At 37.7% G+C, this 144,179-nt stretch overlaps 11 protein-coding genes, 1 non-coding gene and 1 pseudogene across 13 annotated transcripts; 9 read left to right on the forward strand and 4 right to left on the reverse strand.

The window, feature by feature from the left end:
* Positions 1–14,305: 14,305 nt before the first annotated feature.
* LOC137715071 (ABC transporter G family member 15-like) lies at positions 14,306–18,679 on the reverse strand. Its single transcript, XM_068454292.1, has 9 exons — positions 18,348–18,679; positions 17,281–17,360; positions 16,562–17,023; positions 16,321–16,443; positions 16,057–16,188; positions 15,648–15,932; positions 15,266–15,538; positions 15,055–15,162; positions 14,306–14,953 (listed from the first exon to the last, which is right to left on the reverse strand). Exons 1-9 carry the CDS (start codon positions 18,586–18,588, stop codon positions 14,597–14,599), a joined length of 2,061 nt encoding a protein of 686 aa, XP_068310393.1. The 5' UTR covers positions 18,589–18,679; the 3' UTR covers positions 14,306–14,596.
* TRNAT-AGU (transfer RNA threonine (anticodon AGU)) lies at positions 17,137–17,210 on the forward strand. The gene has a single exon. It is a non-coding gene; the product is annotated as a tRNA-Thr (tRNA).
* Positions 18,680–20,294: 1,615 nt separating the features above from the next.
* Positions 20,295–21,080, forward strand: LOC137714411 (uncharacterized). The gene has a single exon (XM_068453637.1). The coding sequence runs from the start codon at positions 20,295–20,297 to the stop codon at positions 21,078–21,080; it is 786 nt and encodes a 261-aa protein (XP_068309738.1).
* A 13,573-nt stretch (positions 21,081–34,653) lies between these two features.
* Positions 34,654–43,347, forward strand: LOC137716063 (ABC transporter G family member 15-like). Its single transcript, XM_068455456.1, has 9 exons — positions 34,654–35,115; positions 39,306–39,385; positions 40,060–40,521; positions 41,144–41,260; positions 41,380–41,511; positions 41,582–41,866; positions 41,984–42,256; positions 42,352–42,459; positions 42,746–43,347. Exons 1-9 carry the CDS (start codon positions 34,818–34,820, stop codon positions 43,100–43,102), a joined length of 2,112 nt encoding a protein of 703 aa, XP_068311557.1. The 5' UTR covers positions 34,654–34,817; the 3' UTR covers positions 43,103–43,347.
* A 3,349-nt stretch (positions 43,348–46,696) lies between these two features.
* On the reverse strand, positions 46,697–49,876 carry LOC137715718 (protein TRAUCO-like). Its single transcript, XM_068455058.1, has 2 exons — positions 48,735–49,876; positions 46,697–47,184 (listed from the first exon to the last, which is right to left on the reverse strand). The coding sequence occupies exons 1-2, from the start codon at positions 49,732–49,734 to the stop codon at positions 46,919–46,921; spliced, it is 1,266 nt and encodes a 421-aa protein (XP_068311159.1). The 5' UTR covers positions 49,735–49,876; the 3' UTR covers positions 46,697–46,918.
* A 5,463-nt stretch (positions 49,877–55,339) lies between these two features.
* On the forward strand, positions 55,340–66,816 carry LOC137715285 (NAD(H) kinase 1-like). Of its 2 annotated transcripts, XM_068454556.1 has the most exons (12): positions 55,340–55,670; positions 56,480–56,633; positions 56,728–56,847; positions 59,223–59,360; positions 60,288–60,463; positions 61,130–61,243; positions 61,363–61,457; positions 62,160–62,266; positions 63,121–63,194; positions 64,886–64,964; positions 65,120–65,427; positions 66,183–66,816. In XM_068454556.1, the coding sequence occupies exons 1-12, from the start codon at positions 55,647–55,649 to the stop codon at positions 66,489–66,491; spliced, it is 1,698 nt and encodes a 565-aa protein (XP_068310657.1). In that variant the 5' UTR covers positions 55,340–55,646; the 3' UTR covers positions 66,492–66,816. The 2 variants fall into 2 exon arrangements, with proteins under 2 accessions (XP_068310657.1, XP_068310658.1); XM_068454557.1 differs by lacking the exon at positions 59,223–59,360 and having other exon boundaries at positions 55,344–55,670.
* Positions 66,817–69,174: 2,358 nt separating this feature from the next.
* Positions 69,175–71,134, forward strand: LOC137714413 (uncharacterized). The gene is made up of 3 exons (XM_068453638.1): positions 69,175–69,996; positions 70,366–70,917; positions 71,036–71,134. Exons 1-3 carry the CDS (start codon positions 69,175–69,177, stop codon positions 71,132–71,134), a joined length of 1,473 nt encoding a protein of 490 aa, XP_068309739.1.
* Positions 71,135–71,830: 696 nt separating this feature from the next.
* LOC137716058 (protein RETICULATA-RELATED 4, chloroplastic) lies at positions 71,831–75,853 on the reverse strand. Its single transcript, XM_068455452.1, has 8 exons — positions 75,301–75,853; positions 75,138–75,206; positions 74,405–74,536; positions 74,246–74,299; positions 74,119–74,163; positions 72,521–72,660; positions 72,254–72,379; positions 71,831–72,165 (listed from the first exon to the last, which is right to left on the reverse strand). Exons 1-8 carry the CDS (start codon positions 75,844–75,846, stop codon positions 72,120–72,122), a joined length of 1,158 nt encoding a protein of 385 aa, XP_068311553.1. The 5' UTR covers positions 75,847–75,853; the 3' UTR covers positions 71,831–72,119.
* Positions 75,854–82,764: 6,911 nt separating this feature from the next.
* On the forward strand, positions 82,765–88,672 carry LOC137716011 (phenylacetaldehyde reductase). The gene is made up of 6 exons (XM_068455400.1): positions 82,765–82,901; positions 84,257–84,426; positions 85,801–85,992; positions 87,035–87,197; positions 87,620–87,806; positions 88,471–88,672. The coding sequence occupies exons 1-6, from the start codon at positions 82,781–82,783 to the stop codon at positions 88,613–88,615; spliced, it is 978 nt and encodes a 325-aa protein (XP_068311501.1). The 5' UTR covers positions 82,765–82,780; the 3' UTR covers positions 88,616–88,672.
* A 2,388-nt stretch (positions 88,673–91,060) lies between these two features.
* On the forward strand, positions 91,061–93,272 carry LOC137716586 (NAC domain-containing protein 1-like). Its single transcript, XM_068456034.1, has 3 exons — positions 91,061–91,539; positions 91,932–92,215; positions 92,506–93,272. The coding sequence occupies exons 1-3, from the start codon at positions 91,104–91,106 to the stop codon at positions 93,037–93,039; spliced, it is 1,254 nt and encodes a 417-aa protein (XP_068312135.1). The 5' UTR covers positions 91,061–91,103; the 3' UTR covers positions 93,040–93,272.
* A 2,535-nt stretch (positions 93,273–95,807) lies between these two features.
* Positions 95,808–96,842, reverse strand: LOC137714950 (probable carboxylesterase 18). Its single transcript, XM_068454115.1, has one exon. It carries the CDS (start codon positions 96,840–96,842, stop codon positions 95,808–95,810), a length of 1,035 nt encoding a protein of 344 aa, XP_068310216.1.
* Positions 96,843–100,864: 4,022 nt separating this feature from the next.
* Positions 100,865–112,080, forward strand: LOC137714414 (isoeugenol synthase 1-like; annotated as a pseudogene).
* Positions 112,081–119,895: 7,815 nt separating this feature from the next.
* LOC137714415 (uncharacterized) lies at positions 119,896–120,482 on the forward strand. The gene is made up of 2 exons (XM_068453639.1): positions 119,896–120,307; positions 120,424–120,482. Exons 1-2 carry the CDS (start codon positions 119,896–119,898, stop codon positions 120,480–120,482), a joined length of 471 nt encoding a protein of 156 aa, XP_068309740.1.
* Positions 120,483–144,179: the final 23,697 nt, after the last annotated feature.

Genomic DNA, 144,179 nt, shown 5'->3' on the forward strand with positions numbered 1-144,179 from the left:
TGAAGAATCCTGCAATCTATTCAGATTCTCAGCTAATTACCAACCAAGCCTCAGAAGGGCAAATGATGAAACATCTAACAATGGTACAATACTTGAAAAAAATCTAGGAGTAACTCATCGCGCTTCCCACATACACCCTTACGCAGGTTCCACAAGCAGTTTGAAGTCTCAAGCAGATCGTCAAACGAGACCTCACAGGCTGAGGATTTTTTCAGTTTTTCAGTTTTTCTCAGCTGCACTCACGACAACGACTTACATGCTCTCCAATGCAAGAAGGTAAACTAATTCCCCGACACCCATATGGGTATGCTCTTTAGTGCGAGAGGGTAAACTAATTGTTCCTCAGTGCGAGAGGGTAAACCAATTCCCCGATACCCATTTAGGTAAGTCAAGCTTGTAAGCCACCTGTCCAATTCGTTGTAAGAATTAAAATGGACCATAATATCTAGAAGATAATTTATGATAGTGGTGATTAGCAACCATTGTTTGACGACAGGGCTAAAGACGAAAGTAAACCCAATCGCCAATAACGAATTCTTGCTCGGTTCGTCTCTGATTAGCATAGTTTCTCATACGAGTCTGAGCAAACTAGATATTAGCCTTCAATTGAGAAAGAAGGGTATCTCTGTCCTTAAGGGTAGAATCCACTAACTGAACAAAAGAAATGCCAGCAACATATGTAAAAACAGAGGGGGTTGTCTCCCACATACTAATTGAAATGGCATCATATGTATAGTGGCTTGAAAAGTAATGTTATAATACCATTTGGCCCAAGGCAGCCATGACACCCAAGTTGAAGGCTTATCTGCAACATAGCAACGTAGATAATGTTCTGCTATGTGATTGAGCACTCTGGTCTGTTAATCAGTTTGCGGATGGTAAGCTGAGCTATGGAAAAGTGTAGTACCTTGGATTTTTGAACAACAAAGGCCAGAAATTATTCATAAAGATAGGGTCACGATCACTCACAATTGACTTAGGCATGCCGTGTAGGTGGAAAATTTCCTTAACAAGGACATCAACCACCTTTGACGTTGTAAAAAGATGAGTTAGAGGAATGAAGTAACCATACTTGGATAGGTAATCAACCACTATCAACAGCGAGTTCTTGCCCTATGAAGTGGAAAGTCCTTCCACAAAATCCATGAAGATATCTTGCTATGTATCAGAAGGAATAAGCAAAGGTTGGATGAGTCCAGGTGGATCAATTGCCTCATAGTTCTGTTTCTGACATAACTCACATTTGGCAACGAACTTCTTTACTGCCCTTTTTATTCTAGGCCAATTGAAACTTCGCTTCACCCTGAGATAAGTACGTAGAACCCCCGTATGTCCAGCTTAAGAGGCTGAATGAAACTCATGTAAAATACGTTGGCGCCACTCAGAATATGCTGGTACAAAAAGTCAATCTCATTAATACAAATATTTATCCTTGAGGGCGTTTGCCTAATTGGTTGGCTTAAAGATCCTGCTTAATTTGAGCTAACTCTTTGTCGGAAGCACAAGCCCTTTGAATCTCGGCTACTCCATCAAAGATTGGTTGTGAAAGCCCCATTAATATTAATAAGTCATGGCGTCTGGACAATGCATTAGATGTTGTATTATGCACTCAGGACCAATACACCAACTTATAGTTATACCCCAATAGCTTAAGGAGCCAATGTTGCTGCATTGGTGTGGTAAGGCATTGTTCTATGAAATATTGGATTGTTCAATGATCTGTAATGATGGTGAATTGACTACCAATGAGGTAATGTCACCATTGTTGCATCACATAAACTATCGCCATCATTTCTTTGTCGTACACAGGAATAGCCATGTGTTTCGGAGCTATAATGCAATTGAGATAAGCAATTGGATGTGACTCTTAAGACAACACAACCCCAATTCCCCCATCAGAAGCATTACTTTCCAACACAAATGGTTTAGAAAAATTGGTTAGGGGGGTGGGTTAAGATCAGAGTGGAGGTTAAGGCCAACTTTAATTGAGTAAATACTTGTTCTGCTGCCAATGTCCACTTATAACCATTTTCTTCAACAAATCTATTAAAGGGCAAGCAATATCACCAAAATTCTTTACAAAACAACGGTAGTAACCCGTGAGGCCAAGGAAACCTCGCAAACCTTTGAACGTAGTTGGCTTGGGCTACTCATGAACGCATTGAACCTTAGTTTAATCAACCGTTACTCTTGCTTGGTAATTACATGGCCTAAATATTGAACTGATTACTGTCCAAAAGCACATTTAGAAGCCTTCACGAATAACTGATTAGCACGAACTAGTACAAAAATTGTACTCAGGTGTTTCAAACGGTCAGATTCAGTGCGACTGTAGACGAGGATATCATCAAAGAACATGAAGACAAATTTTCGTAAATACGGCTTAAAGATGGAATTCATAAGGGCCTAAAAAGTGGACGACGTATTGGTAAGCCCAAAAGGCATAACCAAGTACTCATAGTGTTTCTCGTGCGTACGAAAGGCTGTCTTCTCAATGTCTTCATTCGCCATTCGAATTTGGTGATAACCTGAACATAAGTCTAGTTTGGAAAAAATTACAGCACCATATAAATCATCAAAAAGCTCATCTGCTATTGGAATTGTAACTTGTCCAGAATTGTCAATGAGTTCAATCTGCGATAATCTTTACAAAATCGCCATGTACTTTCGACTTCCCAACCAACAATGCAGGGGCAAAAATGAGCTGGAGCTATGATGAATAATGCCCAGTGAAGCATCTCTGCAACTTGACATTCAATTTCATCCTTTTGCCAATGGGCGTAACGGTACGGTCTCACATTCGCTAGAGTCATGCTAGGCAGCAGAGGGATTCTATGATCAACTTCCCGATGTTGTAGGAAGTTGGTTAGTTCAAAAAATATATCAACAAAGAAATAGAACAAAAACATCTAGAGAAACGGTTGGCACCGATAAACTCATATTAGGCTTTTGTAACAATTGAGTGATATAACCCTCAAACTTGGTTGTAGTGGAAAGCTGGGTTGATGGTGAAAACTTATCCCCAATTAATCTATAATTTTGTCCTGCCATTGAAAATTCCATGATCTCTTGCTCGAAGTGCCAACGAATCCAACCCAACAACTTCAACCATTCGACAGCAAAAACCATGTCACAACCAACCACACTAAGTAATTTATAAGTAGAAGAAAATCGAAAAACTCACCTCGACGTTCTGCATTGTCTTTTTTGTGAAATAAGTGCCACCATTGGCTACTATGATCGAATCTATGGCAACAGTATTAATGAGTTGTCCTAGTGTCGAAGCAAGCTGAGGATTAAGGAAATTGCTGTCAGCACCAGAATCCACCAAAACATGAACAGGAGTAGAGTTAATCATTCCACAAAGGCGCATTGCACGCCTTCTTGTTCCCCGATAACCACTAATTGAGTGAAATTAAATTGGAGTATCCAATTTCGGCATAGGGTCAAGCTCCTCTGATTGTATCATGTTATCTGCTGGCTTTTCTGTCATCTCCAATGAAATGGATTCAATGAGTAAGTAAGGGCTAGAGTTATCGTACAACAATGGCCTGGTTGATACTTTTATAGGTAATAGATACACAAGCTTTTCTCATTCCTACTCTGAAATTTCGCTTGTGATATATGACAGTACATGGATGAATGGGTAGGTTTAGATGACGGCCCTGGCAGCGTTGTAGGAGTATGAGGTACATATTGTGGCCTGAAAACTAAGGAGAATTGCACATGTCACAACGGAGAATAACGAGAATGCAACCCTTTTCTGCGTTGAACCCAGTTCTCATATAATTGAGCCAGCTCTATAGCTCGGGTAAGTGAGTCGGGACTAATGGCTAACATCTCATCTTGTAACTCGTCGTGAAGTCCCCCAATAAACGCATCCATCAATTGTGCATCTGACCATCTATGGGCGCGACAAGATCGCTAAATGAATTCATTGCTGTAATCATGAACATTACTTATTGCCATATATGGAAGAGTAACACGTTGAAGTTGAAGGCCTCTTTGGGACTAAATTGCTGGACCAATTTCTGAGAAAAGGTTTCCCATTACTCCCCAAGATGATTTTCTTTGTACCATTTCATCCAGAGAGCCGCATCGGCCGCAAAATGCATTGCTATCACAAAGACTCGATGGTGAGCCTCCATTACGTAATATGCAAGAAAATGCTCTGTCATAGCCAACCAACTATAATGATCCTCACCATAGAAATTGGAAGTTTGAATTTCGTCGATGGCAACCCTGGTGTTGACTAAAATTGATAGTGAAAGGAGGACCTTGGGGGTATCACAAAATGTGGAGTGGGCAACATCAGAGGTTGGGATAGATGGGGATTTGGTAACAGGGGTGGGAGATATTTGTAGGTTGATAGGGACAAAACAGAGGCCGAGAGTTCGGATCCTTTTAGGAAATTCGTGCACATTGGCGTGAAAATCTGGGTGGATGAATGCCCTGGAGGTACTGACAACGATGATGGTAAAGATCGGAGTAAGGTCTCATTAGATGCGTTCTGAAACATATCGATTTTCAGCGGGCACGATATGTGATGATTGCAACGCCATGGTGAAGGATGTGGAACTCATCACTAAGCGTAACAAACGAAACTTCTCTAAAACGGACCACTGAAAATCCTGAAAATCGGATTGCCGGATCTGAGTGTTTGCAACAGAGGTCATTGTTGCTTGCAAATTAGCCATCCTTTGCTCAAACTTTACTTGTCGAGTAGAAAACGTTGTCACAGTATCATGGAGGTCATGAAATTGGGTCTCAAGTTGTTCACGCTGGTACACCAGCTCAACACTAGTGGATGTTGGCACCTCAACGGAAACGCTCGGACCTTTCCGGCCGCCCATCGTCAGTTGGCGACTAATACCAAATGATAGGACCCTATTCAGACTTTAGAAGAGATGGAGATGAAAATGGATAAAGAGAGAGACAAGGAAAGAGAGATAGAAAATATATTATTTCATTCATGCCAAACTCATGACCTGTTGAAGGGTAATAATACAGCTCATCCTAAGAAATACGGAATACATAAATACAACATATACTATACGCATACTCCTACATAGCCCTAAGTATATGGGCTAAATATAAGGGCCGATATATATATATGGTTCTCAACAGGGGTCCAATTTCTTCGATATCTTGACTAGAATTGTGGGTTTTTAGAGAAATGGGGGAAGAGAAAGGTGTAGTGGTTTTGGGTTGTGAGGAATTTGGAGTGGCGATAATGAGTGTGGTGGCTTTATTGGGAAGAGTTGGTACATGTGTAAAGCTATCTCCATCGTCAGAGCTCCACAAAGAGTTATCAGACTCTTTTTTTTTCTTTTTTTTTTTTAATTTTCACATTTTTGAATTTTTGAAATTATTATGATTATTTTAATTTTTAATATTCGCGTGGGCCTATATCGACATGTGATGCCTGGTCATTGTCTACATGGGCACCACATCATCAGTTAACAGAAGTTCTAACGAAAAACTTAACAGATGTATGAAAGTGTGCTAGAATTATGACTTTAGGTACCAAACTGGGATGAAAGAAACTTGATGTAGTAAATGTTGAAAATCAAGAAACTTCAAGATAGTAAACTGAGATTAATCCTGTTTTTTAAATGTTTTATAGTATAATGCACCAATCATAAATAATGAAAAGTAGTTTTTATTTATGGGAATTGTTATTTGCACTCCAAAAATCTCATTTTGCACTTCAAATTTTCTATAGTTAGAAAGAAAAATACACTTGTGATGTGAGGAGTGTAGAATGAGATTTTTGGAATGCTAATATCAGTTCTCTTATTGATTTGTTTTGAATAGTGGATCCTACAAATATTAATTGAATAAGGAAAAGCATATTGAATTCAGCAAACATTGCCACATAAGCTTTCAAATTTATATTTGATAATTTTTTTTTTTTTTAATTTCACGTTTCCATTGGAGAAGCTCTTACTGGTGTGGGTAGTAGGATGGTTTAACAAGATAAAAATAAAATAAAAAATCCAACAAACCAATCGGATTCATAAAAACTAGGTTCCCATTTAACAATCATTTCTTAGCACACATCATGCCTTAGTTTTGACGGATCTATGAATAAGATGAATCAGTATGGCTGGTACAAATTAATGGCTGAGTGCTTGTTCAGCTTTTGTGGTCTCCTTAATATAAGGTCGTTCGTGAGTCCTAAAAGTCTTGCGTCTTTAAGTCCCTCACCGTCCACTCCACTAGTTAATGGGTTGTACATGTAGGCGTGGTATGAAGGCTACTTCTCAACTGCCCGCCTAACACATGGAGAAGAAGTGACATCTGCGCACGCTTGTTTCCCAGATCGACATGCCACGAGCGCAGTGCTCGTGAAAAGGTTGTTGGGAAGGACTTCCGCCGAGCTATTAGTCTGACATCAATCATATACTTTCATAGACTTTCCTAGGCCAACTCGTGGCCTGGTGTTGACATTTAGATAGACCCATTCTTGTAGCTCGGTGGCAAAAGTTGTCAGGCATGTCAACTGGCTTGAGCGATCGGAAAGAACTTCAGTTCAATGCTCCTACCTTTTTTGTCGGTAGACGATCCGGGTCCATGATCAGTCGTTGGTGGTGGCCATCTCTTGTACTCAAGGCAGTGCCCTGTCTACTCGATCCTAAGAGCTTGCTTGTGGGCCTAGTACCTTAATCTTTTATTACTTTGTGGGCTCTGTCAGGGCCCATCCATTAGGTCTAACAACCATACATTATTATTGTATGGGTCTAAAATGACTATGCGTTAATAAGTTTTAGTTTTCTGTCCTAAGTTTAGTAAATTAATGAATGTAATTGACAAGTTAACCAATTCTCATGAATACAACCATGTACTTGTTTTTAAAATATGTAAGTAGTTATTTTTTAAAATATGTTAATAATTATGTGGGTTGCGTACATTATAAGGTAAGTGCTAGGAAGAAAATAATGGGCGGGAGCACTAACACCGGGGGTGCATGTTATGAGCTCTCTATGCATTTCAAATCACTACTAAACATGAACATAAACCATAACTTACCTAGCACTTACCTGTGCGTCTGCAGCACCAAACATATATATATGTGCAACTAACAATGCATAATTAAACGGCAAACATAATGCATGGCATATAAACGTATAAACGTTTCATTTCACTTTCTGGGAATAACATAAGTATATAGGTATATACGGAAAACCAAAAGCCCACTCACTGGTATGTAGAAGGGTCGTAACCCCCTTGCCTCGAGTGACCGCGCTCGTCCTCGGGATAGGTCTCACCTATATGCGAAACAACTATAAAAACGTTAATTTTAAAGCACATAACCAACATTACAAAATAACTTCTCATACAAGGCTCAAATGGGGTGTATGAATACACCAACGTGATTTGCTCAACCTCACGAACATCCCCATATTTTTAAAATAATTTTTCGACGCCGCACGCACCCCCACGCGCAGGCACGTGCCTGGCACACTGATGGCGTCAGTTAACGCCGTCAGGAATATTCCGTTAAATCTAACTGATGCTGTTAGGAATATTCCGTCCAAACTAACGGAATATTCCGTCATCTTCTCCGGCCAAACTCCGGCGCCGTCACCGACGCCGAAAAACCGGAAAATTTTCTAAACTTGATATCTCACTCGTTTTTCAACCAAATTTCACAAAATTGGTACCAAAATGAAGCTTACAACAAGAGGAACAAATCCATACCACTTTCAAGCACTAAAACCCACAAAATCTCGTCGGGAAAACACCACCAACTCTGGCCAAACCTACAACTCACGATCCCGACGTCCAAAACCTTCAAATGAACCACCCTGAGCCTCCTAAGAACCTCACCAAGCTTCCTACAAGCTTGAAATTCCCAAAAACACAAGAATTAACGTGTGCATGAACAGTGACCAAAATCGGGGATCTCAAGTTCGACGTGAAAACAAAGGTATCCTTACCTGAAATGGGTATGGTTGAACTTCAAAGGACCTGACGAGCATAATTGTGTACGATCCGTGAAGTTTCCAAGGGTTATGGTGTTGTTCGTACAAGAAGATAGGAATGGGAGAGAGAAATGGGGTCTCAGGACAAATAGGGTCAATAGGAGAGGGGGATGAGGATGATGATGGATGTGTGGCTGGGATGCAACCAACCAAGAACCCAAAACAACCACACAAACAACAATTATCCATTAGGGGCAAAACCGTCATTTCACCCCTACGGTACGAAAAGTCCGGGACGGGCTGTCACAATAAATGCATGAGTTAAAATCTCTTAAATAATATTAAGGACCTTGATCAAAATATTTAAACAAACAAGGTTTCAGTCCAACAATTAGGTTGATTAGAAACTGGAATCAAAATGACCTAAAATTTTAATTCCAAATAACTTTTAAATTATTTATTGTTGGAGTAATATTTAAAAAATATGAAAATAACATAAGAAACCCAATGGTAATAATCATAAAAAAAATCGAGACATAAATTGTATATAAGATTAATATAAATAACTAGAGAGAGTAAGAAATATTGACAAATTTGGAGATTAAGACTTGCATAAATGCAATATCCTAAAGATAGAATTTCACCCCTTCTATTATGTTTGTAGTTCAGTAGGTATCTGTCTCCCAGTATTCAAAAATCTATATTCCAAAGCGAAGCACTGCAATCTTCGAACTTTGACAAACCTTATATATTATGTGCTCTTAAACCACGACTCGAAATTGAACAACAAAGAATGAGAGAAATCGAGTGGGAAAACTCATCCTGTTTATGCGTGTCTCACAACCCGATTGTACTAACTTGGGCTTATATAAAATTTAAGGGCCAAAGGTATGTTGTCCCTAAATTGGTGTCTCTTATGTGTTTCCTTTCTTATTTTTTTGACACGTGTTCAAATTATTTTCATTAGTTCTCCTTTAAACGTAACCTTAACTGTGTTAACTTTTAATAAAATTAAAAAACTAAAATTAAAACTAAAAATTGAGAAACTTGCAGCAACCACTTCCCCACGCACCCACCCGGAGCCCGAAAGTCTCCCGCGCCAGCAACCCAGATAGGCACCCACGCCGGCCAACCCCATTTTAGGAGAGGCTACCCCAACTCCTGTCACCAAGGACTCCCCCATCTACACTTACGAATAAAAAATAAAAATAAAAACAAAGAACTAGTAGATGCTGTCCACACAACCAGATAAACCTCATAGCTGCTATCGGTGTTAACGCAACTCGGGACACTCCTACGCGTTGTCGCCAAAGCCTCCCCTCGAATCCTCCCCTATATCTCCTTCTCCCTTGACCCAAGATTGAAAAAGTCATCTTCCCCATTCATATCCATAGTCAAATAAAACTTCCGTCAGATTAATTTCTAGGTAGAATCTATTTATAATTTTCATAGGAATAATGTCACAGATCAGGGATAGAATCTGGCTTTGTTGAAAATCCCAATAGAACATATCTTCTGTAAAAATTCTAACAAATCCTGAAAATAATGAAAGAAATTTAGGGAGGATTAGCTGGTTATATATGAAAGGGAAAGTGAACCCATGAAGATCGGGATGGAAACCCAAGAATAAAATTAATAATCAGTGGGTGGGTTCATCGGAAAGAGAGGGCAAGAATTAAAGAGGCTTCGCCGGCGGCGTGGAGAAGTGTCCTTGACGACGATGGGGTGGTGTGGTTTTGTGATTGACCATCGAGGCTGCTGGTGGTTTTTGTTTTTCTTTAACCATCAATTTTACTTTTTTTTCTTAATTCATAACGCAGTTAAGTTTGGGGTTAAGGTTAAGGACAGATATCAAAATATTAGAAAAAAGATACAAAAGAGACACTAATTTAGGGGTAGCAGACCTCTGGCCAAATCTAAGACACTGATTGACAAAGAGATGCCAACATACATCTTTAGGACGACATCTATTACATATCAAGACAATGGAAAAGGTGAATAGTGATTTTCTGTCGCCATGATTCAACAAAAATATTTGGACAAAAATGTTCCTAAAATGAAAAACTACAAAAGGCATTACAAGAAAATACATCAAATAAGATAGAGGTATTTTCGTCATTTTAACAGTATTTCTTTAATAATTTACCTTTTGGTGTTTTTTTTAATTAGTACATCACAATAAGTTAGTAATAATGTGATTCAATTTCTTTATTGTTAAACACATTCAAAACATCTTAAGAGGCGTGTAATACCGGTTATAAAAAGGTTTTTCGCACACGGATAACAATGTGATTAAATAATTTATCAAATGATTGTTTTTTTTTTTTTTTAACAAACAACATTATCTACATTAAGGAGAAGGGGGTGGGCTTGGTCTTACAATTGACTAGCAATAATGTGATTCGATCAGTTATTTATTAAATATTAGTTTCTCTATTTTTAAGCACATTTAAAACATCTTAATAGGCGTGTAATGCTAGTTATAAAAAACCTCTTTCGCACAAGGATAATAATGTGATTAAATTAATTGTCAAATGATTTTTTTTTTAAATAAACGATATTATCTACACTAAGGGGGAGAGGGTGGACTTAGCCTCACAGGAGGCTAGCAACAATATGATTGAACTAATTGTTTATTAAATATTATTTTCTCTATTCTTAATGTAAATTCTATAAAGACCAATTTTATTATGTAAATTCAGCTGCTTTAATTGGTTTATGAGGGATTTCTTCTAGCATGATCTAAAATTATTCATTTACTTCAAATATTTGACTTTCCTTTTGTCAATTTACGCATATATTTTTTTTAATAATTAATTTTTTGGTACAATTTTTTATTTATTTATTTTGTTTATTTTAAGTAGTGCCTCACAATAGGCCAGTAATAATGTGATTCAATTTCTTTATTTTTAAACACGTTCAAAACATCTTAAGAGACGTGTAATGCTGGTTATAAAAAAAGTCATTCGCAAGCGGATAATAACGTGATTGAATAAGTTGTCAAATGATTGTGTTTTTTTTTAACAAATGATATTATCTATGCGTGATTAAATTAGTTGTCAAATGATTTTTTTTTTTTTTTGGGGAAACTAATGAAAATAGCTTGAAAACTTTGAGTTTTAACTATAAGGACAAAATAAATGACAAAATGAATGGTACCAGGATTGACTTTTTAGTGTCAAAATATGGTTTTTCGTTAAAGTGAATAGAACTGAGAGCTTTTCGTTAAAGTTCCCTCAAAACATCTTAAGAGGCGTGTAATGCTGGTTATAAAAAATGTCATTCGCACACGGATAATAATGTGATTAAATTAGTTGTCAAATGATTTTTTTTTTTTTTTTTTTTTTTTTTTTTTGGGAAACTAATGAAAAGAACTTGAAAACTTTGAGTTTTAACGATAAAGACAAAATAAAAGGTAAAATGAATAGTACCAGAATTGACTTTTTAGTGTAAAATATGGTTTTTTGTTAAAGTGAATAGTAATGGGAGCTTTTCGTTAAAGTTCCCTTTTAAAAAAGGTCATTCACACGCGGATAATAATGTGATTGAATTAGTTGTCAAATGATTGTTTTTTTTTTTTTTTTACACGTTCAAAACATCTTAAGAGGCGTGTAATGCTGGTTATAAAAATGGTCACTTGCACGCGGATAATAATGTAATTAAATTAGTTGTCAAATGATTGTTTTATAAAAAAAAGTCATTCGCACGCGGATAATAATGTGATTAAATTAGTTGTCAAATGATTGTTTTTTTTTTTTTTTTACACGTTCAAAACATCTTAAGAGGCGTGTAATGCTGGTTATAAAAATGGTCACTTGCACGCGGATAATAATGTAATTAAATTAGTTGTCAAATGATTGTTTTATAAAAAAAAGTCATTCGCACGCGGATAATAATGTGATTAAATTAGTTGTCAAATGATTGTTTTTTTTACACATTCCAAACATCTTAAGAGACGTGTAATGCTGGTTATAAAAATGGTCACTCGCACGCGGATAATAATGTAATTAAATTAGTTGTCAAATGATTGTTTTATAAAAAAGGTCATTCAGACGCAGATAATAATGTGATTAAATTAGTTGTCAAATGATTGTTTTTTTTTATTTTTTGGGAAACTAATGAAAATGGCTTGAAAACTTTGAGTTTTAACGATAATGACAAAATAAAGGGTAAAGTGAATAGTACCAGGATTGACTTTTTAGTGTCAAAATGTGGTTTTTCGTTAAAGTGAATAGTACTGGAAGCCTTTCATTAAAGTTCCCTTATAAAAAAGGTCATTCGCATGCGGATAATAATGTGATTAAATTAGTTGTCACAATGAGTTAGCAATAATGTGATTCAATCAGTTGTTTATTAAATATTATTTTCTCTATTTTAAACACATTCAGAACATCTTAAGAGGCATGTAATGCCGGTTATAAAAAAAAAGTCTTTCGCACATGTTTGTACCATACTTGACCAATCCCGAAACTACTAAGCACCGGTCAACAGTATACCGTCAAGGAGCCACAAGATTTTTCCTCCAACCAGGAGGCCAATCACAACGCGACACGTGTCGGTATGAGAGGCCAATCACATCGCAACACGTGTCGATATCAGAGGCCAATCACAACACGACACATGTCAATGTCAAAACAAAGCTAGAAATTCTCTTCTATAAAAGGGGATCATTCTCCCACATAATCCCTAATGTCATTTGTACTAAACTATTCACTATAACTCACTAAAAGAGAGCTTGAACCTATGTATTTGTGTAAACCCTTCACAACTAATGAGAACTCATCTACTCCGTGAACGTAGCCAATCTGGGTGAACAACGTACATCTTGTGTTGTTTGCTTCCCTGTCTCTATTCATTTACATACTTATCCACACTAATGATCAGAGCAATCTAGCGTAGGTCACAAACTTGACATTTTCTGTTGTACCAAAGTCCTCGCCGATTTTGTGCATCAACAACACAAGAATAATAACGTGATTAAATTAGTTGTCAAATGATTTTTTTTTTTTTTTTTTTAACAAATGATCCATACACAATGTATTGTCCCTTGATAATTTCTATCTGTTGATCTTCTTCAATTCATCCGATCCAACGATCGTAAAATAAAAAGGTGTGTGAAAAGTAAAATAGGGTGTGTGGATATCACACCCCTAATAAATACCATTTGATACAAATGATTAAGCATATTTTCATTCAAACATTTATGTGAATGAAAATTATATTTGATGAGTCGTGACTATTCATGAATAAGATTGTGATTGTTCAAATAAAGAGAGGGCACAATATTTGCCTTTGATTGAATCGATGCAGCTATTGACTCTTCAAAAAATGATGCAACTATATTGAAGAGTCAAACGCAACTATTCTGAAGAGTCACTTCTACATCTATATAAAGACCTCATCATACCTTTGCCTTTTGATTGAAGAGATGCAACCACTGACTCTTTAAGAAAAGGCACAACTATTTTGAATAGTCACTTCTACATCTATATAAAGGCATCATCATATTTTGTCATAAGTGAATTAACTTAGGGGAGTTATGCAAGTTCATTTGTCGCATCATACATACCATACTTAGAGATTAAGTGAGTCTTTAAGAGAGTTCAACATAACAGTGGTTTGTTGGAGCCTTACGATATGGTGTGCTACTTTCGTAAGGATGAGGTCGTTGTATTCTAAATAAGTGCCGATCAATCAGAAACACTGTAATGGGGATGTAAATGTGTTAAGAAGAGAGAACTAAGTTCTTAATTCGACCACATTTTCAAGTTCTTCATGTGCATTTAGCATTGTGTTTGTTTTTGAGTACGAGGTCTTGGAGAAAGGATATTGAGAGTAGACTTGATATGAAAGAGGATCACAAAAACAATAAAGGGTCTCATATATGATCATAGCTTAGACCAAATCGCCACAAGGAGATAATATTCACCATAAGATGAAACTAAATGAGAAGAAAAGGTAAAAGGCGGAAGGAAGCAGAGGCGCTCCACATCCTCCCCTCCATTAGTAGGTGTAGTTTACTCACCACCCTCCGTATTATTATTGGATGACCTTAAACTTTGATATTTATGTCAATCTACTACATAAATCTCGATAGTTGAGTCGTTAACAAGTTTAATTTACACAACATAAAAAACTATTATGATGACAAACAAAACAACTTAACAATGCTACTTATTTCTCTCAGATCAGATTGGTATTTTATATATAATAGGGAATTGTTATTGACACTTCAAAAATCTCATTTTGTACTTCAAACTTTTTATAATAAAAAAGAAAAATACACTTATGAGGAGTGTAGAATGAGATTTTTTAGATGCTAATAACAGTATATAATATAAATTAGATTTGTTTACCACCAAATATGTGATGTGATCTTAAAATGTAATAATGCTCATCGTCTGATTAGGGTGACGAACAAGTTCGAACTCTAATAAGTGTTCTGAAAGTCGACCTAGGCGGCGCCTAGGCACTGAACGGTGGAGGGCCGCCCCGATTTAGACCAAAACGCTGATGAAAATCGCGAGGGTCATTCCTTTAATGATATCCATCAGAGAAAGAACATCAAACAGTTTCTGTATATAAAACTCCAACAGAATCTCCCTACTTTTTTATCTGATTTTTTTCTTAGTAAAAGTGACTAGTTACTCAGTCCTGCAATGCCTCTTCTACTGCAGTGGAGAGTTGAGGCCCTCTTGAGAAGACAGTGAGTGGAGAGGTTGGTGCCTGTTGGAAGAAATAGAGGGTTGTTTCCTGAACGACGGCCTCTTACCAAGGTGGTGCAGCGTTCTCTTTGCGTAGAGTGACTGAAACACCGGCGATGCATTCTCCTTGAACTTGAGAATTAGGAAGAAGAGAACGCGGTACATTACAAGAATGGCTACAATAGCAACCAAGTCCCACCACTTGGAGTGGTCTATTGGTATCCCAAACATATGTTGGACGATATACTCGCCTGTAAGGTTTGGCTCACCGGGTATCATGGGCTCAAACTCAAGGCCAATGAAATCGTTCTTGTAGGAACCCTGCATGTCAAATTACAATACAAATGAATACCATCTGATTTTACACTTCATTATCATTGTGACAAGTAGTGATAAGAGGTAGATGGTTCACAAAGATTTACCTGTATTGCCCATGAGCCATAGCTGAGATATGAAATTGGGTAGCGCCAGAATGGCTTAGGAAGATCCGGCAGCAAGCGGAAGAAACCCGAGGTCATCATCAGGATGCCCTGCATGCACAACCATTTAATTGAGGATAGACCAGGAAGGATAGATATGATGACGGGACAGAGAAAAGGAAAGCTTATCAAACATTTGAGTGTATCTTCTTACCATGATTCCAGCTCCTGTTATTATACCCATTAGGAAATTGGGAACCATAGAAGCGACAACCATCATGAGGCTCTCTATCACCGAAATGCAGAGATATATATTGAGACAGAAGTACACATAATGCGAAAACTCCGGTCGAAATTTCACCAGATGATAAGTAATAGTCCCAGTACTAAGAGTAACTGCAGCCAAGAATGGGAATGAAGAGAGGAAGTTGGAAATGATGAAAACCGAAACTCCATAATACCCATTGAGCCTTTCTCTATAAAACACCTGTTTGCAAGAAGAAAACAAGGCATGAAAAGGCGAAAACTACCACAGAAATGTCTTGCTATTTCACCATTGCTATATGAGTACTCATATCTGTGTTGCATTAGCTTACCTTCATTTCCTCTATGAAAGATGGGAATCCTCCAATGGACATAAACGTCATAAAGCCGGTTATAAACGCACCACATGCTGCCCGGGCAAAGATTGCAGTATAGCCGTGGCCAACTTCAAAATAGATCGTACCAACACATATTGATACAAATATGTAGATGATTATCCTTAACCAGTAATACCCCACATCTCTAGACATGTTCAGAGACGACCTTCGCAGCAAGGTTGAAAGTTGCTTCCACCAACTTGCTTGACTTCCACTTTTCAAATCAATAACATGTCCCTCCTGCAACACATAGACTACTTCATATATGTTTCCAGTGATACCAAGTCAACGCATATAATGCCATATCAATGTCATAACACTGCAGAAGGAAATGTGAATAAAGAGCTCAAGTTGGAAAAGTTACAATTTCTGATATTTCTTGCATCCTGGCTCTCGCTTTATTTGCATATTTTGAACGTTTGTATTTCTCGACTAGCCTAGCTTTGATCTCTGATGTTGCCAAATTCATGAGAGGGTCTGCTGATGTTGGTACATCCTACCAATTCAGACACAAAGATACAACTAGTATGAGAAAAGAATACCCAAAATATTTCATTTGAAACATAAAATCGAATAACCGTGTTGCATAAATCCTGCGTAAAAGAACTGAGTTAGAATTAATACGCACCCGAATTCTTTGAGATCCTTTCAGTGTGGCAGTCACAACGTCAAAGTCCGAATTTATGCAACGTAGAAAGTGGTCAGAAGGATTTCTTCTACTAGGACATGGGACACCTGCTTCAGCGAAAAACTACAAAAATCAAAGCGGAATTAGCATTAGTCACAAGAAAAGAAAAATGGGGTTCAAAAACTCATTCATTGACGATATAAAAATACTGGTAACAGGGTGCCAAGATTCCCTCTCTTACATCAATAGCAGTCTTTGCTTCTCCAAAATAAACAGTTTCACCACCAGATAGTAAGAAGAGGTCGTCAAAGAGTGCAAATACTTCACTACTTGGCTGGTGAACAGATGAAACAACCGTTCTTCCATCGCGAGCAATGCTTCGAAGTGTTTGAATAACGAAGAAAGCGGAGGCACTATCAAGGCCACTAGTAGGTTCATCAAGAAATAATATGCAGGGCCTTGTTAGAATTTCAAGTGCAATGCTTACTCTCTTCTTTTCCCCTCCACTAATACCTCTCAAGTGCCAGTTTCCAATTGATCGGTCGGCACACTCCAGGAGCCCCATTTCCATAATTGTTCCCTCCACAATGCTCGTAACCTCTTCTCTGGTAAAATTACTCGGAAGCCGCAAATGAGCCGAGTACGTTATGGTTTCTCTAACTGTGAGTGTGCCCAACAATACATCCTCTTGTGTGACATAAGCCTGGAATTGCACGTAGTTTATAGTGAATTAGGAGGATGTATATGCTTAAACAATGGCAACAAAATTCTGTTCGATAGTAGTAACAATGCTTCTAAAAAAGTGAAGGCCAATCTGCTCTCGTAGCTCAGTTGGTTAGAGCACCCGTTTAGTAAGCGGGAGGTCTTGAGTTCGACTCTCAACGAGAGCAAACACGTAATGTAATTCTCATTTTTTTAATTTTGCATATAAGCAACTGGAAACAGAAAGCTATTACTTACAACAGCGCCATATGCCAGTCTTTTCTTCTTCCCATTAAACAAAATATTTCCGGTCATAACAACATTTCTTGAGAGTCTACCTGCGTCGCATAAACAAATACAATTTTAGTAAAAATAACTTCATACGTATTATTTTATTCTCCAAAACACGTCATAGCAGACGTTAGGGAATCGAACACAAAATCTCTAGTACGGAGGCCATGTTTTTAACCTTTTCAACTACAGGTCCGTTATTCCGACGAGTTGAAAGAAACACGAAATTAGTTTTGGGTTTTAAAGTTTTTCCTTCCCCTGAAGGACTGTAAATGGAATGTAGACCTTGTTTGAATAAATACACACTAAAAAGAAAAAAGAAAAAAGAAAAATAATAAAAGCCTTTAAAACTAGTCACTCAGCATTCAATTTTTTTCTTTTTGCCTATCTGCCCCCTTTCTAACCAGTGATGATATGAAAAGAAAAGAAATAAAAGACTAGCGGCCAGAGTCTGGTTTGCATTCAAGTGCAATTGGTGGCTCTTTAATGGGTAACAAGTGGGACAAGACTTCACCTTGGATTGGACAAATTAAGTCCAGCTTAGGTTAATATGGAAACATTTTTGTTGACAACGGTTAAACAATAATAATGCTCAGCATCTTATTCATTGCTGTTAGATAAATTTAAATTTTAAAATCTATGAAATAAATTTATTAAATTAAATTCATCTTATGATAATTAATAGATGGCAAGGGGGGCCAGCAAATGCACAAAGAACCTTTTTTTAATGGAACAAATGGAGTTAACACTAAAGACGTTAATTTTGGCCAAATTACATCACTTTTGGGTGGTGTAAAGATTATTAACAAGTGTAAATTACATAGCAAACCCCAGAATATTTCCTAAATAATGGGTTTTTATATAAATTGGCCAAAGGAGTAATATTTAACAAATAAACAACAAAAGTGAAAAGTTTTGATTTTATCTACAAAGGATGATGCAGATTTTGTGCTACCTCTACCTGTGCTGCTGTGCATTCATCTATGGAAGATCACAAAAGAGGGGAGAGAGAGAGAGAGAGAGAGAGAGAGAACCTGCTAAAGTATCAAGAAGAGTTGATTTTCCAGAGCCAGAAGGACCCATGATAGCCATGATCCTACCAGGCTCAGCAAACCCACTCAACCCATTGAGCAACCTCTTTGTGGGTGCTTCCCTTCTGAAGTTTGGAAGCACCGCACTTAGATCCTCCCACACCAAATATGCACCTCTTCCACTTCCACTTCCACCGCCACCAACACCACCACTACGACCACCGCCTGCCGCCTCCGTCTCCATCTTTCCTTTTTGTTTCTATAAAATCCTACCTTATAAGCCAAGGCCTCAAAACCCCAGAAGATAAAAGAAAACGTAGATCACATATAAAGAGAGAAAAACTTTGCATGTGTCCATGTAGTGTGGTTGGAGCGGATAACAATCAACTACCTATTAATGCTAGATAGCTGCCTGCCCGCCCTGCCCTGCCCTGTTATGAGATATGGGAGGAGGAGCATGAAGAATTAATGAGGGGAGAGAGAGAGAGAGAGAGAGAGAGAGAGAGAGAGAGAAATTGATTCATTCAAAGAAGGTTGGTTCCTTCTGGTGGGTGGAAAGCGAAGGGAAATAAATGTTACACACAGAAATAATGACAGTGTGTATGGACTGGAGCAACAGCAAAACTTGGTCATGGTGAATTTGTGATATTGCAGATTGCTCCTTCTCCTCTATCTTCCAACCAATATTAAGACTTATTTCACATTTGTGTCTACATTGCATGTGTTCAGAAAAAAGTTGTTTTGAAGACTTTTTTGGGAGAGATTGGGGTCACTTGACCCATCTTTAATTACATTGTGTGATGATAAGTTGGACGTTGCATGTTGCTGACTATTTGGTTACATTTAGTACGTGAAAAGGAATTTAAGAAACGTGAATACCAAAGGCGCTGGAGGGCTTCACTTCCCCTCTATTTTCCCATGTGTCAAAAAACCATTTTCAAAGCGAACTTACCAAACATGAGAAAAACAACAATTTCTCATTCCCAAGCTCCATTTCTCATATTATGTTTCAGATTAAGTACTATACTTTTGCCATAACAACAGTTACCCGTGTCACTTTTCGCTAAGCGTTATTTATGTCACTTCAACTTATGTAAAGATTAGAATATAGATTTTTTTTTTTAAGGGAAGTATGATTGACACTCCAAAAATCTCATTATATACTCTTCACAAATGTATTTTTCTTTCCTAATATAGAAAATTTGGAGTGTAGAATGAGATTTTTTGAATGCTAATAACAATTCCCTTTTTAAATTCTAATTTTCTAAATCGTAGTTCATAGAGGACGTTAATGAAGCAAAATTTAAAGAAGGTTTCCTACTAACCATTTAGATTCTCTCCTATGTGAGAGCTCTTCCCTCCCTCTGTGGGGGGTTTTCACTCCTTTTGTGAGAGAATTTTAACAGCTTGAATTTCTCACCCTCCCTTCCGTTACTCCTTCCCTTTCTTCAATATCTCCATCCAATTGACGTTTTGAGAGTCAGTGGCTAAGAATGTTTCTTTTTAATATCTACATTCTTTTCATACCTTAGGCCATCTCCAACCGAAAGCTGGCCAGATGGCTAAATGAGCCCTTTGGCCTTCCATGATATTAATATTTTAATGAACAGTACATGGTCATATTTCTTACCATCTCCAACCGAGGGCCAAAGGGCCACAGGGCTCGTTTTAGCCATGTCACAAAAAATCGTCTCCAACCGAGGGCCAAACATAATTTATTATTTAAAAACTACAACTTAAATTCAAATCCAACGGCTAAGTGACGTCAACAAGCTGTTGGATTTGAATTTTTTTTTTTTTTTTTTTTGTGGATATTGGACTATAATTCACACAACTTTGAATTCAATCTATTTCAATTCAAGTTTGCAATGAATTCCAACTTTAGATCCTATTCGGATTCCAACTGTGGGCCCTCATCCAATTCCAAATTGGAAGAAAAATGGGCACAAAATGAGACGAGAAGATGACGAGTCTGATGAAGAAGATGAAGCATGGCGCAACGCACAAAACAGAGCAGCAACCATGGTGTGTCAGCCAACTGCGCAACAAACTCATTGGGGTGGCTTTGTTGCTGGTCCTTCTTACAAACCACGAAACAGAATGATGACGCATGCCAATCTGATGAACAACTACTTCAACCTCAACTTGGTGTACACAGAAAAGGATTTCAGACGTCGCTTCCGGATAAGGCGTCATGTCTTCAAGCGTTTACTTCATGATGTCCAGCAGGTCAATCCATACTTTCAACAGAAGCAGGAAAGAGCAGGCCACGCTGGTTTTTCACCTCATCAGAAGGTTACTATTGCACTTCGAATGATAGCATATGGCTCCTCAGCTGATCCGATGGATGAAACTCATGGTATATCTGAGTCTTCATGCCTTGATACTCTTGAACAATTCTATGTCACAATTGTTCAGGTTTACAAAGACAAATACCTCCGCGAGCCAAATCAAGAAGATCTGGATCGGCTCATTCACAAAGCTGAAGATCGTGGATTTCCGAATATGATAGGGTCATTAGACTACATGCATTGGGATTGGAATAATTGTCCCACCAGATGGCAAAGAGGCTTTTACGAAAGGTTGAGAATGCCAACTGTTGTGTTAGAGGCAATTGCCTCGTACGACACATGGATCTGGCATGCTTTATTTAGAGTCCCTAGATCCCAAAATGACATTACAGTTCTTGGCCGTTCACCCCTCTTCAATAGCCTGACAGAAGGTAAAGCACCTTAACTTGACTACTACATCAACGATCGTCTGTACAATATGGGGTATTACTTGGCAAATGGCATCTACCCAAAGTGGGCAACACTTGTTCAAGCAATTCCAAACCCTAGGAATGACATCAAAAAGTTGTTTACCTTACACCAAGAGGCATACCAGAAAGATGTTGAGAGAGCTTTCGGTATTCTACAAGCACGGTAGAAGATCACCAGCGAACCGGCAAGAGGGTGGAATCGAGAAAATTTGGACTCCATCATGATGTCTTACATCATATTACACAATATGATTGTGGAGGATGAGCGAGATGGGTATATTGATGGATAGTTTGATGACGACCAAGACGATACAAATAGGTCAAGAATGGCTCGTGCAAAAATATATGATGGGCCTAATTTGCCTTTCAATCCAAGAACTGGTAGTATCTCAATAAATGAGTACATAAGACGCTATAGAATGATACGTTCCCATGCCACAAACAAGTACCTACAACAGGATCTTGTTGCACATCTTTGGGCCAAAAATAGCATGGAGTAGGCGATGGGCCAAAAATAGCATGGAGTAAGCGTTTAAGTTTTATGTTATTAAATGTTTTTAAAAATATTGTTTAAGTTTTATGTTGTTAAATGTTTTTAAAAATGTTGTTTAAGTTTCATGTTGTTAAATGTTTTTTTTTATAATGTTATGTTGTTTAAGTTGTTTAAGTTTTTTAAAAAATATTTGTTCATGTTGTTTAAGTTGTATTTGTTTCATGTTAATTAATGTTATGTAATGTTTAAGGGAATTGTTATTAGCACTCCAAAAATCTCATCCTACACTCTAAACTTTTTATATTAGGAAAGAAAAATACACTTTGTAAGGAGGATAGAATAAGATTTTTTGAGTGCCAATAACATTTCCCATGTTTAATGGTTTAGAAGGTATAAGGGGAGAAAAAATTTGTATTATAAAAAATAAAAAAAATAAAAAAAAATTGTTAAAAAAATAAAAAATAAATAAAAAAAAATTAAATAATAGCTAGCTGACGTCAGCAGCTAACCGTTGCTTTTTTTAATTTCAGCCCGTCTCAAGGCCGATTGGCTGGCTGGTTTGGGCCTGCCGGTTGGCCCTATAGCCATTTTTTGTCCAGTTAGGCCCACGAGCCCTCGGGACTGGCTCTCGGTTGGAGACCGTTTTCGGGCTAGTTTCGGTCTTCTGGTCCTCTGGATCCTTCGGTTGGAGATGGCTTTAGTCCCCATCTTGCAGCCCCTTTCCCTTAACCCCACCCCTTCCATATTTCCATCACCAACCTACACATCAGTCCATTTCAACCATTTTCTTCTCCACCATCTTCCCTTTCTCATACCCAAAAATTAGATCTTAAAGTTTTGGACCCAATATGGAATTTCGATTGTTGTATTTTAAAATTTTCTTTTACTGTGGGTATAGCTTATTTACCATGACAATTTTACTACAGGCTTTATTTGCTCGTTAGAAAAAGTACAAACTTGCCACAAGCATAATAAGCACGTAGTGAATAACCATTTTTTACCACAGACAAATATAGTTCGCTGGAAAATAATAGTGAATGACCACACACAAAGTTTTCACGTTATAAATATAATAAGCCACCATGGGGAATGCTCGTGGTCAATATTGTTGTATCCACAATGCCTTTTTGTTATTTACAACGGACATAATGTATGAAAGAATCATGCGTAATTAAAAAATTTGGAGAATGAGAGACACCAAAAGTTTTCAAAATTTCAAACATCTATAAAATTTGAAATTTTCACAACACTCCCACTGTCCCACACACTTCTTAAAATCTATACTAATATTAACAAACACTACTTATCAATTAAAACCACATGAAATTACGGTTTTGACTCTCTACAAATAATAAAATTAAAAATTATTAAAACCCGGATAAATATGTCAAACACAAAAAAGTGAAAAACACAAATTAAAAAAAAAAAATAAATAAAAAAGCCATTAAAAAAAGAAAGAAAGATAAGATAGACACAAACCCACGTGTATCCTCTTAATCTTCTCTTTGCAGTAGACATGGGATTCAAATTCATACCTTAAAAAAAAAAAAAGGAGTTTTAACGAAAAGCCCGCGGTACTGTTCACTTTAACGAAAAACTACATTTTTACACTAAAAAGTCAATCCTTGTACTATTCACTTTACCCTTTATTTTGTCATTATCGTTAAAACTCAAAGTTTTCAAGCCCTTTTCATTAGTTTTCCTAAACAAAAAACTACACGTCTTACAGTATTTTCCCTTCACGCGCAGTAACTTCCCACTTAATAAATCCCGATCAGCAAGTGGCATTTTAGGTATTAAGCTCTTATATGACGGCGTGGGTTCAAACTTTATCGGTAGCTAATCTAACAAAATCTATCATTTCATAAAAAATAAAAAATAAAAACCGATCAGTTGTGATTATTTGCACCAGAAAAAGAAAATTAAAAATTTCCAAGCTCCAACCATTCAAAAAGTAAAATTTTCTGCATGAACCTTTCTCAGCGCTTTGTTGTTTTTTGTATCACTAACCTTTAGCTTTTCTCCTACAAAATGTATAATTTATTCTTTGTATATGCAATGCTAGTTTGGTGCTACATGCTCTAGGTTGGAGTTTGTTCTGTATACTGTATTACTGTTCAAATTTTTACTGATTAATTTTTGGCTTCATTGTTTGTCAAAGCTTTATGAATGTGTGTGGACTTATCGATATACAAATGATCATCTAATCTAACAAATTTATCGTTTGATGAAAAAAGGATATACAACTGATCTACCCGTAAGAATATGAACTCTATGCAAGTTGTAGGAAACAATAAAACTATAAAGGAATGATCTGTGTATATTTGAGTCATTTGATATAGCCATATGAGTGTATCCACTTGGTTTGTATCACAACGATTATGTTTTCTTTCCGTATTTACTTCTCTTACTTGAGATCAAATTAGTATATTTCCACCCAAGGAGTATAAGATTTTTTTTTTTTTTCTCTGTGCTTATGTCTGTGCAGATAAAGAAAGCAATTAGCGATGTTTGAGCATTAAGGGCCAAATGTCTCCCAAAGGACATTGTTTGGCGTGTTCAAGGAAAAGTAAACTTCTAAAAGCATCTCCAACTAATGCTTCAAATTGCCAAGGAGACGTATAACAGTAAAAAATGATATCTAATTTTATTCCAACCCATCAACCAAAAGCTGATGTGGATTGAAGGCTTGGTGGGAGGCGTCAAAAGTGCCACCTCAAAATTCATATGCCAAATATTATTTTAGTGTTTTTTTTTTTTTTTTTTTTTTGACTTTTGGACTAGCCTTGCATTAAATGCTTGGTATAAGTGTAGCTATTTATATTTCTTTTAGTATTTATTATGATTTGAAAAATTAATATATTAAAATATAAAATTATATTTTAGACACATAGGTTGGAGATGTAATTTTAACATGATGTCAAATTGTCACGTAGATCATCAAATTGAAATTTGGTGTTCAATATTTGATGTCTCTTTTGGAGATGTTATAAGCTGTAAATGGAGGTGTATTCATACTTGATAGATAGTTTCATATTTCTTAGGACAAATCATTGGTTTTATACCTAAATTTGTTTTAGTTTAGTGTGCTGATTGTAATTCCTTTTGAATATGTGAGTATTTAAGAAATTATTGTATTATAGTAAATTTTCAATTTTGTTGGTTTTTATATATTATTTTTAAGAATTAATTAATTTTATTTAAATTTTTCGAAAACTTTTATAACGAGCATTGGCCGTGGTCAATTAGTGATCCACAATAGTCATAGTGCGTGATGCTAGATTCCAATACCATGGGTTAGGTCTGTGATTTTTATTTAATTGATAACGCAGTTTGCCAGTGGTAGAAATTCAAACTTTTTATCACATCCAAAATCTTAATGGGCTTGTCCGTGGTGGATTGCAATTTACCACGGGCATTCACCATGGTAGATGTGGGTTTTTCTTCTATGCTTGTCATTTTTGGGTTGATTTTGTTGTGTCTTGGTATTTGCTGATCCGCTATGGATTTGGTTTCTCCATGGCAGCTATTCCAGTGATTGCTAGCCAAAGACATGTGGTGTCAAGTTGTTTCTATTTAATGGGGATTAAGATTTTTTCAGCTATTTTTGCTTTTGGGCTTACTGCTTTTGATGTATTCTTGTTTTCGTTGATGCTGGTGTCTCTCTTAGTCTTTCTCACATTTGTGGATTTCACGTCTGTGGTGTTGGGTCAGATCGTTCGAGAGTCATGTTTGCCTCATCCCTTGATCACTTGAAGATGACATGTTTGACTCATCCTTTGATCGCTAGAAGATGACACCTATTGCTAGTTCCAGTAGGATGCTACGGCACCATCTTCTATAGATCTCCTATCGAGACTTCGGTCTCCTCTTTGGCTCACCAATTTCCAACAGCGGGAGTTGCAGGAAGATTGAAGAACTTGCTAGGATTTCTTTGTCCTTTGCTTTTTCCTGTTATGGGTTCCAACTTCCAAATTATGTGCTGGGCCCAAACTTTTGTTTGTATGGAGGGTTTTTTTTCTTTTGTTTTGTAATTACTTTTGTTTTTGGACCTTCTTCTTTGTAATCTTTCATTGTTGGTAGTGAAATTACTCTTCACCGAAAGAAAAAAAATGAGGCAAAATTTTAATTGGAGTGAACATTTTATATCTGATCTATGGGGAAAAATGTTGAACCGGCTAGTATTGGAAATGGAAGGTTATGTAGGACTTACCTATGAAACTAATTAGGGCCCAATAACTATTGGATCATATATTATTGGGATCCTTGAACCTTGGTCCAGTCCACCATCAAATCTTTGAAGAGGAATCCTCCAATTGATTTGTAGCTAGCCTCTTAGGCGACCGTTCACTCCTCTCTCCACCAACCCCATAAGAAAGGATGGCAAATACCCATTGGTTATGGGTAACCGCGGTTACCCGTCCATTTAAATTTTACGATTACAGTTATGGGTAATTGTTTAGATAAATAAACGGTTATGGGTATAACTATTTACCCGTGAAATTTAAATGGGTGGTTATGGGTATTAACCATGGTTATAAACGGGTAACCGTTTACCTGTTTATTTTATATATGTAAAATTAACACAAACCATGTTCCATATTGACAAAACTTAGATCAATGCTATTGACTATAGTGCATGGTTTCTGTAGCTAATATAATATAGTTTTCCTTAACCACTTTAAATTTCATGGTCCATTATATATATATATATATATATATATATATATTAATTATGTTAGTACTTTACATTCTGAGTTAAATAACCCAAGAATACTGTTTTTAACAGTTTTTGTAACTCAAGAATACTTAGCAAATTTTATATTACCTTCATTGATAATTGTTAAAAATCTAGTCAGTAAACTATTATTTCAATTATTGGAATGGTATAGGGACTTGAGAAATTAAAATGCGGAAATGTATGATGAATATACCTATAACGGTGTTTAATTGTCAGAAAAAGAAAATTATGACAAATTTTTCTTTTTTAATTTTCAAGTTGTTAAAAAAATACGTAGACTGGTGAAAAAGGAGTAAATGGTAAAAAAATAAAGGATAAAAGGGTTAAAAAAAGATAAATGGGTAAACGGGTACTAAACGGTTATGGTTAAATGGGTACGCGGTTATAGGTATGGTTAACCGTTTATAAACGGTTATGGGTATGGGTATAACCAAATAGGCAATTATCCAACGGGTAAACGGTTATGCGGGTATGAGAATTAACAGTCATGGATAAATAATCATAGTTACCCGCCCGCCATAACCGTTGTCCATCCTACCCATAAGTACCTGCTCTCTAGAAGGTTAGAAACTTTTCATAGTATGCTACTCTGAACAGCTTCGCAATGTAGCATTGCTGGCGAAGTCATGAATTGTTGGAGAAGGGGTGAATTTAAAATAGTGTAAGGTTAAATAAAATGTAGACAGCTAAATTCTTTTTAGATAATATAGAACATTAATGTTGTTCATAATTTACCAATACTAATAAGTTACAATTGTTGCCAATGAAGTTTTATATCATGAAAACGTCACATAATAGGCTCATTACCAATAAAAGCAAATACATCTCTCTCAATGTAAACAATCATGCTATCACTCAATCATTGATCTCTCATTTTGTTACGCAATAGTGTTTTCACAATATTATAGTAGAAAAAATTCTCCCCACCAAAGCGGTTGCAAATGATAACACCAAAGTCAATGTAAGAAACGTATACACTAACTGGCATACTAGATTTCAAAGTATATACAAATAAGTTTGACAGTTGGACCATGAAAGCTAGTTTCATAGAATGCCAAAATCATCGAAGCAATTTAATATGACAACCCTGCCGCTCACTTTGCCTAACAGATAAACCACTTATGCAACGAAACAAAACCCTAAAATCTAATCCCTAAAGCCTTAAACCTAATTAAGCCTTTGCTCGATAGAGCCTTTGATGGTTCACCGGTAAGATTTCACACACGACGCGCCTTTTTTTTTTTTCCTTGGTGCAAAATGCTTGCGTAGCGAAACCTTTGCTTCGAGCAACTCTCTCCGTCGCGCAAAGCATCTCACAAAACCTTAAGGTTGACTAGTTTTGCCCGACCAATTAAAATTTTTGTCGGATAAAATCGTTTTACCCAACAAATTTTGGTTCGTTGCACAAAATTTAGTAGAGCAAATAGTTATTTCTAGTAGTGTGTGCCTCCAAGTCATTTTTGGTTTAATATACTGATTTATTCATTTATTTAAATGTTAAAGTAACTTTTACAAAAACGATAATAGAATAGAAGGAATCAAATCTAAATATGCACAAGTAAACGCCCTTAATCACCTATACCACTAAAAAAACAAACAAAAACTGAATGCTTAGATATATGACATAAATACTTGTCTTGTAATTCGATTGGAGTAAATACCATTTACATATAACATATGTGGTTAATTTCACAGAACATCATCATCAACATGACATTTAAATTATGGATGCACACTCTTCTTCACTTTTCCGTCGACTCGTACAACTCCAAAATTGATCGAAATCTTTTCTTCCTCGGCCTGAAACTCACTTCATCTTCCTCTTCCTCATCATTTTCAGCAATTAAAATTTTATATTTCCACCACGACACCCCCTTTTCACGCTTATCATCATCAATGTCGCGACAAGCTGCTGCTCTGCTGACACCGTTGCATTCATCTCCGCCGTTGTTTGTATCGCAATCGAAGTACTCAGCTGATGCTGATGATCCATTCAGTTGTAACAGAAGCTTTACCTCGTTTATTTCCAGCTCTGAGAAACCATTTGGGATCAATGGCTTCTTTCCGCCCTTGTTGCTACCTGTTGTTGTAGAAGTTGTTGATTTTTCCGTAAGTTAATAACTTAAATTACCTAATGTTAGTTTTGTAGTGTATAATTTATGAGTTAGTAGTAAATTAGTAATAACATAATTAGTTGAGAAACAACGGATATGAAATGAGAGGCTTCATGTGTCGTTGGGTTTATATAGACATTGCAAATTTGAATTAAATTATTATTTTTTAAATGTTGTTATTCAGCATTTCCTGCTTGCATTAGGATTCCTAAGGAGGGAGAGAGTTTTGATATCTTGTTCTTTACTTTTTCTACTAAGACAAGGAAAGTAGAACCAGGTGTTTTTCAATCAAAAGACCATTTTGACCCTGAGCTATTTTAGCCCAATATAAGTTGTTAAACCATTACCTTTGTTCAAAGGTGGGATGGTTTGAGGCCGACTCCATAGGGATAAAGAGTGGAAAGTACTTCTAGGCTCATGTTGGGTCAATTTAAACTTTGCCACTTAAAAGAAAAAGAGGGAGCTTGGTAATGTATATGGGTTCTAGCCACCATTTGGTTGAAATCCAATCCTGTGGAGCCAAAAATAATCAAGAAAAATATGGAGGCGACACGTGGATTCTAGGGTGGAAAAGACAAAATTACCCTCGAGGAATACCAGAACTCCTACGTGCGAGCAGTGGATAATCATGACTCAATCAAGGTCAAAAGTGCTCAAAATAGGTAATTATTGAAAACCTATTTCATCCATCCTCATCAAATCTTCTCCATAAGGTAACCCCCAAATTATTCCTTTCAAATTATATTAATTAGCTAATTAATTGATTTATTACCCAATTAATTTATTAATTAGCTAACTGATTGAAATTAACACCAAAAATACCATATATGGCCGGTCTCCATTCTCCTAATAGGGCCGGTCATAGCCCTATAAATACTACCCCATTTTCTCCAAAAACCTAAGTTCAACACTCTTGCAAAATTCTCCAAATTCTCTAAACATTTTTCCCTCAAATTCAAACTTTGGCATCAGAGGTTCTTCAGCCAAAGCACCCCTGGCCCATTCATCGTGGGCATGTGAGGCTCTTAGCCTTGACCACAGGTATTGATTGTTTTGTAGGTGCAATTTTGTCTAAGAAGAAGAAGGTGGAAATATGCATCCACAAATTGGTGCTTTCATTGAGAGTTTGATTCACACGCTCAAAGAAGACTCTCGCATTCAAAGTTTCTCATTTCTTGTTCATTTGTAGATTTTTCGTATGTTCATATTCTTATATTTTTTTTTTTTTTTTTTTTTTATAAAATTCTTTGAATAAACGTAAAAGAAAAGTGCAATGACTAGAAATTTGGAAAGCGTGACGAACAAAACTTCATACGTTCAAAGATCCAGATCAAATGATGGAGGACGAGACGTAGCCCCACCACAACGATCCACAAGGCTCAATACGATGGCAAGATGAACAACTTTACCATCAAAGAGCACCACCACCATGGCAGCCACGGGGACTACTGTGGCAGTAGGGAGTGGGCTAGCTTCATAGTAGCAAGTGCATGGTGAGCAGGGGGCAGCGAGGAAACCACCAGCCCAAGCCCATGCCACTTTCCAGCAACGTAGACGGCCTTGTCTACTTGGCTCAGGGCCCATGCTACAAGGCAGCCGAGCCTGGCCCAGTGCGAGCTGGCCCAAGCTACTACCCTAGCAGCGTAGGCCCAAGCCTCATCCAATTGGCGCACGGCACAATTTGCAGCCCATGCTATAAGGCAGCCAAGCCAGGCCCAGCCCGAGCCACTACCTCAACAACACAAGCCCAATCAGTTGTGGCAGGAGAAGCAACCTAACGCTCGCGGGCCCAAGGCCAACACGCTTTCGAACAGAGCTCAAGTTCAGCGCCCATGCGCACTGTGAGGGGGCAATACACGCCAACTGCCCGACCTGCTCTTATGGTCCAATCTGAGGCCTAACCCACTCTCATGGCTTACCAAGAAATCACAACCAGTCCAAGATTAGTTCAACCGTCCCAGCTTCAGATTTCTGGACCGACGATTGAACCGAGGGTATTTTCACTCCATTTCTCCGCAAATTTGACATCCCTATTCAAATCTCGCGCTCGGAGTTCATTACACTTCCACTACTTAAGGAGATGTATATTTTCCAAGCTTTTCCAACCCAAAATGGTGAATAACACTTGTCTCGACAAGTCATAGAGTTGACAAGTGCCCTCGTGTAGCAGATTACCTTGGTGAATCAACTCTTGTAGCGTGCCCTAAACAAGGTGTCCCGAAGTAGGACAAAGACAGGCGACGAACCTCTCCGGCAGTGTCCCGGCAGACATCCACTCGACCAATCACGAATCGAACTTTTTGGTAGTGTACATTCCCAACTAGGCCCCCGAGATAGTGTATACTCTCATCTTAGTGCGTGGAGGAGCGTACACTCTCAGTTAGGCCCACGAGCAAACATACACTCACAGTTGGGACCACACTCTGATAATCAACATGAGCAACTTTCCAGGTGAAGTGTTTATTCATTGCAAGGCCCGTAAAGAGCATCATTCACCTCACATCGGAGTAGGCAGCACAGCAGACGGAGAGAGAAGCAATCACTCAATCCAGCCCAAGTTCAACCAGCAGCCTACAAGTTACCCACTCGCCTGCTAGAAACATACCATATGCACCGCACCCGCGGCATAGACAAGCCAAACACATAGAAGAGCAGCCTAGACCAGCAGGTTACCATTGGGGGCAGTCAAAAGCTCCGCTAGCCAACAAAGGCAAATTCAGGAAAAAGTTGAGAGGCTCTTGACCGAACAATTGAGCAATTTCCAACATAACGAAGCTACTGACGAGGTGCTCCGAGAAGACATGACCAACATAAGAGGGTCACTTTCATTGACAAGATCGATCAGATGATACTATCCCACATAGATTGTCAAATACAAAGATTCCTTATATTCCGACAAATGCAGCAGCTCAGCCTAATGGCGCGCCGGGGGCAGACGAGTACCAGAATGACACACCAGCCTAACTACCAAGAACCGGGGGAAGCTTCGTTCTCAACACTCCCGACGATTCAATACTGAAGCAGCACATCGCCGTTAGCGGAGCATCACGGGCCTAGTGGTTCAATTCATCCTGCTACACACAACCTAGCTCAAGCCAGCCCCAACTCTGCTCTCACAGCCGTGCCTACCTGCTCCACGGCTTCCAGTAACCAGTGATCTATCACCATGGCTTATAACTATGCCAATCTTGCAATCTTACCCTGTGGCTCACGCTAACCAAGCCTCAAAAGGGCACATGATGAAACACCTAATGATGGCGCAATAATTCTGGGAACAACTCACTGCGCTTACACCCTTATGTGTGTTCCACAAGTAGTTTGAAGTCTCAAGCAGATCGCCAAACAAGACCTCGTAGGCTGAGGATTATTTCAGTTGTCCAGTAGTCCAACTTTCCTCAACTGCACTTACAACAACGACTTCTATGCTCTTCAGTGCGAAAGGGTAAACTAATTCTCCGACATCCATCTGGGTCTGCTCTCCAATGTGAGAGGGTAAACAAACTCGCCCACACCCATATGAGTCTGCTTTCCAGTGAAAGAGAGTAAACAAACTCCCCACACCCATATGGGTCTGCCCTCCAGTGCGAAAGGTTAAATTAATTACTCTCTAGTGTGAGAGGGTTAACCAATTCCAAGGGTCTGCTCTCCAGTGCGAAAGGGTAAACTAATTGCTCTCATGTGCAAGAAGGTAAACCAATTCCCTGACACCCATATTGGTAAGCTTTCCAGTGTGAGAAGGTAAATTAATTACTCTCGAGTGCAAGAGGGTAAACCTATTCCCCGATACACAAAAGGGTCTGCTCTCCAGTGTTATAGGATAAACTAATTGTTCTCCAGTGCGAGAGGGTAAACCAATTCCCCAACACCCATATGGGTAAGTTCTCTAGTTCGAGAGGGTAAACTAATTCCCTGACACCCATCTAGGTAAGCTCTCCAGTGCAAGAAGGCTACATAGCTCAAAAGATCGAATGCTTGAAGACCAATTAAGCAACAAATGGTCAGGGGGTAGCAGCCACTTTGCACCCAACAGTTCGCTCATCCAACATTTCACCTTCAGCAGCTCCGATCTTGGCAGCTCCATTCTTGACTGTTTCATTTACGGTAGCTGAGAAATCAAACTCAAGCAGTTTCCTCATTTTTAGCAAACAACCCAAACGTGGCAGCCTAAACCGTGGCCTATGCCACGCCATTTCCTCGGCCCATGTCAAGCCAATCCTTGGCTTCAGTCAAGCTGAGCAGCACAAGCAATGGCCCCTGCCACACCACCTCCTTGGCCCATGCCAAGCCGACTCCTGGCCCCCGCCAACCGACGTGCCGCACCACCCCGACGGTTACCCCGCAGCAGCACCACCCGAGAAGAAGACAAGGAGAATTAAGGTTTTCTTACATCGGTGTGGCGCGAAGAAGACAAAGAAATCAACGGAAGATGGTTCTTTGCACGGGCAAGCAAAGAAGAGTGCTAGGGAAGCGGGAACAAATGTCTTCTAGTTTTCTCTCTTTCTTGTAGGGACAAATAATTGTCCTCCGAAATTGATTTAATTCCCTACTTAAGGTAGACTTAAATAGGCTTTGGAGGCAATTTATTTCCCTTTCCTAAAAGAATCTAATTCCAAGTCCAAGTGAGAATCTACATCAAAGTTGGATATCTCTACACTTGCTGCCCTTTCCTGCGAGCAGCTCAGCAAGTGTGGGGATTTGTGGAGTAAAAAATAATCAAGAAAAATATGGAGTGGACACGTGGATTCTAGGGTAAAAAAGACAAAATTACCCTTGAGGAATATCTGAACTCCTATGCGCGAGTAGTGGACAATCATGACTCAATCAAAATATGGAATGGACACGTGGATTCTAGGGTGAAAAAGACCAAATTACCCTCGAGGAATATCTGAACTCCTACGCGCGAGCAGTGGACAATCATGACTCAATCAAGGTCAAAAGTGCTCAAAATAGGTAATTATTCAAAACCTATTTCATCCATCCTTATCAAATCTTCTCCACAAGGTAACCCCCAAATTATTCGTTTCAAATTATATTAATTAGCTAATTGATTGAAATTAACACAAAGAATACCATATATGGCCCGTCCCCATTCTCCTAATAGGGCCGGCCAAAGCCCTATAAATACCACCCTATTTTCTCCAAAAACCTAAGTTCAACACTCTTGCAAAATTCTCCAAATTCTCTAGACACTTGTCCCTCAAATTCTTACTTTGGCATCAATGGTTCTTCGGCCAAAGCTGCCCCCCCCCCCCCCCCCAAAAAAAAAAAAAAAAAAAAAATTCATCATGGGCACATGAGGCTATTGGCCTTGACCAAATGTGTTAATTGTTTTGTAGGTGCAATTTTTGTTCAAAAAGAAGAAAACGGAAATTTGCATCCACAAATCATATCAACAATATTAACAAAACATTGATATCATATCAACAATATTAACAAAACATTGATATCATATCAGCAATGTTTACCATATATCGATTCTCTTAACAAGAACATTTGTTTATCAGCAATGTTTACCATATATCAGCAATGTTTTTCCCATGCGTTTGTCAGTTAGCTCTGTTTTTATATCCATAGTTGGCGTCAAAGCCCCGACAAGAAACCCTTAATTGCAAGGAAACTCCGTATTGTTGAAAACTTGAGGAAAATATATTATGTACCTACATAAGCGGTCGAAATAATATTCTTCTTTTAAGTATATTTTATGGCTGTTGTTATTGGCACTAAAAGAAATTCATTGTGCACTCCAAAACCTTATATATTTAAAAATAAAAATACACTTATAAGAAGTGAACAATAAATTTTTTGAAGAGCCAGTAGTGTAACCCTATATTTGCGAAATTGATTTTTCGTACGGGGATATACATGCATTTTATTCCCACGATATTAGTTGGCTAGCCTAGAGACTGGAGTTCCAAAAAGTCCATATGCCAACAACAACCTTATTCAAAAACGCCCCATTGCAATATTCTGTCACTCTTATCGACCTCTATTCTGATCCATGAAAGTATTAATGGTTGTTTGGTGAGCACACTTACTGCATGCTAACTTCCCGTAGTAACTCACTCACCAAAACCAAAAAGCAGCTGTCGATCCACCAAATTAAACTTCAAAACCCTAGCCAGGACCACCTTTTTCCCTTCCTTTGTATTTCCTCTCTGCACTCCGTTTTCTGCTGTAAATTTGAATTGGACAAATATATACACACATATTTACTCCCATATGGAATAGCTAGGGACAACTTTCTCTGATATCCAGCAACCGCTTATTAATTATTTGTTTATATAACTGTGTGTATTTGCCACCCTTTCTCTGCTGTTCCTATCAACACAATACTTGTAAGTTGTAGCTGGATATTTTGCTGGCTATGGAGGAGATAGAGGAGCAAAAGGGTGGTACCACTTCTGGTGGTGTAGATTCAGAGAGGAGTTTGCCAACTTCTGGTGGAAGAGAAGGAGAAGATGTTCGTCGGCGGTGGCAGCCTCAGGCGGTTGTTGGGATGCATTTAGTGTGGGAAGATCTGAGTGTTGTGCTTCCGAAGTTTGGGAATGGCCATACAAGAAGACTGCTTGATGGGCTGAGTGGGTTTGCTGAGCCAGGTCGGATCATGGCTATCATGGGTCCTTCTGGCTCTGGCAAATCAACCCTTCTCGATTCTTTAGCAGGTTTGTCTCTCTCAAATACACACACACACACACACACACACACACACACACACACACACATATATATATACGCATGTTGTATGTATGTATTTATAATTATATGTTTCAAATTTCAATCACATGCATAAGTTTTAGGGTGCTTTAGATTTAGTCCCTTACAACTGTTGAACTCTAGACATAAACCCACCTATATTAAAACATCTAAATAAAACCCAAATTTTGAATTTGATGTTATGTAAGATAAAAGATGTCCATACATTTAAATTTATTTACAACACCATGCCACCAACATTAATATGGCTATTACGGTTTTTTTGTAGACTTTTAATTTATTGTCTTTTGTTTGTCAACAACATTCAATTAATTCAAGTTTTTTTTGCTTTTAATTTAAAAAAACAAAAAAAAAAAAGAAGTTCTTTTCTTCTTTTATGTGAAATCGCCTAATCCAAATCTAATTAGTTCAATATACATTCTATTGAAAAAGTAGATACATTAACTTGTGAAAAAAAAAAAAAAAAAAGGTAAAAATAAACTTGTAGATACATTGTTAATTTCTTGTAAAAACTAAACAATAGTTACATTATTTTCATAAAAAAATAATAAACAATGTGTAATTTTTTTTTTTAAATTACACAGTAGGTACACAATTTTTGTAAAAATTAAATAATAGGTACTTTACTTTTGGAAAAAAAAAAAAAAAAAAAAAAAAAAACTAGTAGAAACATTGTTTCTTTTAAAAATAAAACAATGAATTTATAAGGTAAATTAGTTTTTATGTAGTTTGCATGTATGGGTTTGTTATTATGTAGGTAAATTATTTTTCATGTATTTTACATATACTAGGTATATTATTTTTCTTTTTTTAAGCAATCGAATATTTTAAAATTTTAATAGTAGATGCACTATTTGAATCAAATGTTTTTTATTTTTTTTTGCAGGTAAATTATTTTGCATGAATTTTGCATATATCAAGCATTTATATATATATATATATATATATGTGTGTGTGTGTGTGTGTGAAATAATTTACCTACATTAATCTGTAAAATATAATTTTATTGAATTAATTAAGCAATAAAGCTTGTATAATAACATATATTAGACATGTTTTATGTTATTATATATTAGGCAATGAATGTGACATCCCACATCGCCCAGGGAAGTGATCCTTAAATGTATATTCCCATCCTTACCTAGCACGAGGCCTTTTGGGAGCTCACTGGCTTCGGGTTCCGTAGGAACTCCGAAGTTAAGCGAGAAGGGGGCTAGAGCAATCCCATGATGGGTGACCCACTGGGAAGTTGCTCGTGAGTTCCCAAAAACAAAACCGTGAGGGAATGGTAAGCCCAAAGCGGACAATATCGTGCTACGGTGGTGGAGCGGGCCCGGGAAGCGATCCGCCCCGGGCCGGAATGTGACAATTGGTATCAGAGCCAATCCCTGGCCGGAAATGTGCCGACGAGGACGTCGGGCCCCTAAGGGGGGTGGATTGTGACATCCCACATCGCCCAGGGGAGTGATCCTTAAATGTATATTCACATCTCTACCTAGCACGAGGCCTTTTGGGAGCTCACTGGCTTCGGGTTCCGTAGGAACTCCGAAGTTAAGCGAGAAGGGGGCTAGAGCAATCCCATGATGGGTGACCCACTGGGAAGTTGCTCGTGAGTTCCCAAAAACAAAACCGTGAGGGAATGGTAAGCCCAAAGCGGACAATATCGTGCTACGGTGGTGGAGCGGGCTCGGGAAGTGGTGCCGCCCGGGCCGGGATGTGACAATTTGGTATCAGAGCCTAACCCTGGTAGCGTGTGTGCCGACGAGGACGTCGGGCCCCTAAGGGGGGTGGATTGTGACATCCCACATCGCCCAGGGAAGTGATCCTTAAATGTATATTCTCATCCTTACCTAGCACGAGGCCTTTTGGGAGCTCACTGGCTTCGGGTTCCGTAGGAACTCCGAAGTTAAGCGAGAAGGGGGCTAGAGCAATCCCATGATGGGTGACCCACTGTGAAGTTACTCGTGAGTTCCCAAAAACAAAACCGTGAGGGAATGGTAAGCCCAAAGCGGACAATATCGTGCTACGGTGGTGGAGCGGGCCCGGGAAGCGATCCGCCCTGGGCCGGAATGTGACAATTGGTATCAGAGCCAATCCCTGGCCGGAAATGTGCCGACGAGGACGTCGGGCCCCTAAGGGGGGTGGATTGTGACATTCCACATCGCCCAGGGGAGTGATCCTTAAATGTATATTCACATCTCTACCTAGCACGAGGCCTTTTGGGAGCTCACTGGCTTCGGGTTCCGTAGGAACTCCGAAGTTAAGCGAGAAGGGGGCTAGAGCAATCCCATGATGGGTGACCCACTGGGAAGTTGCTCGTGAGTTCCCAAAAACAAAACCGTGAGGGAATGGTAAGCCCAAAGCGGACAATATCGTGCTACGGTGGTGGAGCGAGCCCGGGAAGCGATCCGCCCCGGGCCGGAATGTGACAATGAATTTGTAACATATATATATATTTTTTTTTTTTGTAAAATCATTAATTCTCTCTTACCATCTATCCGCATGGCATTAATTATGTACATCAAACATTCAAATAGGGTTTATAAAAAAATTTTAAAAAAAAAATTCAAATAGGGGTATTTTAGGCATCCGAATTTTTTTAATGTGTGAAGTCAAACATAATTAATGAATTTGCTGATGTGGAATCTAGTTAATGGGTTTTATTCAAGAAAAAAACATATGTCGGGTTTTAAGTAAAGAAAATTAAGTTTTAGGGGCTAAAGTTATATTTTCAGTAAGTTGTTTTAATCCAACAAAAAAAAAAAAAAAAAAGTTTCCACACTTTGGAATGTGAATTGATTAAAGCAAAAGTGCACTTTTTTATTTTTATTTTTTATAGGTGAAACGATAGTAATTTTATTTTATTCGATCAAAGATTATTACAATCTTTAAGCAGAGCATCACATCACAGATTAAATTTGAGATCACTCGAACCAATGAGAATTCAAATCATGAAAAAAGCCATTTCTAGTTAGTCTATGATCAAAATAATAAGTACATGCAGATATGTTTTGTGTATGTGTGTAAGGTTTAAATTCACAATTAATTATTATAATTAAGATTTACAAAAAAATTAATCCTAAGATGAACACACATGCATATGCACACATGCTTGCTTTGTCTTCTTTCTGTGTCTTGTATTTTTTTATTTTTTTTTCTCTTCACTATAGTGTGAACGACATATGCACCAATTTTTTAATCTAAAAAAAAAATTTGACTATTATTTGATTTTAAATTTTAAATGAATGTTGATGCTAGTTATAAATCTTGAAAAATATTAGGGAGATCACATTGATGTATCATCTGATGTGGCAAGTGATATGTACATATCACGTCAGTTAATGAGTCTATCTAATTAGATGTTAATTTTATGTATAACTTGTCACATGATCATGATACACCCATGTGATAGAAACATGTGATCTTTTGCATGTACATTCGTAAGATAAGCTATACATTCCTGAAATAGATAGAGAGAGTTACAGAATGGCTAAATTTTGAGGAGGTTGGTCGGTTGGATAATTACTGATCTGCATTTAACATGGGATTGGCATTTCAAAACTAAGCACACTACGTACCATTAATTCTCTTCTTGACTTAATTAACTGAATACTTTGCCTGTCTCTTGCATTAACTGATGAAAGAAGTTGAAGTTTTACCCGTAAACTAATTAGTAACAAGATGAACAATCAAACTTTTTATACATTCTTAAATATTACGAGCAATCTAGGCCGACACATATATGACTGTTGGATTTGTCCAAAAATGATTAAAACTGTTAAATCAAATCGTCTTAAGAAAATTTGCTTCACATCTCCACATTAATACTCTTTGAAGAATGAAGAGAGAAAGAGAGAGGTGATTAGTTTGACTCAAATGATATGTTGAATTATGTTAGCATATTGCTCATGCCTTAATTGTGAGCCGTTAATGTATTGTGAGATTTATAAGAATTAACGGTTCAAGTTCACTAACACACATGGAGGACTGACGCTAACAATCAACTTTCATGTTTGAGATATGTATAGTAGGAACATGCAATGTTCGAAATTGATGCTAGCAATCCTTTTCATTGTCAAATAATTATTGAAATCCCAAAAATGCCTCAACTACTCTCCTTAATTTTGCTGTTTTGCAGGTAGACTTTCACAAAATCTTGTCATGACTGGAAATGTTCTTGTAAATGGGAATAAGATGAGACTAGACTATGGTGCTGCTGTAAGTACACATAATTTCATATTCTTCCTGACAAAACTACCCCCATTCCCCATGTGCCTGTGGACTGGTACATGTTTCTTTTATTAAAAGTTAGGCTTAATTGGATTTAATAAAATAGTCAGAAGACCTTGTAGTAAAAAAAAGAAAAAAAAAAAATTTAAACTCATGTGATAAAATCTGTTAGGATTTAGACCTAAAATTAAAAGTTTTATAAACTCTATGTTAGTTGTGAGCACATGAGGCTCAACCTCACATGCAAATCTCACATGCTAACAATTAACAAATAGTTTCATTCTAGCCTCATATATGCTAACAATTAATAGAGAGTTGACAGAACTTTTAATTTTGGCCTTAAATCCTAACGGACTTCACCATATGGGTTTAAATCGTAATTTTTTCACCACATGAATTTAAATCGTAATTTTATTCACCACATAGGTTATCTTCTGAGTAGCCTATTACTTGGGAATTAATAATCCAATTAGGCCTACAAATTGTAGAGTACAAATCCTGTGATTCCATAGCAGCCACAAATTTTATGTAATAATGACTTTGGTCAATGGCGTGTACCAACTTATTGGGTTTAACGGGTTTGGATCGTGTTGATCACGAACTGTTGTTGCAACGGGTCATCCGAAATCAACCCTCCAATGTAATTAACATCAAAATTTCAGGCATATGTGACCCAAGAGAATACACTGTTGGGAACCCTGACAGTAAAAGAAACCATAACATACTCAGCACACTTGAGGCTTCCAACTACATTGACCACAGAAGAAGTCAACGGCATTGTAGAAGGTACAATTACAGAAATGGGTCTGCAAGATTGTGCTGACAGGCTTATTGGAAACTGGCACTTGAGGGGCATAAGTGGGGGAGAAAAAAAGAGGCTGAGCGTTGCACTTGAAATTCTCACAAAGCCAAAACTGCTGTTTCTGGACGAACCTACAAGTGGCCTCGACAGTGCCTCGGCTTTCTTTGTCGTTCATACTCTGAGATATATTGCCCTTGAGGGCAGAACCGTCATTTCATCCATTCATCAGCCCAGCAGTGAAGTCTTTGCTCTCTTTGATGATCTTGTTCTGCTGTCTAGCGGTCAAACTGTTTATTCTGGACAGGCAAATATGGCTCTGGAGGTACTACTACAGGAAGAAAATAAATGGTTTTTTTTTCTTCTTGTTAAGTTCTAAGGAAGAAAGGCACTTTCAATTAACTAAGAGCTCATTTCGAAGTGTGTGTAAGGGACTTTAAAGAAAGTGTTTCCGGGTTCCAAAAGCACTTAACGTGCTTCCTACAATAAGCACTCGTTATGTGCTTCTTGTAGGAAGCACTTCATGTGTTTTGCTAGGATTCACTTGCATTTTAACTAAAGATTGGTTTCAAAAACATTTACACAAAAAACGCTTTCAGTAATTTTAAAAACAGTTTCAAATGATCCTAAAACCGTTACTGACCACTTTCGGCAGAAAAAATTAATGGTCAAGGTTTAAAAATCCTTCCAAGTTTTTTACCCGGAAGGGCTTAAATTTTATTAAAATTTCAACATACCTCTAATAAAAGCACTTTCAATGAACACGCTTATGATCATAAGTGCTTTCTACAGAAGCCTTTCAAAACGGCCTTTCATGGTTTGTAGCATGGAACCATGTATTCCGAAGTTTAGAGAAAGTTCCAAGATAGTTTTTCCATGAGCATGAATTTTACAGTGTGCATGATCTCAGATTCCTAATGTTACTTCATTTCTTTTGAATTTGACAGTTCTTTTCCAGAGCTGGAGTTCCATGTCCAAGTCGAAGAAACCCTTCCGATCACTTTCTTCGTTGCATTAATTCGGACTTCGACAGAGTCACCATGAACGAATCTCACCGAATACGTGTATGTACATTGCATACGTATATGTAAACTTTCCTATCAAACTAATTCTGCTCATTTCGGCTTTGAATTATGAAGGGAAAAAATACTTTACTGTCTAACATTTTTCAAATGCAAAGCAGGACGTCCCAAAATCATCAGATCCTTTACTGAACTTAGCAACAGCAGAGATAAAAGCTATGCTTGTCGAGAAGTACAAGAGTTCCGAGTATGCGTCGAGGACAAGAGCTAGGATTCGACAAATTTCATCGATGGTAAGGATGCAAGGAAATCTATGTTACTAATTTTACATGACAGTTTGTTAATAAGAAACTTGTTTTACAGGAAGGACTGACGGTAGAAAAATGGAGTGGGAGCCAAGCAACCTGGTGGAAGCAACTAACAATATTAACACGGAGATCTTTCCTGAACATGTTAAGGGACTTGGGGTATTACTGGGTAAGAATCATCATTTACGTGCTGTTATCTCTGTGTGTCGGTACCATATTCTTCAATCTTGGGACAAATCTGAATTCAATATTGGCAAGAGGAGCTTGTGCTGGATTTATTTCTGGCTTCATGACTTTCCTGTCCATCGGAGGCTTCCCATCCTTCCTTGAAGAAATGAAGGTAAAAAGTAAATTAGTTTCTGTGAGCAGGAAAGTATTCAATTGTGTAATCAGAATGTAGATCAATTCAATACTCAGGATTTAAACCTTCGATCTTCTGTTTCTGTTCGATAAACAGGTTTTTCATAAAGAAAGGCTCAACGGGCATTATGGTGTTGCTGTGTTTATTCTGTCGAATTTCCTCTCTTCTTTCCCGTTCTTGGCTGTCATGTCGATTTCAACTGCGAGTATAACATACTACATGGTGGAATTCCATTCTCAGTTTCATCGTTTTGTATTCATGTGCCTCGATCTTATCAGCGCCATCGCAGCAGTAGAGAGCTCCATGATGATTATAGCATCTCTTGTTCCTAACTACTTGATGGGAGTGATAATTGGAGCAGGATACTTGGTAAGTACAACTGCATATCATTCTTGCAAAGCTTAATTGTATTTATGTAAGTGCACATAAAGTTCTATTTATCACTAGTTACCGTGTTTGTCTAGGGAATCATGATGATGACTGCCGGATTCTTCCGCTTGCCGCCTGACATTCCCAGACCGGTTTGGCGATATCCTGTTTCATACCTAAATTATGGTGCATGGGCATTACAGGTACCAAACAAGAACATATTGTAGTTTTGAACTAGCGAAAGTTTACCATTCTTTCCAAAGCTTTGGGTAAACAGATCCTTACTAAACCGAAGGACTTTTCTTCCTTACAACCGGTTATACCTAAGAATTACTCCAAAGATACCGAAGGCCCTGCTCATCCTAAATTTTGCCATTGTTGGGAAGTTTTTCATACAACTCTGCATTTATCAGCCGAAAAAAGGACCTATGAGGAACAGATTATAAATTTTACAATTTGAACTTACCACTGTTATACCGGTATATGCAGGGAGAATATAAGAACGCACTGGTTGGCCGTGAATTTGATCCTATTGTACCAAATGGCCCGAAGCTGAAAGGCGAGTATATCCTCACAAACATTGCCGGCTTTAAACTGGATCACTCAAAGTGGTGGGACTTGGCTGCTGTTGTAGCCCTTCTTGTGTCTTTTAGAATCATCTTCTTCATCATCCTTAAGTTCAAAGAGAGAGCTTCGCCTTACTTCCAAACATATTATGCCAAGCATACTCTAAAGCATCTCAAGAAGCGGCCTTCATTCAGGAAGGAGATACCATTCCCTTCCAAGAGGCACCAACCTCTCCATCCCCTGGCTTTTCAAGAGGGTCTCAACTCTCCACTGCACTAGAAGCAGCAACAGAAACGCCATCCGCGGTTTTTCATTTAGTAGCACTTGCAGATAGCAACACCTTGCCTCAACCTTGTAGTTCCTTTTATATTCTGCAGTCTGCAGAATTATTACCTGATTAGAAGTGTGCATGAGAGAGAGAGAGAGAGAGAGAGCAAAATAAGAGCAGTAGCAATTTTCTGAGCAGAATCTCAATAGAAGATATGTGTGGCACGAGCAAGCATAATAATTTTTTTAGTTTTAATAAAATTTACTCACTTGACTTAGGATTTACAAAATACAAAGTTCCATGGGACAGGTTCACCGTGACAGGGGCATTCCAGTCACTAATACGAGATCATGTGTAAGGTTGGGATGCCACGGTGCCAGTGAGCCCGTTTCAACTCTTTATTCTTTTGCATGGTGCAAAAATGATAAACAGAGTTGGAGGGAGTGTAGTGTAAGATTGTAACAGTAGAGCGTGATGGGCGTGGTAATAAAAAACATGGGGCTCGCGGTTAGGCGCATCTTCCACAATTGTCTCAGCACATAGAACATGTGTGTGCAAGAGGCTAAAGGCAAACTCCACACTCAGGCCAACAGAAAGCAGCTTGTTTCCTGTAACTCCAAAAAATCAGGTTGGGGCCTAAGAAAACACAGAAACCAGAGGCAGAACCTCGATGTGTCTCGGCATGTAACCAAGTCAGCGTCAAAGAATGCATAGTAAGCAGATCCTCTCTAAAGCAGAAAGCTGAATCCTTGCACTCAAAGGAGTAGTACTTACTACTACATATTTTCATCACTCTGCCACAGAACTTTGACGAAGATCAACGGTTTACCGAGTCTGGAATAGATGAAGACTAGGCTCAACGAAGACAACTCAAAGGCAGGACCGGAAATTTGAAAGGGTACAAGGAGTAGAGATTAATAAAGTAGAAAGCTGAGCGATATGCACTCAGAATAATATCGCCTGCAAACAGCAACAATACTGCTGTTTGATGGAAAACTATAGAAGTGATGAAACCACGCTCGGGGAGCCTTTGCGAGTTGGACATTATACACGTCGTTGTTGACTCATCGGAGGTAATAGAAGTCAGGATGTAGAATCAATTAAACTAATTACAACCAAGCTAGTTTCCTGTTGATCAATCAATCGTACGCAAAAGCAGCACAAACGGGAAACAGAAACATCTACTTACCTTGTTCTGTTTTCCTTCCTCCAAGTTTTTCTTTCGAAAACCAAGTCAAAAATTTGCGGATCAACCGTGTTCTTTTCCTAATCTATAATTACAAGCAATCAGTTCTAACTCTTGATTAAAGAATTCGCTGATTAGTGGACTCGGCCTCAAACTGCAGCGTGAGTAATCACCTGCTTTCTGAAAATAGAGTTGAAAACATCTTCATGAGCTTCAAGAAAATTTTGACAGTAATATGATGAGACAAGATGAAGACAAGATCAGATAAGATCTGGTACAAGACCGAGGCAAGACAATAATCAATACATGATATGAGCAAGACATGAACAGACGACAATGTTTCAGGATTATCAAAGACAATAACCGGCAAATCGTCCCTTTTCCCTTTGTGTGATCAAAGTAGAGCAACAGTAGCAAAGGGTTTAGGTCTCACAAGCTTATTAGACCGAACTAGACCTCCCTGAATATAAACCTTGAGTTAAGCCAACTGGCTGTGGATCAAGATCAACTTACCAAGCTCTAAACAGCCTCAACATGGGTAAATACTTCTCGACTAGCCTTGGACCGTCTATCGCAAAACTTAGGATGTGCTTCTCATAAACTGTTGTTAAAAAAAGGACAACCTTCAGCCCAAATCTTAGATTGAGAGAAGAAAAGCGTGAATCTTTCAATCTGTCATGTGCCCCAGGAGTAGCTAAGCAGAATAAATATGACCCTAATGTTGCAATTCTCATACCAGATTATCCTCCATAAACAAGTATCCCCCTGTTCTATAGCAAATGTGCAATTTCTTCGACATCCAGATTAAAAAACAATCATAGAACTACACCCACGATCGGTTTTGGTGAGCGGTTACCGAAAATTTGTTGCTCCAACATGACACTTGACTAAGATTGCTCAGGAAAAACTGCTTCGAGACTATGGATAGTTCCCAAAAGTGAAATCAAACTCGACAACTCTTCAAGGTCCTAATGATGGTACCCAAGGTCAATGTTGTCTGACAGTACAAAATCTCCTACCAAGCCCAAATCTAGCCCACAGTCAGGAAACTAAAACATGACCCCATCTCTAACTCTAACCTAGACTACCTGAAGAATACGATGAAGCTAGGAAAATCTCAACGTATTGAATCTACCTCTAATTTCAAAGCTCTTGAGTCTTCAAAGGAATCAGTACTATACAAAGATGCCTTCGTTATTGCACCTTCTCAAATCTCCGAAGTCTTGATGTCTTCATTTAAGCATAAACACAATGTCATGAAAGCTGCAAACCTAATATTCAAAAACAAAATGTTAGGTGCGATTGCTATTTTACCCCAAATCTCCAAATTCCTTCCACAAACATATTTAACATCTTAAATGTTTCACAATAAAGACATAAAAAGGGTCACCCCAAGCCAACAAGGTTCCCTGCCTTGCGAGGGTCTAGGGGAACATCTATAGTACGCAGCCTTACACTTGCTTTTGCAAAGAGGCTGTTTCCATGGTTACGCAAAAAAAAAAAAAAAAAAAAAAAAAAATCATATATTTAAACCCCCTACAGTTTAAAAGAAAGATTAATATAGTACAGACGATAATAATAATAGTGGAATATGAAGAAGTGCCTAAACACTGCATAGATTGGTTAAGTTTGTTTTGCAAGAGCCTATATTGAGTGGTCAAAATATTAGCAATAGATGCAGAAAACAAGCAAGAACCCTCAAGTTATTCCCAAATCACTAATCCTCTAGACATAACCCTTAATGTACCGTTGGCACTGCCACTGGTTATGCCAAGAGAAAGCACTGCAATCCTCATGTTACAAAGTGAAAGCTGTTAATCAACAACCTGAGAATCCACAACATCATGAGCGACTAGAAAATACAGCAAGACTTTCATTCTAAAAGAAATATGACTAAGCAGAGGTATAACAAAGAATGTAATCCATTATTTTAGTTGCCTCTATAATACAGTTGATGTAAGCGCTCAGTGCTCAACGAACGAACCTCCTGTCATAAGAGGAAACATCCAATTAGATCTAAAATAGCAAAAAGATAACAGAATATAAGCATGACAAATATTCCATCTCATGCCAACCGTAAAGATCAATGTCTCGTACTAATCAGTTACCAATTTCAGAACCGAAGTAGAGAATCAGAGATGGAGCTTTTGCTAGGAACTATGTTAGGTACTGCAAAAGCACAGTTAAAGTTGAAAGAGAATGAACTTTCTAAAGATATACCAAATGAATAAATAAAACCATAGACAAAGGTATAATTACTGAAACAGCTACGTTTGAGCCTGTGATAATTTGGAAAGAAGTGTACTACTAAACCAATGCAAAAGGATCTAGAATCTGAAACATGACAACAGTACAGAGATATTATCAAATACACAAGCACGAAGAACAGAGATATTTATCAAACACGGCAAACGGGAAATTGTCCGGATATGCAATATCATTATGTTTTCCATTAGAACTTGTCAGACAAAGGTCAAGAATACAATGCTTATCATTCAGTTCAAGTTGTAATTTTAGCAGCAACTAAAATTACAAAGGAAAGTTGAACTCATATGCCATCCATGAAGGTTTTCCATTCCTGCGTTTTGGCTTCGGAAGCCTCCAGAACACACAAACAGGGTTGAATGGTGCTGGGTTCTGGTTATTGTTTCTTCTCATCAGACACTCCATTTTCAACTCGGTTTTCAAACCCATGATAAGGAACTTCAACCATGGGCAGGGGCACTGGACGTCCATCAAAGTCTTCTGGAAAGAATTCAAAATCAGGGCCGAAATTGAACTTGACAACACAATTTGGTTGATGTGGAAGAGTATACATTGAAGCAGCAGGATAGTAACGTCCACCATATAGATCCTTAAAAGCAACTCCTTGGCATACCCCATTTTTGAAAAACGATATCTCACTTCCTGCAAAGCAAATCAATAATCACTCCAATGGTTACCCTTCCAAGAAAACAAACGCAGGTTATAACTTAGCAGAATAGAAACATTTCTGTAGTTGAACAGAAGTTTGAAAAAAAAAAATGCTCATAAATCCCAGAAAAAATTATTAAAGGGGCAAGTTGGTGGAAGAGGCAGCATTTTGAACCTATTCCAAACCCAGTGAGTTAAAGACACCCCCAAAATAATATGTACAATTGCATGCTTGGATGCTAACTTTCTATTGCACACAATATACGGATGGCAATGGGTTGAATACCAAACATGCGAACTGGTATTGGAATTGGATGAGAACACCAAAACAATGTTTCCTTTTAATCTCAGGAAAAAAGAACAATTAGGTAACAAGTTGGCGAGAAGAAAGCATTTTCACCCATGGAAAAGCCATAAATCAAATGTGCAATTAAATTATTTACGAGATACAAATTTTTTACTTTAGGTCATTTGGTAAAGAAAATACAGATATCATCAGGTTTAAATAGCTGAAGGTTTCCATTGCCATGTCACACAAATACTCAATTTCCTGTTTCATTGAAGTAGAAATAGAATAAATCTTTCACTATGCTAATTAGATTGTAACTGGACATCACATCCCAAGAGTCAATGCCTGCATGGCTTGTAAGTATCTTATGAATTTCAAATAATTCTCATGCCGTGCAATCTACCAACGCCTATATACCGTCTGAGTCAAAATCGGCCTCTATGGGGGGTAGACTCATGCATTACAGTTCAACCAGTCACTGCAGAGGCAGTTCTTCAAATTAATCATTCTGATTACTCATTCCCAAAATATTCCGATTACCTAATTTTATACCAAGCTTTTGTGCTATGACTTGTTGAACAAAGTGAAATATTTATATAGAAGCGATAATTCCATCCCCTTGAAACCATTTCAACCACTTCATAACTAGTTTGGCTAAAATGCACTAAGATCACTTCTCCCATCTCTCTCCTTCTTCTGCACAAGCACATGGTACAATCATATGTCTCTTGGCTAATATAGTAAAAGAACTCAGAATTATAGTACGTTCTCTTGGCTAATGTTGTTCCCTGAAGTTAGTTAGCGGAGACAATAGGTCACAAGTGCAGTATAATGCTACAAACAACATTGTGCAATAGAGATAAATAAAGACTATAAGTCACAAGTTCAGTTGTCTTGATCATCTTTTAGTCTGAATAGGTGTTATTCGGTCAGTCTTCAAGCAAGGGGTGTTTTGTCTTATGCTGAGTTAAGGTTTATCTTCAATACACTACTAAAGACGCACATTTTATATCCTATCATACCAACATCTGTTTGGTTCAACTCATTCATGATTTCAGTTACAATCACAGGGAAAGAGTGCCATAGCAGTTGAGCTGTGCAAGCATATTCGAATTCACATTCATAATACGAAACAAGAATGCCTATGCAAGAAACACAATGCTCTGCAATAAATTTCACACAAAAGGCAACCACGACAACAAAATCACATAAAAAAACAATTGAAAACATCAACACTGCAAAAAACGTCACCCACCAGGCACTACTTTTGGAGGATCCTCCTTCGCGTCAGGGGCACAAGCATACCGCTGACCCTTATACCAAACCAAATGGGGCGGCTTCGGGGCGTACGACCCCCCATCTGGCAAGTTTATATAAAACCCAATAACATCACCTTCCTTATACCCTTCCTCCCCATACTTCTCCCTCAAAGCCTTATGCACCTTACTCCCATCAATGTCCCTGTACCCGAAACTATTTCCATCATACCCGACGGGCGCCTGCAAGTCCCCTTTCTCAGTGGACCAGCCAAGCCTTGTGTGGCCACTCTCTCCCAAATTCACCACCTTTATTTCAAAATACCAAGCCCCCTCCGCCGCTCCTCTGGTGGCCCTAACCATTCTGTACCCTTTCGCGCTACCCGCATTCATTCGGTCCTCACTCACCTCCACTTTCTCCGCCTTGTACACCTTCGAGAGGCAGATTGTCATGTCCGGCGTGTCGTCGGTTTTGTCCGGGAACCGCGTCACCGGAGTGATGAAGACGGTGTCGTCCCTGGGGGCATTGTGGTTGTTGTTATTGGCCTTGCTCTTCTTTTTCCCCTTGCGGGTCGATTTAGTGACCCACACATTGTTGTTCTTCTTCTTCGATTTCTTCGAATTGGGGGCGGTTGGAGCGGCGGCGGCGCTTCCGTTGGAGATGGGCAGAGGCGGTGGGGTCTGATCTTGGTCCGGAGAGGGCGCGGCGGTTAGGGAAGAGAGCTGCTTTTGCTTCTTGGGAGGCGGGTCGTCATCGTCGTTGTCGATCTCTTGGGATTTGATAGACTCGGAAAGAGATTCGGAGGCTTCGGTTTCTGTTTTACTGCCGTTTTGCGGGTCGGTGGAAGGTGGGTTTAGGGTATCGGTGTCGGGGTCGTCGGTGGTGGGTTCAGGTGGTTCGATGGGCTCAGCAGTTGAGATTGCGGCGGCGGCGGTTGTGGGTTTCGATTGTTCGTCTTCTTCGTCGTCTTCGTCTCTGTAGGTGCGAAGGTTGTCCATGTCTTGGGAAAAAAACAGAGAGAGAGAGAAAGAACTCGAAAATTTGAAATGGGGAGAGAGAGAAAGAGAAGTGGGTTCTGTTGCTAACACTCAGGTTTCTGTCTGCATAAACCTGGGATATAAGGTGGGACTGAAATCTTAAGGAGTGTCTGAAAATTTTGAAGAATATGTCGAACTACTGGATTGGATTGGGCTATGTTCTCTTTTATTTTTGGAGGCAATCGAAGTTTGAAGGCCCGGTTCCAGTCGACCCACAAAAGGGGACCTATCAACCAACTCAAAGCCACACCGTTACAAGCCGTTTAATAACTATTTCGTTTTGAAAAATTTTATTTAGACTCAAAATTCTCTCAATACACCTTTGGCTTATATTCTATTTTTTTTAATTTCAATTTTGGCCCCAGATAGAAAATAGGTTAAGAAAGAAAAAGAAAAAACAAACAGCCTATTAATAGAAAATTGTAACGACCAGTCCCCAAATATTTCGGTTTTTCTAATTTTATAGGTGAATTTATGAAAATGCCCTTCGAGGTAAAAACGTTGACTTTTTTTTACCGCCTTGCAATGTCACGTTTCCTTGGTGTTTCCTTATAGTACTCGTCGCTACGAACGCGTGGGCACAAACAAAATGTAATTTGGAATTATAACGAAGAAGTTGTAGGTGAGCGAAGTTGAGGGCAAATCTAGAAGGCTCCAAATTTGCTGGAGCAGGGAGATGGAGCCACGTGTGTGGAAGTGATGGAAAGATTAGGAGAGAAAGGACGGCGTGCTGCCCAATTGGGAAATAGGAGAAGAGTGTGAACCAATGGGAAAGGAGAGAAATGAGAGAAAGGAGGAAGGACGGGAACCCGATCCTTTCCCTTCGACCTGATTTCCGTCTACGACCTAACCCAACACCTATTTGTTCTCTGACTCTTTTTTATGCGGTTTTTCCGGCTATTCACAGCCATTCACCACCTAGAAAATATTCCATGATCTCCCCTCTTCCATTTTCATCCAATAAACGATGAATTTTGGCCAAAGTTTTGTGGATCTTGCGTCAATAGCTTCGAGGACACCACAGTGGCGATCCGCCACTCCGACAAACTTCATCGTTGATGACCACCACCAAAAGACTTCTCTTGAGGCCAAGAATAAACCCCAAACCAGTTTGGAGACCGTGGAGTAGCAGAGGCAGGCGAATCGAAGTACACCCCTTTCTAAGGTTTCCGACGGGTTAAGGGTGTTTTCAGATGTTTTTTCAATCGAATTGGACTTCAGCTCAGGTATAAAGTTCTTCCCCTCGATGAGCTCTATATTCCTGTAAAATTTGGTGAATTTTGGAGTTGGGTGGAATCTGTGGTTTCCGTTCGTCGGAAACCGCCACATGCGACGGCGCGTGGCTTTCCCAACAGTCGTCCCGTGGCGGCTCGTGTGGTGGTGCGTAGGGGGAATCTGAGGTCTCTCCTTAGGTTTTTCGACGTGCCGAATCCGAATTCGTTGTCCGTTTTCCCAAATTCTGTCGTTTTGGTAGAGTTTTTCTAAATGGCCCCTATATGTATTTAGGTGCGTCGGTTGGAAGTGACCCCGTCCTCGCTAGCATGAACGACTCCTCAGCAATGGAATACTGTGAGTGGACCCCTTCTAAACTTGCATCTCTTTATAAAATATTAGGCTTGCATTCACGAAAAGCATGATTTCATGAATTTAACGTTTTATGCATTAATTATGATTTATCGAATTTATGTTTTACGAAAGATTATGAATTATTGAATTTTCATATATAAAATTCTATGGCTTTCGAATATGATTTATTTTGCGGATTTACGAATATGGTATATTTATGGATTCATAAGATGAGACTTTGAGCTTTTGAGCTCCGGATTGATATGAGTTTTGAGGTATGTTTTCGGTGCTTATCTGGTGGGTTATCATACAACACATACACACAACCGAGTATGTAGACGTCTATGACCATAGGACACAATGATGATATTTATGACATAAACCAGCTTAACTAGCCCGGGGCTAGTGTCGGTGTGATATGTTATATGTATATGTTTCTTCTCTGGCGTAACCCGAAGTCGTACAGCTTCACCTTCTGGTGATGGACCCCCCCCCCCCCCCAAATTTCTTCTCTAGCATAACCCAAAGTTGTATAGCTTCACCTTCGGGTGATGGACCCACTACATATACATATATATGTTATATCATTTTCTCCAGCATAACCCAGAATCGTACAACTTCACCTTCGGGTGATGGACCATGGTTTCTTCACTGGCATAACCCAGTGTCGTACAGCTTCACCTTTGGTGATGGTTATGCCTTTAGGCCGCTATGATACCCTTAGTGAGTATCGTATTGATGAGATTTACGGATTTGCCTTCAGTCGGCGATAACACCCTTATTGAGCATTGTTTTACACATACATATTTTATGAACATTTTCATGGCATGCTAGAGTTTTCAGAAAACCTACTATGTAGTATTATATATATATGTGTGTGTTTTCAAAAGAGGGGGTTAATATGTTCATAAAGAAAATGGTTTTCTTGTTATTATTATTATTATTATTATTATAAACTTTGGTCCACTCACTCTTTTGGTTTTGCACCCCCTCAGGAGTTAGAATGGAGGCATGCAATCCCGGCGCCAGGACACTTCCGCCTAGGTATCTTCGAGTCTCCTCTATGTAGGACTCGTTCCTTGGTTCATACCTTTTTATAATAATTCTTTTGCATTATTCTTATATAGTTGTATACTCTAAACACATTCCTTCATTAGTATATTACTTTCTAATCACATATTTTAATTTGCATGCATGTTTAAAATGGCTTCGTTACCCTCGGGTGTTGGCTAGCATGTGCCTATCCTAGTATTTAGGGATATCGGGATTGGGGCGTGTCAAAAATACCTCCAATCAACTTCGTCTTCACCCCTCCATGGAAATATTCTCTTTGTCATACCTCATACCTCCGAAAGGCTTTCAAGCCACTCTTCCATAAGCCTAGTTGCTCCAACTAATAACATTTTATACTTTGCTTATGCTATAAGTTTGTTGGCATTCTTATGGAATGATCTAAACTCATGGAGTGTGAACCTCAAATTGGTTTAATTTACAAAAAAAGTTGATTTTGTGAGTAAAAGGTAAAATGAAGAATTAGGGCTCTGTACACAGATTCATTGAACTAATTTTCAATGATTAAGATTAAACAAATTGACTGGATTGGATGATGTATCTGAATGAATTTAGTTAGCACACACTCATCCCATCTCCAAACTGCAGGTAATCAAGCAATCAAATTATGAGCAAATGTGAGCAAGATGGCAAAACCCCTTCAGAAGAGAAAATGATATTTGTTTAAGGATGCATATTCAAAATGGAACAAAAGTCATGATGAACAGAGTCTTATTGTTGAATGTAGACCTAGCATTTGTGTTGTATTTCCCTTGTTCGTATCGTTTTTGTGACATATCCGATATCTTAATAGGTAATGTTGTGTAACACCCGTTAACATAAACGGGTAATATGACCAAACCCGAAATTGACCCATTAATATTTATGAGTAGTATGACTAGACCTATTAACTGTTAAAAAAAAATTAAAAATCAATAAATAATCAAATGAAAAACATAATACTAAATTAGTATTTACATATCACATTGTGAAAATTTGAAATAACCAAGAATGATTTTATAAAGAGTAATCTCAATTAAATAGAGAGACTATTCAGGAGAGAATCTAGGATAAGATACCTAATCCTCATAGGATTATGATTACGTTGCCTAATCATCAAGGTAACCTAATTTGACTTGAATTAGGTGTCCATCAATTGGGAGATAAGTAGTATCTTTAATGGCTTAAGCCTAGTTTGTCTTACTATAATTATTTGACTTTGCTTGGAATTCTGACTTCGTCTGCCTAGTCTGATCTAACTAAGTCTAGTCCAATCTGACTAATATGCCTATAAGATTAACTTATTATGATCCACAACATGTCTCTCAACTTGTTCGCCTGAGCATCACGTGATATGGACATTTTGGTTTTTCTTGCCATCCAAGGTGCCACATGTGCTTTGGCACAATTGTTGTACTTATGTTACAAAGCCCTTTTAATGCAATCTTTAATTGTATAATTGCAACTTAGGAATTTCTTATTTGGCATATTAGTAGAGACTTCCATATAAGTACTCTCTATTTGGTTACATTTAACGGACTCACTCTCTATTGAGTACGTATATACTTGTCTTTGTGTTTTTTGCACCAGTGGCTCTAGACTAGTCATTCTCTAAAGTGAGATGTCATATTATGTACTGATTTTTGGAATCAAATTTCTACATGCCCTTGTGTGAAGAACGATATCTGAAAACCTACAAAACAAACAAACAATCACAAAACAACCTAGCACTAGTATGGTGTCAGTCAAGAACTCTCGAATGGTCAAGTTAGTAAAGGATTTTATAACTCGAAATGTACGCTAGAGGGAGATAGTAAAGGATACTTTTAGTATGAACCATATGGGTGTATTTATTTATGCTAGTTCATATAGAGTCCTTGTTAGGATAGTAATCTTCATGAAATTGGGATTATCCTAGAGGAAATAAAGTTTTTCTTCTTATTAGGATTGTGATTACTTATAAAGCATGCCAATCCTGTGAGGCTGTGATTATATAAATTTTCAAGATATATGGATACATCGTCATTGGAACTTAATTAAGTTTCTCTTTTAAGAAACAAGTGGGTCTTTCTTGATAGGACGAATCATGCCCATTGCTTAGGGGTCGATTATAATTTGCTCCGATAGTCCGTTACAGTAGATTCAATAGGGACCTTACAACCTATTATGAAGCTTATACGTTGCTCTGGTCATTTTGGCCACCTTGATCTAGTAGTCCAAAAATTCATAGTCCCACACTGATATTAGTAAATTGTCAAGGATAATTGGTAATCTTATGATCATGAACATTCATGATATGTGTATGAGAGAAAGGCATCAAGAATTTAACTTCTTAATATCTTGCTGATGCACAAAATCAAGTTGACCTTAGATAACTTAAATCTCACCGTAAATTTCGTAAACACAAAATAACACAAGAATGTAACGAGGTTCAACCCAAATTTCCTACCTCTTTTGATAAATACAAAATTCCTTCAATTTGCAGTGGAAAGTTGTGAGTTCTGACCCGAATTTCTTACCTCCTTTGATAAATACAAAACTCATCCATTTAAGTGGAAAGTTGTAAAGTTCTGACGTGTGAATAATGTGTAGTATATCAAATTACCATCACTGATATAGAATTAAGAAATAAATAATTAAGAAGAAAGAGAACTTGGCACTCCATCTTTTTGGGCAAAAAATTTCCACGTCTGATGCGCCCGCCAGATTGAGAAGTTGGACCAAATGTCTCCCATCGCCTGGCCTGTGCGGTGCTTTACTTTACCACACCTGTGTCGTATTTGGGTGGTTGGTTGACTAATAAGCCGTGTGTTGGGGTGGGGGAAGATGCAAAACTTTTTACTTTCAACGCAACCATTGAGCCAAAGCGCTTTCGGCCACGCGTTAACTGTGGGTCCCACCCCCGAAGTCCCACGAGAGAGAGAGAGAGAGAGGGAGAGAGGGAGAGAGAGAGAGAGTAGTGGGTGGGTCGTCGGTCTGATTATTTCTTCTGGGTTATGTGATGTTTGGGTTTGTGGGTGAGAGGATGAGGGATGTGTTGGCCTTGCAATTACCAATTCAATCTCCAACAATCCCATTTGCCTGAAAATATTTAATAAAATAAAATAAAGTTGGAAAGTCTGAATCTTTGCGTGTAAATACCAAACATGGATTAACAATTCAGATTCTTCATATCTCCAACACTTGAGGGCTCTTCCTCTTGGAGAAGAAGAAGAAGAAGAAGGAGAAGAAAAGGAGGGATCTTGTTCAACTCACCCATGGCTCCCAGCAAGAATTCTACTGTAATCACCTCTATGTCTCTCAATTATGCTGTAATTGATTAATTAATCAATCATTTTCTTTTTTGCATTTGAAGCTCCTTGTTGGATTTTTAATTTTAGTGCTGTTTTGGGTGCATGTTGCATTTCTAGCAGAAACTAATGTGAAAGAGCTTTTTGATTTACAGATTTAATTTTTTCAATATATGAGAGGAAACACACACACACACACACACACATATAATTCTGAATTTTGTGATTGCACTCAATGGCTACTGTTGGACTGATTCTGCTGTGTATTGGTATTTTGGCTTAATAAGTACTTTCTTTTTCTTAACTTTTCTCCTTTGCAAAAATTGAATCAAACAATGTATCCGAATCCCACTGCAATCCAGGGGTGCTTATATACTATATAGGTTAGCTGAAATCTGAAGAAACTTGATTTGAGTGTGTTTTGTAATCAATGAGCAGATGAGGACATAAAATGAATGGAGATATGGAAATTCGATTGACCCTACCCCAAATGGCTCTAACAGTTCCCTTCTGTAAGAAGTCCCAAGTATAGCAATAACATGATTCCTCAGCATTGATTTATGACTTTACGCTGAAATTAGGGCATAGTTGCTGTGAAATGAATTTGTTGGAATTAAATTGTATTTTATTTTATAATATTTATCAACTGATGCGCTCCTGTTCTTGTTCATCTATGTTTTATTGAACTCTACTTACCTCTGCATCATACAATCAACAACTGTTCTAGCTCTATCATGTTAAGAAGATATCTCGGCTCAGATGAAGTTGTGCTTCTTATCTGATATGCTTCCTGTGGACAGGGTGAACCAAGTGTTTCATGCTCACAACCAGAGAACGGTTTTCTCAATTCGATTTCTCCTTTAAGTTCAGAGAAAGCAGTCCAGGAACTTCTCCAGCAATCTCCTGTTCAAAGCACAGATGACCACCTCATAGAGTTCTCAGACGCTATGAGAAGTATGGTCATTTTCTTTTCTTGAATGGTATACAGTAGTCAATGAAACGATTATCATTAATATAAATTGATTATGTTGCATTCGACTTTCTCTAGCTGTTGCAAAGGCCCTGAGACGGGCTGCTGAAGGAAAGGCTTCTGCACAAGCTGAGGCAGCTGAATGGAAGCGTAAATACGAACTGGAGAGGGCTCGCAATCTACATTTGGAACATAAAGGTTTTTTAATAATTGCTCAACATATTTTAGTTGTCATGCAGCTTTTGTTCTTTCACATAGATATACATATATTTGATCATGCAATTTCTGCTCATGTAAAACACAGTTTTCAAATATTTGCTGATATTATTTTAGCACAATTAGAAGCCTTAAAACAGATACTTGGGTTCATCTGAAAAAGTGCTTAGTTTCCTTCAGTGTCTGTCAAAGCCATTTCTTCATTAATTTGGATTTTAGCTTCTTGTAGGCCTTTTCATTGCTTTTGAACTTCTGTATTCGTATCAACCTTTGCATCTAGTGTAGCTTTTGTTTCATTAACTGAGATCAGAATCTGAAGTCCTTAAAGAAATGACTTTCGGGATTGCTTTGTCGTTTGCAACTGACAAACTGTCCGAAAGCTTTTTTTTTTTTTGGTTTTTTTGATATCTCTTTGTGTTGATACAAGATAACAAAACAGGTGATGCGCTGTGGAGAAACAATGTTACACCTAGTGATTGAAAGTTTGAGAGAGAGGTCATAGAATAATTCTGCATGTTAATGGCAAGAGTGATGCAGATTTTATGTATCTTGGTCCCATAACGAATTAATGCTTTTTACACTTTCAAGAATCATTGTAGTTCATATTGAAAAACTATCGGCTAGGTATACTCCACCCTAACCATTAATAGCACTACTTTCCATTGTCCTACATTTAGGAGCAAAGTTTGAAAATTATTTGGCATTCCGGTTATCACTCTAACTTTATTTTGTTTAGATGAGATTTAATTTATTAATTTTGAATAAAAATGAGATGAATTTAAAACCTCTCGATTCTAAAGCATACAGGTTTGCGTTCTTGTGTCATTTTCTAGGATATGTTGTTAACTAGTGAGTAGTGACACATTGACGTGATATGGCCTTACTCTCATATATAGTAGAAAGTCTTTATCAAACACCAAAATTTTGCTTCGGTTCTTTATTTCATGTTTCTAAAGAATTGTCCTAGGACACAAATTAGACTGTTCAAAGAAAAGTACCAAAGATTCAATGCTAGTATTTGAAGCCCTTGGGGCTAGTTAAAATGGGATAGGATTAGGATAGATCAAGGTTTTATCCACTCTAATTTAAGGAAAACAAAGCACCAGAATCTAAAACCAACTCTTCTAAGAAAGATGCCTTTGTGAAAAAGGTTACTGAAATATTTCTTAACAAAATATCATCAACGCAATGTGATGAGATAAAAGTATAGCACTTGTGTCTCTCTTATCCATAAGAATCAACAACCTGAACTTTTCTTTGAAAGTTCAAGGCCAAAGTTTCTTGTTGAAACAAACGACAAAAGGAGAAACGCTCCAAAACTAAAGTGTTTTTCCACTCTTATGGCCCCTATCTTCTGGTCGCATGGAAGAAGACATCTTTAAATGTTAAAGGGGGTTTCATGATCTCAAAATATTGCAAATGAGTGTCGTAACCAATTTGTTGAGTGAACTGGTTTGGATAATTCGATGTTTGATGGTTTTCATTTTTCCCAAACCAAGTTGCTTCTATGTCCCTCACTTCGTATACCATCAAGCCTGAAGCCTTAAGCTATAAGGGCACCTTAGATGTACACATGTGTACATACGTGCAAACTATATATATATATATATATATAGTTGATGTTATATATTTGGAAACGAAACAGCATTTTGATTACTTGTAATTTAGTTCAATTAAATTCCTGCATATACATTCTACTTTTATATTTTCTCGAAACACAATTTATATGAGAGGAATGTTGAAATAATGAGTTGTGTATGTGAGGTGGAATGATGCACCAGAAATGGTATTCGAAGGGAACATGGTTAGCACCTGTTCAGATAGTAGAAACACTTGCATCTAAGGGCAAGCAAATGAGATTATAAAACCCTGTTTTGCCAGAAAAATACGCTAAAATATTTCTAAAGTGCCAAGGGTGCTCCACCACTGCATACACCTTATCCAATGGGATCATATTAATTCATTTCTTCGCCCATCGTTTTTCTCTGCCTTTTGTAAATAGGAAGCTTTTGTGAAGCTTTTTGAAAAGATCTTGCCTTAGAGGGTCTTTTATATCATCATATATTTTCATTTTTCAATTTTCACAAACCTCTTGTCTTTTCTTCTCTAGCCTTCTGGACGGGTTCTCCATTTATTGTTTTTGCATATCCATTTACTAATTTATCCTAGAAATACTTTTTACTTCTCTCTGAATGCTTCTTGTGGTTGACGATCTTATAGCCCATAGTTTTGAGTTGACTTCTTCGTGATACCTCTGCAAACGGTTAAAACTTAGATCAATTGTTTGGTGTTGCTGGTCTTTCTAAATCATATTTGGACTCATTATCATCAGATTGTGGGTATTCCACTATCATCAGGCTACAACTTTTATGAAAAGCTACAAGGTTCGTGGATTCCGAGTTCTCTATGTAATGCAATGGGAATGATAGGATTTATGCTTCCATGTGTTTTCTTCTTGGAAATTTTCAAGCAACAGGGCAGGGAAGTTTCTGAAGGTACTTGCTTTGTCTTATACAAAATAAAGTCATTCCGGTGCTCCCACAAAAGAAAACTGCACATTTCTATGAGAAGGGAATTTCCCTTTCTAGCTTTTTTGGGGTCAATATAAAAAATTAAATAAATAGAGATATATAAATACCTCTTTCCTTGAGAGACCAGGATAGGAGAACGTTGTTTAAGCTTTGAGGTCATTTGGTCTTGTACACCAATACAAATTACTAACTGCGAACTGAGGGGTGGTTGTTATTTTGAGTTGATGATGCTACAAGGATCAGGACTGGCTATGCACCAAAGTATAAGCAACTGTCCCAGAGTAATTTTTATTAAGCCTTTAGGGGTTGAAAAGACGACAATAAAGTTTTACTTGGGTAAACTTTTCTAACAGTATATTAATGTGATTCATTTTTCTTTGTTACAGCATAATGTGTATGAATGTTATAACACATTTTTTTTTAACAGCCTTCAAAACTACTACGTTTTTCCTTATGTTAAAAGTTTTCCCTTCCATAATAGGAGAGTCAAAATTGTAAGAGGCTTGGAGTTAGTGATGTTGGCTTATATATTGTGAATTCATTTGGGGTTTCGTTATGCTTAGACTCATGAATTTTTTGGTTAAAATTATGTAGTTCTTGGTAATTGATTTATTGCATTTTCTCCGAGATTACTAAGGTTTAGATGCCTAAGGTGGTGTTTGATGTGGAGATTTCCCCTGATTACTGCGCTTGTTTCTCAATTGCACCACTGTTGCGGTTATCATTCTACTTTTGTCCTTTTGTGCGTGGTACTTTGTGTTGTGAGCTCATTCGCATAATGCGATGTATACTTTGGTTCACCTTAAACTAGCATAGGTGATGTTGTCCTGAGTTTCTTTGTTTCACCTTATTCATTCCTTAATAGAATGGATTTTCTGGCTTATGTTACAGAGCAATCAAGTAAAGAGGCTAACAGCATTGGAGAGAGGACAGAGAACTTGTCCAGCCAATCAAATGAGCAATCTGAACAGTGTTGTGGGATGAATGGGATATGCTCCCATGAAGTTCTTCGGGATGATGAAAGCTGCTCCGATTCCAAGGTGTTCCCCAATAAATTTACCAGAAAGGTACCCTTATTTATTTGTGCCCTTACCCTCCTGTCCAGCTAAGCTCTGGCGTGCTCTGTACACTGTGATTCATTGTAACTATTTAATTTCTAGTTAAAGTATCACTGCATTTGGATTTGGATGGAGTGAAAAGTTTTAGGTTGGAAAAAGATATTTCTGATCATCATTCTGCTTCCAACATGAAGTATTTAAACCATATGGAACCACAGTAACAGGAAAGTACAAGAAAAGGAAAGTAATAATCCTAGTTTTTACTGGAAATTAAAGTTAAACAAAAGCTTTCCCAAACTATTTAGTCAAGTATACCGCTCTACTGTCTACTATGCCAACAGATAGTAACCCCATGACTTTTTTTTTTTTATCATTTATTACCATTTGATTACGAACACAACTTAGCGTATAGATAATGAGCCTTAACAATTCTTGCAACTTAGCGTATGGTTAGAAGTTAAGATTTACACATGTTCTTTAGCCTAATATCAAATTATTTTTTTTAGTAAGATGTTTTTGGTTATCATAAATTTTTTCGTACATATATTGTATTTACCCACTGCATGCAATTTTCTTTGGCTTTCATAATGCAGTGTTCATGTTAAACATGTTGAAACATTATGACTGCAACAAATTTCACTGGTTATATCATGACATCCATATTTCCTGAGACAGGCATCATTTAAACTTTCATGGTGGTGCAATGGCGACGAGAGTGACCAGCACAAGCATGACATCGTCTCTTTTGAAAGGGGAAACATTACAACTGCAGAGCGTAGCAGTAAACAGGTATAACCTATTCTGTCTGTGCATGTTGCTTATTTTTTCCCACTGTTTTTGTGTCTTTTGAATTCAGTTTATTGGTGGCTCCCATCTATTGTCTATTTAAGATCTTGATTTCATTTCAGATTGCGTTGAAGTGGGAATCTCAGCCACAGACTGTGATTATATTGACGAAACCAAATTCAATTTCTGTTCGAATTCTGTGTGCAGAGATGGTCAGGTGTGGATCTTAAGATTTCCTTAGTGTGTCATCTCTGATACCAGATTTTATTTCCTGCATTAGCTGCTTTTCATATTATTGTAGGCTTAAGTTCTGTGACCTCAAGATATTCTAGGGTTCAAGAAATGATGACTCGTCGTTAAATCTTAAGTATGACAATGCTGCAATATTTTCATTATTACAACTACGAAAAAAAAATAAAAATAAAAAAGAACAGATATGCTTGACATTATGGTAAGGTTGGTTGGGTAAAAGAATATTTTATATAAGAAGGATTGTCCCTGAAGAAACGTAGAGCAATATCAATTCATTACCAATGGCAAGAGATTTCTGCACTCCTTTTTGTTACCCTACCAATTGGATTGAATAAATCAAAGGAGAATCAAGGGCACAATTAAGAGGAGTGCAGGAGTGCAGGAGGTAAAGGGGGAGTGCTGATATCACTCGCCTTGCCAATGGTCTCTCAAATGCTTATTTAAAATACCTTCCATTCGTGCACTGAAAAAAAAAAAAAAACGCCCTGACACAATTTCAAAGATAAAAAAGAAGTCATCCACATTCTTGTGAAGTCCCTCGTGCCAAAGTTCAATTAAGGACCTTATAGACGATGCTTTATCTTTGCATTCTTGCATGCATATGTGACTTTATACTTGAATGTCCGCACGTGTTTTTCCTTTTCTCAGTCTTGAATTTAATTTCCAGATGGTTGAGAGAGCAGAAAAAGTTAAATATTTATGTGGAACCACGCGTAAGAGCTGAACTTCTTACGGAGTCATCTTACTTCAACTTTGTCCGTACATGGAAGGATGGTGAGAACTACAGAAGATTGTTTCTTTTCGATTATACATTGGAAGAGACTTCTCTCAAATTGAGACTTGTTTTCATGATGCTCTTTACAAAAGATTTGTTTACAGAATTTTTCGCTACTTGCATATTCTTGTGTATGTACTTCTGTTGTTGTTTCTTTTTTCTAAATAAGAATTAAGTCTTCAAATTCTATTGATAGTAGAGGCAAGTACAGAACAAGGAAAGTTCCAGTAGACTATTCTAGGCTAGGCTAGAAGAAGAATGTTAAACAAAACAATTGAAATCATTAGGAAGATACTACAAGATCATGGATGAAAGGCATTAGCATTACACCACATATCTTCCAAAAATCTAATCCTTTCATTATCACCCAACCAAACTGGCGTTTCATCAAGTGTTTGGGAAATAGCCTTCTAGGGATGCTTGGAAGTCATTCTACCAGCATCTATAGGATCCCGATTGTTATTGTGCAATTAGTATATGCTCCATAATTACATAAACCACAAAGATCTTTTGTTAATCCACATCGCGTTGATTTTTTCATGTTGGACAGAGTTATGTGTATGCAACCGCACATGTGTCTGTTTGTTTTTCGGTTGAGTAATGATCTTATGAAATGTCCAGCCACAAATAAAGTGGAGCGCTTGATGCATGCATACGTTCTTTCCTTTAATTCCCAGTTATGGTTGAAGGGATAACAAATTTGACTTACGTGTAATACTTTTGCATAATAATGATCTCAGGTGGTTGTTTGTAACTTGTAAATTAATAAATTTTTATTTATATAATATGTTGCTTGCTAATTGTGCTCGGGATTTACTATTTACTGTTTAGAGTTTCATTTTTTGCTTGACAGAGAGCGAAATAATGCTGCTGCACACAAAAGTAGACCTTGTCGTAACTCTTGGCGGGGATGGAACTGTCCTCTGGGTATGTGCATATATTTCTAAGCTTTAACTTGATTACTTCAGAATGTTACAGTGCATTAAACTATTTGGGTTGAGGGAATTTAAAGTGATCCTATACTGCTACTAGGACATGTGTTGTACCACCTTTTGGTTCATTCTAGTGCTTGTGTGTTCTCGTCAATAGCAAATATCTGAGTTCTGATTCATCTCCGTTATCCCTTGTTCCTAAGTGGTAACAATATACATGACGCAATCGTGGAACGGAGGGGTTGGAATTAAACACAATCATATTACTTTTTTCGTTTATACAGTTCAGAAGAATTTATTGTCACAAGTATACATGAATCGCTATGCCATGGTTGAATATGTTAGATGTAATTAGAATGTTGTGTAAGAGAGATCAATTGATTAACAGAAAGAGATACATGTGGTTAACTAGCATTCTGGTAATTCGTTACGGGCATTTCACCTTGAGAGTATGAATCCCACATTAAGGAAGGAGGGACCTATGTGCTTATAAATAGTTGGGCTACTCTCCGTATTGCCTATTGGTTTTAGGGTGGAACCCCAACTTCCTTCATGGTATCAGAGCAGGTTGTCCTATGTGTGAAGGTTGGGAAGCCCAACGGCCACACATGCTCCACATCACTCGATTTGTGTTGTCACATCGAGGAAAGAGGGATCTTACATGTGCTTTTAAGTAATTAGGCTGCTCTTTATACTGCCAATTGGTTTTATGGTGGAACTATAACTTTCTTCATGGTATCAGAGCCTAGTTGTCCCATGTGTGAAACCCAACGGCCATATGTGCTCCACGTCACCTGATTTGTGTTGTCCATGTGTTGAGCTTGAAAATTTGCCCCATGTGAGGGGTCGTGTTGAGAGTATGAATCCCACATCGGGAAAAAGGAGGGACCTTGCATGTGCTTATAAGTAATTGGGCTACTGTCCATATTGCCAATTGGTTTTATTGGTGGAATCGCAACTTCCTTCACTCACATCATTATTAACAACACTGCATGTAAATAACCCCAAAAGGACCTGGGATAAGGGAAAGAAACTGATAAAAACAGACAGAAAATTGGAAACATCACCTATCTCGTCATGTGAGAGGGTATATCTTAAGCCTAACTCTTTGTCATTTTGTTTTAGCTGGATGATTTATTTTTGTTGGGCTCACCAATCCTTATTTAATATTTGTGAGACTAAGAAAAATGAAACCAGAAAGTTTTAAATCTTTTTAGCATGAATTGCAACTCTAATTTTGACAACCGTCCATTTCAAGTGTGACTAGAAGTACTAGATGTTACTTTTCTGTGTTGCTACTTTTGATGTAGCCATGTTCTTTGGAGTATCTTGTCCTGTTGAAAAAGGCTCATTTGCAGTGTCTTATGGAGGGTTCTGGCTTAATGTATATTTATATAAAATTTTCGCTTATTCATTGGACTTTATCTGGTCATTGCTCATGTTGTTGGACCACTGTAAAGTCATGGTGTTTTTCATGCTGTTATAAGAGGAAGATGACATTTATTTCATTTCTTTGAGTATGCTACTTGTGCTGTAATCTCAATCAGATTTTGAGTTAACTGATTCCTGGGTAATGAACTCTTGAAACTTTGAAACTAAATCGCAGTTCTATAGTTGATGGTTTTTATTAATATTTTGTAGCACTTATATTGTTGGCGGTTACGACTATTTTCTTTTAATTTGCAGGCAGCATCTATGTTCAAAGGACCAGTTCCTCCTGTTGTGCCGTTTTCTTTAGGGTCACTGGGATTTATGACTCCTTTTCGTATCCTTTTGTCATCTCTTTTAGAAGAGTTCCTTTTTAAATAAAATTGAGTTTCTAAAGTTACTCTAAATGTTTACTTGCCTTTTATGGATCTTATTGTGTTACTTTTTACCGTTCCTGTATCTCATTCAAAAGTGATCTTTAACATGCTTCAGAAAGTGAGCGCTACCAAGACTATCTTGATTTAATTTTAAAAGGTCCCATTAATATCACATTGCGACACCGGTTGCAGTGCCACGTTATTAGAGAAGCAGCCAAAAATGAGTACGAAACTGAAGGACCAATGCTTGTACTAAATGAGGTTACAATTGACCGTGGGATATCATCATACCTCACAAATTTGGAATGTTATTGTGACAATTCTTTTGTCACAAGTGTCCAAGGAGATGGGCTAATATTATCAACAACATCTGGCAGTACCGCGTATTCATTAGCAGCTGGAGGTTCAATGGTCCACCCCCAGGTTTGTTTTCATACCGTGATCTATCAGTTCTTGTTTACAGCTATCAAAGATATTATATGGTAGTTATGTACTTTATGGCGCTGCCGTGAAGCCAAAGCAAATATGTGTCAAATATTGGTTCTAATGTTATACTACTGCGTATATCAACCTCTTAGCACACTCTGCATATTGCGGGGAGAATTTTCTTTACAGATTAAAGATGAAATTATGCCTTGCTCAGGAGAAATATATTAAAAATATTATAGATAACTTTCAGTTTATAGAAAAACAATCCTGGTTATATAGGCTACGTTGTAATTTAAATCCTATACGAGAATAATTACATACACACATCAACGTCACTTTCACCGTCCAAAATCATTTTTCCAACCATAGTAGTGATCTGTCCTATTTCTCCTTCATTAGTAATCCATCTTCTTCCCTCTAGTTGGACATAATTTTTTCATTTATCCTCTCAACATGCCTTGAGATTAGGGAGTTATCCATTCCAATCCAATCCTACTTACCAAACGAGCCCAGAGTGTTTACCAAAACTGTTCCTAGGATATTCAAAACTAATCTTGTTAACAAAAAATAAAATGCTACTCACCAATGGTTATCTGATTGATCTTATCATAAATAAGGAACAAGTAATAAACGATATTTAGAACTTTGATAGACAGATTTGCAATAAATCCTTTAAAGCTAGTATCTGTAGCTGTTTGATGTCTTGCAACTACAACATTGTTCTTATGATTTGTTCTTCATAATTGCAGGTTCCTGGAATTCTTTTTACACCTATCTGTCCACATTCCTTATCGTTTCGGCCTCTGATATTACCTGAGCACGTGACTCTGCGAGTACAAGTACCTTTCAACAGCAGAAGCCATGCATGGGCGTCATTTGATGGAAAGGACAGGAAACGGTTGGCTCCTGGTGATGCACTTGTGTGCAGCATGGCGCCTTGGCCTGTCCCCACTGCATGTCAAGTTGATTCCACCAGTGACTTCTTGAACAGCATCCATGACGGGCTTCACTGGAATCTGAGAAAGACTCAGTCTTTCGATGGCCCTCGGGAAGCATAGTGCGCAGTTTTTCTTTTGTATATTATTTTTGCTAGTTTGCAGATCCCGATCGAGTCTAAATCTAACTTGTGTTGTTAAAAAGGTAAGAAAGGGGAGGTGGGTGGGGGTGGAAGGTGAAGAGAAAATCTAAAAGTCGTAATTATTTATTTTACATGTCTCCGGTTCCCCCCTCAACAAGGAGATATACGTTTTCTTGTCCAATAAGTAAAAGGCTTGAAGCAGAAAGCATGCTAAACGGATGCCAAAAGATTAATGTTACTTTTTCCGTATGAACTTGTAAACTGGATCTTGATCATTGCACGAATATATACAAAAAATTTAGAAATTGTTCAGTCTACGAAATTGTTTACAACGCTTCTGTGCACTTATGTTGTTAAGTGTTTTTTTTTTTTTTTTTTGTTTTTGTAATATCATTTTTGTATGTGAAATGTCGAAACTGTCCTACAAAATATGTAGTCATTATTTGATCGATAATGCCCTTCTACAAATACTCACATGGCTTGCACATATGTTGATATATGTTAGTACTTGATCAGTAGGTCGTCAGTACTTAATATGTCGTCATTATTGTGAGGGACCATTCTTGCGATGATGCACCACAGTCTCATCGAAATATTGTTAATATTCACATAAACAAGCTCAAATAAGTTAAAGGGTGAACTAAAGACAAGCTCAAACTCGAATACTGATATATCGATCCGGTTATGACAATACATTTCATTTGATAATTATGACCTAACTATCGATGATGACACTAAATCATGCGCAATTGCACAATATATAGGTCATATATTGACAACATAACAATTAATGATGGCATATCAATCAATAATGATTCTTATTTATGAAGTTTTAGTATTTTTTTACATGCTGCTTTAAATGCCTTCTTTCACTCCTAAAATACAAATGAACAATGATTGTGCAGCCCATGCACACAAATGTGCACAACCACCCATTGAGGCAATTTGTGAAACATTTGGAAAGCAAACGGTTACATAAAAATTCAAAGTGACAACTCTTTAATTTTAAGGCTCTTTTAAGGTCTTCAACAGAAGTTTCAATCTATAATTGAGACATGTCATGAGAAAACTGTAGGTTTTCGCTATTTTACACACACTCAAGAGATTTATGTAAATAATTATATAGTTCGGTTTCGATTGTTGTAAAGCGAATTTGTGTTAAGATTTAGTAGACCAATTAAGGTAGGTATTTAGAATATTGATCGTAATAATCATATAAAAAAATTGTCCAAATATACCAATTTCAATTGGAAAGCTCAAGAGGAGTAGAAAAGCTTGAAGCTTTAGCCTATAGAGAGAGAGAGAGATCGGTGATTTTAGGAAATGAAGAAGGAGATGGGTGGATATATAGAGGGAATAAGGAAGAGAAATATACTATCCAATTTCATAAAGGGAGAGGGACGTTGGAATCGTTGTTATGGACAATTTCGTCATTGAGCAAAAAAAATGACCAAATAAAAGTTTTTTACAATGTAAATCATTTCAACAACCAAATGACAAAAATGGATCAATTCAGAAAATTTTCCTTTTTTGATTTATTTGAAACATGTCTTAAAATTTCTTTTTTTGCTAGTGTGCTTCTTAGAAAATCGCTCCATAGCAATCTAAATAACAATGACACTTCATAGGCACACAAAACTAATTGCACTGTCAACCACCTCTCTAATGTAGGGGCGAGACTCACATACAATAATATGAGACACACCTCTACTGAAGACGTGGTCAACAATACAATCAGTTTTGTGTATTTAATCGGCGTTATTATTTTACTTGAAGATTGTTGTACAAACTAACATGTGTATTACATCACAGCTCAAGCGTTACTGTAATTTTATCTGCAAGCTAATGCAAAGTCTGTTGTGGACCTGTTGTTTGAGGTGGTTTTGTTTGAAGAGAAACAGTTTCTTATCCATGTCCTGCTTCCACACATAGACCACGCCAACTCTGTATAACTTGCAATTCTCATGCATATTTGCGTGATTTTTGTTAATTAAAATGTCTAATTCATGTGAATTACCAAATGGGGGTTTAAAATTAAATTAAAACCCTCTCAAGGAAAGGTTTGTGATCACCCTATGTTTTAACTTTAAGAACATGAATTATGGGATTTACGTTACTCCAATCCTATTCTAATCCCTATACAACTCCAACATACTGTTTGGATGATGGGAGAATAGTGTAAAAAACGGAAGTTCAATGTCCTACTGGAAGAAATGATTGTGTGTGACTATTACATCACGTAACATGCCAATGTGGTGTTATTAATTTACAGAGTAATATTGATTGCTAACTCAACCCATCATATATAAGTTTTTGCATCATGTATTTTTGAGTTAATATTCTAGGCAAATTATGGGCATCTCATGCTATTTGCATGGACTTGTCCCATAGATCCTGGGAGTATTCCAAGTAACGTTGAACTAACATTTTACATACATTTGAACTTGACCGTGCATGGTTTTCTATCACGTAATGCACCAGAAGAAAACAATTAAAATAAACGAAAGCACAACAGCTTCACATGTATCAGCAAAATTAAACAAGAATCATGGACTTGAACTACCCTTTAAAACCCTAAAAACCAATAGATCCATGGCTTGGTTAATTTGCAGGACCAAAAGAATAATTTGGGGAAATTAATCTCTTTGCCATCATCCTTCAAAATGTGTTCCCCATCTAGCGCAACCTCTAGCACAAAACAGAAACCTTTACCTCTTGGAGCTTTATGCAAAGCCGTAGCTATTTCAGGAGTAACCGTGTTGTTTCTCTACATATTTTTGTTTGATAAATCATCAGTAAACTACCAATTACCTTCAAATCTCTTCAAAACCTTGAAAGAAAGCTTTCCAGTGGCTACGAGTCCCCTCAGAAGTTCCCCTCCTACCAATCTAAGCCACATTGTTTTCGGAATCGTGGGCTCCATGAACACATGGAAGGCGAAAAAGCCATACATCGAAGTGTGGTGGCGATCTAATGTCACCCGAGGATACCTCTTTTTAGACAGAGCTCCTACGCCGGAGTTTCTACCTTGGCCTTCATCTTCTCCTCCTTTTCGAGTTAATGAGGACTTCACTAGATTGAAAGGTTACCCGCAAGTTCGAAAGCCAGTCCAAGTACGCATAGTACGTACAATCTTGGAGACATTTAGAGAGGGTGACAAAGATGTGAGATGGTATGTAATGGCGGATGACGATACTGTCCTCTTGGTTGATAATTTAGTTGAGGTTCTAGAAAATTACGACCATGAAAAGTACCACTACATTGGTATGAATTCGGAATGTGTCAAGTCTAACTTCGATTTTTCGTTCAATATGGCATTTGGCGGCGCTGGTTATGCTTTGAGTTACCCGTTAATGGCAGCAGTGGCAACAAAGTTGGACGGGTGTATTGAGAGATATCCATACATCTGGGTCAGTGATTTTATGTTGCAGTCATGTTTAGCTGACTTAGGAGTCGCTCTAACTCAGGAAAAAGGGTTTCATCAGGTAATCAATCACCTTTCTACGATCATTATATAACTGGTTATTGCAGTTGAGTGACAAATCTTTGAGAGAACACCCAGGCTACTTGCACACAAGTATTTTATTAACTATAAAAAGTTTGATGAACGAGGGCTAATATTTGGACCATGTTTACTGAATATGTTGATAATCACCTTTCTAATACAAGTGAGTCTCACATACATAGTGGAATCGGCTACCATTAGAGAGGTTGTTTGGTGGCCTATATTTTAGTCATGGGCTTTATTGTTGATTGAAACATAGGCCGCCAATCCAAAGTATTCTTTTAGGCTTACAGATATGAAATTTGAGATTTCGAACCTAAGGATTTAACGTTAATGTTTGTAATTACAGATTGATCTCCATGGTGATATATCAGGTCTTTTGTCATCTCATCCAGAGTCTCCTTTCCTCTCCCTCCACCACCTTGACACCATAAACCCAATCTTCCCCTCCATGAACCGCTCCGAGTCCATTAACCACCTCATGAAGTCAGCAAAAGTTGACCACTCTCGTCTGCTACAACAAACCATATGCTACCGTAGACCAAGCAATTGGTCTTTCTCAATCTCATGGGGATATTCTGCTCACATTTACGAAACCATAATCCCTCGGAGCATTCTACGCAGACCCCTCGAAACATTTAGGCCTTGGGTGCATAATGCAAGAGCACCTCTCTACATGTTCAACACCCGGTGGCCATCCAACAATCCATGTGAAGCTCCTCATGTGTTTTTCTTTGATTCCATTTATCAGAACAATACTATTGAAGGAAGACAAACTGTAACAACAACTTATTCTAGAGCATCTCAGCGCGGTTTACCTCCTTGTTCTTCGAGTGGCAACCATTCGGCAGATTTCATCAGCAAAATTCAGGTCCAGTCATTGCCTGCAAAACGTTTGGAGGTCAGCTTTTTCGACAGTCTCTACTGCCTCTCATTTAGCGTGCGTGCATGTCTGAGTTATATACACCTATATATATAGTCTCTCATATTTTTCTTCTCTACTGTTTGTATTTTAACAGGCTAGAGGGATAGACTGCTGTGATATAGTATATGAACCTGACATTAACACTGCTCAAGTCATATACAGGGCTTGCATGGAAGGAGAAATTATCGCTTGAAGGAGAAATTATCGCTTGATTTTACAAAATATTATATTATGATCCAAATAAAAAAAATTGAAGGAAATTTTTTGACGTGTATCTTCATTAAGACTGAATTCTTGAATGAAAATTAGTTTCTGTTAAGTGTATAAATTAATTAAGCTAATCCTTAGTCACTTCTTATGGATATATTCTAACCATTCATTTGATGAGGATGCATGAGTGAGGAATGTGATTATTCTCCAATCTTTTGGATATGATAATATTTTCGATATCCACAAGGCTTATGAAATTTCAAGAATTTGTAAGAATTACATTATGTTTTGATGAGGAAAATAAACTTGGGTTGCAAGATTGTCTCTGCGTCCGAGTTCAAACCAAATCTTCCAATGCTAGGACTTGCAATGGACGGACTCAAGAGTAACCGTCATCAACATGGTGATTGGCGATTTTAGGTTTGTCGTTTGATGAGTACAAACTAGAGTCATTAGACCCATTCAACCAGGATTTAGTTCGAGTGACATTTACCATCCAATAATTGTTTGCTACGTATTCAAAAAGTGCATTATCCATTCAACAGACAATTCACACACGTTAAATCTGGTGACGTGAGAGGCTCTCAGAAGTCAGACCCATTCAGGAGTGAATTGTTTTATTTTGATAACTAGTTGCTTCTTGAGATTTCAGAAGAGTTTCCAAAAGTCCAACATTGAGTTTATAGCTTGTAGAGCAAAATGCCCCCACATGGAGAAACATGGAATTGTAAAAATATCAAACACAGAAAGTTAGCTCAACCATGAGCGTTATAAATATATAAAGAAGTAAAACTAAGCAACCTAGCAATTTTAACTCACATTACTTTAATTATCTCAGGCAAATTTTAACTCACATTACTTCAATCATCTCAGTTTTGCCTGATTTATGCAACAAATTGAAATTCAGCAAACCAACAATGGCGCCTTCAAGAAACTCAATCAAATATGAAAATGTTCCCATTGGTAAACTAATGAGCCTTCTGGATTCCTATTAAACGAGCATAGTCCACCCACCTGCAAAAAAAAAAAGTAGTAAGACATGGCGTACGAGGGGGGATGATAATCCATTGCAGTGGAAAAGTTTAAAGGGAAAAGGTCTTACAATAATGAACCCAAGAATGTGTTTCCAGTCCGAATGGCAAAGCAAATTGCGCTTAGCATGAGCTTGTTTTGATGTAGTAGCGGTTCCAAACACCTTTGTTCAATAACACCAGCCAATACTTGGTACCTGCCAAAGAATTTTTCATTTTATTATAAGCTTGTGTTGGTAAAAAACCACAAGTTATTGTTCCCATTTCCTCGAGCGTTGTTATTATAAACTTATATGCCCGATATACTTGACAAACTAATACAGATAAAATTGAAGTACCTGAGATTGCTAGAAACTGCCATGTAGACACCATATGCAACGCTAGTGGATAATATCGGCACATTCTCAAGTTCACCGGCTTTGTCCTTATCAACAGCCTTCCTTGCGTTGATCAAGGCATTTGTCACAGCTGTGCCAACCTAATGAAAGACGAGGTTCATTATACCACCAGTCAAACTTAGCGCTACTGGGTCACATAAATTAGCATAGAATATGGAAAAACTTCCAAAAAATATTTAAATGAACCATTAAGAAACTCAAAATTGCTATATTGGTCAACCAGTATCATTGAGAAAGCTAGTACAAGCACACAAAAATATTTTAAAAAATCCATTTCAAATTATTAAAAAAAAGAGGGAATCTTAATGAAACACTTTTGGTACTCTGTTCACTTTTAATGTTAAGGACATTTTAACCTTGAAAAGTCACTTCTCATACTATTCACTTACACCTTTATTTTGTCCTTTTGATTAAAACTAAAGTTTTTGAGGACTTTTCGTTAGTTTTCCTAAAAAATAATTCAAAGAATTAGGTAACCATGTCATATGGCATCTACTCCATTACTCTTTGGGTTAATACGCAACTACAGAAAAATGGGCCAAAAGTAGTAAAGCAAACAAAACACCTTGCACATCTACCCATGCCAGTATGGGAACCGTGCAGATGTCATAGAGGTTAGCGTAAGGCATTTAAATTCATTCCAGAAAGGCACTGAATACATCGCTCTTCTCTCTCTCTTCGTGGAGAGGGTAAAATTAGGTTTCTCTAAAAAAATGTTGGGTCTTCTTAGAGGTTTTCTAGGTTTGAATAGAACACCACCAACAAGAAATGCTCTTCTTAAGGTTTGGTTGCCTTAACTATGTCCTGTCCACCGTCCTCTCAGAACTCTAAAGATGCCACAATAGTTGGTATAAGATAGGTGCATTAAAAAGCAAGAAGACAATTATTCAGCTGTAGCAAGGACAAATCCATTATATTCCCAACCTAATCTAAGCTTGTGGTCCAGGACGAAACTGAAAAAAGAAGAAAGAAACCTAAAATTGGGTCAAATGGTCAAACACAATGCATGTTCGGTGTCATCACCTTGTGGACAGCCAAAGTAGCCTTCGTAGTTCGAAAGGTCACCACTGATTCAACCCAATCCGCAAAACACTTAGCCCTCAATTTACATGCTGTTAGGAGCAATACTATTATTGTATTGAGGTTTAAGAAAGACAGAAATTCAACTGCACTTTCATACAGAAGGAAAAAAGTAAAGAGTCTTTTCTGCCATTCAGCTCTACCTTCGGTGCTTCACCACATTTTTATCAATTATGATGCTTTATCACCACTTCCAGCACAAGGCAGAATAACTGACTCAACATATCAACTAAATATTTCGCTCCTTTATTTTGTCTTAGTGAATGTGAAGTTCCGAAAAAATGTACAATATGATAAGCTCCTTGTGAACTTCACTTTACCAGCTTTACAAGATAACGACATTTACAGGATACGTCTATGATGCATGAGAGCTGCTGAAAATTTTAAGTTGAAACATACATAAATACACACATGAACATGAAAACACACCAATTCCAGGGAGTTAGAGAAGTACTAACCAGGGATGAAGCAGTACCAACAGCAAAGAGCTTGGCCCCATTTCTCTGCCAAAACAATTTAAAATGTTATTCCATTCTTACCTTCAAACTTCAGATGAAATAAAAGCAAGTTACCAAAGTGTCTTACCACTACTCCACCAATCCTCTGTAATAATGAGTATGATGTTCCCGACATGGCGATCTGTAGAGAGAATTTCATAATCATTTAAGTAACTGCATCTGGCTTTTGATTTGATCTAACGAAACAGACTGTCAGTACAAAGTCAGGAATTCGTAGAAAAGAAACCTGGAAGGCATTTTCGGGGCAGCCATGGAAAAACCTAGTGATTGCTCCTGCATTGACCCCAAGTGGAGGTCGAAGAGAAACGGTTGGGGCAGGAAGATAAACAAGCATGAAATCTGCAATTATGGCCATTACCTAAGAGAAATACATTGCAAACATAAATGACAGAAACTAAACATATTCATTTAAATTCATCACTAAGCAAGTCCAGTACCCACATATGGATTTAAAATCATCAAAATATCCCACCGTAGCTTAAAGAAATAATGTACATTATTCATCTATGAATTTAGCAAGAAATTGGAAGAAAACAGATTGCTTATGACCTCCAGCCGATGCATTTATACTCATAACTTGAGGAGTAATAAGATTGACGAAAACTTTTATTTGGATCATGTGTTACACCTTCAGTTACCATGTTGAATAGAAGGCTACGGACTTAAAACATGCCTACTGGAAAGATATAATACAAGCAAAGCAGCCAACTCGACCCGAAACACCCCATCGCTAAGCAAGCACTATAAAACTACAAAATCCATTTGCATAAATTAGAATGTGTAGCTTCAAGCACACCAATGCCAATTCTCTCTACAATCAACAAAATCGCCAATCAAAAATAACAACACGGTCAATGTTGATCATCGCTCATTGCTATTCGCTATGCATATAAAATAAATACGAATCAATAACGTAAGTCTACCAAAGCAATGTGATTGACAGAAAGCAAAGTTCATACCACATCTGCAAAAACAACTTCCAGCTCATTGAAAAAGTTCTCTCTCCGCCGCTCGTACTCTGCAGCAGTCTACGAAAACCGAAACAAAACCGATTAAAATCGAAAAAAATGAAGGCTTTAATCAAATTTTAATGAAAAAAAGCAGAGGAAACAGAGAGAGGACCTTAGTAAAGAGACCAACGCCGCATTCCATGAAAACCTTAGCAAAAAAAAGATCATCAGCGAGCAACCTCTCTCTAAACCCAGCGAATTGCATCAGCCACCTGAACAGACCCGACTTCTCCAGCTCAAAGTACCGTCCCACAACCGACCCGGGAATCCGACCCGCCTGGATCGCAGCCGCCAAGTCCTTGGGCAAGCTCTCCAACCCCCGCTTAGACTCAGCCAACACCATCAACGCCTCCCCCCTGTTCTTTCCGCCTGCATTGTCGGACCCTCCGTCACTGTCACCTTCATCTCCGCCGCCGCCGCCGCCTCCCGAGGAATCACGTCCATTAATCCCCCCGTCGTCGCCGCCGGCGGAGAAAAGGATGCGGCGGAACTGGCGGTGGCGGTGGGTGAGGGAGGGAGGGTTGGCGGTGAGGCGGAGGTGGAGGAGGGGCGAGGAGGCGGAGGCGGAGAGAGATGGGCGGTGAGGGTTGAGTTTGGAGAGGGAGGAAGAGGAGGCGGCGGCGGCGGAGGAGGGAAGGAAGCAAAAGGCGATCGCCATTGTTGGTTGGAGGGATTGGGGTGGGCGGAGATTTTTATGCGTGAGGGTGCGTGGGTTGGCGGTGGGCTGTTGCACTCTCTCTCGCTCTCTGTCTCTTTGTTTGGTGGGTTGTGGGGAAGGGGGGCGTGAGTTCAGAGGCAGAGAGCAGAGAGAGACCAAGGGAGACGGGGAGAGGGAGGGAACAAGGAAAGAGGTTTAATATAGTTATTTAAGAGTAGGGGTTTTTGGCATGCCACCTGGTCTTACTCTTCAAAGACTCCAAACGACCGTTGCAGGGTTGGAGCGCGTTGAGTTCACTCACGCTTGCATTATATTATATTTTAAAAAAGGGGAAATTTGAGTATCAGATTTTCTACTATAAAAAGTTATAAACAAGGTTTCTCAATTCAATTTCGGTAACATTATCTGTACACTTTTTTTACATCTCACACATCTTTTATTAATTTATATTTGATTGATTTTCTTTAATTCAGTCGATCTGACGGTCACAAATTAAGAGGTTGTGTATGAAGTGAAAAGGGATATGTAGATGACACACCCCATCAATTTTCAATTTTTTTTTTTACTGAAAAACCTAAAACTCATTCGGCAACTATTTTTCCTTGTATGAAAAATACTTGGTCGAGTTTTCAAAATTTAATTTTTAATTTTTTTTAATATAAGTAGATACCAATTGAATTTTTTGTTTTCTTAGTTTTTCAATAGAAGCTAAAAGTTAAAAACTAATTGCTAAAATAAAATGGTAATTAAACGGATCCAAAGAAAAGTATTGTAATTCTATGAGATTCAAAAAGTGGTCCACAAACTTACTGAAATTATCCCTAATTTATTATGAGAGGAAAAATAATGAAGCCAAGATTCAAAAAGTGGTCCACGAACTTACTGAAATTATCCCTAATTTATTATGAGAGGAAAAATAATGAAGCCAACTAGATTTGATTTTGATTCAAATGGATTCTCGCAACCGCATCCACCATCTGATCCGGTTTTGGAAGTTACAAAGTCAAGTCGATCGCTGATTAAAATTAGATTGGCTTGAATTGGATTTGTCAGTTTGTGTGACATCCCACATCGTCCAGGGAAGTGATCCTTATATGTATATTCTCATCCCTACCTAGCACGAGGCCTTTTGGGAGCTCACTGGCTTCGGGTTCCTTAGGAACTCCGAAGTTAAGCGAGAAGGGGGTTAGAGCAATCCCATGATGGGTGACCCACTGGGAAGTTGCTCGTGAGTTCCCAAAAACAAAACCGTGAGGGAATGGTAAGCCCAAAGCGGACAATATCGTGCTACGGTGGTGGAGCGGGCCCAGGAAGTGATACGCCCTGGGCCGGGATGTGACAATTTGGTATCAGAGCCTAACCCTGGTCACGTGTGTGCCGACGAGGACGTCGGGCCCCTAAGGGGGATGGATTGTGACATCTCACATCGCCCAGGGGAGTGATCCTTATATGTATATTCTCATCCCTACCTAGCACGAAGCCTTTTGGGAGCTCACTGGCTTCGGGTTCCGTAGGAACTCCGAAGTTAAGCGAGTAGCGCGCGAGAGCATTCCCAGGATAGGTGACCCATCGGGAAGTTCTCGTGTGAGTTCCCAAAAACAAAACCGTGAGGGTGTGGTCGGGGCCCAAAGCAGACAATATCGTGCTACGGTGGTGGAGCGGGCCCTGGAAGTGGTCCGCCCCGGGCCGGGATGTGACAATTTGGGTGAATTAGATTAATTGGATATTTAACATCCTTAAACTGAGTGTTGAGAGCATAATCCCACATTTAGGAAATGCTTATAAACAGTTAGGCTATTTCTCATATTATCAATTGATTTTATAGTTCAATCTCAACTTTCTCCATAATATTAGTGCAAGTTGTCATGCATATGAAGCTCTGCGGCCAAATGTGCTCCATGTCACTTTATTTGTGTTATCCACGTGCTAAACTTGAAAATTCGCCACAAGTGAAGAGGTGTGTGGAGAGTATCAATTCTACACCGAAGAAAGAAGGGATCTTGCATACGTTTATAACTACTTAAGCTACTCTTCATATTGTCAATTGGGAATAAAGAGAGATTTGGTGGGCTTGAAAATCAAAGTGGAAATGGGGCGCATTTGTGGTTTTTTGTGTTTATGAAAAGTATGATATTCATTGAAATAAAAGGTAATACGGACAAAATAAAGATAAGATGTTTTATGGGTCTCAATAAAAACATTATCAGATATTTCAATTTGGGCAAAGAAAAAAACAGTGTCCCACACAATACAACTTAAAGCTAACTATCCTCACATGAGCAAAGAGCCAATACATTGTGCTTGAAGATTGTTTCCATTTAAATGAATTGTGTTTTAGTAGTAGGGTTGAAGTGGACTGGGCAACCCACGTAAGAATTCCTCTCTCATCACCCCATTCTAACAGAGATGAGAAATGCCGGAAAAAAAAAAAAAGATTATTACAGATAAAATATTATACCCTCACTAGCAAGGTTCCGAAAGACGCTAGATATTAGTCGGGCGACAGGATGGGGCCTAGCGCCTAGGCGGCCAGGTGGGGTCTAGGTGGACGCCTAGGCGGACTAGACGGATTTAATTAAATCTATTATATTTCGTGTAAATAAAGTGTTTGTTTATACTTAAAATATAAATGATTTCATCATAAACTACAAAATGGAATTACACATATATTATGAGTTACTGGAACATAATGAAAACATGGAGAACACGTATATAATGTGTGTTCCTTTAAATATTCAACAAGTCTCTTACAATTTATTGAAAAAAATAAAATGTAAAATGAAAGTTATCTATTTTCTGTCTAAGTGAGTCGTAACCTATGCAGGTGTCTAGGCGGGTCTGGGTGGCCTCAGTAGGTCTAGGTGCCCTTTCTTAATTTTCAAACGTCTAGGCATTAATGGGGGCAGTGGCTAACCGCTAGGCGTGTATTTTTAGAACAATGCTCACTAGCATCCGTCAAAACTTAAAACCAAGTTGTTTTGGGTTCGATTCTCGCTAAAGATGAATTTGAACCACATTATTTGCTAGCTAATTGTGAGACTACATAGTGTAGATAATATCGTTTGTTAAAAAAAAAACCAAGTTGTCTTAAGCCAACGCAGTGGTTTTTAAGGTACACTCTTTCCTCTTTTCCATTTACATCTTCTTATAACAGGGAAAAATCGTTTTTACTTTCAAACAAGAATAAAGGAGGAAGCCATTTCTGATCAGATGACAAAGAAGACTTGTAATTTTATAAGAAAAGAGAAAAAGACTTTGAGCCCACGCAAAATTCGAAATCCTCCCAAATGAAAAACAGACAGATTCTGTTTTGGTCTACATTAATTTAGACAGAGGTCCTTCAGATCGGCGCGTGTATTCAAAACGCCATTATGCTCGCGTGAAAAATTGTTGGAGTAGGTGGATTGTTGCAGTTGCCAGGAATGAAAGACTAAACAAGCATGTCCAACGTGGGCTCGGTTAAGGTTTATTGTTATTTTCGGTGCCGAAGGACTCCTCTTTGATACGTATACCAACCTATACTATATATAACCCAGTATGGAATCTTACGTGATGCATTTATGCTCATAAACGTTTTTACTAGTAGTACCTTGTTCGTGTAAGTAACCTCTTATTTATAAGAGCTTCTTCGATAGGTTTGCTATCTCAGCCCATTTGGCTACTTTATTGTAAACATAAAAAAAAAATTGCTTCTAAGAACCTAGCCATGTTATATGCTACATTAGCAGAATGACCCGTTAAATCTAGCCCAAATAAAGAGAAGAAAGCAAAATTTAAACTTAAAATACTATTATTGCACTATTTATGGAGAGAGAAAGTGAGGATGAAAAACACAGACAGAGATGAGATCGCTCGACATTCATTCATGTAAGAGAGGTCGACGGACACCCAAAATGGTTAAAAATCTGGTAAAATCACAAATGCAACCACATCATACTATGAGTGAAGAAGTCCGCACACGCGCCTTGTGATTTTGCTTGTAGGTCTCATAAATAATGAAGAGTTGAGAAAGAAAAGAAAAACAAAAAATATAGATTTAAAAAACAGTTCGAAAACATTGGAAGAAAGAAACATACGTACATATACGAGTTGACAGAGTTGATTGGCAGAAGAAAATAATGTATTTATAAACTGAAGGACAAGATGCCAAAATATGGGTGTATGGAAACCATCAATCAAATGCGACTTTGGACTTTGGAGTTGGACGGACCCGCCCGTTCCTCAAACATTGGAAGTCGTCCTTCGTAGTTAAACTAATCCCCTGCGTTTTGCTTTTTCTTTGTCGTTTTGAGATTTTTGAGCTTTGAAATTGGAACCGAGCCAGAAGTACCACCGCCCAAGCCGACAGCACAGTACTTTGGATGATTTGAATGCTGGGACTTCCTTGCCTGCGTCGCCCATCCTTCCCGTTGCCATCACATAATTTGTTATTTTACTACCAACCTTTAGTTTTCTTTCTTTTCTTTTTCAATATCCTTCTAATTATAATAAAGCTTAATTGGATTATTAGTCTTTATGGTGATAGGATAGTCCCAAAAATATAAAAAAAATAAAAAATTAAGATTCAAATTTGTGGTGAAGTCTGTTACGATTTAGGCCCATTTAAAATTTTTATCAACTCTTTGTTAATTATTAGTACATGAGACTCACATGTGAGACTAAAAATATAAAGTTAGCCTCACATGTCTTATATGCTAACAATTAACGGAAAATTCTGTTTAGTCTCATATATGTGGTTCATATGCTAATAATTAATGGAAAAATGACTAAATATTTAATTTTGGGCCTAAATGCTAACAGACTTCACCAAACTGACTTAAATCCTAATTTTTTTTTTTTTGCCACATGAGCTATCTTTCGATTACTCTATCACCACGTGAACTAATGATCCAATTAGGCCTAATAATAAAGTTACGGGGTGTGACTTTATAGCCACGTAATACTCACTCACATGTGTTACGAGTGTTTTAGTTGTTAGATTTGATTTCCAAAACTGTTAGATAAATCTATTTTCATTCATAATCATCATTTTTTCGTACCATTCAATTTTACGTACCAGTGTACAAAAGCTAAAAGTTATGCACATTCTTCAAATAGCTATTTGATAATGCATTTCAATTAACACAATTGTCTGTATGTTAAGTCATCACTAAAAGAATTACCCAAATTCGAATTGCTAGGGCATAAAAATGTACAAAAAAAACACGCTTTCTAGATAAAGCTGAAGTGAAAATGCGAATCCATATGTTGACAGGGAAAGTCAATATCCAATCCTCACAGGAGGATTCAAATTTCAAAGTAGGGTTAGAGATCTATTCCTTGTGCCATAATAAATAGTGACACCCGATGATAATTATTATTGGCTTCTGAGCTTGTACAATTCTTGTACAAGGAAGGACTTCATGACTTTGTTAGTGAGTAGGATTGAGGTGTCTTACCTATAAAGGCTTGAGGTACCTCAACACAGAGGTTGAGCTATGATTAGAAGTATAAGGAGGCCAAAAGATTGTAAATTAAAACTATAATATGATGACTCGTACTTTGATTTGATATTACGAGAGAAAAATAATAGATGTGCTCTTAATAGTAACCCTAATATCAAATTCAACGGTAAATGACCATCAATTCTTAGATTTACCGTTGTGTGAAAGTATAGACAAGGGTCCTAAAAAGTAAAGAACTTCAGGGGCAAAAATAAATTATTATTTTAATTGACCGAGCTACAGGCCAGATGTTGAAAATGGGTGGGTTGAAATAACCCACCCGGACCCAAATACTAGGTAAGAAAGGAAAACAACAACCAAATCCCGATAAATAGGGTTAGCATTTCATACGGGTCAAACTAAATAGAGCCCAGAAGTAAAAAAAACAGATTTTTTTTTCGAGTTTTGGCCAGCTGGTCCGAAAAGAAAAAAAAAGTTAATTAAGTGGGCTGCAACCCAAAAAAAATTAAGAGCCCAAACTGGGCTGAAGTTTTTTCTGAAAAAAGGCTAAAACAGGGGCCCAAAATTCAAGGCCGAAGCTGGGCTTGGTTTGACTCGGCTAGGTGGCAGCTCACTTAGTGGCTTGGCGGCTCGGCTTGCGCGACTTCTGGGCGTGAGGAGGGGCGCTTAGGGGTTTTTATTCTTCGAATTTTTGTTTTTCCTTTGCTTATTCATACAAATGCAATTCACCACAATTAAAAAATTGCGAACAGTAATTTGAGTAGGTTGAAAAAATATTAATATTTAGACTGTGTTTTAGAAGAGCCTAGATTGTGATGATGAATCTTGTGAACGGGCCTTGGCGATGTACTTATAACATGTTGTAGTAGGCCTATTTTACTGAGAGAAGAAAGAGGGAGATCGGCCAAAGAGAAGAGACAGGAGAGAAGGGCGGCCGAGGAGAAGAGAAGATTTAAGGGAATTCGTACATGTGTGTTATTTCTCATTCTCTGTGCCTTTTTTATACTAAAAGGAAGAGATAAATTTACTCTCTAATTAATTAATACAAGTTGTACAAGAAAAGATCCTCGAGATCTCATAGGAGTCCTATACGTAATCTTATACTCCAAATAAAATTAGGAATGCAACATAAATTAGTTTTTATTTATTTATTGATTTTTTAATTATAAACAAATGATATTATTTATACTAAGGGAGAAATGATGGTTTAGCTTTACAATAGATTAACAATAATGTGGTTTAAATTTACTTTTGACTATAATCAAACTTAACACATCTCACTTACAAAAGAAAAAAAATACTACTAAACTGTACTAGTAAGTGACGTTGTTGAAGATATTGTAATGGATTAAATCATCAGCTACGTGCCCACGAATGCCATTACGCAACAATTCCGTTGGGAAACAGACAAAAATCAATTTACGTAAAAGGAGCTTCGAAACTTCAAAACGTAAAATCTGCAGAGTGAACACACACTCACATAGAGAGAGATGAGCAGCGGAGCGGGGAAGGTCGTGTGCGTCACCGGTGCGTCCGGTTACATTGCTTCGTGGCTCGTCAAGCTTCTTCTCCAGCGCGGCTACACCGTCAAGGCCTCCATTCGCGACCCAAGTACGTATATTTCTCCCTCTCTTTGCTCTCATTAAGTTTCGGGTTTTCTTGTTCGTTTTGGCGTGTGATCGTTTAAATTCTTGTGATTTAGATTTATGCATGCAGAATTGGAGCATACCCATGTTTCAGATTATTGTATAGTATTTTACTCTTATTTTAATTGAAGATTTTGATGGTTTTCTGGGATATTGAGAACCTGTTTGTGGGTTTTGGTTTAGATTTGATGGGTCAGATTCTTTATTCCTTGAGGTGTGGAAGTGAGGGAATTGCAGCATAGAGATTTGTCCTTAGCTTTTATGAGTTTTATTTTTATTAAATTGATTATTTTATTAACTGCATCAAGATTTAATGGAAAATTGGAGACATGGAAATGGCTCGTTGGTTTTTTCTCTTCATGCAAAAAACTGTGCTTGTTTGTGCTTACCCAATTTTCGGTTCGACCTTGGACGAAGGATTTGCTTTTATGTGTTTGCCTTCTTGGTTATACAGATTTCGATTTGATATGAAAAAACACGTTTGGTTACTTTAATATGTGAAGTACTCTAGTAATGGAAAGCTGGATTAGCGTGGGTTTAAATGCATTCGAGGTGACTGATTTTAAGAATGGGAGGTGATGCTAGCATTGATATGGTTGTTTAGTTTGCATGTGGTTTTTCATCGATTCCTGTTATCTGCAGTCTAAGAGCTCTTGAGCATCCTTACCTTGTAAACTGGTTTTCCAGTGCCAAGTTCTACGCATGGGCTGTGACATATTTCCGTTGCTATGGTTTCATTGGTTTAGATAGGATTGGTACAGGTTGCTATGATTATTTAATTGGGTGCTTAACCAATTCCATGTGGATTGGTTTCAAGTAAGATAACACTAATTGGGTCATTCATCTAAATGACATGCACAACTACATTCTAATTTCTGATTTGTGGGTGGTTAACGGTTTTCATTTTTCAAGTTTACATTTGTTTCTTCAGGTCACATTTATTCTCCTTTTCTGGGATCTTTTCAGCCCCTGGTCATATGATCACGGCCATCAAATTTTTTCACTCGTCTGTCATGATTTAATGTTCGTTTTACTCCTAATGGTGCTACCATGTTAAACATATCGTTTAAGTTTGATATGAAAATAGTGCATGTATAACTACGTATATACATGACATGTCCATTGGTAGGAATGCATATGTGTGTGGATTTAGCTCCCAGCATAACTTGTATGTCATAGATTGTTGAGTCTTGCATTTGTTTTGTTTCTGTCAATGAGTTTGTAGATAGGACATCTTTCTTGGCTCAACTTTGTAATTTAATAAATGCGGCTAGTATTAAACAAATTAATTTACCGAGTTCCTTTTGTATTTTCACGTAGATGATCCAACTAAGACAGAGCACTTGCATGCGCTTGATGGAGCTCAAGACAGACTTCAACTTTTCAAAGCAAATCTATTGGAAGAAGGTTCCTTTGACTCTGCTGTTGAGGGTTGTGAAGGCGTATTCCATACTGCATCCCCCTTTTATCATGATGTCACAGACCCAAAGGTTCATCCACTTGTACTTTTTCTAATGAATCATTAATTTTTTTTCTGTGCTTTTATTCTGCTCTGTTCATGAAGTTACTTAGCTTCTTTCTAAAAAGTCATATAATCTGTAGTATAAAAAATTTAAGTTACCAATGAGCTACGTAACTTACATTATATTCTTCATAAATTGAGGGACTAGAGCTGTCTAATAAAAATGGATATTTATAATAGTATCAATTGATCATATATTAATGCAATTGACCGTTTGCTGGATAGTCAATCAAATATATATTTTTTTCCCTTCAATTTAAGATGATCAAGTTGTTTTTTATCCATTGATCATCGAGTCTACAACTAATAGATGTAGCCCATTCAATTTCATGTCAACCACTTTTTCTGTAAAATTAAGATTATAAATCTTTCAATCTATAAAACTAACTAGCAAAGCCCATTTCAACGGTAAAAGTCTTAAGTTCATCATCATGCATCTACTTGTTGAAATCATAAACAATAGGAATTCGACATGCACTGAAGAAGCCAAAAGATTTTTATAAAGAGAAATTCAGGTCATCAAATATTATAAATGACCAAAATATTTGCTGGGAGGGGCATCTGCCCCATAGCCTATCGTGTGGTATAGCACCTGCAATGTCTTCTTTTAATTATAGTGTGGTACACAATGAACCATTCTTCAAATCTTCTGGCACAACGAATTAAATATCACAAGAGCCAAGAGGTTATAAATTAAAGGGTGGTATAAGGCATACATAAGAGAGAAAGGATAACTTCTCCAGCAACATAGTAAAGATATATTTTCTCTTCCTTATTGTGTGTTTCAATATGGAGTTAATCTATCCAGCTGTTCTTTTTACTTTTTCACCCTTTAGAAGTACATGTGAACTTTTCCGTTGTTGGAAGACGCCCTTTTTTGTCCTTCTAACTAGAGAATGTGAACACTTTTTAATTGAAACATACAAGTATTTAAGTATTTACTTAGTTGTGTTCCCGTTTTTTGATTTTGAGGATTTTCCGCGTCCAATATCCTGTGCGCTCAACTCACTTGTGACTTGTACATGTCCACAGACGGTAGCTAAAAAGATGCATATGCTAAACGTAAATAACATAGGTGTCCTTGTAGGACCCCATTTGTCATGAGTTTATATTAGAATCTTGTAGGTAATAGAGATGTCAACATTGATTTGTGGATACATATGAGAAATGTTAGAAACAATCACGACTGCCCAATATTTGCTGTCTCTGAATTTAATTCCATGAGTTGAGTGGTAATTTCTTATAGAGTTTTCAATTCATTACCATCCTTCCGCTTTTGCATGCTAATAAGTAGCTGGGTTATATAGTTTCTAGCTGTTACATAGTTGTTGCCTCATTTCAGGCAGAACTGCTTGAACCTGCAGTAAAGGGAACCCTTAATGTTCTTAATTCGTGTGCGAAATCACCATCAATCAAACGGGTGGTTTTGACATCTTCTATAGCCGCAGTTGCATATAATGGAAAACCTCGAACGCCTGATGTAGTAATTGATGAGACTTGGTTTACAGATCCAGATGTTTGTAAGGAATCGAAGGTATGGATGTGCTGTCATTCTTAATGCTCTTGTGAAAACAAAATATGGCGATACATTTTGATTCATTATGTTGTAATTGTACAGTGGTAAATGAGTACCAGTTGTTAAATTTGGTTTCTATTCGCCCAAGAGTTAACCAAAAGTCAGAATAATATGATTGCAAGTCTGCATGTTCATGAACGACAACATATTTGTTTGTAATAAGCAAGTCTCTCTTGTTTTATAATGAGTGATGAAAGTGTGTGGTACAGAAGAGGATGCGACATTTTTAGAAGCGAGTGGAGAAACCGGTTCCTTGTCACATGGACATTCTTTAAGACGAAAGTTCAGTTGACTTATCCATTTTCTAATATATATAACCTTCTGAAATATGTATGTATATATATGGGTGAGTACATATATGTACAATATATGTCTGTCCACAGAACATGAAATCACTAATAAGATGGTTTACAAGAGAAATGTAGTTCTCCTCCTTATCAAATAGGTTTCAGTTTAGATCACTTTGTGGGAGAAGCTTCCCTGAGAGTTAACTTCCAATTTCCTTGTTGTAAGTTGAAAAAGCACATATGTTGGCCTGACCATGATAGTTGTTTCTTACGTTGTAATGTCTTGTCATCTTAATCTCTCATTCTGATGTTATGTTTTGCTATGTGGTCAAATGCACTCAATCTACGAACTCTGATACCTTAGAATCTGGTGCAATACTTGTGTTTCCTTGTTGAATTTAAGAAATGAGATTTCTTTAATGCTTAATGGTTAGTACTCAAGATTTCATACTATTCCATTACGTGGCCGGAACCAGTTTTTCATAATTGGGGCCTCCCATGCCCATAAGTATAATGTAGTCACTAAACATGTGGGTATATTGTTGTGTTCTCAATGCCATACATTTGCTTCATGTTGATGATGTTGTGCATAAGGCAATGTTATGCCAGGCCTCTAAGGCTTCTTTACAATTCCTCATTAATATTTTGGTGAATATTTCATTTATTTGTAAAAAAACGTATTTAATTTCCGTTTACCCCTTAATTACATCCAGCTATGGTATGTGCTTTCAAAGACTTTGGCTGAGGATGCTGCCTGGAAATTTGTGAAGGAGAAGGGTATTGACTTGGTTACAATTAACCCTGCAATGGTGATAGGTCCTCTGTTACAGCCAACACTTAATACAAGTGCTGCAGCAGTTTTGAATGTTATTAAGGGTAACGTTTCTTTATTGGTGCATCGAATACTTCTTCATTTCAACAAGTAAAACGTTTTCTGCTCAAGAAGCTGGAAGAAAGACTAAATGTCTTCAAAGTACATGAGATGATAATATAAAATGGACGTTTCTTCATGTTGAGTCAATGTAATGCTCTATGGTGGCCTTTTGTGCCCCATCTTCGTCTACTGTATATATTTCAAAAGTAGCATCAAGTTTTGTCAGTTATCTCTTTCCTATAGCGTCTCGACCAGAGGTGTTTTATATTTGTATCTGCAGTATCTTAACTGGATAGCGTTTAGTGAAACAAACAGTTTTCAGTTAAATATATTAATAAAAAAGTTCCAACGATTAGTCTAACACTTGGTGTGCTCATTCTCCATGAAGTACCTGATTATTTCTTCACTTCTTTGTGTGATGCAGGAGCTCGAACATTTCCAAATGCAAGTTTTGGATGGATTAATGTTAAAGATGTTGCCAATGCACATATTCAAGCATTTGAGAGTCCTACCGCTAGTGGCAGATATTGTTTGGTGGAGACAGTTGCCCACTTCTCAGAAGTTGTGAGAATTTTACGTGAGCTGTACCCTACTTTGCAACTTCCAGAGAAGTAAGTTTTTGTGTCCCAGCCAATTTAAATTTGCTGGTAATAGTCACTTCATTTCCACACTAACACTGTCTCATGATTCGGATAATAATTGGTTTTATTTTATTTGCTTTCTTTTATACTGAATTGTATTTTACGACAAAAATCAGCATTGCCGTATTTCGAACTTATATGGTAGTTTTGGTTTTACCGGTTATTTTACATTCACAATGAGTATATAGTGTTTCAAATACTACAATATGATCCTCTTTCCCATCCTTCTAACTTTTCAATCACGCTGAAGTTGAAGTTGCTGCACTTTTAATGCCTACAGATGCTCTTCATTTAGTATTGCATACCTTGTTTCGAATAAGTTTGATTAAAGCACATGGAATTGTTGCTAAATTGTTTCACCATATCATGGGGCTCAAAGAAATAGAAATTTTCACAATCCTTCATTTTCTCGCGATCTGCAGGCTCACGTCTTCGTTTTATGAAAATTAGAAGTAAAAACATAAATTCCTAGCATGACCGGCATTGTTCTTGACAGTGCGTGTTGATTCCTACATTCTTCGTTTCATATGCTTTCAGAAACTATCTTAGCCCCCCTCATTTTCCAGGTGGTTTTAGTGCGGTGGTTTCGTGGAAATTAATTGTGTTATTTCCCCTTTTCAACTGCCATTTCCAGGTGTGCGGACGACAAGCCTTTTGTGCCAACATATCAGGTCTCCAAGGAGAAGGCGAAAAGCTTGGGTGTCGAATTCATTCCACTAGATGTTAGCCTCAAGGAAACAGTTGAAAGCTTGAAGGAAAAAGGTTTTGTCAGTTTCTGAGTCATTTCAGTACAGTGAAGATCTTTGCAATAAATTCAGTCGCGGTGAAACATATTCGCTGCTATGTTTCACTTTGTGTTTCCGGTGTAGTGACTTGCACTCCAGCTTCGTCTTCTGGTTTGAGACTTACTCTCCAGCTTGTTGGTTCCTATATATATCACCAATGTGTCTGCAGAATACAGGAAATGGAGTATTGAATAAGAAAACCCCAAGTTAATTGTTTTGGTAATTAATGTTTATTGGATTTATTATTTTAGGGTTGAATGTCTCTTAGTGACGAATCTGTCATTTTAGATGAATAAGAAATACATTTTTTGTTTGTTAAAAAAATATGCATTATTTGATCAATTTGTACATTTTGTTGAAGGAAAAATTTAGATGATACTTTACGAACATTTCACATATATATCAAACTAATTTACTTTAATCTAAGGCTTAAAATTGTTGTTTAAAGCCGTCTCATTAAATGTTATATGCCTAAATAATATATCCAAGGAACCACCACAGGGTAACCCAATGGTTGAGGATGAATTTCAAGCCCGTATTCCACACGGCATGTCTTGGGGTTCGATTTCTGGCGCTAGTGAATCACACGATTGTGGCCAATGAGAGGCTGAAATGCTCTATCAATCCTCCTGGCCCCCATAAGGGTGGACTATCTTGGCGAAGCCATCAGCTGATCCCTTTCTCTATTACATATTCCTTAGACATTGTTTTTTTTTTTTTTAAACAATGTCTAAGGAATAAGGAATATGTAATAGAGAGAATGTAATCTAAAGAAGTTAGGTTCAAGAGACATTTCTCTTTCATGCACATATCCTAAAACATTCTTGATCATTGACAATCTGGTAAGATTAATACATATTATGTCTTATATCAGATAAAGAATGATTAGCTTGAGTCATTGCTGTGAAAGACACCAAGGCAAGTTTGTAGGTGCTCAATATAGAGTCAGTTCACTGAACACAATCAATCAGGAATTCTCATACTCATGTCATACGAGAACTCATTAGTTAGGATAATACAAAGTAGTCCTTCAACCTGAGACACCAAGGTTTTCTTGTAGATATGTTTTTTAACATTTGATGATGCGTCATAACCACATGGTTTGCTTAGTGCATTGTTGGATCGTTGATTTATTCACAGAGGCAGGTGAGTGTACAATAAAGGATCTCTAACCTTCCAATTGTTAAAGGGAGAGTACTCTATGATATGATTCAAGAGTCTTTGGGTAGAGTACATGAATGTGATATGTGATTAAGAATATTGAAATAAAGGACCATATTGCATTGCAATTCCAATTGAATAGATTCTCCGCCTCCTTAGCTCAGCTTAAGTATCCATGACATATTGCCAAGTGTCACTCATGGCTTGTGGAAGCCTTAAAGATTTGCAATCACTAATCTTCATTAAAGGTAGAATTGAAAGGTAGTTTCAATTCACAATCGATTAATAAGAGTTTTAATCTCCCACCATCTCGCTAAATTGAACCGAATGTATCGTATACAATGTAAGGTAGAGATTGAATAATACAATGGAGTTAAGTAAGTACAATTAAATGGATTAATTGTTTATGTCTAGGATCAACTAATAAGTTAATTAATTAAACAAATAAATTCGTATTCAAGTTGTCAAGCCTATTAACTTAAGTTATATGACAACTTAAAATCAAATGGCCCAAAAGTTTTGTCAGACTATAAATTTATGGGCCCATCCAAGTCTGGTTACGTTAGGTGGACTATGGACATTGGAACATGGGCTCCGTTGTTAGGAAGCTTCAAGTATACCATCTGGCTTTCGGAAAATTTATGCAACCTAGGAAGTATGCATGGTTCACGTGTCCTATTTTACAGTGTTTGTATCAGACCAAAAAAGAAAGAAAATACAGTATAGTTTTTGTACAGCTGTATTTTACGATGCATTTCGAAACTAGAAGAAGTGTGCATGCTTCACAAGTCCTATTTCTTCGTTGCTTTGTTTTTCCCTCGTTTAAGGACTAGTAAAAACTTTAATTAAAGATTACTACTACCCAAACAAAAAAAATTCAAATAGATTGTGATAACCCATCTAAAATTCCCATCTGGATAATGTATATCGTACGCTAATTTAGATAAGTATTTAGCAATACAAGGGGCCGGTAATCTCATTTGTGTGATATCTATCATACGACGACCAATTGAAACACCATCAATTAAAAATTATTATACAAGTGATAATTATCATTAAAATTCATTTTCATAAGTATATTCTCCAATAACCAACCAAAACTGTTATACACACACGACAATTATCATAACAATTCAATTTCGAAATATATTCTCCAATGATCAATCAGAGCTATAGCTAGGGTTTCATCTCAAAATATCTAGAAAGCCGGAGTCTGTTATATAAATTAGTTTCCGTGTACAACTCTTCCACAAAAGAAAATTTTCTCCACGAGAAAAATTAAAAGAGAGAGAATTTGTCAGTCATACTTGCGTCTCTGTCAATGTCTTCTCCCTCAGAGAGTCCAACTATGGAGCTTGTTGAGCAAAGTCATCCGGATCACAAGGCTTCTGTTACTATTATTACTCAACAGGTGGCTTCGTACAGCCTTAGCTCTAACAAGCAATCACCTGCACAAGGTGGTCAAGGTCAATTCACTCCGACGAGCGAGACTGGTGTTTCTTTGACAACCAACGTGTCAGCCGCCGCTGGCGGCACAGATCATGAGCTTTCGGAAGATGAGGCAAACAGTTTGCATAACAACCTGATAAGGGATCAAGATGATTTTTTCAATTCCTTCCCACCTGGCTATAGGTTCAACCCATTTGATGGCGAACTTATTGTGCATTATCTCATGAAAAAGGTCTTGGATCAGCCCTTGCCGCCAAACCGGATCTTTGAAGTTAACCTATACCGCTACAATCCCGAAGTGCTTGCTGGTATTGTATATGTTCATAAGTATATATGGTTCAATTATATTTTGCATTGATAATCTTTTGAATAATACTATATATGTGTGAGAGATATTTTATGAACAAATTTTGCCTAGATCGATGTTATTTAGCACTGCTTTGTTATCCTTTACTTGTTTTAGCAAAGGTTTGATACATAATTGATTAATGGTCCTTATATTACCACTTTAGTTAAAGTAAAGATTAATTACCATCTTCATGTTTTTTTTACTTAATTTGTTTCTTTTGTTATACACTATTTTTATTAACACATCAAAATTGTTATATATATATATATATATTCTTGTTTGTTGGTGAAACTTTTAGATGATCAGAATTGATTACCATATAATAAATCTGTAACTGTTTGTGTAAAACAGAAAAATATGAGAAATATGGGGACAAATGGTATTTTTTTACTCCAAGGGACAGGAAGTATCGCAATGGAAGTCGCCCAAAGAGGGCAGCTGGGGATGGATATTGGAAGGCGACTGGAGCTGACAGAGAAGTGAAGTCATTTGATGGAGCCGTTGTTGGATCGAGAAAGGCTCTGGTTTTCTATATGGGCAAACCCCCAAGGGGTGACAAAACCAACTGGATCATGCATGAGTTTAAAGTCAAGGATTCTCCTGTTCGAAGCAGAAGGGGTGAGAATGACATGAGGGTACGTAAATTCTTATTCTTCTATATTAGTTGGGTCGACACATGAACCCTCGGTTCCGTCTTAATATTTAACTAATAAATTGTCAAATTTTCATTTTAGCATTTTAATATGGTACAGTTCACTATTTTGAATATATAAACATCGTACAATTTTAGACCTGCATTGCATGTATATTTTCAAATGCATGTGCCAAATAAAGGACCCATATCTAAAGTCAGAATAATGAAGAAACATGGATTCCTTACATAAAATTTGGGGTGCTTACTTTAATTATATTTGTTTTCTTGCAGTTGGATAATTGGGTACTCTGTAGAATTTATAAGAAGGATGGTAACAATGGCAAAAGATGTGAAAGTCGAAATCATGCTGAAATACATTCTCCATTTCCGCATAGAATAAATGACGAAAGCATGGAGATTGAGATGAGTGGAGATATTGTTGATCCTTTACCTGAGTATGATCCTGCACTGGAGTACCATAAATACTCATATAAACCATATCCTCTTATGACATCTCAGCCAAATATTTCCGGTGGGCTCCCAGTTAACATGATTAGCAATAATCGAATTCAGTCTGTTGAAGCAGCCTCTGTGAATGCTGGGAGCTGCTATGCAAATATGGGGTACTCGCAACCAATATGCGTTAGACCTCCATTGATGTCTTCTGAGAGTGTTCTCGGGCCTTACAGATATATAGATGAATCAACTATTCTTCAAGATGACATGATGTTCGGCATGAAGGGGTTCGAACATAGCCTTTACAGTACAAATAATTATGCAGGGCAATTCTCAGCTTTGGATCATGTTTTTCCTTATACGGAATAACATCCCATCATTGATCGATGGAACTCATCAACTTTTGTTGCTATCATCTGCTTTTGCTATGAATTTTAGGGTTTAGGTCGGATTTAGCTAGTCAGTTAGTTTTTGGAACGTGTTTGTTAGTAGCTCTTAATCATCTAACGGAAGTTTATTAAGGTTTATATTGCTCTACTTGGATTTATCTATGATTAAAGTACTTTATTTGTTTTTATAGTACTAGCTAGTAACTGATTATTTGCTATGAATTATGAATTCCGAATGTAAAAACAAATTTTATGTAAAAAATATCAAAGGAAGTAGCCCGTCCTTTGTTGTGTAATTGGTTTACGTATTGATCACCAGAATGCAATAATTGTATGGGCGGAAATTATATTCATAAATGAATTTTTGCCATTGTGTCTCATAGTCGTTGAGACGGGCGAAAGTCACCTATATGAATTTTCTGCCCATGTTCGGCACTTAATGTTCACCATCAGGGAGCTAGCCTTCTCGACACCTACTATTATTCTAGCTTCTGTTTGGTTGCTAAGACAAATGGAAACGAAAAAGTGTACATATGAAGTTTGAATTTCACCGTTTCGCTCTGTCAGTTTGCTCTAAGGGTTTCGAAAGTTGAGGTATTAATTTTTTATTTTCTTTAGCGATGTCTTCTTGCATGAATTCTATATCATTAATTATCTGCTCTTTAATTTCTTGTTTTTAGTTTTCTAGTTATTTGTTTGCTTGCTGGGAAAATGAAGGTGAAAATGTAGCTGCCTAAATAATTGGCATTCAACTCTGTTATACGGTGATTTTTCTCTTTAAAAAATTTATTCGATTTGAAAACTGTTTAGTTATTCATATTGTCTAGAATAAACCAACAGCAAATAACAAACCGTCAATTTCATTTGATTCATAATAGAGAATAACTTTGTTTTTTTTTTTTTTTTTCTCAACCCAAGAAAATGTCCTTTTCCCCTTCGTAGAATGTAGAAATGCTATGAATGCTCATAAACTAAGACTCAACAGAGGTTTTATATACTTCTAATTAGACCTGGCATTCATATATATCGTGTTTTTTTATGTTCGTGTCATATCCGATACTTTAACGGGTCATGTCGTGTAACACTTGTTAAAATAAATGAGTACTATGACTCGACCTGAAATCGACCTATTGATATTATTAAGTAATATGACCCGACCTATTACCGGTTAAGAAAAATATATTTTAAATCAATAAATAATGAAAATGAAAAATATAATGATAATACTAAGTTAGTATATACATACCACATTGTCACATAAATATTACTACAAAACATAAAATTAAAAAAAAAAAAAAAACATTTGTCTTTCAAGTATTATATACCCCAAAATAAGAGCCTCAAGAAAAAACATTAGTTCATGCTACAAAATACCAAATATTCAAGGATATGCAAAATGAAGGGAGTTGCATTTTAAGGTTGAGGAATCTTGCACATTTTTTACAATAAAGCCCCTCAATTTTCATTAATCGCTAAGGGAAATGGTATTGGAACTTTAACTTGATATATTGTGTTTAAGGGTTATATTGACGATGTTTTCATTAAGGCTTCTGACATTAGCACTCTCTTCCGCATAAACTAAGCATCAAAACTCAAACATTATAGACCATTCAAATTATGGTTTTGCACTCAAATAATAATTATTAATTTTATTAATTTTGCACTCAAATAAAAAACACTATTCATGAGATTTGGAGTGTTTTAAAATTCTAAATGACCAACCATCATCTAAGCATAGAGGATGCAATCACAAGCATTTATATATGCTTTCACATTTTTCATACTTGTACATTAATAATTATGAATTATAAATATTTTGAACTCCCTTAAAAAATACTATTCATGAGGGTTTGTATGTTTTTAAAAATTCAAACGATGATGTACCCATCCTCAAAGCGTAGAGAATGTGATCATGAGTGTTTGCATATTTTTTTTTTTCTTCACATTTTTCACACTTGTAAATTAATTATTATAACCTTTTTAATGTGTTCAATATTTTTAAATTCATTGATATTTTTTTAATGTGTTTTATAATTTTTTTAATCTCACACTTTGTCTATAGTATACTGTAAAGATAAACAAATAAATTAAACTTAAAATTTTAAAATTTATATAGAATAATAATACAACAATACATATTTAATATGCAATATTTACATATTCACAATAGTTATTGTATTCTATAGTAAGTTTTTTTTTTAGTAGTTTAAAAAACTAAATCATCAAAATAACCTTTTTCTTATCGTGTTGAAACAGGTTACCTACGTGTCACTCTCGTGTAAACCTGTTAAGGACCCGTTATTAACGGATTCTTATTGTGTGACCCGATTAGTTATCGTGTTGACTCAAAACCTTTTATTTTTCGTATCGTTTACGTGTCATGTTAACAGGTTATGTAAGAAATTGCCAGGTCTACTTCTATCGGTAACATACATGGAAAAACTACCGTACGATGGCAGATAAATGCAATATAAGTAAGATAAATCCATCCTAGTCCACATCAAAATTATGAGTCCGTCATTGACCACCTATGTTAAAGAAATGGCCAATGTGGTCAACAAAAAATAGAACAAATAAAGTTAACGCAAGTTATTCAATTATTTCATACTCATCACACACTCATCTGAATTATGAGGAAAGGTCAATAAGCTTCACGTTGTACTAAAAATATGTGCGGTATTGAAAGTCAATTCTGATGAGAATTTAACTCAAACACATCTTTTGGCGAGAGAGAGAGGAACAATTTTATTAACAAGTTGATAGCTTGTCGATGAAATCCTTCACCTCCTTAATAAAAAAGGAAGACTCCTTTAGCTCAGGAAAAACATAAAATCCATGAAACGAATTTGGGTACTCGATCAAGTAAGCTTGTATCCCCTTTTTCTTCAATCCCTGGTAGTACATCTTTTGCCAGTCTTGTAACGGATCGAAACCTCCCATGAAAACAATCGTGGCCGGGAACTTGACCCCCAAGATACCGCTTGACTCTGGCCCAAACACGTTCACCACCGCGTGGTCCCTATTCGATCCCTCCGGCAGAAACGCCTTCCAATACCAGTCAGTCTGCTCCAAAGTGATCGCCAAGCCCTCTTTTGCAAGCCTTGTTTCCGATTCGGTCCTTTCTTTCCCGCCAAAAAATGGCTGTATCGCTATTAGTCCCATCACCCTCATCTGGCAAAACTCATGGTCGCTCGTCTTGATTACCACGTGGTGGGCCAGGTTGCCGCCGGCGCTGTCTCCGGCGAGGAAACACCGGGTGATATCAACGTTGTTGAGATCAAGACCCTCAATTCTTGTTGTGTCAATGAATTTGAGGACGTCCATGCCGTCTTCGTATTGGGAAGGATAGCGATGCTCCGGCGCATGGCGGTAGTTGACGGAGATGATGACGGCAGGGAGTTTGGTGGCGAGACGTTTGCAGAGGTCGTTGTAGGGTTTTGAGTTGGCAGAAAAGAACACGAATCCACCACCGTGGAAGTAGATAACAAGTGGAAGCTTGGAGGCAGGGTCGGTGGTGGTGGGGACGTAGAGGCGGAACCAGAGGTTGCGGGAAGGGTCCACCATTACGTCGGAGGTTTTGACCGCGTTGTTGGGTTTGTCCGAAGGGGAGGCTTTGAAGTCGAATAGGCTCATAAGACGGCGGTTAACAGTGCCATTGGAGCGGCGAGTGGCGTCGATGACGGTGGTCAGGATAGAGATTAAGAGACGGACCTTGCATGGAAGGTTCGGCGATATGGGGTTGTTTTGGGCCATCTTGCTCTTTCTGTCGGTGTATGCATGCATGTATGTTTTTCCCGTTGGTTCTAAACTTAATTTATTCAAAGGATATGGGGGTGTTTTGGGCCATCTTGCTCTCTTTAAGTTGAAAAGAACAACGATAATTAGGGATTAAAGATTCGCATGCATCAAATTACATCACATTTGATAGTTGTAGTAGAAACAAACCTGGCGGTTGTCTTGTTATTTTAGGTGTTTTTGGTCGATGTAATCAAAGGTTTCTTGCGATGAAAGCCTCAGTTGTACCGTTATCCAACAATGCCGTCCAAAATCACCTTGTGAATGACGCAATTTTCTGCACCTTTTCATATCGATCAAAATACGTTTACTGATATTCTTTTTTACTAATAAGTAAGAGATTTTAAGTTCGAATATTTGTATCCACAAACTCACAATTTATTCTCCCATTCTTTTAGTGTGAAATATACCATGGTATAAAAAAAAAAAAATAGAAAACTTCATTTTAATCCTTGGCAAAGATGACTTAAGATCAAAATCTAATTTTAATTCCTCATACATTAATCACCTCATTTATTATTATATTTTGATGTTTTAATTATTTCTCTTTTTCTTCCTAATTTTAATGTACTAATTTTATTTCATTATAATTATAATTTTCATTTCATTCATCATAATCTATTTTGTTGTAAACATTTAGATAAACTAACTTTTGTTTTACAATATATTTCGATATACTTTGTCTTCTTCATTTAGGTACATTACATTTATTATAATATATTTCGGTGCATACATTTAGGTACACACATTTCAGTACATACATTTTGATACAAAGATTAGGTACATTAATTCAAGGCTCGGCTCCCTCAAAATTAGCCCCGCCATCCGCACCGCTCTCTCCCACATCGGAAATCTAATCACCGACATCACCAAGGGGTATCGCTACAAGATGCGTTTGTGTATGCTAATTTTTCCATCAATGCCTCCATCACTAATGAGGCCAAGTTGATCGACACACGTAACTTTTTGGAAGAAGGTGAGTAAGGTGTATATGATGATGTTTCTATCACCCAATGTGAAAAGGTCAAGGATAACCCCATCTTGGATGGAAATGAAATTTTCTCGATCCTGTGCCCCTGATCAACCAAAAATGGCATCTTGTATATCAGGAAGTTTCTTGATGGTATCTATGTGAGCGAGAGGGGAACCATTGTTGCAGAGGGAGGAATGAAGGGTGTTTGTTTTTGTGTTCTTTCTGAATGTAGTTTAATTTCTTCATGGGATTGGCTAGTTATTCCTTTTGTTGGAGAGTTCCTGTGGAAGAAAATATATCAAGGGGCAGATGCGGGCTACGGGTCTGTTGAATGTTTGATTTTGTTGTTTTTTTTGGTAAGAAATTAGAGAGAAAAATATTAAATATCTGTCATGGTTGATATATTTGATTCATTTCATAGAGGAATAATGGAGAAATTGATGGATTTAAGTACTTGAGGGAAAGCTGCCATTTTGTAATCACTAAGCTACTGCGTTACGTTGCAAGTATGGGTGAGCATTCTTTTGTTACTTCTGGGTACGAGGAAGCATTGATTGGAATGGAAGGCAGATTTAAGGCAAAGTTGTATTGATTTGGAAAATAAGCCATTAGAATGCTAAAATAAAAATGAGAGTTTGGTTCGTTTAATTTTTTTGTTTGTTTGTAATATCTCATGTTCTCAAGGATTTGTTTTGTGATGTAGCTTATAAACCTTTGATGATGGATGGCTATTATATGTGTGCATTTGGGGTGCTGTGTCGTGTGTTTGTGAATGAAAATAATAAATTTGTAAATGAAAATTTATGTGGTGTATTTGGAGGTGTTTTAAAATTGTGTTTTTGTTTCATGCATAACAAAAAAATCGTTATTTAGTTTAAGAAATAGTGATATACTCGTGTTCAATTCTATAAATAGTTAATGTTCAATTTTAGAAATAGTTCGTGTTCAATTTCAGCAATAGTACTCGCGTTCAGTTTCATAAATAGTTTTCGTGTTCACTTTCATAAATAGTAATTGTGTTCAGTTTCATAAATAGTGATAATACCCATTTTCGGTTTAAGAAATAGTTAGTGTTAAGTTTAAGAAATAGTGATAATAGCAGTGTTCAGTTTAAGAAATAGTGACAACACACATATTTAATTCTAGAAATATTGTTTAGTTTAAAAATTAGTGATGACATTAGTACTCAGTTTAAGAAATAGTGATAGTATCTTTGTTCAATTCGAAAAATAGTTAGTATTTAGTTTAAGAAATAATGATAGTACAAGTTTTCAATTTAATAAATAATTAGTTTTCAATTAATAAATAGTCAGTTTTCAATTCTAGAAATAGTCAGTGTTTAGTTTAAGAAATAATGACACTACCTATGTTCAATTCTAAAAATAGTTAGTGTTCAACTTAAGAAATAATCAGTATTCAGTTTAAGAAATAGTGATAATATTAGTCTTAAGTTTAAGAAATAGTGATAATACCCGTATTTAGTATACAAAATAGTGAGTATTCAGTTTAAGAAATAGTGATAATACTAGTGTTCAGTTTATGAAATAGTGAATGTTCAGTTTAAGAAATAGTGATAGTACCACTACTCAGTTTAAGAAATAGTGAGTGTTCAATTTAAGAAATAATGATAGTGCCAGTATTCAATTTAAGAAATAATAATAGTACGAGTGTTCTATTTAAGAAATAGTATCGATACCCCTATCCAATTCGAGAAATAGTTAGTGTTCAATGTTTATAATTGATAATTTTGTTTACTTGGGGAAATAATGTAGCTATTTGATTTTCCTTTTTTTACTTGAAGACGTAAAGTATCAAATTGTTAGTATGATATCAATGCATTTTTTGTTGATTTATTTTTCATGTTGTTGTTGGGACAGAACAAAGCCACGAACAATACTGCCGATAAAGGCAGATAATAAGAAGAAGGTGGTGATGTTGAAAACACCTGAGTTGGTGAAAATACCAGAGCTTTACAAGCAAATCTACAAGACCATTGTTTTATCCGTCAAGAGTTGAGGCCCCACTGGCAAATCTACAAAGACTCACAAACTGAAAATGAAATTGGGATAATTTCCAATGGAGTCAGAGACGGATCTACAGAGGGACCTGGGAGGTCCCAGGACCCCTCAACGATTCTAAAATTCTGCTAGAAATTTTCCGGAGGACCCCTCGTACTTGAACATGAGGTCTGTGCTGCAGGTTACAGCTTGAAGGTTGCATCTTGCAACGAAGAAGAAGACAGCGGGGCCGCGGGGGAGAAGAAAGAAAATAAATAGGCCTTTTAAAATATTGGTCCAAAACGCAGTGTTTTGGCCAATTTGTTTAATTTGTTTAATTTGTTTAATTTTTTATTTTTTTTAAAGCCTGAGACAAATGGTGCCGTTTGTCCATGATTCCATACTCTCTTTTTTAAGGCCTAGCCCCACACGGGCCATCTTTCCCGAGAGTCCTTTCCCCATTCCTCTGTTTTGCCCCCCTAGTCCCCCCATCTTTCTTATATTCACCCAATTCCAAAACCCTAAATTTCTAATCCCACCCAATCCCATATTATAATTACATTACTCTAATATCATACCTCCACTTGTTTCAATTCTCCAAGCCACCACCATTTGGTTCAAAATTCAAGCAAATTTTTTGGTATTCTAATCTAATCTCAATTAAATTATATTAGATATTGGTGGAGATTTTTAGTCTATTATTGATATGATTGTTGATATGTTTTATGTTTGTATACTCATTTTATAATTGAAATTTAGATGGAATTTTTGTTTATTGGTTGATTGGTATATGTTTTGTGTTTTTGGTTAAATGTGTAGTTTAGAAATAAGAAATATGAAAAGATTTTTCAAGCCAAAGCCAATAGCACCATCTACTTGTTCGGGTAGTTCGAGCTCAAGACAAAATGAGTGTGACATTGATTTTAATAATCTTGAGAGAGACCTGGGAAAAAGAATTCGAATGATGGACAATCCTTCTAATATTCAAGATGAGGTCCGAAGAGCATATTTGCAAATGGGACCTTGTAGGCCTACAAAGTATGAGTTCCCATTTTGTGCGTTCTGATCATGATTTTTCTCAATTGCGGGAGATTAATGAGCTTGCTAAGAAAATGGTGGAGAAAGGGTTGCATCGAACATTTGCATATGTATATTTGCTTGTTCAGTTGGCTTTGGTTTTACCAGTTGCAACTGCTTCAGTGGAGAGGGCATTTTCCACTATGAATATCATTAAGAGTCCACTTCGCAACAAAATAGGAGATGAATGGTTGAATGACAGCTTAGTTGTTTACATTGAGAAAGATGTTTTTCATGTATTGGTAATGAAGCTATCATGGAACATTTTCAGACTATGAAACCTCGTTGTGGACGCTTGAATTAGGATTTTATGGCTTGTAATGTTGTTTTGCACATGATTTTTGAATGAAATGTATTATATTTAACTTTTTCATGTTATTTTTGTCTATAAATTTTTTGACCTTTATTATTGGGACCCCTCGAGTTTAAAATCCTGAATCCGTCACTGGAGTCACCATCTTCCAAGTAATTAATTAGTTATATATATATATATATATTACTTATGCTAATTAACCTCTCATTTCTTAATTGGCTAAACTCTATTAATTCACTGCTCATATTTCGTATATAGCTAATCAATTTAATGTTTAGGAGAACCAATTTGATATGTTGTGAACTGGACAGGGTGAACTCGACGAGCACGAAAAGCTAGTCGCAGTGTTTCGACAAGTTGACATTGTAATATCTACATTGCCTATTCCTCAGCTTCTTCAACAGTGCAAAATTATCAACGCCATCAAAGATGCTGGCAATATAAGGGTGAAAATATATGTGAAAAATTTTCTTTTGCGTTGACTGTGAATCTGAGCCACGATTATGTGGATATTCTTGGCTATATAACTCAGTGAAGTTCACTTTATATATATATATATATATATATATATATGTATGTATGTTCGTGTCTAACTGCGTACAAAATATAAAAGTTGGGACTACGAAATCAGAGATTTATTCCCGCAGAGTTTGGAGATGATCCAAAAAGAGCAAGCGTGCTGCCGCCTTTCGAGGTTATACATGAGAATAGAAGGGTGATTAGAAGGGCGACTGAAGCAGCAGCAATTCCGTACACTTATGTGTGTGGAAACACATTTGCTGCATATTTTGTTGATTATTTGCTTCATCCTCGGGAAGAACGTGAGGAAGTCTTTGTTTATGGCACTGGTGAAGTCAAGGGTAAGTATGCAAGTGGTGCACTTTACTTCTGAACCACAAATGCACTATTTTCCTAGTAGAATGTTACAAGTTTTTCTTTTACTTTTTATTTTTAATATTTATATAAAAATAATTTACACCTGTTACGTCGCTTGAGAAATGAAATGAAAAGTATTTTGCCCCTGTGAAGTCACCTTCAACTACAACAAATGTTGGTGATAGCCAAGGACTTGTTTGATAAATTTTTTTGTTTTTAGTATCTTTAGTTCACACTTTTTTTTGGCTTTAAATAGCATGAAAGTGTATGAAAATAATAAGGTACGAAGAAATATGGCAAAGAGGGAGGAGGTAGCAGTAGAATGTATGAAACGGAAACATTATCGTTAGTCACAAATATAACTGTTTAAAACAATATGTTTTGTGGTCGCGCTCAGTGTCTAGGTTGAGACTCATAGACACATCTTAGTCAAACAAGATTATTTTTCTTCTCTTTGTGGTTGTAATTTATATTCTTGTTTCGACCGAAAAGAAAAGGGTTATATTGTTGAATTCATTTATCTTACATAGGAACTGTATAGTTGACAAACCAATATGCAATACAATAATTTTGATGTTCTTTGTGTTCCTTATTCTCTTATTTTGGATGTATATAGCTGTGTTGAATTACGAGGAAGATATAGCCACTTACACAATAAAAGCAGCAACAGATCTAAGGGCAACCAATCACGTCCTCACTTGTAAAACGCAACAAAACATTATATCTTAGCTGGATTTGATTTCTTGTTGGGAAAAGAAGAAAGGACGGATGCTCAGAAGGATTCATATCCCAGAACAACAAATCCTCAATCACTCTGAGAGTAAGAATATTTCTAATTTGCATACAACCACATGTATGAAAGTAAAGATTATAGATTCATACATTACACCTTTCTCTATGGATATATAGATTATGTTTCTTGCACTTTTTGACACACCCCGACTCGTAATGTCAAAGTGCCTCAATACAAGAGTGTGCTATGAATGGGAATGAACCCAATTCACATGTGATGACATAGCATAAGTACAGTACAGTAAAATAGGGTGAGAATTATACCATCGATGATAATCGTCTACACAAAGATTTGCCAATAATCCTTGTCGGTACGAAAACTCTGTTACTAACACCTGGAGGGGTGAAAAATAAGGGTGAGTGGGCATGAAAATAAATTTTGATAAAAACCTTTTGAAAGCGTTATAACCCCTCGCCGTAAAACTCGTATAGTTTCCAGAAAATAATACTACTTCGTCGGTATAATAACCAATGCACAAGAGCAGCGAAAACTGAAGTATGCCATGTCATAATATCTCAGCAATAATAAATGTAAGCCAGGTGTCAAACCAATATAAAATAGTATGCTAGTCGGAGTCACCTAACGTGACTTGTAACTCATCAATCTAGGCTAGCACACGAGTCGGAGTCACCTAGTGTGACCTGTACGATAGGCTGGGTATAAATATGTACGCTCAAGTGCCACGATCACGTGAAGGTTGTGCGATAATTCATGGGTCACCTACGGGTCGGAACCACCTATGGTGGTCTGTATGACAGGCTAGCACCAAACTTGGATCCAAGGTGAATGTGTGGTGCGGGAGGTGAATAATCACGTGAAGGCTGACCTAGCTTGGGCGGGAGCATTAATACCGGGGTGCAGCCATGATGAGCTCTAAATAATGTGTGAATACCAATGCAATACAACCCATTCAATCACATAATACTCACTTAAAGCTTACCTGAGTCTCCGCAACATCACACAATACAATTCACAAGTGTAACAATGCAATATTTAAAATGTAACTTATTTACGACATGGCAAGCAAATCATAGTTCCATATAAAAAACGTTTATGGAAATCGTAAAGTTTTAATCTATATATATACTATAAAAAGGAAAAAAGCCCACTCACCTGAGGTCCGCACTACAACTCCCTAGCACGAATATTGAGGCATTACAAACGATCGTCGCCTAGAATAAATATTCAGTCACGTCTCATAATTCTTATCGATAGAACACATAACTTACATAAAACACATCCCCAAGGATGTTTTAGAATGATTTGAGACCCATTGACCAAAAGTCAACCATTGGTCAAAAATCGACAGTAGGGTCCACAACCCTACGTAAATCGAACCAGAATATCCGCATAATAGATTTCTGATCTGTAATTTCCAAAGATCCACATTATGCTTCTAAAACATCATATTGAAGTTTCATTACGATCCAATAGTCGGATCTTTACCAATTGTAAATTCAAGTGGCAGTCAACATTTTATTTGACGAACTTAGGAATCCAATTCGGGAAGATCCGCACGTCGGATTCCTGATCTGTCAGTTTCTATTGTCCTTAAATATTATGAATAATAACCTACTAAAGTTTGGTGGTGATCCAACGGTTGGATCATTGATTCAAATAAGGATCAAGTGGCGGACCTTAGCGAAATTGTACACAAACAATGGAATTTTGTTAATCGGACTTTACCTATGCAATTGCAGTATCAAATTTAGCTTAGGAAGGTCAGGTGGGGTCTCGACTCACTCGCCGGAAAAATCAACTATTTCTAAAAATTCTCAAATTTCATGAAAATGAAGATCTCAATGGGTAGAGCAAGTTTCATACCTACGGTCAAGTCCAATTTGACCGGAAAAAACCTCAAATCGCCACGAACCCATTGGAAACCCTAGAAATGGATGGTTTTGATTCAATTCCAAACAAGCTCCGACGCCTCAACCCATGCATGGGCTTTGTTCCAGAGGTTGAGGAGAGTCTATTGGTGGTGGTGGTTGGTTGAGTTTGCTTCAGGAATGGCGGATCGCCGCCATGAGACCCGTTGCACCCACCAGTGCTATCCTCCACAGAATGAAATGAAATCTTATTGAGTTTGGGGTGGACTTCATAGCGAGGATGTCGTAGTGATTTTTATGAATTGATGGTTGGTTGTGAAAAGCTAGGAAAACGCCGTGAAAACCGTCGGAAAAACCGCGGAACACCAGGTCAGAGACTGGGTCAGGACATGGAAACTGGTTGGGGGTCCGATCGGCTACTCCCTCAACTCTATCATTTCCTTTCCTTTTTCTCCTCTCCCATTGGTTCTCTTCTCCCTTTCCTAATTGGTCCGGTTCCCCCCTCCTTACTCTCCTTTATCTTCCATCTCCACCGCCCATCTTTTCTTTCCTTTAATCTAGGGCACAAACGTGGCTTTCCAGATTTTGCTCCAAAAATCTGGACCATTCTAGAAAATAATAAATTTATAGGTTTGCCCTCAACTTCATTCGTTCATAACTCCTTCGTTATAACATCAAATTACGTTCCGTTTGCGGCCACGCGTTTGTAGCGACGAGTAATAAGAGGATACGCCAAGAAAATGGATCTTACGTGACTCGACAAGGCGGTCAACAAAAGTCAATGCATTTGCCTCGAAGGGCATTTTCAAAATTTCACATTTTAAAATTATAAAAACCATAGTTTTTTGGGACGGGTTGTTACACTTTTTCTTTGATACCTTACAAGAAATCAAACTTAGCCCTATCATAATCCTAATTCCTAAGTCGTTACCGCACGCTTCCTCACCACTTCAATTAGCCACTATGACTTAATTACCATCTAATTCAACCTGATAGTCAAACAATTCTTACAGTAATAAACAAAATAATGTCACTAACCAGTTTGATTTTGTGAATCAAATGGATGGTGATGATCCCCATTTATTATTATTACTATTTGTTTTTTAAAGCATTTTGCTTCATTTTCTTGTAGCTCTTCCTCCCCCAAACAATATACGTGCGACAATTATTTACAGCATATTCATCAAAGGTCAAATGAGGATTGAACCGACATCAAACGACCTAGAGACGTCAAAATTATATCCTGATTACAACTACATTGATAATTTCCTTTATATTTGCTTGGTTGATCCTCCCAAGCCAAAATTAGCAACATTGTAAGTAGCTTCATTGATATTCCCTTGTTTAAAGTACCATTGTAATTTAGTTTTATTTAATAGATTTTTGTGATATGCTATGATAATATAATAATTACATATTATATGCTATTACATTGAGCTTATATAGTCTATAGAAGTGATTCACTCACACTAATTTTCTCCTTATGTCCAATTGTGTTTATTTTTATACTTTGATTCTCTGTTGCTTTTATTCAATCCAACAATCGAAAATAAATAGAGTTGTATGCATAAAAAAAAAAAAAAACTAGTGAACGGAAATCACTTCCTTGTAGTTTTGTTTAGTTCTCTCAGTTTGGTAGCTATTGATATTCGAAATGATTTTGACTAGATAAATGATAATAATTCACTCACACTTTGTTTTTTTTTTTTTTTTTTTTTTTTTTTGCCCTTTAGGACCTAGTGAGCACAAGGTGAAGTCTGATGATGAGTGGGCTTGGTAGTAGTGCTAACCTTCTACTGTGTAGGGTGACTCCCTTTTGCCATGTTTATCCGGTTTTTGTAACAACACATGATAGCATTGTTGAGTATGCTTGGCATGACACATACTTTGTGATTACTATTGTGTGTGCGCCTATTATACTCTGAACTGATGTGATAATAATAGGGTTGAACCCTAATGTGCCCCCAAGTGAGGAGGTTGTGTAAGATAACTTTTAATATTTTTAATAAAGAGTCATTTGGTTCAAATTTATTCATATCTTTCTTTCCTTATTGATAGCTTCGTCATTGGGCTGATGGTACCCGTCACCTTTATGGTGAGGTTAAATTGTTGATTTAGTGACAGTCATCACATCTCCACCTTTAGCTGGGTAATTATTTAGGTTGGGGTGTGTCAATGTGACGATGTTTAGGTTCAACAATCCTATTTTGTTGAGGAGTGTGAGGGCAAGAGTAACGATGTTCAATGCCCAAATTCATGACAAAAGGTAGAAAAGATGGTAACAAACACAAGACATTACAGGGGACGAAATCGCTAATGCCATGGGGAAAAAAAATATGGTAACAAAAGCTTCGGGAATAGGGGAGGTGGTCGATGATAGGGTCAATAGATAAAGCCCATCCTAATAAAGGCCTTGAAAAAGTAAAAAAAACCAGTGCGTAAGTTATAGATTTGATAGAAGTAAGGAGCAAACACAAAAAGATTGGATTTTCTTGAGTGAAACGGGCAACATAAAGAAGATTTTTGTGGAGGTTAGAATGAGAAAATATTACGCAGATGGAATTTAATAGGACCAAGAGTTAGAGGAATTATACTAGTGTGGGTAATATTCATCAAATCACCGTTACTCAAATAAACATTGTGCGGATCGGGATCAGGTTGAGGAGTAGAAAATGCAGAGGATTAGCCCGTCATATAATGAGTTGCATCGGTATCAAAATAATAGTTCACATCGTATAGAGGAGTAAATTGGACTTTGGTGAAAGGATGAGCGGTATTCGAGGCCATGGTACTTTTGAGGACATGTTGCGTGGGTGCGTTGAGAAGGAAGGCCAACAGTAGTAGGTCAGGTTGCCCTATGTCCAGCACTCTTGGGCCAAGCACCAGGTAAATGCATCTGCCCTATGTCCAGCCATAGTGCTGGGTCTAGTGCTGAGTCTAGTGCTGAAAATGGAGGAAGGAAATGGTGTTTGGGCCAAGAAAAGAATAAGAGGATGACACCATTATAAAAGAAAAACCTTGAAGAAACTAAAGGACAAAGGAGAAAGAAGCAGGAAATACTAAGCCCATTTCCAACCGAAGGAATATGTTTAGCCCTCGTTCAGATTATAAGCAGGAAATACTAAGACCATATCTATATACAATCTCCAATCAAAAGGACTATTTTTTTAGCCCCCTCAATAATTTATTATTTGAAGTTTGTTCTTTAATTTTATCGGTTAATTGAATTAAACTACCATATTAAAATAAGGTTTCCAGACATATTATGAGAGCTACTTGTCGCTAAATATTGTTTAAAGTTTCATGTTGTTTAAGTTTCATGTTATTAAATATTTTAATTTTACTTGCATTTAACAACTTAGACATTAAAATGAGGTAAGATAGCATGGAAGGGTGAAAATGATGTAAGAAATGGTGTAGAAATGACTTAGGTATGTATAGGAAAAAAATTAGAATTTTTAAATTTCATCTAAAAAAAAATAAATAAGTAAAAAGGCTACATGATGTCAGCTAGCAGCACAGCTGGGCCCAACTTTCAAGGTTAGTTGGCTGGCTATGTTTGCCCAGCCCTCTGGCCATTTGGCTATATTTTGGCCTGGTGGGTCCCAAATTGTTTTGGCCCAACCCTCCATTGGAGATGAGTTTTGTGTCAAAAAGGGCTATGTTTTGGCTTATAGCCCTTTGGGCGACTCGGTTGGAAATGGCCTAAAGAGACCAAAAGGACAAAGGGTTTGACTTTGTAAAGCTAAAAGAGACCAAAAGGATGAGAGGTTTGACCGGGAAAAGAGAAAAAGCAAAGCACCCAAGCTATATTGAAAAATGATGGACGATAATAAACTTGGTTTTGTTTTTGTACTGTATTGAACAAGAAGAGAAGAAAGAAAACCCAAGGACCAAAGAGAGAAACCTACACAAATGATACAATGTAAACGTATGACCCCCTGTATTAATATGTGAGAAATATTACAATTTATAGGGTTATATTAATCCTTATTAAGGTAGGAATCCTGCATTAATTACAATTGAAAAATACATTCCTATAATACATGCAAAAATTGTGCAAAACGTTCGGATTAATTAAATCCAGTCTAATAGCAAGGAAGAAGAAAAAGATACCAAAATTTGCTAAATAAACACTTCAAAATTAATGATTCATTGACGATAAATTAGAAATATGTTGCAGACCTATTTTACTAAAGGAAAAAAGTAGCAAAAAATTGGTGGCAAAGAGAAAAGGGAGAAGGGCTTGAGGAATTCTATGTGTGATATTTCTCATGTCTTTATACTAATAAGGGAGAAAGAAGCTTGCCCTCCAAGTAATACAAGTTGTGCAAGGAAAGATCATCTCGATCTCATAGGATTTTCCTATACATAATCTACTAGGATTTACACAATCACACTCCTAATGGAATTAGGAAGGCAAGACTCCCCTTGAGTGTGTAAATACTTAACAAATGGCGCATTGGGTTTTCGTGTGATGATGTCTAAATAGTTGATGAGGCTATCTTAGCTAGTCGGCATAATGAGCGAATGCAAGTCTAAAAAATAAACAGAAGAAAGCCTACATAGTAAAACACACAAAACCTTGCTATGGTAAAACCCAAGGTAGGTAAAAAAACTCATAGTCTAAGGAGACAAGTGAGAAGTTGCATTAAGTCAGAACTAAAAACCTTCAAAATGCAAGTAGAACACACACACACACACACACACACACGCGCGCGCGCGCGCGCGCACACACATACACACAAAGGTATGACCAACCGAAGATAGGCGCCTCGTTAAAACCTCATTAGATAGCAAAAATTCAAAGGGAAAAATGCTCATAATTGTAGGAAAAAAGAGTACGTTAAGGTCAAGTGAGTATAGTTCTGGATACTCCCCCTAACTTTGACAAAACTTCCAAATGAGAACTACAAGCATTGCAAATAAGATAGTTTCGCTTACTGAATCCTTAGACAAGGTTCTTGGAGGTTGACTTTGGTAATGACTTTGTGAAGAGGTTGGCAAGGTTGTCTTAGGATCAGATCTACTTGTCTTTAATCTTCTGATGCTTTGCTTATGTGATCAGGGCATAATATGCTTGGTGTTGACTTTGTTGATGTATCATGTCTTGGTATGGTTGATATATGCAGCATTGTCTTCATGGATCGTCGTTGTGACCAACGGTGGATGAAAAACTACAAGTACTTTAAATATGATCAACAGAAGCTCTCAACCCTTTTTCTCATACTCAACCTTTTTTCTCACATGTGGCACAGTGAGGTGTATTAAGCTTGGGAATGATTTGAAGACTTCACAATTAAGGTTTATTTTATAGACCTCCAAGATTTTGCGATATCCTTAATGTTAAAGACATAATTGTAGGGAATGTGCCTTGTGTTGGTTTGATAAGTAACCAACATCAGCATAACAAACAAGGCAAGCATAATTTCGAGGAACAGGGGGTTGGATCCGCTCGGATGCGTAGGGATAAGCCCAAATCCATAGTACCTTCAGCATAGAAGAAAAACGTCTTTAACGCCAATTTAGTGGTTGTGTGTGGGCCCAGTAATGTATCTTGTCAATATATCAACAATGAAGGATATCATGTCTAATGCAATGAGCTAAGTATAACGAAACACAAAGTTGAACTTATATATGGAACTTCGGGTTCCACAACCTCTTCAAGGTCTCATTTACATTTACCGTATGGATGATCAAGGGTATACTGAAAAGGTAACACCTTCAAGGTGTAGTTCGATTGATAGACCAGAATACCGTGATAACAATGCTCGAACTTTAGGTTAAGACATAAATGAGTTTTTGTAAGATCCTTTATCTCAAATTCCATCTTCAGGTGCAAGGCAGTTTTCTCAAACTCTTCTAGAGTCTAAGTGATATTCATGTAATCGACGTAAACTACAACTCTAGTAATTCAGAAAACTTCTTAGTTAACACGCAAGGGCATAGTTTATTCTCATATCCCTGATTGATCAAATAATTTCTTAGACGAGTATACCACATCTGCCTGGATTGTTTTAATCCATAAAGTGAAAGCTGTGTTTGAATTGAAATGGTGTTATGTGGTCTAGAACTATTTGAACCAATCAATGTAATTCTTCGAGAACATACATGTAGATTTGCATGTTAATATCTCCATGGAGAAACACTAACCACATTCATAATGCTGCAATCAATAACGGAACATTATGAGAGAAACCTTGCGCCATAAGAAATGCATCATATTTCACTATTTCATTCCTCTCATTACGTTTCCTTTTGCACTTGGAGCACAACATGGTTACCTTGAGCAGTGTAAGAACAACAGGTTCAAACACACTTTGGTAAGAAATTTAATTTGACCTAGATTGTTTATATCCAGTTAGCCAATTAGTTCTACGTTGTCATTAATAAACGGAACGTGGTTCAATATCATAATTTTTCATTTATGTCGATAAATACCATATAATTGAAATAGTACTAGATCCTAGGGGCAGGCAATTACGTCCTCACTTGTAAACAGAAGGGAAACATTATATCTCAGCTGGATTTGATTTCTTGTTGGGAGAAGAAGACATGACGGATTCTCAGAAGGATTCATATCCCATAACAAGAAATCCTCAATCACTCTGAGAGTAAGAATATTTCTAATCTGCATACAACTGCATATAAGAAAGTAAAGATTACACATTCATGCATTATACCGATTATGTTTCTAATCTGCAGACAACTGCATATAAGAAAGTAAATATTTCTAATTTGCATACAAATGCATATAAGAATATTTCTAATATGCATTCAACTGCATATAAGAAAGTAAAGATTACACATTTATGCATACAACTGCATACTCAGATTGTGTTTCTTGCACTTTTTCTGTGTTACATTATAAGAAATCAAACTTAGCTCTATCTTAATCCTAATTCCTAACTCGTTACCGCACCCTGTCTCGCCACTTCAATTAGCCACAATGACTTAATTACCATTTAATTCAACCTGATAATCAAACAATTCTTACAGTAATAAACAAAATAATGTCACTAACTAGTTGTTTGATTTTTTGATTCAAATGGATTGTGATGAACTCATTTATTATTATTATTATTATTATTATTATTATTATTATTATTATTATTATTATTATTATTATTATTAATATTATTATTTTAAAGCATTTTGCTTCAATTTCTTGTAGCCCTTCCTCCCCCAGACAACATACGTGCGGCAACCATTTATAGCATATTCATCAAAGGTCAAATGAGGATTGAACTCACAGCAAACGACATAGAGGCCTCAGAATTATAACCTGATTACAACCACACTTCCATTGATAACTTCCTTGATATTTGCTTGGTTGATCCTCCCAAGCCAAAATTAGCATCATTGTGATATGCTACGGTATTATATAATATAATATAGGGATTCTATATATGTGGTCTCTAGCCATCAATGTTCTTTGACTGAAACCTTGTTGGTGTTCAGTTTTTGATCGAAGTCCCTAACATTAATGTAATAATATATTTCTATGTAGGTTACTGTAATTTTTTATTTTTTATTTTTTTTTGAAAGGAAGCATTGTATTGATAACTAAACTCATTTAGAGTTACATATGTCTTGGAGGAGGAGATCCTGAATAAGCGTAGGAGGCTCCTCAATCCAAACTAGATTATTGCTACCACTAGTACAAAAACATGTTTGAACGATGGAGCAAATTTCATTGCGCAAAGTATGTTAGCGCGACGCTAAACAGGAGGCGTCGCGCAAATGGTCTTTGAGCAACGGAACTTTGTGCGTCACGCAAGATTTTGGCGCCAAACCAAAAATGCTTTACCCTTTTTTCACAACATTGCTTGATGTAGGTGCACCTACGTCGCGCAAAATAGCTTTGCGCGACGTAGGTACATCTACATCGCGCAAAGTCAACAACTGTTTTCCCATCATTTAATCAGTTTGGGAGGCAGAAACTGCAAAACCAGTTGCAGCAGCTACCTCCCTCCCCCATCTCTCTTCAAAAGCTTCTCCAATCCTCTCCCTTCCTTGATCTATTCCTATCCGGTAAGCAATTTGATTTTGTATATGTAACTTTGAATTGAGAATTCAAACTAAAACTACTAAATTTGTTTTGTACAAGATTTTTTTATAAAAATATGATTGAAGAACGAATTTGAAGGTATTTTCTTCATATTTCATATGGGATTTTTGGATATGTATCTTTGCCTACTTGCTATGCCCTTTTTTGGTAATGGTGGGGTTTTGTGAGATTGAATTTTGAAGTAATCTTTATTAATTTTACCTATTAAAAGGAGTGAGAGTGTAGATATATTGTTGAAGACTTGTTTGGGCTTCATTTGGAATTAGCATTTGAATACTTTATCGGGGTTAACTTATATATTTACACGGAAGAAATTGTAAGAAATGTTGGTTTCCCCTTGAAATTTCCTTGAATCCAATGCACCATAGGTAATTAAGAATTATATAGAAAACTTGCAGAAGTCGTGATCTTTAAAGCTAATCTTATACTCACTATTAAATTCTCAATGCTAAGACATTAGGTTTTAGTTCAATAATGAGCGGGTTGATTTTTGTGAGCATATGCCATATTTATGTAGATAAATGATGGCTACGCTTCTCCTATTAAATCCTTGTAGAAAATCAATATTGCCTTCCAATTTTAATACAAGTAAGTAATTCATGATTCATTTTTAGTCTCAATCTTTTGTAAACTTGAAGACAACCAAAACATCTTTCAATAAGATTTTTTAAAACCAATATCTAGCCAAAATACTCATACACTTGTGTTCATATTGTAACACTACATTTATCTCACCACCAAAATTACTCGAGTGTAACTAACTAGAATATGTATATTCTATGATATAATTAGTATAAACAAGTAAACACTAAGGCCATCAACATTATAGTTTAGAAGTATTAATATTTTGTATCTATTTTATTTAGTTTTAGTAATTATTGTGATTTAATTTATTTGTATGCACATATTTTTGTACATCAAGTACAAAATTGTTTTGTGTTGTACGAAGTTAATACCACTTAACTTCATACACTTTTTTCAAGAAAAACTTAGTTTCCCATTTGAGAATTAGTTGGATTTCGTGCATGGATGAGAAAGCATGACTGCGGTCGAAATAATTCTTGAATTGTCCCATTTTTTGGATAGTTTGGGAATGCATAGTTATGTGTTGTAGTTTGCGGTTCACGGATTAGGTTTCGATGGTGGAAATTTTGGTAACATTTCTTGATGTTCTTCGAGTACATGGTGGATATTATGTATCTACGGTGTGCACTTGAAGAACTGTAAGGAGATGATGCCAAAATTTGCCCACGTCGAAATTTAATCCATTGGAATCGTAAATTACGACACATAACTGTGCATTCCTAAATGTGATAGGGCCCTTATTGGAGGACTAAGGTGACTAGACAATAGTTGAAGTTGTTGTAATTCTTGTACTTTTATTGGGATTGCAGACAAAATACAGAATCATAATAGATGTGTTGTTGAGTACTTGGATGGAATAGATGAGTTCATTGAATTCGCAACTAGGCATAACCTAGCTTCAATTCATATCCAGTGTCCATGTAGGAGGTGTAATAACTTAATGAGGGAGACATTCTAAAATGTTCGATTTCATTTAGTAAGAAATGGGATGATGGAGACTTATACTACTTGGCATCATCATGGAGAACGATTAAACCAAGCCTCGTCTTCATATATGACACGAGTGGAGACTATTAAATCTAATGTGGATCCTAATGAACAAGTTATGGACATTTTAAATGACGTTTATCCATACGCCTCGACCAATACCAATCAAGAAGAGGGAGATGACGTCCGTCCAACCATGGATAGTGATGCATTCAAAAACTATGAAAAGCTATTGAAAAATGCCAAGCAAGAATTATATCCGGGTTGCGAGAACTTTTTAGTGCTCATGGAAATTGTGGAGTTGATGCATGGCAAGATCAAGTTTTGTTTGTCAAACAAGTGTTTTGATTACTTTTTGGGAGTTATGAAGAGAATGCTTCTAAAGGACAATTGTTTACCTGAAAATAATAAAAGTGCCCAAAAAGTATTGAAGGGTTTCGGATTGGGGTATGAAAAAATTCACGCATGTGTAAATAATTGTATATTGTTCTATAAGAAGAACAAAGAGTTGGATAAATGCCTTGTATGCAATGAGTCGAGGTTTAAAAGGACATTACAGAATAGAAAGACCAAGATTCCACAAAAAGTAATGCGGTATCTTCGATTGAAGTCTAGGTTGCAGCAACTGTACATCGATGCATACCGCAACTGACATGAGATGCATAAAGAAGGACGGGTAAATGACGATGTTACGAGGCATCCTGCAGACGGAAAGGCATGGAAATAATTTGATTAGATGTACTCTAATTTTGCAACTGACCCGCACATCGTCAGATTGGGACTTGCCACCAACAGATTTAATTCATTTGGGGTTCTAAACCAAATCCACAGCACTTGGCCGGTCATCGTGTTTCCTTATAATCAGCCCCCTTGGAAGTGCATGAAAAAAGAATACATGATGTTGACTCTATTAATTATTGAAGATCCAGGAAAGTTCATTGATTTTTATTTGCGGTCATTGGTTGATGAGCTAAAAGATTTATCGGAAAACAATGTTCATATATATGATAAGTATACTGGGCAGATGTTCATCATGCGAGCAGCAGTGATGTGGACAATAAATGATTTTCCCGCATATGTAATGATGTGTAAAAAACTAGCACACAAATTAAACTCTATAATTTAGACAATTGTAGTACGAGCAAGTAGTGATCGTTCTAGGCCGGGGATTAGGAAGGATGCTAATCAACACAAATTAAACTTAAAAACTGAAAACTAAACTAGACTAACACAAAATAAGAACTGAGGGGGATTTTTGGACGAATTTAAAAAGAATAAAGTAAATTGCAGCATACGAATTAGGTCTTGTACGAGATATAGGTGAGAGGCTAGCTAGAGGATTGTTCTCCACACATGAAACATATGCATACAAATCGATTTCCAGTTATTATTTCTATAAACCATGAATGACAATGCCCCAAATTAACTGTGAACTGCACAAATTAACTCTTAGATTTTCCTAGGTTCATTGAATTAGACTCAGCGACGCAACCAAATTATTCTTCTCAAGTTCCCTAACTATGAAAAACATGATAGAGATACATCTCAAAGATCATTAAGTTTTGTGAAAATCATAAGCATTGATAAAACATTCGTAACTATGAAAAGCATGATACTCCTGCCAAGAATTTACTTAACTCAATCATGACTAGTGACTTTTACTACTTGCAAATATAAGTTCATAATGATTAGGTGAAATTCCCTTATATTCTAGCATCAAATCCTTGCATGCAAACTAAGTATGCATCCTTAATAAACATACAAGAATAAGTTATCTATAAAGCAGATAAGTAAATCACATTCATGTTTTACGAAACAATAACTGGATGTAATCAATTTATATAAAACATATGATCATGGCTTTGAATTCACCTCTAGCTAAAAAGAAATTTAGTTACTCATGTTCATCATATTTGAAAAGCAATCTAAAATAAACATTGAAACTAAACAAGGGTAGAAAGAACTCTGGAAATCTCCAATGGTTGAATGCAATATGCGGCACACTTTTTCCTTCTCTAGCCCTTACAGGTTGCGGCACAAGCTTTTAATAAAACATGCAGCACCAATCTCCCCCTACTTGCTGCAGCAAGAATATATATATCTAGGGTAGGGCACGGCTGAATCCAAGGAGAAAAAGAATTAGGGTGTTTGAATTTGAATTATCTTAGGACTCCTAGAATCAGATGAGAATTATTTAGAATGTGTTAAGAATTCCTTTTGCAGCTGGAAATAAGATGAGATAATGTTGGATAAGATTAGATAAGATAAGATGAGATAAGTTTGGATAAGATTGTGTATTTCCTTGTCTTCCAAGCTTCAACTTTGATTCCTCCAAATCTTAGCACATGTTTAGCACATGTTAAACACCAAAAATGTCTAGCCCATATGCTCTCCACACGTGCTATCCAATCCAAGTCCAAAACTGCTCCAAATTGCTCCATTTGGCCATTTATTGTCATCTTTACCAATTGGACCTACAATAATAAGAAATTAACATAAAGTACCAAAATAAATAGAAATTAACGAAGTAAATGCAAAGAAATAAGATAACAAAGTCGCATAAATACACTCCTATCATGTAATGGTTTCTGGGTGGATGATTAAGGGTTATTAGGCATGTCCAATATGCAAGGAGAACGTAACATCGTCTTAGCATGCGAGAAAAGTTTGTTATTTTGGTCATCGTAGATGGCTTCTTTGGGACAACGAGTGGCGTCAGAGCGATAAAGCCTTCCACAGCACAAAAGAGACTCGTCTAAGACCAAGAGAATGGTCCGAATATGAGATTTTGGATCAGTTAAACCGTTTGGAATTTGGTCATTTCAGCAAAGGGGTTAATAAGCCTAGACCAACTACACATCTAAATTGGATGCACAAGAGTATGTTATTTGAGCTCCCGTACTGGTCAAAGTTAAAATTAAGACACAACCTCGATGTTATGCATATTGAGAAAAATGTGTTTGATACTTTGGTCGAGACAATTCTAGACATTGAAGGAAAAATGAAGGACACGATAGAAGCTCACCTCGATTTGGAACGAATGGGCATTAGGTTATCCTTGTGGATGAAGAGAGTCGGTGGTACATTGAAGAAAGGCCATCCCTTTTTTACAGTTAAGCTAAATGGGAAGAAAGAGTTTTTTAACTTGTTTCTTTGGTAAAGTTTCCAGATGGGTATGCTTCCAATATCTCGCATGGTGTGAACGTTAGGGGGTGTAAATTTTCAAACATGAAGATTCATAACTGTCATGTGATTCTCCAATGCCTTTTTCGGTTGGTATTCGACACTTATTGCCTCTTGATGTGGTGAAACCAATCGTGTTCTTGTCGAGATTTTTTTCGCAGTTGATTGCAAGGTGTTTGCAGATGTCGGATGTTAAACAATTGTAAGACGACATTGTGAACGTCTTATGCAAGTTCAAATAGATATTTCTTCCAGCTTTCTTTACAAGTATGATTCATGTGATGATTCACTTGCTAGATGAGGCATTGCTTGCCGGACCGGTCAATTGTCGATGGATGTATTCAATAGAAAGGTACTTAATTAAGTGTTTATACATATAATAGATTCATGATCAACGAATGCTTTGAATAATTTGTATCATACCTTTTATTTGTGCAGATATCTTGGTGAGTTGAAAAATTGTGTCTGAAGCAGGGCAAAGCCTGAAGGATCACTTGTGGAGGCATGTGTTGCATATGAGTCACTTACTTTTTGTGCAATGTATTTTGAAGATGTTGAGACAACTTTCAATCGTCCCCAACACAATAATGACGGTGATGTCAGAAAAGAGAAACTGTATGTTTTTGCCCAAATTGCTCGACCATTCGACGATCCTGTAAAAGGCGAATCGTTTACCAAAAAGGACATGGAGGTAGCGCATTGGTTCATACTAAAAAATTGTAATGAGGCTTTGCTATACCTTGAAAAACATGAACAGTTGATGAAGCAGAAACATCCTTCACATTTATACGCCAAGAAGCAATGTGAATTGTTTCCTTCATGGTTTCATGAACATTTAAGTTGTATGTGGTTTGAATTGAGCATATTTTCCAACTTGTTCATGCCCGTCTTTAAATTTGGTTTCAATAACATGTTAACTTTTTGTATATGTTATATTAGGTGAACAAATTGAAAGAATTGAATTCAACTTCTTACGATGAAGAATTATATAATTTGGCAAGAGGACCACTTCACGTTGAATTGTTCTCAGGTTGTCATGTCAACGGGATCAAGTTCTTGGGGGCAACACGTGATGACAAGTCGTCTACTCAAAATAGTGGTGTCCATTTACCGGGTGCGGGCGACAGTGAAGACATTGATTTTTATGGCAAACTAATTAGTTTAGTACAATTGCTTTACAAAGATAGGTGTCAAGTGATATTGTTTAAGTGTCTTTGGTTTGATACAAACCCACATAACCAAACGAGTGTTAAGTGAGACCATGGTTTACTATCAGTAAACACTGCTAGATGTTGGTATAATGAAGGCCCATACATTTTGGCAACTATGGCGAAACAAATATTCTATCTAGATGACCCCCTAAAGCCGGCAATGGGTGGAAAGTTGTTCAGAAGATTGATCGAAAAGGGCTATATGATATTCCGAAACTAGATCATGATGACAACTACGACAACGTCGTTGACCAGCAGTTATCATCTTTGATAGAAATTGGTAAAGAAACACTCCAGGATATTAATGTTGTCCAAGAACCGTTTAACGTACCTGGAGTTCCTGAATTCGAAATATTAATTGACCTTGGTGATTTGCCTCAATACAATGCACTGGAAGAGGCAAATGAAGATGAGGATGAATAGGAATCCGGAAATGATAGTAGTGAGGATAGCAAGAGTTATTATTATAGTTCGGATGAGGATTAATATAAACTTGTAAAGGAAAAAGTAGGAGGCTAAATAGATGCAAAATCTAACAGAAAAAGCCACGGGATGAATTCAAAACAATGTTGGAAGTACGTTGTTATCTGCTCCCCTCAAATTCTTCTTCTTTACATAGAGATTATATACTTTGTCTCATTTTCTTATTCATGGCTTGAATTCCTTGCAGGAATGCTCAGAGTTAAAATCTTTTGCAAGAAGGAGAGGTATGTCTTTCCTTGTATCAATATTCTTGTTGGAATAGATCAAAATCACAAGTATGGGATGTAATTATCACTATAGCTAAGTTATGGGTTAAAGTGATGGCCACAACCTTCTAACTTGTCATCTCATTTCTTGTTCAACCATACTTCTCTCTTTGTCAATGTTTCTCTCGAAATCTGGGATTTCCTTACTTGTATATTGTTTTTTTTTAGTCCTTGTTGTGTCCGGTTTTAAGGGCAGAAATCATGTAGTAGGTGGTGGCTGAAGTCCACTAAAATGTAATATGTTCTTTAGCTCTTTATAAGAGCTTTGTTCTCTTTCTTGTAAAGTTTTAAGATCAATATACAACCTTGAAGTTCAATATGGTATCAGAGCAGTGACCACAGTGGCCAGTCTCTGCATATCTTCTTCAACCTCTTTGTTTTTCCATAGCTGGTTCAAATGGCTGAGGAAAATCCTCCCAGTCCTGATACTGTAAGCTGTAGTGTTTCACCCACTTCAAATTTTACCAAAGTAGAAGTTAATCCAAATCAAAGATTCAATTCAGTTTTGTTGAATGAGTTCAACTATCTTCAATGGTCTCGAGCAGTTTCACTTGCTCTTGGTGGAAGATCAAAGCTTGGTTATGTGAATGGAACCATTCAGGCACCTGAAATCTCATCACCTTTATATGAGACATGGCTATGCAAGGATCAACTTGTCATGTCATGGATTCTCAACTCCATGGAGAGGAAGCTAGCTGAGATCTTCAGCTACTCCAAGTCTTTTTTCCATCTTTGGAAAAATGTCTGTGAGATGTATGGAAATCAAAACAATGCTGCCCAAAATTTTCAATTGAAAAGAGAGCTTGCAGGTTTGCAACAATTTTGTTCAATACTTGGGATGATATCAAGAGTATGTAGAATGAGCTTGATGAATATAGGCGTCACACCACAGATTCTTCCGTGCTTTTGACTTTGTGCAATGAAGGACCTGGTTGCTGTTTGGACCCGATTTTACACTATCGGCCTGAGCAATCGAGGCCGTAGAGTGAGTAAAATTCTGAGCCGTTGGATTGGAAGAGGATTGAGATGATTGATTAATAATTCTAGATATTATTATGATTTTAATAATCATGATGTTATCTGAGGAATTATTGAAATTTATTTCTAAAAGTGCAGAGATAATTAAAGAGTCCAAAAGATTGAAATGCTATCGGATTAGAAGATCAAATATAAGGCTCAACTGGTTGTGGGGATTTATTTTCAAAGTTTGATGTCAAATCGCATGCATCTGGTATAGATAGTTTTTTGAAGTTTTAATTGCGAGGGGATAATTCCAAACGTGCTATTTACAAGAGAATTATGCAATATGGGGGATTATATCCTAATGCATGTTTCTTGGGTTAGTTCTGTGCATGTGGTTCAAGTGCTGTGCAATAATGAAGTGTCAGAGGAGGTGTTTGTCTTTGATTACGTGTGGATGGAGGAAATCATGTGGTAAAGCCATGCCACCAAAGATCAAATACAATCATTTGAAGATCAAGTCATGTCAAACACATGGAAGTTTGAAATTGGACTCTACTCGAGGATCAGGCTATGCCAAGCAAGTAAATCAGTCCTATAAATATAGATGCAATGGCAACGGAAAAAGGGCCCCTTCCAATTCAACACACAAACTGCCCTGTGCAAACTCTCACTCTACACGAAACCTCTCAACAACCTTGAGATTTTCCGCCAACGCATCTTCAGTTTGGATAAACAGCACTGTAAAGGCAACCAGTGACACCTTCAGTTTGGATAAACAATATTGTTGCCGTAGAATCAGCCGTCCATGGAGCACCTTCAGTTTGGATAAACAGCACTGCGTCGAGGCCAACTGATTATTTATCCAAGTCTCGGTTGAGAGGGATTTTCGAATCCTTATTGGCAGAGGTCATCTCATTAGCCTTCTCGGTGAAGTGAGGTGTTACAAGTTACTACATTCAGCACATTGAAAGTCGAATTTGATATTGAACTTCGTAGAACTAGCAGCCTCCAGAACCCGAAGGCCGAGAGGTGTTCCTTCCTCAGCCGCAGTCGCAAGATCAAGAAGTCAACAGTGCGCTCAACGCGACATCAACACATTTTACTCCTCGACCGAGCTTGACCGACAAGTTAGCACACCCCGCACACAATCGAATGACATAGTTAGCTTATTAATTACTCAGCTTGCGCGCCACGTAGGCTTTGTAATTTTTAGGATCAATAGTTGCGCAAAGTCTTTTTTGAACCAGTGTACTAGACAAAGCAAACTTAGCAAGTTGATGGACAACCCCATTACATAACCTAGAAGCATGAATGAAAATAACCCTCGAGAAGGTGGAAGCCAACTGCAACACGTCCTTCGGAATCATACCTAAAGACGATGAATATGAACAGGTCCCATTAAGGACGGCAATGACCTTCAATGCATCACTTTCGACCACTAAGTGCTGAAATCCTTGTACTTGAGCCACCTACAAACCAAACTGTACCGCAAACATCTACAACAACGACATGGAAGTGATCCCTAGAAACTGGTGCTCCCCTGCCGCCAAAAAACCACCCCTCTAGTCCCGCAACACCACTCCCACACCCCCCCATATTTGTAGTTGTTTATATTAATGAGATTCCAAATAAAATTCATAATTTGTGTCATTAAAAATATTAAAATACATATACTCTTCAATGTATTATATATATATATATACACACACATGTAAACATGGGTACATTCATCAAAACTAACAAAAAAAGTTCTTGTACTAAAATATGGGTACATTTTCAAAACCACAAAAAAACCAGATATTAGGCTTAATAACATTAATAAATGTTTTCGATCAAACTTGATATGGATACATTCTCAAATCAACGAAAAAATATGTATCCATATGAGTTTAAAAAATGGATTAGAAAAAAATTGAATGCATTTTATATAAAATAATTGAAAAAAAAGCTACATTTTACATATAACATATTGGTATATATAAGAATAGTACGTTTAAAATTAAAAAAAAAAAAACTAATGGGTACAAACTTATTCTGATTTTTTTAATTTTGTAATTTTGGAAATGTTTTGAATTGAAAAGGAATCAGGAGTTTTAATACAGGTGTAAATACAATTACTAATTTTTATTTTTAAAAATTATGTAACTGACATGTAAATTCATTATTACATTAATGCTAGGACTTCGACCAAAATTTAAAAACTAATAAGGTCTCAGTCAATTTATATTAGTGACTAGGGACCCGAGATTAATATATTAATGACTAGGGACTGGAGACTAATTTATAATATAATTACATGTCAAAAGACTAATTTATAATATAATTATGTGTCGAAAGAATAGCCTACCTTGATATCATGATAAACTTTATATGCCATACAAGTTTTGTCACAAAAGGTCTGAGTGATATTAGGGGTGGAAACTTCCATATATTAATTATATATTATTTTGTCATATGATTGATGTGAAATCTTGTTCTCCAACAATATAGTCCAGAGAAGTGATTCCCTTACACTCATTTTCCCCTTATGCCACTCGTGTTTATTTTTATACCTTGATTCTCCGTTTATTTTATTTAACCCAAGAACTAAAAATAAACAGAGTTGTACATATAAAGAAGAAGAGTGAGTGGAAATCACTTCATAGTTATGTTTAGTTTCTCTCAGTTTGGCAGCTAGTGTTCAGTTTCTCTCAGTTTTGCTTCATAATAAAATTGTGAGGTGTCTATAAAAACGATCTTCACAAATTGGTCATCCACTGCCCTTGCACTTTCATGCCAAATAAAATGCCTACCGGTCCACATAATATAAGAACTCCATCAATTTGAGCTATGTCCATTGCTTTAAAACTAAGATGATTGCCTCCCATTTGTTTCTTGCCCAATAAAAAATATTTCAAGATAACCTGATATCTTAAGTAAGATATTCCCAACAAAGCTCCAAAGTTAATTATCACGATTAAAACACAACAAAATTTAAAACCCACGGAAGTGACACCAAAGATCTTTTCTCATCCAACGGCTTCAAATTCATGAGCTGAGCATGCAAAAAATGAGTACAAGCAAAAAGTATACAATGGCAAGAGGAAATATAAAAAAAATATATAGCTATGGGTATCACTATTGACTTTGTATGAAAATTATTAGAAATCTACTTTAGTGTGCCATAACCATGATGTGATATGATTTTTTGGAAATATAAGAACACAGTCGTGGACTATTTAAATGAAAGTATGATTAATCTTGAAAGCTTCTTTTTTATAATTCTGTGACTGTAAATTCTCCGCCACTGCTTTAGCAAGACTTACTATTTAGTACGAACTCGTACGAATGCTAAGTGCCATTAGAAAACGGATAATGATTATTTGTCCTTCCACTACCGATTTTTTTCAATGTCTTTTTGTTTTGTGTAATCACAGTTAAGTTACGTTAACATTTTATAATTTTTTTTTATAAATATAATAAAATAAAAATAAATAATAATATAAAATATTAACGTAACTTAACTGTAACCACACAAAAAAAAAAAAACGAAAAAACACTGAAAATAAAAAAAGCAGACGATCCTTGTCACTTCAGCTCGTACTATTTGACTGTTAAACAAGAAGGTGAGTGTCCAGTTGTATAATGAAGAATTTGTGGCTATAAATTAAAGAATGCTACTTTTAATTTATGGCTGTAACGAGTGCAGCTTTTGTCTTTTGGTCTCTTGCCGATGTTCATGTGAAACATACATTGCAGGGATCTCGGAGTAGTATACTCCGGAATTTTTAACAGCTAGATCCTGTTTTTGAATTTTTGACAAAAAATTTAATAGTTAAAATACATGCAGTATTTGATATTCCAGACTATCTAGAAAATCCTCGTGTGAAGTACCAAATATGCAATATCAAATCCACATTATTACCTCCAAAAGGGCCGTATTGCGTATTCAATTTCCATCTTCGAGATTTTCCATGGTCCTCTAGAGTACTAGAGTACTATTGGCTATTCCGAGTTTTTTGGCCACTAGATCTTCAATTAAAAACACACAAAAACCAAGATGCAATAGTTAAAACGCTCAAAATATCATGCATTATAGAGCACTGTAGAATTTTTGTTCCATCTTCTTCACGCATTCATTTTCCCTATATTAAACACAATAGCACTTGCAGGTATGAGCTGAGAAGAACTAGACCTAGCATTCATGTCATTTTCGTAACATATTCGATATTCTAACAGGTTGTGTCGTATAACACCTTTTGAAGTAAATAGGTAATATGCCCTGATCCGAAATCGACCTATTAATATTATCAGGTAATATAACTTGATTAGTTCCTATTAAGGAAAAATATTTTGAATCAATAATAATGAAAATGAAAAACATAATTTGACTCCAAAAAAATTGAAAACATAATACTAAATTTGTATATGTATATCACATTGTCACATAAATATTACTTCAAAACATAAAAACAACATTTGTTTTTTAAGTATTACATACCCCAAAATAAGAGTCTAATGAAAAAACATTAGTACATTACTACAAAATACAAAATGTTCAAGGATATGCAAAATGAAAGGAGTTGCGTTTCGGTTGAGGAAACCTTGCACGTTTTTGACAACAAAACCCTTCAATTTTCATTAATCACCAGGGAAAATGATACTGGTTTATTTTAAACTCCCCTAAAAATACTATTCATGAGGGTTTGTATGGTTTTTAACAATTTAAACGACGATGTACCCATCCTCAAAGCGTAGAGGATGCGATCACGAGCATTTGCATATTTTTTCACATTTTTTCGCACTTGGAATTAACTATTATATTTTTAATGTGTTTATAATTTTTTTTATCTCACTCTTTGCCTATAGTATACTATAAAAATAAATAAAACTTAAAACTTTTAAATTTATATATAATACTGCTGACCCTAAAAACTACCAAGCCTACGTGGCACACAGGCCGAGTAATTAATAAGCTAACTACGTCATTCAGTTTTGTGCGGGGCGTGCCAACTCGTCGGCCGAGGACTAAAATGTGTTGACGTCGTGTTGGGCGTGCTGCTGACTTATTGATCTTGCTATTCCTGCTGAGGAAGGAACATGTCTCGACCTTCGAGTTCTAGAGCCTGAAGACAAGGCTGCTAGTTCTGCAAAGTTCAATATCAAATTCGGCTTTCAATGCGTCGAATGTAGTAACTTGTAACACCTTACTTCGCTGAGAAGGCTAATGAGATAACCTCTGCCAATAAGGATTCAAAAATCCTTCTCGACTGAGACTTGGATAGATAATCAGTCAGCCTCGACGCAGTGCTTTTTATCCAAATTGAAGGAGTTCCGCGATCGGCTGATTCTACGACGACAGTGTTGTTTATCCAAATTGAAGATGTTCGTCGGTTGCCTTCACATAGTTGTTTATCTAAAATGAAGATGTGTCGGCGAGAAAAAGAAAATAAAAATCTCAAGGTTGTTGAGAGGTTTCACACAAAGCGAGAGTTTACGTAGGGCAGTTTGTGTGTTAAATTGGAGGGCTTAAATGTTGCCTGCGACTTTGTATTTATAGCACCCATATTTTTTGCTTGGCATGGCTTGATAGTGTAGAAACCGACTGAAACTCAAACTTGTAGAATGACTGATCCACAGCATAAGCGCTAAAGCTTATCTTCATATGGTTGACTTTTCAAAGATAATAAAAGCCCATCCTGACTTATCCCATCATGACTAAAAGCCTAGCCTACCTATGCTTTCTTATCTTATCATAATTCCATTACCCATCCATGCATCCTAATCCCCATTTAATGAATTTCAAATTCATTTTAAATTCATTTCTGGCTACTTGTCAATCTATCACCACCACCTCACGCCAGACATCCCAAATTAATTTGAAGTGTACCGCTTGCTTGGGGATATAATCTGCATCTTATCCCGTTTAAGAATATGCCAAGATAATTCATATTAAAAGATAATTATTATGATAAAAATCATAATATTATCCCTTAACAATAACAAAATTATCTTCACTTTTCTATTCGACGGTTGGGAGCTATGCTCACTTAACGGCCTTGATTGCACGGGCCGATGGTGTAAATTTGGGTCCAAACATTACCCCCAGTTTCCTTGATTTTTGGCTCGTAAGCCGAATAGTTAAGGAAATTAATTGTTCATAGCCAACAAAATCCCGCCGTATCGCTGAAAAAGAAACTTTGTTCCTTGGCAATAATATGTCTGTTTTGCTAACACTGTGGTTTTCCTCAACTACCACAATTCCATACAAGGCTCGGCGACTTTGCCAGAAAAAACTTCTAACTACTTCGACCATTCAACTTATATGGTCGAATTGCAAATGGAGCCGAGAAGAGCTTGATTCTTGGTAGCTCGGCCTGTCACCCATCATGAATGATGGTAACTTGTGCCGAACACCAGCTCATGCTTGCCAAGCTCAGCAAACAGTTAGCTATATATATACACATACGTACTGTTTGGGCCCAAAATAATATTATTGGGCCAAACGTAGTTTTATGTTCGGCCCAAAGCTTTTCCAAGCGTACTATGGTCTGTTTAGTGGTCGTAAGTTGCTTAGTTAGGGCAGTCAAGTTCTATTACAAGAATGAGTGATTTGGATAAGAGCAGAAGCGTCGAAGTCTTAGTACAATAAGGAGTCTCAATGGAGTGGGGACACTGAGATTTGAGAAGTGAAGGTGGCCGGATAGAGAGTTTGGTTCAAAGTCTTAGTAGGAGTAGGATTGGCCGAGCCCTGGTTGGACTAGGATGAAGAATCCTAATCCGAGTATAGTTCTGATTCGGCCAAGATGAGATTGGTTGCTATAAATAGGAGGAGGTGCGTCATTCAAAGCTCCTCCAATTCAACACAAAAATTGCCCTGCACAAACCTCTCAAACATCTTGAGAATTTTTATTTTCTTTTTCTGCCAACACACCTTCAATTTGAATAAATAACATTGTGAAGGCAACCTGTGACATCTTCAGATTGGATAATTAGCACTATTGCCGTAGAATCAGCCGACCGAGGAGCACATTCAGTTTGGATAAATAGCACTACGTCGAGGCCAACTGGTTATCTATCCAAGTCTCGGTCGAGAAGGGTTTCCGAATCCTTATTGGCAGAGGTTATCTTATTAGCCTTCTCGGCAAAGTAAGGTGTTACAAATTACTACATTTGGCACATTAAATGCCGAGAGATTTTATGATTGGATACTCACAAGTGAGTTTCAGAGTTCAGTTTTCTGACGGCTGAACCACATTTACCATCAAGACGTATGTACCTGTGTCCGTATAGTTTGGAGCCGGTTCGACGTGCTTATACTCTTATGAATATAATCACCGTGACAGAACCCGACACCGACGATTCGTAAAATTCGCAGAACTAGTAGCCTTATCTTTAGGCTCAAAAACCCAAAGAATGAGACGTGTTCCTTCCTCGGTCGTAGTTACAGGATCAAGAAGTCAGTAGCGCGTTCAACGCAATATCAACAAATTTTACTCCTTGGCCGACGAGTTGGCACGCCCCGCATTAACCGAAGGATGTAGCTAGCTCATTAGTTACTCGGTCTGTGTGCCACGTAGGGTTGGTAGTTTTTAGGGTCAACATTTTGGCATGCCCGGTGGGACCCAGTGCTAAAACTTGGCAGTTCATGACCATTGAGACACGATCAGTAAAAAAGAAAATAGTCATGGGAAAGTCAAGGACTGACCTGCGGGTTTAGGGCCCTAGACAAGATTTGTCACAGGCACAAAATCTTCTTATTATTGTGACACTTGAAGCTGCAAGTGCGATGCACCGAGAAAATGAAGTTTGTCTCAGTAGCCAGCCTTGTAATGCAGAAATTCCCAACAAAACCACAGGCATTTTAATTGAAGGGATAATGGAAAACTGCGACGAAGATGGCAGGGAAGGCTCTGATCCCTCGACTAGGTCGTTTCTTCGAAGACGACTTGATGAGCAATCTCGACAGGTCGAACAGTCAGTCGGCCAAAAAATGAACAATTTGCTCGAGGTAATACGAAGTAATGGTGATACACACACTAGATTGCTTGAACTATTGGTCAGTAAAGCCTTCGAAGATGGACACGCCGGTTAACCTCGACAATTTCCATTCAAGAGTAATCCATTGCAAGCTGAGATAGGATCCGTTCGGCTTCAACTAATGGACTTGGAAAAAAAAAGGAAGATCAAGCAGTAGATCAGACGGATCCGACCAGGGAGTGGAAACAATACTTGTCAATATGATTTTGGTCCAAAAGATGATCGATTCAGCCCTAAAAAAGGGGCCGAAGTTCCCAAAATTCATCAATCCATACTCGGCTTATGTGGAGAAGTTTGAATATCCTAAAGGCTTCAAGATCCCAGATTTCAGCCTTTTTGCTGGAGAATTATTCTTATCTTCGTTAGAACATGTAGCTCGGTTCACTACGCAATGCGGAGATTTTAATAGCGACTTCCATAAATTGCGACTATTCAACTTCTCGCTAATAGGTTCAACATTTGCTTGGTACATCAACCTCCAGCCTAATTCTGTCTAGAGTTGGGAAGAACTGATCGAAAAGTTCCATGAACAATTTTATCGGTCGGGGATGGAAATGTTAGTTTCATCACTAGCTAAGATGGCTTAAGCATTAGACGAGTTGCCAATGGAATACTTAACAAAGTTTAAGTAGGTAAGAAATTGGTGCCGAGTACCTCTCCCTGAAGTTGAAATCGTCAAAATCGCTTTAAACGACCTGGATGTGGAATATAAAAAGAAATTCTTGGGGGAAAACTTCCGAGATATGTACGAACTGGCCCAATGCGTCGAGCAATATGATTATTTGCTTCGAGAGGAAAAGATCTCGAAGTCCCCATCTCGGGGAACAATATACAAGAATCCTACTGTTACTTACGCATCGGCCAAATGCGAGGATTCCCAATACGCTAGTGTGGATGTGGTCGAGATAGTAATAGATAAACCATATGTTTGCAAGGCATTAGTTCAAATTAATTCCAAGGATGCTAAAACCCGCTCAACCACTGAAGAGATGATTAAAACATTGAAAGTAAGTCCACACTTTCGGCATCACCAAGGTCGATGCAATTTTCAACCAGTTGCTGTTAGCAAAGATCATTAAACTTCGGCCAGGACATAACATTCCTAAGGTCGAAGAGTTGAAAGGCAAAACGTATTGCAAGTACCATAACTTGACCAAGCATACCACCAACAATTGTGTTGTGTTCCTTGATGCCATTCAGAGCTGGATTGATAAAGGCAAGTTAAAGTGTCCTGAAAAATAGATGACTGTCCACGTTAATCCCTTTCCCTTGACGACAATTGGCATGGTGGATGTTCATTTGCCCAAGAGCAAAGGGAAAGGGAAGGTCGAGTTCATCCCAATACAACATGTCCTAAAGCAAAACTCTCAGCTGCGACTCAAGATTGATTTATTTTCAAATGAACCACCTGCAGAGTTTTTAGGATCGGCCATAGTCGAATATATATCAGACTCTAGTGTAGAAAAAGTTGAGGGATCGATGGTTTTGTGTGGCTGTTGTAAAACATACGTCGTCCTAACCGAACCTAAGGGGGAAAACACCTCAGGCTTCAACACCACGGTAACCATCCACGGCCATAGCGACACTTCCAAAGGAACTCGGTGCCGGCTAACGCCAGAAGGTGTTCGAAAGACTCGGTCCTTATATAGGAACGAATGACCCAACCTCAGCTAGACGGCGCCTTGACTTTGACGTACCGTTTTATAATGAAGATTATTACTCGCGTAACTCTAGCAGTTCGAGTTCATTAATGAGTCAAAAAACCTTTAAGCCACCTAAGCCACGCGACCAACGTTGGTATAGTTACAATTCTCCTACTGGCATGTATACAGCATTATCCAAATCTTAGAAACGTCCTAGCGGATAAACTGCATGGCTCGACGACAGGCAACGCAGGTTACTTCGACTACCAGGAGGCAGCCGAAAGAGGCAGCAGGAAGCGGCGATGACCAACAAACCCCGACCATTATGGCCAAAGAGAAAAAGGTAATTGATCGCAACTTTGAAACCACCATTGAAGAGTCTGAGAAACGCATCAAACTTCTTCTTCGGCCTGGGGAGATGAAACCTCGTTTCGAGCATTCCAGAAAATAAGCCGAAAATAAGCTTCCCCCATTACCCCCATAAGAGCCATTAATAAAAGTTCGGCGGAATTTACACCCTCCATTCCTCGGCGAATCCTTGGAGTACATGCGAGAATTTCACAAGACACATTCCGCTAATGACTTGTACACCTTGCCCAAGGCATATCAAGAAGCCCTTGACCTGGCACTAACTTGCCCTGATGCTGAATAGATTATCCAGAAAACCGATGATCTAGCAATAAAGGCTACGTTCCAGTATATACATGAAGCTCGGGTCATCGACTTTGAGGTCGACCCATACACAGACATAGACACTGCCAAGCTTTCTTTTTCCCTTAGACCTTCAGCATTTACGATATCATTTCGAAGTCTTCTCGGCCGTATCTCTCTTCGGCCTTACGGCCGATGAGAAGGATTGTGTGGTGCGTTTAGATGCATACCTAGACACAAGGAATGCCCGAATCACCTATGAAGAACGAGCCTGTAAAACGCTGCAATGACAAAATCATACCTCAGCAACGAGCATGCTCGAAAACGACAACCAAAATGAAACAGATCCAGATGCCATACCACAAGAGCAAGCATCTGCTGAGGCAGAAGATGACCATGGCAAGAATGCTTAAAAGTATGATACTACACTCGATCACTTGAAGGAAGACGACCAGGACTCGATGGGTCATTCAGTCCTCGAAATCATGGAAATCAGCATGGTCCATGTTTTGCCTGCTGAATTTTGACTAACCACACACCATCCAAATTTCTTGGATGTAGACGTGGTTACCGAGGAAGCAGCGCAAGTCTATTTCATCGCCACCAAATAAGAAAAGCAAGCAAGTAAGGACGATAAACTTAAAGCAACCCTGGCCGAATTGTTCCCCTGTTCCTCTTCTGTTAATCTCTAACATCTGAAGTAGTTGTACGTTAGGGCTCATATTGAATGATACCCAATTTCTAAGGTGTTTGTTGATTGTGGGGCCACAGTCAACTTCATGACTATATCTATCATGAAGGATTTGTGCTACTCCAATGACGAACTCATACCATTCGGAATAACCATGAGCAGTTTCATCGGCGACAAGTCCCAAAAGAAAATGGGTGCTCCCGTTAGAAGTAAGCGTTGCAGGTCGCAACCACATAACCGCATTTTTTATAATTAATTCAAAGACCGAATATAATGCATTGCTTGGCCGTGACTGGATCCATCAAATAAGCTGCATTTCTTCATCACTATATTAAGTTCTCATCTTTTAGGACGATAAATCGATTGTGGTCCAACCAGCTGATAGTCAACCATTCGAAACCAACATGATTCAGGCCCACTATTATGACGATCATGTCGGCTACATCACCCTGCAGGGTTTTAATGAGGATGGATGACCAACTTGGATCTCAGTCCAGAAAGCCATCAAGGTAGGCGTCGAGACTGTACACCAGGATTCGGCGAGACTTGGCTTGGCAGACTTTATTATTAACACTAATGACTGACGCCAAACCAGAAAAGCGTCGGGCTATGGTTTCATCCATCATGGAACGTTTGCTGGCTCATTGGTATACTATTTCTAAGCATCCATATTCGGGCATAAACTTAATCGAATTTTTGGCTGAGAGAGATAACAGCCCAGTATTATCGTTAGATAAAGTTCAGGCCGTACTGGCCGAACTCGAAGACAGTCGACCCCAAGTCAAGGACTCATTAGAAGAAATAAATGTTGGAACGGTCGATGACCCTCAACCGTTATTTATTAGTGCGTTGTTACCTCACTCCATGAAGATCGAACTTTGTAAATTACTAAATGAGTTTAAAGATTGTTTTGCTTGGAGTTATATGAGATGCCGAGCCTTGATCGAAACTTCGTTAAACATGAATTACGCATCAAAGCTGGTTGTAAGCCTTTCGACAGCCCCCTCGCTGATTCTCGACCGAAGTACAACTAGACATAAAAGATGAACTAGTTCAACTTTTAAAAGCCGGGTTTATTCGGACCGCTTGATACGTCAAGTGGCTGGCCAATATCATCGTCGTGCTAAAGAAAAATGGCGCTTTACACATCTATATCAATTTTCGTAATTTGAATCTGGCAACTCCCAATGATGAATACCTGATGCCGATTTCAGATTTGTTAATTGATGCTGCAGCCAATCATGAAATGTTGTCATTCATGAACGGCAATGTTGGCTACAACCAGATTTTTATAGCCAAAGTCGATGTTCACAAAACAGCTTTTCGTTGCCCAGGGGCACTCGGCACGTACGAATGGGTCGTCATGCCATTCAGCCTCAAGAACGCCGATGCCACATGCTAACGATTTATGAATACCATATGCCATGATTTAATCGGTATGGTCATAGAAGTATATATCAACGATGTGGTAGTGAAATCGAAGAGCTGCCGAACGCATCTGGATGATCTTCGGCAAGCGTTCATTCGTATGCGCCAACATAATCTCAAAATGAACCCGGCCAAATGTGTCTTCGGTTTATCGGTCGGTAACTTCGTGTGCACCATCGTGGCATTGAGGTAGATGAAAATAAAGCTTGCGCGATCATTAGCACTCCACCTTCGACGACCAAGAAGCAACTCCAGTCGCTACTCAGGAAAATAAATTTTCTCCATCGTTTCATAGCTAATTCGGCTGGTAGAATGAAAGCATTCTCTACGCTCTTGAAAATTAAGGACTCAGATAGGTTTGAGTGGCGAGAAGAACATCAGGCGGCTTTCACGCAACTCAAGGTCTCCCTTACAACGCCACCGGTACTCGTACCACCTCGACGCGGTAGGCCTTTTAAGTTATACATTTCGATGGTCGATGAGTCCATCGGTTGCCTTTTTGCCCAAGACAACGATGCTGGGCATGAACAAGCTATCTTTTATCTTAGCCAGAATCTGAATTCGCCTGAGATCAACTATTCATCTGTCGAGAAACTTTGCTTGGCATTGTTTTTGGTGGCGTTAAAACTTCCACATTGCATGCTCCCATCAGTTACGCAGGTCATTGCCCAGACACATGTTATTCGTTACATGCTTACTCGACCTATAGTAAAAGGCCAAATTGGGAAATGGACAATGGCATTATCAGAGTTCAGTTTGCAATACGTGCTCTAAAAAGCTGTCAAATGACAAGCTCTAGCCGATTTTTTGGCTCAGCACCCCTCTCCATATGGTTTTGTGGGTAACGAAGTCGACATTGAACTACTTGAAACATGAGACAACTACTGGATTATGCACTTTAATGGTTCTAACACCTCGGCCTTGGTTGGTGTCGGCATCGTCATTCAATTTCCCGACCACTACCGTTGGTATTTTTCGTCGGCCTTCACGTCCTTCATGACTTAAGAGCAGCCCATGTTCTCGTCCTTGGTGATTCTGAACTAGTGATTAACTAACTAAACGACATTTTTCGTTGCATGAGTTGTACATTGGCGCCCTATCACATGGGTGCCATCTATTTGGCCGAGTCATTCGAGGGAATTACATTTGAGCATATTCCACGTGTTCGAAACACTGATGAGGATGAACTCGCTCAAATAGCCTCCGGAGCACAACTCCTGATGGGCGAGCTAAGCCGAGCAATACCTATAGGACGACGATCTTACCTAGCCTTGGTTAATCAGCAAGTTCTCCAGCGCAATCAAGTGATACATGCACGAGTGATGTCCTTACCATCGTTGTTAGAATGAGGAGATCCTGTAGAAGTATGTGTTGTCCAAACGTTGCTAGACGATTGGAGATGGTCGATTATACGATATCTCGATAACCCTAGCAATAAACACAACTGGAGGAAAAAACTCCATGCCATAAACTACGTGTCATACCAGAATGAGTTATATCGAAAGGGTGATAATGGTTTATTGTTATTGTGCCTCGGCCCACATGAGGCTACCTAAGCAATCGCCGGAGTACACGAAGGGATTTGTAGAGCTTATTAATCCAGGAGTAAGATGCGTTGGTTGCTTCGAATACACACGAAGATGCATATAGTGTCAGATTCATGGACCTATACAGAAGTCCCGACCGAATTACTCCACTCAGTTACCAAATCATAGCCATTCAGAAGATGGGTAATGAATGTAATCGGCAAAATCGCGCCGTCTTCTGGAGTAGCAAAACACACTTGGATACTAATGGCAATCGATTACTTCACTAAATAGGTCAAAGTAAAATCATACGTCGAATTAACGACCAAAGATGTTTGCAATTTTGTAAAGGAAAATATTATGACTAGATTTGGCTTGCCAAAAACGATCATAACCAACACTGGCACAATCTTTACAGCTGAAAGGTTTAAGGAATACACGGCGAATCTAAATATTCGACTCGAGCAGTATATGCCGTATTACCCACAGGCGAATGGGCAAGCCGAAGCAAGTAATAAGGTTTTGATCGGTATTCTTGAAAAAATGGTAAGAAAGAAACCTGGTATATGGCATTTGAAGCTAAATGAAGCATTATGGGCCTATCGAACTTCACTCCAATTAACCACCGGAACGACTCCATACGTGTTAAACTATGGACACGACGCTATGTTACCGATCGAGTTGAGTATAAACTCATTGCAAGTGATCAAACAAAGTAGTTTGTTTAGTGCCGAATACAGTCAAGTCATGAGACAAGAGTTAAAAGACTTAGAAGAAATTCGGCTTGACACTTATAACTTATTAGTGACACAGAAGAAGATTACCGAATGAGCTTCTAACTAGCGTGTCTGACAAAAAACGTTCGGCGAAAGAGAGTTGGTTGAGAAAACCGTGCTACTAGTGGGAATTAAAGACCCTAGGTTCGGAAAATGGTTGTCAAATTGGGAAGGATCATTTGTCATTCACAAAGTTCTCGGCAAGGGGGCATACCACCTCAAGGATCAGACAGGTTTAGTTCACAAATTTCCAATCAATGGGAATTTTTTAAAGAAATACTACCCAATCACATGGGAGATGTGAGAATAAAAGATCATTCCATTGATTTTACAAAAGGACGTATAAGTAAATTACAAAAGATTCCTAAAATCCTAGGGGGTCGAAGGAAGAAAGGCTTCAAGAGCAGCTTTCAACTCCAACCACCTTACTTCGCTCATTATGATTTCAGCTTGCCTCGTCTTTTTGTTAAGTTGAAGTTGCTGGATCTGCTTTATGCCAGCCGCGAAATCTGTCAGTCGAGCCTTACTCATCTTGAAATTATTTTCGATTTCTAAAGCAACAACCGACCTTTGTTGTTGAAGCTAGGCAATTTGACGTTGAATCTCAGAAATTTGGTTATCAAAGCCAGTCAGCTGTGCTTTCTTTGCTTTTATGGTCTTAACCTTCAACCAGCTAGCCTCATGAGCAATGTTTGCAGCCTTTAGGTTGTCCTTGACCCGGAAAGCTTGTTCAAAAGTAATAAAATGTTGCCGGGTCCGCTTCAGGAGGTATGATAAGTAGACGACATTTTTGATGCTCAGTAAGCCGCCGATTGCAAGGACGTTCAGGCATTCTCCTACGGAATCGAGGCCTTTACATTGGAGGACCTGTGAGGCAGAGAGGGATAGGATTTCTTGCAACTTGGCAAAAACATTGGATTCGGCCACGGTCTTCAAAGGCTCGGCCGACGGGGCAGAAGACCCAGCTGCTCTAGAAGTATTCAAGAGTAGAACGTCAAGCTCGACCTCCTATGAAGGCTGCACAGGAAAAGATTTTAAGGAGAATGAAAATTATAAAGAACATAGCAGATGGAATTTGTTTTAAACCTGCCGAGATGAGACTTCGGCCATGTCCCTTAGTTCATTGCTCGAACTTAGAGAGCTCAATGGATGAGCCTAGTGTTTAAGATTGCTTCTCAATTCACGCAGCCGATGGAGGTTATCCACGTTTGACAGCCATTGAGGTGGCCAGGAAATATAGATAACACCCTTTGGCGCATAAAATTATTGATGAAATGAATAGTCGGGCACCTGACATTTAATATTTTTCTCGGTTCAGACTTGTTATAGTAAAACTAATAAGAGAAAGGGATCGAGCCTTACAAAAGCCGAAGTGACTTCTTGAGGAGGAATGCCAAGGTCTTGATCCTGCGGGTGAATCGGTGTTTCCACTGTCGCTTCAGATTCAACATAAGGCCTTTTTCCAAGATCGGCTGCAGGAGGATCAACCTGCTCAGTTGCGTCGACCACAGGGGGATGATTAGTGGAAAGAGGTTTGTTTGGTCAAGGACAACTCGCTAGCGGAATCTTGTTGTTTTGTCATCCTGAAATAAAAAGCTGTTTAGTACTTTTGAGTGTAATGAGAGAAGAGAGTTACCAACAACATAATCATACCTCTTCCAGGGGGATCGCTAATTGTTTTGGTTTTTTGGAGAGATTTTTCGCAACCGAAAGGGCCACCTCCTCCAAGATAGGCGCAACGGTCAGCCCAAAGCTGTAGGCTTTTCGACCAGCGGAGCAGCAACCGGTTCAACCACGACTCCAGGGATGGGTTGATTTTGGAGTGTTTAGCCAGCTGGAGTTGGCCATTTTTCCACCGTGGCCTAGATGATGGGTGCAGGAGGAGAAACACTAGGAGCGGTCGCTCCTGTGGTCTAGCTGGAGATAACGTGAATCTCCCATTCTCCCTTCTTCACCAATTTCTTGACGCGTTTTGGGGGTCGAGAAGCTTCACCTGCCATTTCAGCTTCATGGCAAGGCTGTTTGCTTAGCGGGGCTTATGCGACGGTTTTAGTCTTCTTAAAAGAGGAAATCTTCTAGCCGCAGCCGTGAGGATCACATCTGCCTGTTTTAGTACTTGATCGCCTGAGAAAGCTAAATCAAGTCAGCAAAGTTGAGTAAGTGTTTGAAGGATGAAGGTAGACAGACATATAGCTTGGGTTGTCTTTATGGATTGTGGGGCTGGAGTTGTTTTGGATCGGTCGCCATAGATCTTGTTGATGACATCTTTGACAGGAGTGCCAAAGAAGTCCCGAGTGTATTCTTCCCACCAGTCGCTAAAGGCATCAGTGCCGAGAGATTCAGGAACAGTTGATTGAAGGCGGAATTTTTTGCACTTCTCCTAAAATTCTTTCTTCATATCCCGACATTCCCTTTCCGAAGAACCAGATATGCGTCCTCAGATTAGGAGGGAGCTGGAAGTAAGTACAGGCACCGGGCAACCTTAAAGGTAGCCGAGTTGTCGAGCAGTGAAGTAAGGATGGTAGACCTCCCAGCTTGGTCGACGAGCGTCACAGCCGAGGGGAAGGTGGCGTGTTAACACGAATGACCCTTAGTTTTGACGAAGATCAACATCTTCAGCTTTATTCCGTGCTGATGTTGGAAGCCTGATTGAGGATGGGTATTCTTGACGACGACATATTAAAAATTCATCGTCAGAAAATACGTCTAGGCCGAAGAGGTATTTAAAGACTTATTCGGCCCGGTAAGGAGGTGCTGGTCGAGAAACCAACTGAAGGCCGATGACTTCAATGGGTTGGAAGCTGGGGATCTCTGGCCAAAGAGTCACGAAATAAACCTGCAACTAGAGTTAGAAAACCCAGAGATGTCTGTTCTAGTGTGGGTCGATTGTGTTGACAGTCGTTTTGGCCAGGTATCGCAGGGGATTAGCAAGGATGGCTGAACTAAGGGCCAGGGTGTGACCACTAGCCAGGGCTTCGACCACCAGTATGGTCTCAACCAAGCATTTATTCGACTTGGTACAACAAATAAACTTGTTATACCAATAAAATAGGAAGGCTTCGTGCTCTCCTTTCCGTAGGCTCGCTTCCCCTCGACCAACAAAATGGAGGATGAGGGTGTTGTAGTTGAAGAAGTTTTTTTGCAATTCTGAACTTCTTCTTTTGAAGGCTTTTGACCGTTTTTGCTCAGCGATTCAACGACCCGTTCATTAAATAGTGTCTTGAGGTTGAGGTTGGACGAGTACCCAAAGAGGGCGACGTCAACTGGAAGGCCCAAAGGAGAAGTCCCAAGAATAGCTAAGACATCAAGAATGGTGGGGCCGAAAGGAAGAATTATAGTGTTGGTGGCCGAACACTAGAAGCTCAAGGTTGTCATGAGGAGTTCTATGTCCATGGCAATTTCCATGGTTGAGAGTCTAATGGCATCATAGATGCTGAGAGCCTTCCATTCGTGGACAAAGAATTTTTCCATCCGTTCAACCCAAGTCGCCCAGGTTACGTTGGTCGAGGGCCAAGCTCCTTGGGGCTTTGTCAGGGCCCATTTCAACCAATCAAATCCTTGTAGCAAAAGGGCCAGGCAATGAGCCTTGAAGAGAGCGGTGATGGACGATGGCACTGCATCCTTGAAGAGTGGCCCTAAGATTTGTGAGTAGAGCTCAAATCACTCTCGAAGCGCAGTGTCTTGATGGCGCTCCGATCGATGAAGTCCTTGCATTTGTTGCATTCGTCAGAGAGCTTAGAGATGAAGGGAGCCATTGATGAAGATTCGAGTTTTTGGGAAAGATTTATGGGATGAGAGTTTTTGGGTTTTTTAGGATTTTAAAGGCAAAATAGTGAGAGGGTTTTAGGAGTTTTGGAAGCATAAGTGCGAATGGAAAAGATTTAGGTATTTGTAGGCATCTTGGAAGGAAGGGTAAGCGTTTGATTTTCAAACTTTAGGACATAATCGATCGTGAAAATCCTTAATCATCATAGAGAATCCGGGTGAAAGGATCAAGGTTTTTGCGGTTTGAGGACACACGATTGTGTGTTGCAGCAGATTTAATGCAGAGCAGATGTTTTGGCTGGCGCATGTTTTTGAGGTTCATTATTAAAGGTTGCTAGATTACCTAAAGGATTGCCATGTGGCAGGACGTGTGAGAGAATTCAGATTGTGCTTCATAAATGCGCTTGATGGATGAAATATTTAAGGCTTTTCATTATCCTTTAGTTACCTTTTAGCGTTTGATTTCACTTCTTCAAGGTCGAAATTCGGCTAAGGACTACAAAGGCTAAAGACCTCAGAAGCAAAGTGGCAATGTTTAGTCCCAAAATAATATTATTGGGCCGAGCGTAGGTTTATGTTCGGCCCAAAGCTTTTCCAAATGTACTATGGGTTGTCCAATGGTCGTAAGTTGCTCAGTTAGGGAGGTCGAGTCCTATTGCAAGAAAGAGTGATTTGGATAAGAGCGGATGGGTCGAAGTCCTAGTACGATAAGAAGTCTCAATGGAATGGGGACACTGAGATTTGAGAATTGAATATGGTTGGATAGAGAGTTTGGTTCAAAGTTCTAGTAGGAGTAAGATTGGCCGAGCCTTGGTTGGACTAGGATGAAGAATCCTAATCCGAGTATAGTTCTGATTCGGCTAAGATGAGATTAGTTGCTATAAATAGGAAGGGGTTACGCCATTTAAAGCCTCTCCAATTCAACACACAAATTGCCCTGTGCAAACCTTTTAAACATCTTGAGATATTTTATTTTCTTGCCAACATATCTTCAATTTGGATAAACAGCACTGTGAAGGCAACGAATGACATCTTCAGTTTGGATAAACAGCATTGTTGCCGTAGAATCAGCCGACCGAGGAACACTTTCAGTTTGGATAAATAGCACTACGTCGAAGCCGACTGGTTATCTATCCAAGTCTCGATCGAGAAGGGTTTCCGAATCCTTATTAGTAGAGGTCATCCTATTAGCCTTCTCGACGAAGTAAGGTGTTACAAATTACTACATTCGGCACATTGAACGCCTAGTGATGTTATGATTGGATACTCATAAGTGAGTTTCAGAGTTCGACATTCTGACGGCGAACCACATTTATCATCAAGACATACATCTCTTTTGACTACCTGTGTCCGTATAGTTTGGAGCCAATTCGATGTGTTTATACTCTTACGAATATAATCACTGTGACCGAACCCGGCGCCGACGATTCGTGAACTTCGCAGAACTAGCAGCCTTGTTTTTAGGCTCGAGAACCCGGAGATCGAGACGTGTTCCTTCCTCGGTCGCAGTTGTAGAATGAAGAAGTCAGTAGCGTGTTGAATGCAACATTAACAAATTTTACTCCTCGGTCAAGCTCGGCTGACGAGTTGGCACGCCCCGCATCAACCAAATGACGTAGTTAGCTCATTAGTTACTCAGCCTACGCGCCACGTATGCTTGGTAGCTTTTAGGGTCAACACATACATACTTGCCTACGAAGCTGTAAACATGCATTGAATGGCTTGGCATGATATATCTTTTGGCTGAGACTCCAATTTGCATGCCATGATACAACTCCTGCTTTGACGTCGAACTGTAAGACCTCATGCTGGAACAGTTCATGCCACGATTAATTTCTGCATGATATATCTTTTGGCTGAAATTCCAATTCAGTGGGGCTTCATTCTGCTGCAAACGTTGCCTCGTTAAATTATGCTATGGTCTTTGATATCCATTGAACTGTGGCGACTTCCTTCTAAACCAAGATGAACTTACCAGTCTGAACTAAAAATGTTGACAATTCCACTAAAATCAATGCGACTTGAACCGAAGCCACGCAATAAAATCCTTTGAATAGCACATATGGCCTACCACAAATGGGTGGCCTATCACCTGATTATCTTATGCTTTTTCTTTTCTCCCTCTGACCAATAATCTTGTCTGACTAATAATTGGGCAAACCAAATACTTGCGGATATTAACCATTAAATACCCATCCCACAGGGTGAATAGGCTAGGCCACGCGGAGACCTACTACAACATGGGTGGCCTTTCTTATTGCACGCAACATATCAGCAAATAATCTCTCTCGACGAGACTAAAAAACTTAACCGCCGATTATACCACATGCTACCCCTTTATTTTCTTACGTATCGGCCTGAAAGGTCGAATGGTTAAGAAAATAATTTTATTCCCTTTTTTCCTTTGTTTTTAGACGAAAATAAAAGTGGCCGAAGTATAATCAGGAGGAGGCCAACGATGCTTTATTCCAAGCCGAGATCTTTTTACATCAAAATTCTCAATTTGATTTCGCTCTAAGCCGAATAAAAAACCATCTCCAAATGCTTTTGACTTGGCAAAATATTTTTCATTATTAGCCACCTTGGACAAGTATTAAACCCCCCAGGCATAATTACTTTGTTAATTTCAGCTTTTAACTCAAATAACGTGGCTGAACGAGATTTCTCCATATCGGCTTTATCACCAATAATCATATTAATTGGCGTAGCTTCGGTGTCTAAGACCATGTCTCGACCATATTCGCCATTGGAAAATTCTGATGAATCATTTTCTAAGTAGATTTTTGGCTTAGAGACTTGAACTTTTTCTTCTAGGCCTACCACACTTTTAGTCTTAACCAAAAAAACAGGTGGCCCAGGTTCTTCTTCGGTCGTCTCGACAATTTTCTAAGGCCGAAGCGAAAAATTGCCCCTCGGTCTTTTGATCTAACCATTCTTCAAATGTAATTGATTTGAACCCAAGACAAAAAGGCGTTTTCTTATCCAGCCACTTATAAAATCGAGCTCTATCTTCATTTAACCATTGATCTTGTAAGCTGTGATGAACCTTCACCTTTATCATTTGAGAGAAAGATTTTTGCCTTTCTTCATGTGCTTCAAGGATCTGGTCAAGGAGTTTTTATTGCTTCTCAACATTTTCCTTTAATAGGCACCAAATCTCACCTTGATTGAGATCTTGATATATCATGTGAACTTCGTAGTTTTAGCATTGGGTCCCACCAGGCATGCCAAAATGTTGACCATAAAAACTACCAAGCCTACGTGGCGTGCAGGCCGAGTAATTAATAAGCTAACTACGTCATTCGATTGTGTGCAGTGCGTGCCAACTCGTCGGTCGAGGAGTAAAATGTGTTGATGCCTCGTTGGGCGCGTTGCTGACTTCTTGATCTTGTGATTGCGGTCGAGAAAGGAACCCGTCTCGGCCTTAGGGTTCTAGAGCTTGAAGACAAGGCTGCTAGTTCTATGAAGTTCAATATCAAATTCGGCTTTCAATGTGCCGAATGTAGTAACCTATAACACCTCACTGCGCCGAAAATCCTTCCCAATCAAGACTTGGATAGATAACAGTCGGCTTCGACACAATGCTGTTTATCCAAACTGAAGGTGCTCTATTGTCGGTTGATTCTACAGCAACAGTGCTATTTATCCAAACTAAAGATGTTCGTCGGTTGCCTTCACAGTGCTGTTTATCTAAGCTGAAGATGTGTCAGCGGGAAAAAGAAAATAAAAATCTTAAGGTTGTTGAGAGGTTTCACGTAGAGCAAGAGTTTGCGTAAGGCAGTTTGTGTGTTGAATTGGATGGCTTAAATGTTGCCTGCGACTTTGTATTTATAACACCTATATTTTTTGCTTGGCACAGCTTGATAGTGTAGAAATCGACTGAAACTCAAACTCGCAGAATGACTGATCCACAGTATAGGTGCTAAAGCCTATCTTCAGATGGTTGACTTTTCAAAGATAATAAAAGCCCATCCTGACTTATCCCATCATGACTAAAAGCCTAGCTTACCTAGGTTTTCTTATCTTATCATAATTCCATCTAGGGGTGGGCACGGTGCGGTTCGGTGCGGTTCCACCCCTAAATTGGAACTGGAACCGAAATATATTAACGGTTCGATTCGGTGCGGTTCCACTTAAATTTATGACTAGAACATTACGGTTCGGTCTACACCGGTTCCGATTCGGTTCTTGCCGGTTTACGGTTCCTAATAATAAATTATTTGAACACCAAATCATTATGCATTCAAATACATCTTCTAAAACTGATTACATAAAGTTGCATACAACACATCTTTTTTAATGCAAATGTCTTTGGTAGTGGCACCAAGTCAACAAAAAGAGACAACTAAAATACATATGCACTGGTCAATCAGTCAACAAACAAAAAAATGATGAAACAAATTGCAAGTTTTCAGACTTCAGAGAGCAAGCAAGAAGCAGCAGCTCCTGTACACAATTTTTCAACCTATTATACCATGACATGTGTGTGTATATATAATTTATTTATTTATTATTAATAAAACGGTTCGGTTCGGTTTGGCCGGTTCTTGGTCATTCGAAACCGGAACCGGAACCGGTTTGAACGGTTCGGTTCGGTTTTTCACTCAAAGTTGACTTTTCCGGTCAACACGGTTTTTTTCGGTTTTTTTTCTTACGGTTCGATGCGGTTTTGCGGTTTTTATGCCCACCCCTAATTCCATCACCCATCCACGCATCCTGGTCCCCATTTATTGAATTTCAAATTCATTTTAAATTCATTTCTGGCTACTTGTCAATCTATCACCACTACCTCAAGCTAGACATCCCAAATTAATTTGAACTGTACCGCTTGTTTGGGGATATAATTTGCATCCTATCCCGTTTAAGAATATGCCAAGATAATTCATATTAAAAGATAATTATTATGATAAAAATCATAATATTATCCCTTAACAATAACAAAATTATCTTCACTTTTCTATCCGACGGTTGGGAGCTATGCTCACTCAACGACTTTGATTGCACAGACCGATGGTATAAATTTGGATCCAAACATTAACTCCACCACTGCACCAGCAAAACTTATTATCTAGTACGAACTCGGACGAATGCTAAGTTCCATTAGAAAACTTCAGCTTATATTATTTGAGTCTCAAGCAAAAACTTGAGTGTCGAATTGGATATAATGTGGAATTTGTGGCTATAAAGAGTGGAACTTTTAATTTATGGCTGTAAACAGT

The sequence above is a fragment of the Pyrus communis genome, chromosome 14, assembly GCF_963583255.1.
Source record: "Pyrus communis chromosome 14, drPyrComm1.1, whole genome shotgun sequence".
In the NCBI taxonomy this organism is placed as follows: Eukaryota; Viridiplantae; Streptophyta; class Magnoliopsida; order Rosales; family Rosaceae; genus Pyrus; species Pyrus communis.

What these genes read in the sequence shown, in the direction of transcription:
- LOC137714950 (XM_068454115.1), bottom strand. Translation starts at nt 96,842, where the DNA reads ATGCATGCATACACCGACAGAAAGAGCAAGATGGCCCAAAACAACCCC.
- LOC137715071 (XM_068454292.1), bottom strand. Translation starts at nt 18,588, where the DNA reads ATGGAGACGGAGGCGGCAGGCGGTGGTCGTAGTGGTGGTGTTGGTGGC. An exon ending in TGCAAGAAATATCAGAAATT is followed by an intron (nt 15,933 to 16,056) that starts GTAACTTTTCCA and finishes TATGTGTTGCAG; the next exon opens with GAGGGACATGTTATTGATTT. An exon ending in CTTTCATAGAGGAAATGAAG is followed by an intron (nt 15,539 to 15,647) that starts GTAAGCTAATGC and finishes TCTTGCAAACAG; the next exon opens with GTGTTTTATAGAGAAAGGCT.
- LOC137716058 (XM_068455452.1), bottom strand. Translation starts at nt 75,846, where the DNA reads ATGGCGATCGCCTTTTGCTTCCTTCCCTCCTCCGCCGCCGCCGCCTCC. An exon ending in AAGTTGTTTTTGCAGATGTG is followed by an intron (nt 74,537 to 75,137) that starts GTATGAACTTTG and finishes TATTTCTCTTAG; the next exon opens with GTAATGGCCATAATTGCAGA. An exon ending in GCCCCGAAAATGCCTTCCAG is followed by an intron (nt 74,300 to 74,404) that starts GTTTCTTTTCTA and finishes TTCTCTCTACAG; the next exon opens with ATCGCCATGTCGGGAACATC.
- LOC137715285 (XM_068454556.1), top strand. Translation starts at nt 55,647, where the DNA reads ATGGCTCCCAGCAAGAATTCTACT. An exon ending in GGGCAGGGAAGTTTCTGAAG is followed by an intron (nt 59,361 to 60,287) that starts GTACTTGCTTTG and finishes CTTATGTTACAG; the next exon opens with AGCAATCAAGTAAAGAGGCT. An exon ending in CCAATAAATTTACCAGAAAG is followed by an intron (nt 60,464 to 61,129) that starts GTACCCTTATTT and finishes TTCCTGAGACAG; the next exon opens with GCATCATTTAAACTTTCATG.
- LOC137714413 (XM_068453638.1), top strand. Translation starts at nt 69,175, where the DNA reads ATGTGTTCCCCATCTAGCGCAACCTCTAGCACAAAACAGAAACCTTTA. An exon ending in AGGAAAAAGGGTTTCATCAG is followed by an intron (nt 69,997 to 70,365) that starts GTAATCAATCAC and finishes TTGTAATTACAG; the next exon opens with ATTGATCTCCATGGTGATAT. An exon ending in TGCCTGCAAAACGTTTGGAG is followed by an intron (nt 70,918 to 71,035) that starts GTCAGCTTTTTC and finishes GTATTTTAACAG; the next exon opens with GCTAGAGGGATAGACTGCTG.
- LOC137716011 (XM_068455400.1), top strand. Translation starts at nt 82,781, where the DNA reads ATGAGCAGCGGAGCGGGGAAGGTCGTGTGCGTCACCGGTGCGTCCGGT. An exon ending in ATGTTTGTAAGGAATCGAAG is followed by an intron (nt 85,993 to 87,034) that starts GTATGGATGTGC and finishes AATTACATCCAG; the next exon opens with CTATGGTATGTGCTTTCAAA. An exon ending in AGTTTTGAATGTTATTAAGG is followed by an intron (nt 87,198 to 87,619) that starts GTAACGTTTCTT and finishes TGTGTGATGCAG; the next exon opens with GAGCTCGAACATTTCCAAAT.
- LOC137714415 (XM_068453639.1), top strand. Translation starts at nt 119,896, where the DNA reads ATGGCTGAGGAAAATCCTCCCAGTCCTGATACTGTAAGCTGTAGTGTT. An exon ending in ATTGAAAAGAGAGCTTGCAG is followed by an intron (nt 120,308 to 120,423) that starts GTTTGCAACAAT and finishes TGTGCAATGAAG; the next exon opens with GACCTGGTTGCTGTTTGGAC.
- LOC137716586 (XM_068456034.1), top strand. Translation starts at nt 91,104, where the DNA reads ATGTCTTCTCCCTCAGAGAGTCCAACTATGGAGCTTGTTGAGCAAAGT. An exon ending in CAATCCCGAAGTGCTTGCTG is followed by an intron (nt 91,540 to 91,931) that starts GTATTGTATATG and finishes TGTGTAAAACAG; the next exon opens with AAAAATATGAGAAATATGGG. An exon ending in GGGGTGAGAATGACATGAGG is followed by an intron (nt 92,216 to 92,505) that starts GTACGTAAATTC and finishes GTTTTCTTGCAG; the next exon opens with TTGGATAATTGGGTACTCTG.
- LOC137715718 (XM_068455058.1), bottom strand. Translation starts at nt 49,734, where the DNA reads ATGGACAACCTTCGCACCTACAGAGACGAAGACGACGAAGAAGACGAA. An exon ending in TCCTCCAAAAGTAGTGCCTG is followed by an intron (nt 47,185 to 48,734) that starts GTGGGTGACGTT and finishes TTTGCTTTGCAG; the next exon opens with GAAGTGAGATATCGTTTTTC.
- LOC137714411 (XM_068453637.1), top strand. Translation starts at nt 20,295, where the DNA reads ATGAGACGAGAAGATGACGAGTCTGATGAAGAAGATGAAGCATGGCGC.
- LOC137716063 (XM_068455456.1), top strand. Translation starts at nt 34,818, where the DNA reads ATGGAGGAGATAGAGGAGCAAAAGGGTGGTACCACTTCTGGTGGTGTA. An exon ending in GACTAGACTATGGTGCTGCT is followed by an intron (nt 39,386 to 40,059) that starts GTAAGTACACAT and finishes TCAAAATTTCAG; the next exon opens with GCATATGTGACCCAAGAGAA. An exon ending in TAATTGGAGCAGGATACTTG is followed by an intron (nt 42,257 to 42,351) that starts GTAAGTACAACT and finishes GTGTTTGTCTAG; the next exon opens with GGAATCATGATGATGACTGC.